The sequence below is a fragment of the Acanthopagrus latus genome, chromosome 10 (genome assembly GCF_904848185.1).
Source record: "Acanthopagrus latus isolate v.2019 chromosome 10, fAcaLat1.1, whole genome shotgun sequence".
NCBI classification, from domain to species: domain Eukaryota; kingdom Metazoa; phylum Chordata; class Actinopteri; order Spariformes; family Sparidae; genus Acanthopagrus; species Acanthopagrus latus.
The window spans coordinates 2,950,612-3,093,693 of NC_051048.1; the positions used below are offsets into that span (position 1 = coordinate 2,950,612).

Here is a 143,082-nt window from a genome sequence, read left to right on the forward strand (position 1 = left end):
GTGTTCGGGTTGTTCTGTGAGTACATCTGTGACTTTCTATGTGATTGTCAGTATTTATATCAGTGTGGTAGTTGTGTAGACATGAACTGTGTTGCTGTTTGTCTTGGTTCAGATTGGAGGATTATGTTAAGTTTATCACTCAACTGGTTACTTACGCACTAGTTTGTGCACACGTACCTGGACAATGCATGTACAGTATATGATGACAGGTGTTCTGTATATAGCTGTGGAATTACATGTGTTGCTTATTTACCATTTACCTTATTGGTCTAATGAAGTTTTAATCTTTATTTTAGTGCTGAATACACTCCTGTACGGACATGCTGAAGGTGACTACTTATCTTTTCTATATTTACTGATCATGTTTGTCCTGTATGTCACCTGCTGTATCACTCTTGATCACTTGTTTTAGCTGCTGTGTTTTTCCATCGATGTGTCATTTTACTCAGTGCACATTATGAAATGACTGGATTAGTGCTCAGTTGTTCAGGGAAGCTACTTGGACAGTGAAGCTCTGCATGATGCCACTGACTTCACACTGGAATAAGTTTAGACACTGTAAAGATACTTTAGTTTTGAGTTTTTAGTCTTCATTATGTCACAACACTGTGTACAGTTGTGTGATACAGTCACTTACAACAGTCTGTCACTCACTCAGTCATTGTGGGCAGTGATGTGGTGTTTTTGCTGCTATGCTATAGAAAAGTGGGAGGTTACGTAACTTTTTCATGGATGGCCAAATGAGGTTGTGTTTGAAAGTAGGACGTCAGGGATATAATTTGCCGTTTTTGATTTTACCATTGTATCTCACCGTAAAAACTATTTACCTTGCCTTGTTTGGTGTCATTATTTTCAGCACATCCTCAAATGTGTGACTGTACAGTTATTTTTTTCCATTTTGACATACTGTATTAACACAATGGACCTAAAATCACAAATGAAATTTACAAAGTTTTATGTAACCATTTAAATTTAAGGCTCAGGGCTCCTCAGCTCCTCCCTGCCTGCTCCACATTCAGCCGTCTCCTCATTGTTTTGACTCACAACACAAAAAAACGATTACACTACACACTAAACACACTACACTATACACTAGATAACATACTAACTATACACTCCAAACAAGCTATATGTCACAAATCTCTCAACTCTCAAAACTCGTGATCTCTATTGCTGTCACTCTTCCACCGGCGTCCCTCACACAACGTCCCCTGATCCTCAGCAACCAAATCATGTGGTTTGCCATATAATTTTGTGATTGGTTGGTGTGGTGCCTTTTTCCACCAATATGAACGTGTTTTTCCAAACACTTCTTGCTTGCGGACACTTTCATGACAAAAGCCAGTTTTTACCATTTCTTCCTGCACCAGACACATAGCAAATGTGATGGCAATGTTCCGGAAAAAAGTGTGGAGGAAATTATTTGCCATAAGTCCGGTTTTGGACGTGCCGGCGAGTCGACCCAGTAGGTGGGGCGTGGGGGTGGGCTAGCAGCTAGCTACACACGAACATCCACAAAATCCGACTCCGCTGTGTTGTCCTCGTGTATCCGGATCTCCTCAGACCGGAACAGACTCAGTCCAGACTCATTCAGTCTCATTAACCCAGAACAGTCAGTTTAGATGCACAGAAGGGACCAAACCACCAGCAATTTCCCGGTTCAGCTCGCGCCGCTGCAGGTATAAATCCTTTCCTTTCATAAGGTGTGTCGTGGGGGTGAGCTCTGTACCCGTAGCAAAAAGGAGTTCATTCAAGTGTACTACAAGTACACTTATTTTATACTAAAACTGAGGCAGTATACTTGAAGTGTACTTTTTATATACTATATTTTATATACTTAAGAAAAGTATAGTGAAGTATACTTGGCTTATTCTGAAAAGTATAAAGAATAGTCTAAGTCTAAGTACATTAATACTTAGACTTACACTTATACTGTAACACTAAAGCTTATACTTGTACTTTAGTTTACTCTAACGCCCCTTGTGGACTGTGGCGCAAAGACTCTTGGGTATTCTGTTGTTGTTGGTGTAATTATAGTTTGTCAATGTGGTTGTGAATAAGATGATGTGTACGACGGTTGTGGGCTAATTCAAATCCTTGTTCTGTGGTCAAACTGTGCTGAGTTAACGAAGACGATAAAAATGTTGGGTGTTTTCCGGGAGAGACTTTCCATCTGTTAAGTTGTTAATATGTGTAGATATAAATGGTGAATCTCTGGCTAAAGCTTGCCAATATTTACATGCCAATACTTATTATATTATGATCCAAGTACAGAATAAGGTGAAGTAATTGACTTGTGCTTACTTTTAATTGAACAGAATAAAAATGTTTTTCACTACACACATTTCCTTTCAGGTATTACCTCTGTTATGAACTTACATGTTAATAAACTAAAATGTGGACTAGAAGTATATACTTAGTACACTAGTAGTATATAGATGAGTGTACTTGTTGTATACTTCAAAGTGTACTTCAGTAAACTTAAAATGACCCTATAAAGTGTACTTAAAATATACTTTTATAGACCTAAAATGTTCCAGTTTAGTCCAAAGAAGTATTAAATTAGTATACTTTCTAGTATGCTACAAGTACATGGTCCATAGTATACTTGCTATACTTATACTCAAGCATACTTAATAAAATTAACTTTAAGTACACTACTTTTTGTTAAGGGCAGTGACTGGATCTGGTGCGCATGTGGCTATGGTTGACAATGCTAGTGGAATTGGTAAAGCATTTATTGAATATTTTATCAACAGTATCATTATAGTCCAAACAAAGTCGACGTTGCACACCCTTAAACCACACAGCAGCCATGTTGAAAATCTCACATCGGTCTGATCCTGATCCGCAGAGATATTTGAGGCACACACACACACACACACAAAAGTATAACTTAGAAAATGGAGCACCAGAAGAAAATAATTCTCACTTGGCCCTTTGGGCTTCTGTACACTTTTGTTTCCTTTCTGTGAATTCTTGAACATTAACAGGTTCAAACAAGGCTGTTGTGACTCTGCAGCCAAACTGGACTGAAGTATACAGAGGAGAGAGGATCACTCTCAGATGTGAGATCACAGATGGAGGAGACACTGAGTGGGAGTATGAATGGAGAACAACCAGCTCAGAAAAACCTCCAGATCAAAATAAACACAGTATTAGTTTTGTGACTGAATCCCACAGTGGAGACTACAGGTGTAAGGGCAGAAAGAAACATACGCAGCGTTCTTCAACAGGTTGGAGTGATCCCATCAAACTGAAAGTATCAGACGGTAAGTCACATCACATTTCTTTCAAAGTGAAGATTATACAGCTCATTAATCGGTTGTTTTTGTTCATGTATATATTTTTAAAGTAAATCTCCAGTATGTACTGATGGTGCAGGATGTGTCTGATCCACTATCAATACTTATTTTCATTTATAAAATCATTTTCCAACAGATCCATGGCCTGTCCTCACTGTGTCTCCATCATGGCTGAGGGCTGGAGACTCAGTGACTCTGAACTGCAGAGTTAAAGATCCATCTGCAGGATGGAAGTTCTACTGGTATAAGAGGGTTCTCAAACCATCAGACGACTCCTACAGAGTTCAGCAGCTTCCTGTCAGCAGCAGTGGGACTAAACAGGATTCCTACATTGTTCATGGACAGACACACGCAGCCGAATATAGGTGCAGACTTGGAAGAGGAGATCCAGAGTTTTACTCTTACTACAGTAAACCTAAGTTTGTTTGGTCTTCAGGTCAGTGTGATTCTATCTCTTAAGAAACAGACGTTATATCAGCTCTGTTCGTCTTTTTAATGATATAAAACTGGGCCGACTTAATATACTATTGGGCTGACTGGAAAACTGGGTACAGCACTAAATTGTTTTAAATCCTATTTAAGCACATTTGAGTGGATGAAAATGACAAACGGAGAACCCCTGGGCTCCATTCTCGGGCCTCTACTATTCAACATTTACATGCTTCCTCTAGCTGAGATAATGGAAAACAAGATATGTTACCATAATTATGCCGATGACACACACATTTATATAACCATATCACCAGGGGACTATGATCCCATAATTACACTGAGTAGATGCATTACAGACTTACAGTCTCTGCTCAGCTTCAACCTGTAATGTTGAAAACTACAAACCAAGCCGGAAACTTCAGTGTAATCATGGACTCAGACCTGAATTTCAGCAGCCACACTAAGACAATTACAAAGTCAGCCTACTATCTCCTTAAGAATATATCCAGGATAAGAGGACTTATGTCTCAACAGGAGTTGGAAAAACGTGTCTGCACATTTATCTTAAGCAGACTGGACTACTGTAATGGTGTCTTTTTAGGACTCTCTTAAAAACTCCATCAGACAGCTGCAGCTGATTCAGAACGCTACAGCTCGAGCTGTAACAAGAACCAAAAAAGTTTATCACATCACTCCGGTTTTTAAATCTTTACACTGGCTTCAAGTCTGTCAAAGAATTGAATTAAAAATCCTGCTATTGAATTATAAAGCACTAAATGATTTTGTGCCAAAATACATTTCTGATCTGCTGCCACGTTATGAACCATCCAGACCTTTGCAATCTTAAAGGGGCCCACACACTGCCCAAACTCAAACAAACCGCCAACTACCTTTATCTGACCACTCCATTGCCTCTTGTCTGACCATCCATCCATCCATCCATTTTCTTCCGCTTAGCCGGGGCCAGGTTGCGGGGGCAGCTGCCTGAGCAGGGACACCCAGACTTCCCTCACCCCAGACACTTCCCCTAGCCCCTCCGGGAGGATCCCAAGGCGTTCCCAGGCCAGCCGAGCGACATAGTCACTCCAGTGTGTCCTGGGTCTTCCTCGGGGTCTCCTCCCAGTGGGGCATGCCAGGAACACCTCCCGAGGAAGGCGTCGAGGGGGCATCCAATACAGATGCCCGAGCCACCTCAGCTGGCTCCTCTCGATGTGGAGGAGCAGCGGTCCTACTCCGAGCTCCTCCCGGGTGACAGAGCTCCTCACCCTATCTCTAAGGGAGCACCTGCCACCCTGCAGAGGAAACTTGTTTCGGCCGCTTGTATCCGGGATCTTATTCTTTCGGTCATTACCCAAAGTTCATGACCATAGGTGAGGGTAGGAACATAGATTGACCGATAAATTGACTTCACCACGACAGACCGATACAACGACCGCATTACTGCAGCTGCTGCACCGATCTGCCTGTCAATCTCACGCTCCATCCTTCCCTCACTCGTGAACAAGACCCCAAGATACTTGAACTCCCCCACTTGATGCAAGAACTCTTCCCCAACCTGGAGGGAGCAAGCCAACTTTTTCCGGTCGAGAACCATGGCCTCAGACTTGGAGGTGCTGATTCTCATCCCAGCTGCTTCGCACTCGGCTGCAAACCGCCCCAGAACATGCTGGAGGTCCTGGCTCGACGGAGCCAATAAGACAACATCGTCCGCTAAAAGCAGAGATGAAATCCAGTGGCTCCCGAACCAGACCCCCTCCAGCCCCTGACAGCGCCTAGAAATTCTGTCCATAGAAATGATGAACAGAACCAGTGACAAAGGGCAGCCCTGCCGGAGTCCAACATGCACCGGGAACAGGTCTGACTTACTGCCGGCAATGCAAACCAGACTCCTGCCCCTGTCATACAGGGACCGTACAGCCCTTAGCAGATGGCCTCCGACCCCATACTCCCAGAGCACCTCCCACAGAATGCCGCGAGGGACATGTTCGAATGCCTTCTCCAAGTCCACAAAACACATGTGGACTGGTTGGGCAAACTCCCATGAACCCTCGAGCACCTGCGGAGGGTATAGAGCTTGTCCAGTGTTCCACAGCCAGGGCGAAAACCGCATTGTTCCTCCTGAATCTGAGGTTCGACTATCGGCCGAATTCTCCTCTCCAGTACCCCGGAGTAGACTTTCCCAGGGAGGCTGGGGAGTGTGATCTCCTGATAGTTGGAACACACCCTCCGGTCCCCCTTTTTAAATAGGGGGACCACCACCCCGGTCTCCCAGTCCAGAGGCACTGTCCCCGACTCCCACGCGATGCTGCAGAGATGTGTCAGCCAAGACAGCCCCACAACATCCAGAGACATGAGATACTCAGGACGGATCTCATCCACCTCCAGTGCTTTGCCACCAAGGAGCTTCCCAACTACCTCAGTCACTTCGGCTTGGGTGATGAATGAGTCAACCTCTGAGTCCCCAGCCTCTGCTTCCTCTATGGAAGACATGTCAGTGGGATTGAGGAGATCCTGGAAGTATTCCTTCCACCACCCGACAATGTCCCCAGTCGAGGTCAACAGCTCCCCACCTCCACTGTAAACAGTGTTGATGGAGGACTGCTTCCCCCTACTGAGGCGCCGGATGGTTTGCCAGAATTTTCTCAAGGCTGACCGATAGTTCTCCTCCATGACCTCCCTGAACTTTTCCCAGACCCGAGTTTTTGCTTCCGCGACCGCCCGTGCCGCAGCACACTTGGCCTGCCGGTACCCGTCAGCTGCCTCAGGAGTCCCCCGAGCCAGCCATGCTCGATAGGACTCCTTCTTCAGCTTGACAGCATCCCTTACTTCCGGTTTCCACCACCAGGTTCGGGGATTGCCACCACGACAGGCACTGGAGACCTTACAGCCACAGCTCCGAACATGGTCCATTTGGACTCAATATCCCCAGCCTCCCTCGGGATCTGGTCAAAGCTCTCCCGGAGGTGGGAGTTGAAGACCTCCCTGACAGAGGGTTCCGCCAGACATTCCCAGCAGACCCTCACAATACGTTTGGGTCTGCCAGGTCTGTCCAGCTTCCTCCCCTGCCAGCAGATCCAACTCACCACCAGGTGGTGATCAGTTGACAGCTCAGCCCCTCTCTTCACCTGAGTGTCCAAGACATACGGCTGGAGGTCAGATGACATGACCACAAAGTCGATGATTGACCTCCAGCCTGGGACGTCCTGGTGCCACGTGCACATATGGACACCCTTATACTTGAACATGGTGTTCGTTATGGACAAACTGTGACTAGCACAGAAGTCCAATGACAAAACACCACTCGGGCTCAGATCGGGGAGGCCGTTCCTCCCAATCACACCCCTCCAGGTAACACTGTCGCTGCCTACGTGAGCATTGAAGTCCCCCAATAGAACGATGGAGTCCCCGGTTGGAGCACTCTACAGTACCCCTCCCAGGGCCTCCAAGAAGACCGGGTACTCTACACTGCTGTTTGGCCCGTAAGCCGAAACAACAGTGAGAGACCTACCCCCCGCCCGAAAGCGTGGGGAAACGATCCTCTTGTTCACCGGGGAAAACTCCCAACATGGCGGCTGAGCTGAGGAGCTATAAGCAAGCCCACACCAGCTCGCCGCTTCTCACCGCAGGCAACTCCAGAGTGGAAGAGAGACCAGCCTTTTTCAAGGAGTTGGGTTCCAGAGCCCAGACTGTGCATGGAGGTGAGCCCGAATATCTCTAGCCGGTACCGCTCAACATCCCGCACTAGCTCAGGCTCTTTCCCCCCCAGTGAGGTGACATTCCATGTCCCCATGGCCAGAGTCACCGTCCAGGGATTGGGTCGTCGGGGCACCCGCCCATGGCCGCCACCCACATCACACCGCACCTGCCCCTTCTGAACCCTCCTGTAGGTGGTGAACCTACTGGAGGGTGGGCCCACGTCGCTCTGAGCCCGGCCGGCTCCCGCGGGCTAAGACCCGGCCACCAGGCACTGACCTGCGAGCCCCAACCCCAGGCCTGGCTCCAGGGTGGGACCCCGGTAACGCCATTCCGGTCGACGTGAACGTCCTTGTTATTCCACTTATCATTGGGGGCTCTTGTCTGACCCGTTTGTCATAAAAGTTGCACTGAAACATACTGCCTTGGCTACTGCTAACTTCTGCGTTTGTGCAAGATGCAGTAAGTCTCCTTAAAGTCGGTCGGTGCTAGGCTCATGCCAGTAATCCAAAACATGAAAACATGAAATGATGGAATCAAGTGCAGACCGTAGATTATCAGAGAAAAACAAAGTGTTAAATAGAGGCTGTAGAACTTTCTGTTTGCCACTGCTTTTACTGAAGCAGTTTTAAACCTTTTGACTGCAATGTGATTGTTATTTTCTAGTCTGTGTTATTCTCTAGACTTTTAACCTTTTCTATTTTAGCCTACTTCTCTTTCTCTGTACTTGTTTTAATGTTTTGTTTCTTGACATATTCTTGCTTGTTTTTAAATGTTTTGTGTTTTCATGTTACTTTTATATGATTCTGTAAAGCACTATGAATTGCCTTGTGTCTGAATTGTGCTATACAAATAAACTTACCTCGCTGTTTTCTAAAGTTAGAAAAACAAACTTCATACTTTCCACCTTACTGGGTGGAATGTACTTGTTTCCTTCTGTCCTCACTCTTTAACATAACACACAAAAAGACAGATGTGATATCTTGGCTAAAACTCTGCTCTCATTTACAAAAAGTACTTTAGTCTGGATACTTAAGCTCTTCTTCTGCTTACAGCAGCTGGAGTCACTTGGTTGTCTATCATTTAAAATTCACTCAAAATTGTAACAAGAGGTTTAAGTAGAATTTTACCAAAATACTGAACTTTGTTACAATAAAAACAGAGATAAGGACTATTTGAATGGAGACATTTTCTATCTAAAGATCTCTGTGCTCTGTTTGACCTCTTATCACATGTTGTTTTTCAGATGTTAACTCATCAGCATCTCTCACAGTGAGTCCTGACAGAGCTCAACACTTCACCTCTGACTCTGTCTCACTGAGCTGTGAGGGAAACTCTACTGAGTGGAGAGTGTGGAGGTTATTAACTGAGGAAAGATACCGGTCAGACTGCACCACCTGGGGGACAATGAATGGATCAACATGCAACATAAACAAGTACAGCACCAGTGATGCAGTGTACTGGTGTGAGTCTGAATCAGGAGAGTCCACCAACGCAGTCAACATCACTGTACAGGGTATGATTTCATTACATTATGTTTTTCTTTGACTTATTACTTCGAACATCCCGTTGTGTGTTGAGGAGGACAGCACACTGACATGTTAAGAGTTCTGCCCAACACTCTGCTTCATCATCTCTCCAGTAATTAATGGTTTTCACTTAATAACCACAGTTGAGTATTTAATCACACGGTGATTTTAACCATGTATAAATATAGAATATAGATTTGTGGCTGATGTGTTCTTCAGTTTTTAGGTCCATGATCACCATTCAAAGTCCAGTGTGAGTTTACAGGTTCAGCCAACTGAAAGGGTTCTTGAACATTAGACACACAAGGTGTATGAAGATGAAACGTCACATTTTATGATCACTGTTAAATCAGTGACAACAAAGTCAAAGATCATGTCTCTACATCAGCTCATTCTCAAGTTCCTCAACCAGCTGATCTCTGAGTGAAACCTGGTATTCTTTGACTGTTTAACAGATGGAGATATGATCCTGCTGAGTCCTGCCCGTCCTGTGACTGAAGGACATTCTGTTAGTCTGAGCTGCAGATTCAGAAATCAAACATCTGACTCCATTGTGTTTTTCTATCACAATGAGAAAGTCATTCAAAGTGACAGCAGATGGGAGTTAAATATCTTTGCAGTGTCAAAGTCAGATGAAGGATTCTACAAGTGTCGACACTCAGGACGAGAGTCAGCACAGAGCTGGATGTCAGTTCAGGGTGAGTAGGATTAAAACAATTGCTGCATTTTCTTGTAAACTGTTTTTGACTAATAAACAAATTCAGATCAATATTGTCTCCCAATTTATTCCAGCGGTGTCCAGGCCTGACAGCTCTTCATTTCCTGTGCTGTTGGTTGTTGGGCTGGTTTGTGGAATCGTTGCTTTTATTCCTCTGCTGGTTTTGTTTTGCTACAGAGCGTCCAAGGGTGAGAACTTCTTCTTCTGTCATTACATGTTCTTTAATTATTCAAATACACACACATACAGAGAGAGGACAGTGAAATATGATAAAACATGTTGATCATGATGCCAACCTGAGTCTTTCTGTTTTTTTCAGCTCAATAAAGAAATCTGTAGCAACTAAACCAAAAGAACAGGCGACAACATGAAAAACTCCATCTGTACTTTAACAGCTTCTCTGTGATCACTGTGTGCAGCTGTGCTGAACAAACAACACACAGCATTTTGTAAAGTTAATCTGACAGCAGCTCATCTAAAATAACTGTATCGTGGTTTTAATCTTCTGTTGTATTTGGTATAAAGAGTTTAGATCGTCACATATAATCATTGAAATGTTTGGTTGTTCACGTCCGGTATGTTCTGACACCTTTGTTGTTCTTCAGCTTCTTTTGTAGCATCTGAATAAAAAGAGTTTAACATTTAGAACATATAATGTTTTCTATGTGAAAAACACATACAAGCTTCTTCTGTCATTTTATAAATGCTTGATATTCACTGCATTTCATGTTTTTATATATAAATGACTTTTAAAAGGTGGTTGACCATTTTATGCATCAATAAACTTGTTCCATCAATAAGCTGTCAGCAGTGTTCCTCATAGATTTAGAGGCAACAAAAGGAATATAACGTTTGGTTACGGGTGTAACCTTTGTTCTCTGAGAGAAGAGACTATGTCTCCACCATGCTGGAGTGCCCCCAGCACTCTTTCGAAGTCCCATGGGGACACCATTGGTGACTTAATTCGCACTGTTTGTCGATGGGCACCCCTCAAGAATTGTGACATGATGGCACAGCAGCGTCCCGACAGGCTATGGTTCCCTACTCGTGAAGCCTTAATTGCAGCTACCATGCCTCTGAGGGTGGCGGTGGATTTTCCCTGGTCCGGCTGCTCTTGCAGCAAGTGCAGGATATGCTGTGATGTGGAAATGAGGGGGCCCACTTGACGGACTTCGCACCAAGAGGCAAACTTGCCCCAACTAAAGGCATGTGCCGCACGGGTCAATGGTGCTGTTGACGACTCCAATGTTTGGATGACTGGATCTGGCAAGCCTGGGGCCCTGAACGCTGCTCTTTCAGGGGCCATGCCCACAGTTACAGGCCCTGTGGGAAGGGGTTAAACAAGGCATCTCGTGCCTGCAACAACAGGTCTCTCCAAATGGGGAGCTCCCAGGGAATTCCATTTTGGAGTGGTGCGATCCCTGAGAAGCATGGCATATGGGGCCAATTTGAAGCCACCAGGATCACTGCCACATTCTCTAGCCAGATCATCTATAAGAGGGGGTGGAGAAGGCTGAAAGGGGGAAAGGCATACAGTAGGCATTGAGGCAACTGGTGAGCCAGTGGTCTGTCCCTAGTAGTGGGTTGTCCCTCCCCAGGAAGGAGAATATTGGACAACGAGCCATCTCCCTGGAGGCAAACAGGTCAGCTACTGCCTTCTCAAAGCGGTGCCAGATCTGAGCAACAACGTCTCGATGGAGCCTCCACTCTCGTGCCTGAGTGGTTGACGGGGGAGTCTGGGGGCTCAACCCCAGGCTCAGCAGGCATCGTTGCACTGGCTGCATTTTGTTACTACAGAATCTGTGTGGTGTTTTGTTTAAGGGAGGTACGAAAGTCTTCAGACACAGAAGCAGTCAGGATGAATTTAAACACTTTTTTCAAACATCTTAATGTTTGTATTTAATGCCGAATTTACAAGAAAGAGACAAAGACTTACAATGTGTCGGAGCAGTTTCACAAAATGTGTTAAGTTCCTCCCAATGCGACAACTCTTTAAATCACGTGATTTTTTAAGGGAGTCTGGTGGTATCAGCGATAAGACAGCTGGGCAGTGGGTTAGTGGAGCTGTCTGTGATGAATTACATAGAACATGTAACTAACAGAGTATTCCGTGCTTCTTCAAACAATGTTATTTATTTTCCTCTGAGAACAGCTTCTTTATTCACGTACGGAAAACAAACGTGTGTCTGAGTTCGTGTTTAGCAGCCAGTACAGCTGATCCAACTTTACTTTCACTTTCACTTTCATCAAAACAAACATCGCAGCAGAGTTGAGTTGACGCAGCTCCTCCTGTTGCCTCAAGATAACATGTAGTAATAATATCTCCCTCACTTCAGACCCATGTTGCTGTAAAGAGAAGCAGTTCTTCCGTCCAGATCGGAATTAAATACTTCAGGTGACACAACGTGGGACAGCTCGCTCTCATACAAACACGTAACTGAAAACATGTTGTGTGATCGTGTTTGTGTTTTTGTGTTTCTGGGAGTGACGCACATCGATTCACCGTCGACGCAGATCGGAAAACAGATTAAAGTCAGGCTCAAGCTTTTAAATTTGTTCCTTTATTCACCTAGTTCGGTGCTCAGGATTTAATATTCAGTGTTCGAAGAGTAAACGACCGACAGGATACTGCGCACATTGAGCAGCCACAAGAACAGAAAACAAGTAAGTGCTCCCAAGTAACATGTTCACTATCTTCACATAATGAGATACACAACGTCCATGTGTGTGTAGGAGCAGCGCTGGTTCTGCAGTGTTTCATGTGGCAGCTACATGTTGTTGTCTGCAGCTGAATCCACATGACGTCATGTTTCCTGCTGATGGTGGACAGTTTGACCACTGGCGCCATCTTGTGTCAGAAGAACAACACAGCAGACTGAACTGTGATCACATGACTCTTCACCTCTGTCTCCTCTCACAGGGAGAAGATGATCTGCAGGATCCTGCTGCTCATCAGCCTCAACTGTGTCTGTGGTCAGTTTACAGCTTCACTTTCTGACTCTGTGATTCAATGAAGCAGTTAAAGTGGCCACATGTGAGCAAACAGCTGATGTTGATGAGCCTCTGCAGCTCTGAGACGTCACTAAACTGTCCACAGAAACATGGAGATGGAGTTTAAAGGCTGCCATGTTAAAGCTGTCAGTGTGTCTGCTCCTCACTTTCCCTCTCTGTCTCCTCAACAGGAACATTTGTAGTGAATGTGACACAGACGTCCTATCAGGCAGAGGAGAACCACAACATCACACTGGAATGGACGTTCACAACCACAGCTGACACTCCCACAGACTCACTTTATATCTTCTGTGAGATGAAAAGTAATCAGACAGTCTCAGTCTTGTTTGAAATACATGGAGGTGTTGAGATCCCAGAGTCTCGGGATCAACAGTTTATAGGACGAGTCCAGTGGGACAAAGACGTCCTCAGAGACGGACGACTCAGACTTCATGTGTCCAGACTCAGGACTGAGGACTCAGGACAGTACCTGTGTGATGTGAAGACAAACTATGGTGTGGACTTTGGTGATTGTTGGCTCAACGTCTCTGGTAAGTTGGTTGAGTAGAAGTCAGTAGAACTTTATCAACAGGTTCAATTCAGCAGCTTTTTTGGATCAATAAGAACCTGAAGAAAAGTTTTGAGGACGACTGAAATCCACAATCAAGCTGTTTTGTTTTTTGTTCTCTTTACAGCAGCGAGGAATCGACCCAAACCGAACACAGAGAGATCCAAGCCAGCAAGTCAAAGAAGGATGGGGCTCTACCATGGACTGGGACTGACACCAACAGTGGTAGTTGTGTTGTTTGTTTGTCTCCTTTTTCTTTATTTACCGCCCAAATGAGAAACAGAAGTCCAGAAGAGGATTCAGTTCCAGCTCAGCAGGATCAGATGAGACAGTTTGATCAACGCTGTAATCAAAGCTAAAGATGGTTCAACCAAATATTCCAGAGAGTGACTTTTTTTTTTGGCCAGACAGAATGTTAGATTTATATTTTTTGTACATGATGTATTAATTTAATAGGTAAATATGACATCATGATTCATCTCTCCTGTACTGGACTCCTGCAGGTCATGAGGCTTCAGCTGAACTGACCAGCTTGTTGTTTGATGTTACAGGACATACAGGAAGTGATGTCATCATATATTTTATATCAAGAAATTGTACATAAATCCATTAATATGTGGTATCATTTAAAGATGCTATTTGTTAGAAAAGTTGATTTTTGAGTCTTGTTCTGATGCTTTGTTATTGTAGGACAGTTTGCAGCCATACGTCAAACATCCTCTAGTTTTATATAAACATGAAAAAAAAAACATATTTTTCTATGAAAATATGTTGTATGACACATGAAACCTCTTTATATACTGTTTCTATTATGTTTTTTGTTCCATGTATTTCATCATGTTCACTTTGTTCTGAAAAGCTGTGATTTGTTAAAGATAAAGGATTTCTGCTTTATTCAGGAGAGTCTGCTTGTTGTTGTTCCTGAAGGGATCTAACCTGAGAGTGGAATCAACCCTCCTCAGCTGCAGTCAGTCATTTTTTCCAACAGATTGTGTTTCCAGTCCGACACAAAGTCTCTCTGAGTCTTCTTGAGAAAACATGAAGTGAAGTCAGTTACAAACGGCTTTACAGGCCACATTGAGAGACAGACAGGTCCAGTTAAAGATCCTCTTCAGGCCTGAACAGACTGAGAGGCCTCCAGTCCACTGAAGACATCTTCTACAACATGAAGCCTCAGGGACTTTTTACTGCCCACAACCTGCTCTGGATCAGACGTGACGTCATCCACCACTGAACATTCAGTAACATGGTAATCATGTAATACGTCAGTTAAAATCATGTAGCTACATTTAAAGATGAATAAAACTTAGGGTCAAACTTGTCTACATGAGGAGAAAAGTGGAGTGTTTCCCATCATGCACTGTGTTCTGTGGAGAGAAGAGAAACATGTGCAGCTTCTTTGTGATTTAATTCTGATGCTTCACACACAGATGGATATATATGAGAGGAAGATGGAGAGGAGACAAACTGTGACTTCACTCTGAAGCTGCGCAGGAAACTTTGCACCACAACACAGTGAAGCAGTCAGACGGGTTTAACTGTGTTGAATTCTTATGTCAGGACAAAGCAAATATAGAAAGCAAAAGAATAACAGTTTATGCAATTAAATAACCGGTTTTTGCTGAGATGTCTTTCAGGTTCTCTTGTTTATTCACAGAGGTGTTGGTGTAAATATTCTCTCTACAACAACACTTCCTTCTACAAAGTGTTATATGTTAATGTTTCATTTACACATTCACACGCATACAGATAATCAGGAAACAGAGAGGAACCAAAAACAAACCACAGGATCTGATTTATAATGTTTTTATGAGTGTTTACAGCTGCTAGTGTATGTAACACTGTTACTGTGATGATAAATGACAGATAAATATTGAGTCTGTCAATAATATCCAAATCCAGACATGTAACTGTGACATCTGTGTGAATAAAAAGCACCACAGTCGATAAATACAATGAATTTTGATCATCTAAGTACTAATAATAACAATCATGATTAAAAAAGTCTGCAGGTGAGAAGCTGCAGCAGCAGTGAGCTGCTTTCTGTTCTGTTAGCAGTGAAGATAAACTCCATGACAGAACATTATAACATATGATACTGTGTACAATAACATAGTACAGTTGCAGCAGGGTAGAGGACATGTTCAACAGGACGAGGATAATTAATAGGTTAAATCAAATCATGTAGTTACAGTTAAACATGATACAACTTCAGATCAGACGTGTTTCCATCAGGAGAAAAGTGGAGTGTTTCCCATCATGCACTGTGTTCTGTGGAGAGAAGAGAAACATGTGCAGCTTCTTTATGATTTAATTCTGATGCTTCACACACAGATGGATATATATGAGAGGAAGATGGAGAGGAGAAGAACTGTGATTTCACTCTGAAGCTGCGCAGGAAACTTTACACCACAACACAGTGAAGCAGTCAGTGTTTTCGTCACAGTGATTTACTGATGTTACCTCACATGCTGTGTCCTGCACATAAACAAGCTCACCTGGAGCTCCTTCATATGATAGATACCAAGTGATCTCCATGGGCTTACTGATGAGAGACCTTCCTTCAGTTTAACACCTGAACTGATACCATAATACTTCTTTTGCAGTGTCATGGTTACACACATGTGAGACTGATTCGCAGTCTGAACATCTCCTGCTCAGACTGCAGCTGGGAGGGAGACCGAGAGTCTCCAACAGTCTCCAGTTACCAGCAACACCAGAGAGAGTCACTAGATTTGTTACTAGATGCTTTGTTGGGGGAAAAAAAGTCACTAGATGGTCTGAGAACTCGCTACATGTTGCGACACAACACAGTCGGAGAGTCTCAGCAGCCTGGATCTCACTGCAGTGTAGTACTGTTAGTATTTTCCAACAAAGGAGGTGCTTTGTTAATCGTCATGCTTCCGCCACAGTGTTCAGGTGTCACTTGAAAGTTGGTGGAATGCAGAAAGGTACATTATGATCTCCGTGCGTAGAGACACCAGGTGTGCTGGAAGACAAACGAAACTTCCTCAATTAAACCGATTGCTTATTGGAACTGTTTGACGCTTATCACTGTTTCCTGCCTGTAACTGGACTAACAATGAACTTACCGATGATGAAGGTTCTGACACATCAAGTTAATGACGAAACGAACTACTGACTCGCTGGAACTGGACTTATTACCTGAAGACTCTTGGATGAGAGGTAAAACATTTTGAACTAAATCTAGCTAAATCTAGCAGATACAGCACTTAGACTTGTATATGAGAAGGTTTTTCTGATTTATATCTTTGATATATAAACTCTCTATATATCTCACTAAAGTGTTGAGGTTTGTATCTGCAGTCAGTCAGTCTGTGTGTTTGTGATCTGAACATGAGTAAAACTTCAGCTGTGATGAGCTGAAACTGTCACTTACTCCTCAACACAGTCAGACAGTCAGTCAGTGTGGTGAGTTCACTGTTCTGCTCCCTCACGACGAACACTCACATATGTATTTATTTAATTTAACTCAGTGGAAACAAACCAGGATGTCAACGATGATTAACTGATAGTTTAATATCTATAGACATTATTATATTCTGATCTTTTGTCTTTTTCAGTTGTTTAAAAAGCATCAGTTACTTTAATAATCTATAAACATACAGACAGTTTACTGCTGACAAAAAGCCTGCAGGACGTCTGATGGATCTTCTGTACATGAAGGTGAAATAAGTCTCTGGTTCAACACTCACACTTTTTCCGCAGTTTAGCACAAACGTGCCACCACAGACACTGCTGGCAGCTCGTCCTGCTCCTGCAGCTGTGGTTTTGGGTGTGGTGTTGGCTGGGTAGCGAGGTTCACAGGAATGTGTCCTTAACGGCACTTGACTGACCAGGTTGGCCCGCAGCTTCCGGAACTAATACAAGTAAATGGAGTGAACTTTATAAAACTCCCTCTACAAAGTGCTGTAAGTTAATTAAGCAGTATTACCTGAGAGGATGAGCGTTAACGTCACTGGAGCACGAGCGCTGACGTGTTGTTGTTTATTTGTTTATTTAAAGGAAACAACACAACACATCCTGCACATTGTCCATGTGTGGGATCAATAAAGAAGGATAACAGAACTCTCTGTAGCTGCAGGTTTTCTAACTAAGAACTAAAGCCAGACTGTGTAGACCAGCATCCAAAATACAATATGTTCAACAGTTTGTGTCCCAACCATGAGATATATATATATTTTTAATTTTACTGTAAGCAGCTTTCATCATCTATAATGTGACATAAGGACTGAATGTTCATGTTGCAGCCTGAGTCGTTACTTTCACTTTCCAACCAGCTGTCACAGGTGAAGTGTGAGACATGTTCACTGGGATCAGTCAGCTGTCTGATGGACTTCATACAGAGACAGCTTCATTTCTACTTTCTATCTTGTGGGAATAAAAACATTTAAAATCTTGACTTTAAATATAAAGTCTATAGTGAACATGTTCAACTATGAGACACATGATGACAAATTCAAAATGGTGTGTTCATTTGCAATTGTTATGAGATTATATGGAGAAACTGTTTATGTGTTCATAATGTTTCATTGTTACGTGTTTATATCACTGACATGACAGGCTGAATAATCCACTTCCTGGTCTGTCTCCCTCCATGCAGCATGAGTCTGCAGACTTCTGGCGCCATCTTGTGTCAGAAGAACAACACAGCAGCTTAGCATTAGCATTAGCATCCAGACTGTGTCCAGTCAGGAAGTCCCTGTGTGTGATGATGAGGATGATGAAGACAGAGGAGTGTTTAGAAGACTAAAGACAGACTGTAGATGTTGGCTGTGCTACATGTGAGGACTAAACTGTGATCACATGACTCTTCACCTCTGTCTCCTCTCACAGGGAGAAGATGATCTGCAGGATCCTGCTGCTCATCAGCCTCAACTGTGTCTGTGGTCAGTTTACAGCTTCACTTTCTGACTCTGTGATTCAATGAAGCAGTTAAAGTGGCCACATGTGAGCAAACAGCTGATGTTGATGAGCCTCTGCAGCTCTGAGACGTCACTAAACTGTCCACAGAAACATGGAGATGGAGTTTAAAGGCTGCCATGTTAAAGCTGTCAGTGTGTCTGCTCCTCACTTTCCCTCTCTGTCTCCTCAACAGGAACATTTGTAGTGAATGTGACACAGACGTCCTATCAGGCAGAGGAGAACCACAACATCACACTGGAATGGATGTTCACAACCACAGCTGACACTTCCACAGACTCACTTTATATCTTCTGTGAGATGAAAACTAATCAGACAGTCTCAGTCTTGTTTGAAATACGAGGAGGTGTTGAGGTCCCAGAGACTCGGGATCAACAGTTTGTAGGACGAGTCCAGTGGGACAAAGACGTCCTCAGAGACGGACGACTCAGACTTCATGTGTCCAGACTCAGGACTGAGGACTCAGGACGGTACCTGTGTGATGTGAGGACACACTATGGTGTGGACTTTGGTGACTGTCGGCTCAACGTCTCTGGTAAGTTGGTTGAGTAGAAGTCAGTAGAACTTTATCAACAGGTTCAATTCAGCAGATTTTTTGGATCAATAAGTTCTGTTATTTGGTCTCTTTACAGCAGTGAGAGATCAACCAGAACCTGAGAGACCAAACGGGCACATTTGGGGAATATTCGCCCTCTACAGTGTAGCAGGACTGTCATTTGCAGTTATGCATGTTCTTTTTCAATATTTCGCGAAATGTCTGTCTGGTGAAAAAGATTCTGTCTCAGACTCCAGTCAAGAAACGGAGACTAGTCAGATCTCAGTAGAAATAGAAGAAAGAGTTTGATCAACATGTTAATGAGTCATAAAGACAGACAACATAAGAACATCAGACCTCAGCACCAGTCATGACTGCATCCTCCAGCACCTGGACTCCCTAGAAAACCTCCACCAGGATCCTGTTTGTGGACTCAACACCATCATCCTGGTTCTGCTGATGCTGATGACTCCACCTGCAGCTGGACCACAGAACATCCATCTGCACTGAGAACATGAACAATTCATGTCTTTTATATATGTATTTATATGTGTATATATGTATAAAAGGGTTTATATTTGATACATTTGTGCTTTTTAAACTGCCTGTAAAACCAAAGTGAAAATCTGATCTTTGTGTAAATCATTCTGACTCTGTGAAGAAGTTTATAACTTTGCTCTGAGACATGAAATGTGACTGAATATAAACCTTTCGATTCCTTCACTGTGTAACATTATTGTGACTGTAGGAGCTCAGAGGGATCGTGGTGACGGATGATTGCCGTTTGACAAAATCTCTCTTTTATGGTAAGATTTATATTATTTTTTAGCTTTTAACATCATCACCTGTTCAAGTACAGAAGTTTAAAAGTATAAACTCTGAATGTTTGAATCACAAGTTGAATCAGTCCACTGGGAACCTGTCGACATGAAGGAGACTCAAGTTTCTGATGAAGCTGCTGTTTCACTCCAAACAGAACAAAGTCCAGCTGTAACCAGACAGCAGCGAACAACACCACACAGATTCTGTAGTACAGAAGTTGATATAAGAACAATATTAAAGATAAGGACTTAAAGAACGACCTTAAACAGCCTCTACATTCAACAAACCATTCAAAGGTTCAATAAACAAGTCAGAGCTGAAACATCTGGACTTTTATTCAGGAGTTGTGAATTAATCAGGTCAAACATCTTCATCTGTGACACTGATTTACTGAAATATTCAAGAAATGTGAGACAAACTGAGTCAGAAGTCACATTTAAATCAAATATCACAGATAAAACACAACATGTGAACGTCTTTGTGACCTTCAGTCACATTTCAACAACCTGAAGGTCCAAATGATCTCAGCTGTCACCTGCAGCCAGGTGAGGATGTGTCAACTGGTGACAAAGATAAAGAGCTCCCTCTGCTGAGCACAACAAGGAAATGTTGAAGCTCAGTGAGAGTTACAGCTGTAGGAAACATCTGGACAGTCTGACAGTTTACAGGATGTCAGAACAGAAGAGGAACGTAACAACACTGTAACAACATTTGTTTTCAGTTGATGGAAGAGAAAAAAAAGTCAGTGTTCATGACACATCAGAACAGAGAGATCAATACACCCTGCTGGAGTCCAGACAAGGATAATAATAATAATAATACTAATAATGCTAATAATAATAATAAGAACAATAAAAACAATAATAATAATAACAATAATAATAATAATAATAATAATAACACTGATGTTAATAATTGTAATATATATATTGTAATAATATCATATAAAAATAACTGTGCTCTAAAGAGGTCATATTATAATTTTCTCACGCTGCAGCCTCCCTTTTCGTGTTCACAGTGCTAACAAAGCTTCACACAGCTAAAAGTTTTAGCAACAGAGTGAGACATCGCATCTCTGTTCCATCTGGCAGGATGTAGCCAATCAGAGTCGGAGTAGGGTGGGTCATGCCAAACAAGGTAGTGTGATCTAAAATTACGGAGATACAGCCATAGCAACTGTATGCCTGCTAACCGACTGGAGTGAGGATATGCTATAACAAATGTAAAGGTAAAGGCTCGACTCCAGACCAGCAGCTTCAGGCAGTGCAGGAGCAGAGTTTTAACTCCCTGTAACCTGGACTTTAAGCTTTTTCACTTTGCAGACATTGTACATGTGCAAAAATGCTCTATAACAAAATTAAGGAACGGCAAAAACCCTAAAAGCATAATGTGACATTTTTAAATGCAAAATATAAATGGTACATACACAAAAAACATCACGTATACGGTATACAAAGACAACATGCTTCTCAGCATTACTTCTGTAAAATAACACACAGCAGATCTCAGATCAGTCCAATGAAAGACAGAGTTTGATGAGACGTCCTTTAAAAATACTGACAACATGAAGGTGAAGAACAATGTTTCCTCCTTCAACTCCATTATTGTTGTTCATCAGTTAAAGGACTTTAGTTCATCAGCAACACACTTTATGAACAAACAACCCAACTACAACTGCTGCTGTCAGTACCGGAACACAGCAGAGGACGATCCTTCCTCGACTTGCTGGCTTGGATCTCTCAGGTTCTGGTTGATCTCTCGCTGCTGTAAAGAGACCAAAACAACAGAACAGATGAAGTTGTGACACATTTCTCAGATACTGTGAGAATGAAGTGAAGGATTGTGGTCGTCCTCAAAACTTTTCTTCAGCTTCTTATTGATCCAACAAAGCTGCTGAATTGAACCTGTTGATAAAGTTCTACTGACTTCTACTCAACCAACTTACCAGAGACGTTGAGCCGACATTCACCCGAGCCTCCATCATAGTGTGTCTCCACATCACACAGGTACCGTCCTGAGTCCTCAGTCCTGAGTCTGGACACATGAAGTCTGAGTCGTCCGTCTCTGAGGACGTCTTTGTCCCACTGGACTCGTCCTACAAACTGTTGATCCTGAGACTCTGGGATCTCAACACCTCCACGTATTTCAAACAAGACTGAGACTGTCTGATTACTTTTCATCTCACAGAAGATATGAAGTGAGTCTGTGGGAGTGTCAGCTGTGGTTGTGAATGTCCACTCCAGTGTGATGTTGTGGTTCTCCTCTGCCTGATAGGACGTCTGTGTCACATTCACTACAAATGTTCCTGTTGAGGAGACAGAGAGGGAAAGTGAGGAGCAGACACACTGACAGCTTTAACATGGCAGCCTTTAAACTCCATCTCCATGTTTCTGTGGACAGTTTAGTGACGTCTCAGAGCTGCAGAGGCTCATCATCATCAGCTGTTTGCTCACATGTGGCCACTTTAACTGCTTCATTGAATCACAGAGTCAGAAAGTGAAGCTGTAAACTGACCACAGACACAGTTGAGGCTGATGAGCAGCAGGATCCTGCAGATCATCTTCTCCCTGTGAGAGGAGACAGAGGTGAAGAGTCATGTGATCACAGTTCAGTCCTCACATGTAGCACAGCCAACATCTACAGTCTGTCTTTAGTCTTCTAAACACTCCTCTGTCTTCATCATCCTCATCATCACACACAGTCTGGATGCTAATGCTAATGCTAAGCTGCTGTGTTGTTCTTCTGACACAAGATGGCGCCAGCTACGGCTACAATCTTGAATCCAGGTGATCTGAAGCCACTGAAGGTTCTTCTGCTCCGCCCACTGCCTGATGACGTCAGGAGCCAAGCTCCTCCCACCACCACCACTACAAACACTACGTACACTCAGGTGTGGTCAGGTAAAGAGGGAGGAGGGAAGAGAAACACACAGAGACACACCTAACTAACACACACACACACACACACACACACACACACACACACACACACACACACACACACACACACACACACACACACGTGGTGATGTGACAGCAGTCAAAGCTGTGAAGCTCTCAGTCAGAGTCTTATTACACCTTCATGGACAAAACATCCATCAGAACTGATGATTTTAAAACGTTTGAAGACAAAAGATCAAAATATATAAATATCTATAAATATTAAACTTTAAGTTAGTCATCGTTAAATCCTGGTTTGTTTCCTCTGAGTTAAATTAAATAAATATATGTACGAGTTTGTGAGTCTTCAGTGAGTCGTGGACAAAGAATGAGAACAAGTCTTAGTCGTGTGACAGCAAAATGGTGGAGTCACCACACTGACTGACTGACTGTGTAGTGAGAATGAGGAAGTCACTTGTTGCAGCAAGTCTGCAAAGTTCGCTCTCATGTCCAGATCACAAACACAAAGACTGTCTTAATACACGATCATCTACTTTCTCTCATCGACTTCAGTAAAGTTAAATTTTACACCCAACAACAATATTAAATACAAACATAAACGTAGAGCTGATATCAAAAGATGTACAACAGAACAACATCCTCATGTACAAATCTAAGTTCTGTATGTTTGTCAACTAGACTTAGTTCAAAATGTTTTACCTTTCAGCCAAGAGTCTTCAGGTAACACGTCCAGTTCCAACAACTTAGTACTTCAATTTGTCATTAAGTTAATATGTCATAAACTTCACTATCTGTGTCCAGTTCGACGGTGATTTAAAGTCGAACGCGTCAGAAAGATATCACATTTTCAGTCTGTTTGGATTAAACAGTAGCTTCAGATTTCGGTGAACTCCCGAAATCCCTCACTATTTCATGACAGTACCCAGGTAGAGTTTGCTGGCTTTCAGATCGGTAGCAGAATGACCAGGCAGTGGGATGAGCTTATTGATATAGACATCTCACTACGTCACTTTGTTGGGGTGTTAACTTTGCTGATGCCAGCATGTCCCATCCCAGGATGACTCGCCTCCTCTAGTAACTGACCAAACCTGTTTCACTTCACAGTCAGTCAGCTCTGACTGCTTCACTGTGTTGTGGTGTAAAGTTTCCTGCTCAGCTTCAGAGTGAAACCACAGTTTGTCTCCTCTCCATCTTCCTCTCATATATATCCATCTGTGTGTGAAGCATCAGAATTAAATCACAAAGAAGCTGCACATGTTTCTCTTCTCTCCACAGAACACAGTGCATGATGGGAAACACTCCACTTTTCTCCTCATGGAAACACTTCTGATTTAACCCTCATGTTTTGTTCGTTTTGTGTTAAACAATTTTGTGTTCCCAGTCAAAAATGACTGTTCCATTTAAACTCATTATAAAAACAGTAAAAACACATAATTATCACTACTTGTTGTGTTAGATCTTTTTATCAGCTTCAGTTCTTGTGAACATTACAAGTTCTGAACTTCTGTTTGTTATTCTTGGCCTGTAAACCTCACTGATCTGAGCGTATACATCTTCAATTCCAGTTCTAAAAATCATTATTTCTGGATTATTTCAACCGTAAAAAATAATCAGATGAAACATAGTATATTGTTTATCACAGACTACTTAGAGTCAAAGTTTCCAAGGACATTCATTTTGAAACCATTTCATTTTTTTATACAGTCACATAAAGTAACACTAGTCGTGTTCCCGGTCAAAAGTGAACAGAATATTTTATTTGTGTACAGAGGAAATTATCCCAAAACAGTTTCACAATATTACAAGATCAATGTCTTAATACATTAAAGAACAACTAACAATAACATTACAATATTCATGTTTTTCCCCTGCTTCCATCTTGGATTCAGCTCCATCCACAGCACGAATGTGTTGTATGTTGACACATCTGACATGTTGAATATCACCACCATGGGCCAACATGTCTTCCTCTGACAAGAGTATGAGCCAGTAACCTGCAGAAGTGCACAAAGTAGATCAAATCATGAATACATACAAATGATACCTCATGTATCATATTCAGATGGAAAGAACTGACTCAGTGTTGTTAAATTTAATGTGTATTCCACCAAAACCAAGTCTTACTTTTATAGTGCAGTTCAAACAATCTGATGATAGAAAGATGTACCTGAAAAATAAAAATCAACATACCTTACCAAAGTTGTCAACTCTGCCTTTGTTCCTGTTGCAATCCAGGATGACTTTCTTGTCCTCCCTGGTGATCACAGCGGCATCCCTGTGCAGAGTCGTCATCAGGAGCACAGGAGTGCCCTGCTGTCAGTTTCCTGGCGTCTCTCCTCCTCACCAGTGTGGTGATCACATATGTAATCAATATCCTCACTTATGGTATCGACATGTCATGGTGCTGCCACACAATGAACTGTGAGCAAGGCCTCAAAAAAGCATTTATATAGGCTACCAAAGCTGCGAGAAAAGTTCAATATTATTGAATCAATGCTGCAACTTTCTGAGAACAGGTGATGTTCCCACAGGAGAGAGACTGTACTGGGCTCAGATTCCTGTGGTGGTTACCTGGGAACCAAGGTGTGTGTGTGTGCGTGCGTGTGTGTGTGTGTGTCCATATGACAAATGAGGATGTACCTGAGATCAGTTTTTTACACTAATTGTAGTCTCCCCCATTCATTTCTAATGACTGAAAATTGTATGCAAATAAATACTATTTATTTTGTGTGTTGAAATCCTCTTTGTGGACAAAGTCACTGACTCTTTGGTCAGTCTGATCAAATTAAGTACATTTTTCACAGATAAAACTTTTAAATCGGTCAGATTTGACCGGAACACAACATGAGGGCGAGATGCTTTGTTTGAATAAAAAAAAAAAAAAAAAAAAAAAAACTCGTTAGCTGGTCTGAGAACACAGTTGCGACACAGTTGCTGAGTTGTCAACACTGTGCAGCTCGGAGCCCGGATCCAAACACCGGAACAGTTCGAGGAGAGTCCAGTCGGTGCTGCAGCTCTGCTGCCTTGTTCTTCTTCTGGCAGTTTGCAGTGGCAGTAAAGTGAAAAGTGTCTCTAGAATGACAAACACCTGAAACATCTGAGATCAGGCTGAACAGAGACGACAGAGGAAGTGTAGTTTCATCAGTAACATGTGGTAGAATGTCCCTCACACAGCTGACTGAAGCTTCCTGTTATTGTGGAAGCAGCGATGAGTTCACTGTCTGTTATTTCCCTCTCTGATAAACACAGTAGTGTCCCAGAAACAGCAGCATTTAATGGTTTTCACTTTCTTGCTGAATAAGATTCCAGGCTGAATGTTCAGGTTCAGATCACTCGGTCATGTTGTCCTCCACATATATTTACATCACTTTATTGCACTTTAACGTCAGTGAAGGACTTCCTGCTTTACTCTCATCAACACGTCTGTTTGTGAAACACAGTTTATATTCTCTCCTCTTCACCGTCCTCATTAATGTATAGATATTGTGTCTGAAGCATCAGATTTAAATCAAATTAATATAGACAGTTTCTCAGGGTCCGTGGAAAAAGTCACCAGAATACATTCAGAAAAAGGCTCAATTTTGCCACTTGTAGCGTTCAGAGAATCTTTATAAACTCTGAGAAACTCTGTGTACAACATGTTATTGTAAGTGGGATTTCTTGTTAATTCGGCTCACAATACAGTGGTAATAATTAATAGGTCAATTAAAATTAGTTACATTTAAAGATGAATAAAACTTCAGATCAAACGTGTTTCCATGAGGAGAAAAGTGGAGTATTTCCCATCATGCACTGTGTTCTGTGGAGAGAAGAGAAACATGTGCAGCTTCTTTATGATTTAATTCTGATGCTTCACACACAGATGGATATATATGAGAGGAAGATGGAGAGGAGAAGAACTGTGATTTCACTCTGAAGCTGCGCAGGAAACTTTATACCACAACACAGTGACGTAGTGGAATGGTATCTCAATAAGCTCCTCCCTTCGTATAGAACTGGCTTTCAACTACACTGACTGAGATCGCACAAATAGATTATTGCGACGGTAGGGGCTGAAACAAGAAGCGATGCAGTTAAACGAAGTGGCCTGGCTGTCACAGTGAAACTGTTCTATTCAAACCACTTTGACACGTTTCACTTGAAAACCATCGAACTTAATACAGGTGAGTGTGTCTCAAACTGACGGTAAAAGTTGTGACATAACAAGTTAATGGCGAGTTTGAAGTACTGACTTGTTGGAACTGGACGTGTTACCTGAGGACTCTTGGATGAGAGGTAAAACATTTTGAACTAAGTCTAGTTGACTAAGATACAGAACTTATATTTGTACATGAGGATGTTGTTCTGTTGTACATCTTTTGATATCAGCTCTACGTTTATATTTGTATTTAATATTGTTGTTGGGTGTAAAATTTAACTTTACTGAAGTCGATGTGAAAAAGTAGATGATCGTGTGTTAAGACAGTCTTTGTGTTTGTGATCTGGACATGAGAGCGAACTTTGGAGACTTCCTGACACAAGTGACTTCCTCATTCTCACCACAGTCAGTCAGTCAGTGTGGTGACTCCACCATTTGCTGTCACACGACTAAGACTTGTTCTCATTTTTCGTCCACTACTGACTGAAGACTCACAAACTTGTACATATATTCATTTAATTTAACTCAGAGGAAACAAACCAGGATTTAACGATGACTAACTGAAAGTTTAATATTTATAGATATTTATATATTTTGATCTTTTGTCTTTTCAACCGTTTAAAAAGCATCAGTTACTTTAATAGTGTAGAAACATACAAACTGCTGTTTACTGCTGACAAAAAGCCTGCAGGACGTCTGATGGATGTTTTTATCCATGAAGGTGAAATAAGACTCGTTGAGCTCTTGAGCCTGGTGGAGTAGCGCAGGGAGTCTGCCGTTATGGGTGGAGCTTAGTGAGCGGCAAGAGGTGGGAGGGGCTAGACTCTGTAGGCAGGAGGACGAAAGTGAACCAAGGCGGGAGAGAGAGAGAGAAAGAGAGAGAGAGAGACAAAGAGAGAGAGAGAGAGAAAGAGAGAGAGAGAGACAAAGAGAGAGAGAGAGAGAAAGAGAGAGAGAGAGACAGAGAGAGAGAGAGAGAGAGAGAGACACAGAGAGAGAGAGAGAGAGAGAGAGACACAGAGAGAGAGAGAGAGAAAGAGAGAGAGAGAGAGAGAGAGAGAGAGAGAGAGAGAGAGAGACACAGAGAGAGAGAGAGACAGAGACAGAGAGACAAAATAAAGTGCTCATGTGTATTTAGTGCAGACTTGTGTTTATGTGTTTCATAAGTGATCTGTTCATATTCATATGTTCATGTGTGAGTGTTAGATGGTTTGTGTTGTGTGTTTAGTTACTCGGCTATAGAAGTGGGGATCAGGGGGTCAGCTGGAGGATGAATGACAGGAGCGTGTTGACAGTTTGTTTGGCTTCTTGGATGGTTCTCTGGAGGGCAGGGTTGGTTATTGCTGTGTTTAAGTATCTTAGGGCTAATGCTTGGTGTCTCTGTCTGATTGTCTGGATGCCGGTTATTCTGTGAATGTAGTGGTTGCTGATATAATTTGGGAGACGGTGAGCCAGTTTTAGTGCTTTGTTTTGTATGACTTGGAGGCGTTGTATCTGGTTGTCAGTGAGGGTGATCCAGGCGGGGACAGAGTATTCAAACAGGGGGCGGATGTAAGCTAGATAGACTTTGATTATTGTTGAGGGTGATGCACCATTCTTTCTGCAGAGGGCTGTGAGATGGTTCAGTCTGATGTTTCCTTTTTGTTCCAGTTTTGTGATGAATTTGGTCCAGGTCATGTTGCTTTGAAAGGCGACTCCGAGGAAAGTTGCTTCGTTGCTGATGCTGATTTGTTGTTAAATTAAAGAGAGGTGGATGTTGTTGAGCTGTAGGTGTTGATTTTTGGTGAAGATGACACATTGGGTTTTGACAGGGTTGAGTTTGATGCGTCACATGCTTGACCAGGTTTCTGTTTCTGTTATGCAATGCTGAAGTTTATTGGCTGCTAGTTGTGGAGATCAGTCAGCAATCTGAGAAACTTTGGCTGTGGTGGCTGGCGGGTAGTAAATGTCTGAGGTGTAGATGAGGAATAGAAGCGGACTGAGAACTGCGCCTTGTGGTACTCCTGCTTGGGGGGTGAATGGTGTTGAGATGGCTGAGTTGACTTTGACCTTGATGTGACGGTTGTTGAGGAAGCTGGAGATGATGGATTTGGTGGGTTTGGGGAGTTTGAGGTTGGTAAGGATGTGACTCATGTCTACAGCAGTGTAGTGTGATAAAGTAGGGGGCGGGGCTTGAGTCCTTATGTCATCAGACAGTAGGCGGAGCAGAAGAGCCTTCAGTGAGAGAAGAGATGTTGTACTCACAGAGGCTTTATTTCTTAACTGCTGCACATTGTGTGTGTGTGTGTGTACACTGTATTTATCCTGAATCTGTGTTACAATACAACATGATTATAATTACACACACACTGTATTAACCAACAGTAGTTAATAAACCACTAACAGGACTGAACACAGTAGCTGTAATCTTCCAGTACACATTATTATCTTCAGCTGCTAGAACAGACAGTGAAACAGACGATGACACATTCTGACTCATTGATGCTTTCTTGTAAATTCAACATTAGAAACAAACATTCAGATGTTTCTTTGTAAAAAGTCAGTTTGTCGCTGTCTACAATCTTGTTCATTCAGCTCACTGTGCCAAAAAAATGATAGTTCAATTAAAATCATGTAGTTACATTAAAGAATGAATAAAACTTAAGATCAAACTTGTTTCCATCAGGAGAAAAGTGGAGTGTTTCCCATCATGCACTGTGTTCTGTGGAGAAGAGAAACATCTGCAGCTTCTTTATGATTAACTCTGATACTTCAGACACAGATCGATATATACCAGAGGAAAACTGAAAAAAACAACTAAAACAACTTTAGTGTCACTTTGAAGCTGCTCAGGAACAGGAACTGCACTCAGTTTGTGTGAATGTTGGTCACAGTTTAAATCAAGATTGTAGTTGGAGCTGGCGCCATCTTGTGTCAGAAGAACAACACAGCAGCTTAGCATTAGCATTAGCATCCAGACTGTGTGTGATGATGAGGATGATGAAGACAGAGGAGTGTTTAGAAGACTAAAGACAGACTGTAGATGTTGGCTGTGCTACATGTGAGGACTGAACTGTGATCACATGACTCTTCACCTCTGTCTCCTCTCACAGGGAGAAGATGATCTGCAGGATCCTGCTGCTCATCAGCCTCAACTGTGTCTGTGGTCAGTTTACAGCTTCACTTTCTGACTCTGTGATTCAATGAAGCAGTTAAAGTGGCCACATGTGAGCAAACAGCTGATGTTGATGAGCCTCTGCAGCTCTGAGACGTCACTAAACTGTCCACAGAAACATGGAGATGGAGTTTAAAGGCTGCCATGTTAAAGCTGTCAGTGTGTCTGCTCCTCACTTTCCCTCTCTGTCTCCTCAACAGGAACATTTGTAGTGAATGTGACACAGACGTCCTATCAGGCAGAGGAGAACCACAACATCACACTGGAGTGGACGTTCACAACCACAGCTGACACTCCCACAGACTTCATTTTTATCTTCTGTGAGATGAAAAGTAATCAGACAGTCTCAGCTCTGTTTCATCTATCTGGAGGTGTTGTGATCCCAGAGATTCAGGATCAACAGTTTGTAGGACGAGTCCAGTGGGACAAAGACGTCCTCAGAGACGGACGACTCAGACTTCATGTGTCCAGACTCAGGACTGAGGACTCAGGACAGTACCTGTGTAATGTGAAGACAAACTATGGTGTGGACTTTGGTGATTGTCGGCTCAGCGTCTCTGGTAAGTTGGTTGAGTAGAAGTCAGTAGAACTTTATCAACAGGTTCAATTCAGCAGTTTTTTTGGATCAATAAGAACCTGAAGAAAAGTTTTGAGGACGACCAAAATCCACAATCAAGCTGTTCTGTTGTTTGGTCTCTTTACAGCAGCGAGGAATCGACCAGAACCTGAGAGACCCGACACAGATTCACCTGAGAGACCCGACACGGTCAACTGGGGAATGATCGTCCTCTACTGTGGACTGACAGCAGCAGCAGCGGTTGTTGTGTTGTTTGTTCGTTTCCTTTTATTTTTTCACTGTTCATCTGAGAAACAGAAGTCCTGCAGAGGATTCAGGAAAAGTTCCATCTCAGCAGGACGAGAGAAAAAACACTTATCAGCACTGTAAATGAGACGGTAAAATCACATCGTGCCTTCATGTTGGTCAGTAAGTGTCCTGATATCAGAGTCAGAGCAGATCAACAGTGATGGAGTTGATGGAGGAAACGTTGTTCTTCACCTTCAGATCTGAAAACTGCTCTGTGAGAAACATGTTGATGTTACAACTGTATATATGTTACATGTATAAACTGTCTGGTCAAAAGAAACATCAACACCTGGAGTTAACTGAGTAAACAGGTCAGAAACATCCATCAGATCATCACTGCACTGAACTCAAGATGTTGGTGAGAAATTAAAGCAACTCTGGACAGAAAGAAATGTTGTGACGTGGATCAGCTGATCAGAACGATGCCACAGAGAAACTGGCTGGAATCAAAGCTAAAGATGGTTCAACCAAATATTACAGAGAGTGACTTTTTTTTTGGCCAGACAGAATGTTAGATTTATATTTTTCTACATGATGTATTTATTTAATAGGTAAATATGACATCATGATTCATCTCCCATCTACTGGACTCCTGCAGGTCATGAAGCTTCAGCTGAACTGACCAGCTTGTTGTATGATGTTACAGGACATACAGGAAGTGATGTCATCATATATTTTTATATCAGGAAATTGTACATAAATCCATTAATATGAGAGAAGTTGTTTTGTATTAACATGGTATCATTTATAGATGCTATTTGTGAGAAAAGTTGATTTTTGAGTCTGAAACTGATGCTTTGTTATTGTAGGACAGTTTGCAGCCATACGTCAAACATCATCTATTTTTATATAAACATGAAAAAAACATGTTTTTATATAAAAAGTATATTGTATGACACATGAAACCTCTTTATATACTGTTTCTGTTATGTTTTTTGTTCCATGTATTTCATCATGTTCACTTTGTTCTGTTTGAAAAGCTGTGATTTGTTAAAGATAAAGGATTTCTGCTTTATTCAGGAGAGTCTGCTTGTTGTTGTTCCTGAAGACATCTAACATGAGAGTGGAATGATCCTCAGCTGCAGTCATGGATTAATGTCAGCAGGAGGCTCCAGTGGTCACCAACCTGTGACAAGAAGAGGAGGATCAGTGAAACATAAAGAGTGTGTTGCTCTTGGTTTTTTCACCTCAATGACAGCTGACAATATCTTGGACTTTATTACAGAGTCTTATAAAACATGACATGTATTGTTTGTAGGCCTGCAGTTGATTTTCCAACACATTGCTTTGTGTTTCCAGTCTGACACAAAGTCTCTCTGAGTCTTCTTGAGAAAACATGAAGTGAAGTCAGTTACAAACGGCTTTACAGGCCACATTAAGAGACAGACAGGTCCAGTTAAAGATCCTCTTCAGGCCTGAACAGACTGAGAGGCCTCCAGTCCACTGAAGACATCTTCTACAACATGAAGCCTCAGGGACTTTTTACTGCTCACAACCTGCTCTGGATCAGACGTGACGTCATCCACCACTGAACATTCAGTAACATGGTAATCATGTAATACGTCAGTTAAAATCATGTAGCTACATGTAAACATAGATAAAACTTCAGATCAAACTTGTTTCCACCAGGAGAAAAGTGGAGTGTTTCCCATCATGCACTGTGTTCTGTGGAGAGAAGAGACACATCTGCAGCTTCAGACACATGTCGATATATACCAGAGGAAGATGGAGAGGAGACAATATAAACTTTATGACTTTATCTTCTCTTTGTGCAGTTTTTGGTTCAGGTCATTATTTTGAGATATCACTGTGATCAGAAACTCATGTTAGCTGTCGAAAGAAGTGAGTTTGACCCTGGACACTTCACACATGAACTGTCTCTGTGCAAACAAAGACAAATAAATACGTGAACAGAAAGTTAAATGTGACATTTCAGAGTTGTCGTGTCGTGGCTCCATGTGAGGACCTTTCATTATGGGATTTGTTAAACTGAACCAATAATAACACGTAAATACACCTCTTGTCTGTTTGTTTAATATTCTGTTCATTAATGTGGCCTGAAGTCAGTTTGTAAATGTTTCTGAGTGTTAATAAAGTTCATTATTATGAACTTTATCACTGATAAACTCTTTGAGTTCTTTACATATTCTGGGTGTCTGATATTAAAAGACAGAAGAAGTAAAGCAACGTCTCTCATGTAAATATAGATTTATTTACAGTGTGTACACATTATAAACAGAACAGTACAGTGCACAATATAATGTCAATGTTAAAGTCATATCTTATTAAGAACTAATTCATCATATAGAGCTATAAACAACAAGGGAACAACATACAGTGCACAGAGTCGTTACACCTGGTGTACGAGGTCGACGTGTTTCTCAGCATTACTTCAGTAAAGTGAACACAGAGCAGATCTCAGATCAGTTTAACAAGAGACAGTTTGATGAGACGTCCTGTCAAATTAATGGACAACATGAAGGTGAAGAACAATGTTTCCTCCATCAACTCCATCATTGTTTATCTCCTCTGACTGTTATATCAGGGACACTTACTGAACAACATGAAGTCACGATGTGATTTAACCATTATCAACTTCATGTTTTTCAGCCTGGCAGCAGTTTAATAAACTACATTTCTACCCCTGGAGAAATGTTAATGTTAATTGTAAATTGAGTAGTTAAACTACAAAAAAAAATACTTACAAAAAATATGAATGCAGTTTAACTACCAGCAAGTTACAGCAAATTGTAGTGAAACTATGTAGTTCAACTACATGTAGTTAAAGTCTCCCCAACACTGTTCAATGGTCTCATTATCTTGTTGATTAAACTGTCTCCTCTTGTCCTGCTGAGCTGCAAGTTTTCTTAAATACTCTGTTGGACTCATCAGATGAACAGTATATAAATAACAAGGTAACAAACAACACAATGACAGCTGCTGTCAGTCCACAGTAGAGGACGATCCTTTCTCGACTTGCTGTGTCGGGTCTCTCAGGTTCTGGTTGATCTCTCGCTGCTGTAAAGAGACCAAAACAACAGAACAGATGAAGTTGTGACACATTTCTCAGATACTGTGAGAATGAAGTGAAGGATTTCAGTCGTCCTCAAAACTTTTCTTCACGTTCTTTTTGATCCAAAAACGTTCTACTGACTTCTACTCTTCTTCTTCTACCAACTTACCAGAGACGTTGAGCCGACAATCACCAAAGTTCCCACCATAGTTTGTCTTCACATTACACAGGTACTGTCCTGAGTCCTCAGTCCTGAGTCTGGACACATGAAGTCTGAGTCGTCCGTCTCTGAGGACGTCTTTGTCCCACTGGACTCGTCCTACAAACTGTTGATCCCGAGACTCTGGGACCTCAACACCTCCACGTATTTCAAACAAGACTGAGACTGTCTGATTACTTTTCATCTCACAGAAGATATGAAGTGAGTCTGTGGGAGTGTCAGCTGTGGTTGTGAACGTCCATTCCAGTGTGATGTTGTGGTTCTCCTCTGCCTGATAGGACGTCTGTGTCACATTCACTACAAATGTTCCTGTTGAGGAGACAGAGAGGGAAAGTGAGGAGCAGACACACTGACAGCTTTAACATGGCAGCCTTTAAACTCCATCTCCATGTTTCTGTGGACAGTTTAGTGACGTCTCAGAGCTGCAGAGGCTCATCAACATCAGCTGTTTGCTCACATGTGGCCACTTTAACTGCTTCATTGAATCACAGAGTCAGAAAGTGAAGCTGTAAACTGACCACAGACACAGTTGAGGCTGATGAGCAGCAGGATCCTGCAGATCATCTTCTCCCTGTGAGAGGAGACAGAGGTGAAGAGTCATGTGATCACAGTTCAGTCTGCTGTGTTGTTCTTCTGACACAAGATGGCGCCAGTGGTCAAACTGTCCACCATCAGCAGGAAACATGACGACATGTGGATTCAGCTGCAGACAACAACATGTAGCTGCTTGCGAAGTGGATGAAATGTGCACTTTTTGTGGAGATGAGCCAGAGACACTTTTGCATTCGTTTTGTATTTGCCCATTGTGGAAAAATTTATCTACAATAAAACTAAACAGAACGAAACAATCAGACCCAAACATATTATTACAAAATTCCAAAATAATGACAAATCAATTTGCTTCACAGTAAATCTCATGATTTTAATTAAAGTAAATTCCACATCCACAAGAGTAAATTTTCCAAGTCCCTCCCAAACTTTAATGTCTTCACAAATAAGTTTAGTTTTTATATCGATACCTTGAAGCTGAGCGCACACTATCATACCTACAGTCATTTTCACTTACCCCCAAATAAGAAATGCCTTATATACACTTAATTTATTTTAAATTCAATTACAACTACTATTTATATATTAAGATAGTTTTAATCCTTTTTATATGTCTATCACTCAGTGCCTGTTCTGTCTGAATGTCTGTACTTTTTCATTGAAAAAAAAAAAACAAACAAACATGTAGCTGCCACATGAAACACTGCAGAACCAGCGCTGCTCCTACACACACATGGAAGTTGTGTATCTGGAAGATTACAGCTACTGTGTTCAGTCCAGTTAGTGGTTTATTAACTACTGTTGGTTAAAACAGTGTGTGTGAAGAAATAAAGTGTGTGTGAACACAACATCTCTCCTCTGCAGTCTGGTTCTGTTCTGTGTGTTCAGGTAAACCAGGTGATCTGAAGTTTGCTCTCATGTCCAGATCACAAACACAAAGATTGTCTTAACCTGTTACCATGGTGATTCTAGGGTCTCACCCAATGAGTCCAAACTGCCACCATCCACCTTTTTTCTCACAAAAACAAAAAATATGTCTATTGAAAAATAACTATCATTTTAACATTGGTTCAGCTAACTTCAAAACCCTTTTTTTTCTTTTTTACTTTAGCTTAACACATTTCCATAGGTATGATTGGCAAAGGGCAAAATAGAAAGATTGTTTTGTAGCAGTGGTTCCCTGAGGGTGAACATTTTGAAAAATAACCCTTTAAATGGAGACAACTGGTGAGATTTTTATGGAAAAAAATCATTTTCAGAATTTAAGAATCAGACACGAGACAAAATAGTGTAGAAGTTGACATTGCTGCTTAAGAATATGTTAACCTCTTGAGCATTAAAGAACTTGTCATGTCATTGTCCGTAACCGCTTATCCCTTTCCATGGGGTCACGGGGTGTTGCTGCTGGAGCCAATCCCAGCCTTGTCTCAGGGCGAGGGCAGGGTACTCCCTGGACAGGTCGCCAGCTCATCGCAGGGCCCTCACTGATGAGCAATGTGGGGTTCAGTATCTTGCTCAAAGACATTTCGCCATGCAGCCCAGCCTTGCCCGGAGCCGGGATTTGAACTAACGACCTTTTGATCACTAGTCGACCTGCTCTACCCGCTGAGCTACAGCCGAAGCAGTAAAGTACAGTACAGAGAGCTGTGTCTCATTAGTCAGGTTTGCTACAATCTGCTGCTGGTTTGGAGTCACTGGGTTACATGACATGGAAGATACTGCAATTATTTTATATTTATATATTTCGGCAAAGTGATTTAATGACGGTCTGCAGTGATTCAGCGAGTAATTATGATACTAATCGATTTCAAGATAAGTTAGGGTGTAGTGCTTCACTGTGTGCAACTTAAATTCGCCATTTTCCCGCGATATTGAAACTACAATAATCATGTTGTCGCGCTGGATGACGGTCGGGCTGCGGAGCAGTCCAAGAGGAGTAACGCGTGGGAAAAAGGATGATACCATTTGCTGAGCGGGGGGGGGGTTCATTTTCGTCCTTCACATATACATTTTAAACCACCAACTACGGAGTATGCTTTGGACATAATTTAACCTTGTCAAAGACGAACACCAATTTAGAATAACATCATTTCTTACTCCAAGTTTTAGGGGTGCTGAGCCCTTTTTTAGGGTTTTAGGCTAACCCACCCCTAAAAATGGGCTGGTCTCCCCCATGTTTGTTACAGATCCAACACAGGAACACTCTTCACTAAGAGCGGCTCCAAAACGTCGTAAAAACTACAATCTGTTTAAGCTCCAGATGTTAACAGTATATCCTCATGCTGAACACTGTGTGATGTCTGCATTTCTGCACTGTTCTGTTTGTATAGCTACGTTTTTTTTTTACTTTTATAACATTTGTATGAAACATTTTTTTCAAGTCCACTTTGGCTTTTTGTTATCTAATTCCTGAAGGCTGAGTGGTTAAAATGTTGTTTTCAGTGGTTCTCTGTCATTCTGTCCCAGAATGAGCGACATCAAATCAAAGACATTTGAGACCAAGATCATGTTTCTAAGTTATCATGCTTTTAATTTCGGAACGTCGTTTTGGAAAAAGAACCTTAAAATGTGGACGTTCACTAACAGGTTAAGACACAACCGACTTTTTCATATCGACTTCAGTAAAGTTAAGTTTTATACCCAACAACAAAATTAAATACGATTATAAATATAGAGTTGATACTGAGATCAAAGATGTACATCAGAACAACATTCTCATGTACAAATCTGTGTGCTGGATCTTAGTCAACTAGACTAAATTCAAAATGTTTTACCTTTCAGCCAAGAGTCTTCAAGAAACACGTCCAGTTCCAACAACTTAGTACTTCCATTCGTTATTAACTTCAAATGTTACAACTTCCACCATCGTCAGACAAACTCATGTGTGTCCAGTTTGACGATGATTTAAAGTCGAACGCCTCAAAACGGTAACACACGATTACGGATTATTTCGTTCGATCTCCAAGCTCTTAGTTTTATCGACTTCCACGAGCCCCCCTCTATGCCAGAAACCGTATCCCTAACCCCTAACCCATGGCAGTGAGCGTCAGTCAATAGGGAACAAATCACAGCACAGGAAGACCCGCCCCTCCAACACAGCCCCGTAAAGCTCGAGCAGTCAGGCGGCAGAGCTGCTGCTTCTTTCCCGTGAGACAAGATGACTTCTCTCCTTCTCTCCTTCTCTTCTCTGTGTTCAGCCTCTTTGTCTTTCTAGAGACACTTTTCACTTTACTGCCACTGCAAACTGCCAGAAGAAGAACAAGGGAGCAGAGCTGCAGCACCGACTGGACTCTCCTCGAACTGTTCCGGTGTTTGGATCCGGGCTCCGAGCTGCACAGTGCTGACAACTTAGCAACTGTGTCGCAACATGTAGCGAGTTCTCAGACCATCTAACGAGTTTTTTTTTTTTTTTTTTTTTTTTTATTCAAACAAAGCATCTCGCCCTCATGTTGTGTTCCGGTCAAATCTGACCGATTTAAAAGTTTTATCTGTGAAAAATGTACTTAATTTGATCAGACTGACCAAAGAGTCAGTGACTTTGTCCACAAAGAGGATTTCAACACACAAAATAAATAGTATTTATTTGCATACAATTTTCAGTCATTAGAAATGAATGGGGGAGACTACAATTAGTGTAAAAAACTGATCTCAGGTACATCCTCATTTGTCATATGGACACACACACACACACACACACACACACACACACACACACACACACACACACACACACACACACACACACGTTGGTTCCCAGGTAACCACCACAGGAATCTGAGCCCAGCAGAGTCTCTCTCCTGTGGGAACATCACCTGTTCTCAGAAAGTTGCAGCATTATTTCAATGATATTGAACTTTCCTCACAGCTTTGGTAGCCTATATAAATGCTTTTTGTGCTTCAATGGTGGTGTTTTTCATCATGTTAGATGTGTCAACATACAACACATTTGTGCTGTGGATTTAAGTCAAACTTGTTTCCATGAGGAGAAAAGTGGAGTATTTCCCATCATGCACTGTGTTCTGTGGAGAGAAGAGAAACATGTGCAGCTTCTTTATGATTTAATTCTGATGCTTCACACACAGATGGATATATATGAGAGGAAGATGGAGAGGAGACAAACTGGTTTCACTCTGAAGCTGCGCAGGAAACTTTACACCACAACACAGTGAAGCAGTGGAATGGTATCTCAATAAGCTCCTCCCTTCGTGTAGAACTGGCTTTCAACTACACTGACTGAGATCGCACAAATAGATTACTGCGACGGTAGGGGCTGAAACAGAAGCGATGCAGTTAAACGAAGTGGCCTGGCTGTCACAGTGAAACTGTTCTATTCAAACCACTTTGACACGTTTCACTTGAAAACCATCGAACTTAATACAGGTGAGTGTGTCTCAAACTGACGGTAAAAGTTGTGACATAACAAGTTAATGGCGAGTTTGAAGTACTGACTTGTTGGAACTGGACGTGTTAGCTGAGGACTCTTGGATGAGAGGTAAAACATTTTGAACTAAGTCTAGTTGACTAAGATACAGAACTTAGATTTGTACATGAGGATGTTGTTCTGTTGTACATCTTTTGATATCAGCTCTACGTTTATATTTGTATTTAATATTGTTGTTGGGTGTAAAATTTAACTTTACTGAAGTCGATGTGAAAAAGTAGATGATCGTGTGTTAAGACAGTCTTTGTGTTTGTGATCTGGACATGAGAGCGAACTTTGCAGACTTGCTGCAACAAGTGACTTCCTCATTCTCACTACAGTCAGTCAGTCAGTGTGGTGACTCCATCATTTGCTGTCAAACCACAAAGACTTGTTCTCATTTTTCGTCCACTACTGACTGAAGACTCACAAACTTGTACATATATTCATTTAATTTAACTCAGAGGAAACAAACCAGGATTTAACGATGACTAACAGAAAGTTTAATATTTATAGATATTTATATATTTTGATCTTTTGTCTTTTCAACCGTTTAAAAAGCATCAGTTACTTTAATAGTGTAGAAACATACAAACTGCTGTTTACTGCTGACAAAAAGCCTGCAGGACGTCTGATGGATGTTTTTATCCATGAAGGTGAAATAAGACTCGTTGAGCTCTTGAGCCTGGTGGAGTAGCGCAGGGAGTCTGCCGTTATGGGTGGAGCTTAGTGAGCGGCAAGAGGTGGGAGGGGCTAGACTCTGTAGGCAGGAGGACGAAAGTGAACCAAGGCGGGAGAGAGAGAGAGAAAGAGAGAGAGAGAGACAAAGAGAGAGAGAGAGAGAAAGAGAGAGAGAGAGACACACACAGAGAGAGAGAGAGAGAGAGAGACACAGAGAGAGAGAGAGAGAGAGAGACACAGAGAGAGAGAGAGAGAAAGAGAGAGAGAGAGAGAGAGAGAGAGAGAGAGAGAGAGACACAGAGAGAGAGAGAGACAGAGACAGAGAGACAAAATAAAGTGCTCATGTGTATTTAGTGCAGACTTGTGTTTATGTGTTTCATAAGTGATCTGTTCATATTCATATGTTCATGTGTGAGTGTTAGATGGTTTGTGTTGTGTGTTTAGTTACTCGGCTATAGAAGTGGGGATCAGGGGGTCAGCTGGAGGATGAATGACAGGAGCGTGTTGACAGTTTGTTTGGCTTCTTGGATGGTTCTCTGGAGGGCAGGGTTGGTTATTGCTGTGTTTAAGTATCTTAGGGCTAATGCTTGGTGTCTCTGTCTGATTGTCTGGATGCCGGTTATTCTGTGAATGTAGTGGTTGCTGATATAATTTGGGAGACGGTGAGCCAGTTTTAGTGCTTTGTTTTGTATGACTTGGAGGCGTTGTATCTGGTTGTCAGTGAGGGTGATCCAGGCGGGGACAGAGTATTCAAACAGGGGGCGGATGTAAGCTAGATAGACTTTGATTATTGTTGAGGGTGATGCACCATTCTTTCTGCAGAGGGCTGTGAGATGGTTCAGTCTGATGTTTCCTTTTTGTTCCAGTTTTGTGATGAATTTGGTCCAGGTCATGTTGCTTTGAAAGGCGACTCCGAGGAAAGTTGCTTCGTTGCTGATGCTGATTTGTTGTTAAATTAAAGAGAGGTGGATGTTGTTGAGCTGTAGGTGTTGATTTTTGGTGAAGATGACACATTGGGTTTTGACAGGGTTGAGTTTGATGCGTCACATGCTTGACCAGGTTTCTGTTTCTGTTATGCAATGCTGAAGTTTATTGGCTGCTAGTTGTGGAGATCAGTCAGCAATCTGAGAAACTTTGGCTGTGGTGGCTGGCGGGTAGTAAATGTCTGAGGTGTAGATGAGGAATAGAAGCGGACTGAGAACTGCGCCTTGTGGTACTCCTGCTTGGGGGGTGAATGGTGTTGAGATGGCTGAGTTGACTTTGACCTTGATGTGACGGTTGTTGAGGAAGCTGGAGATGATGGATTTGGTGGGTTTGGGGAGTTTGAGGTTGGTAAGGATGTGACTCATGTCTACAGCAGTGTAGTGTGATAAAGTAGGGGGCGGGGCTTGATTCCTTATGTCATCAGACAGTAGGCGGAGCAGAAGAGCCTTCAGTGAGAGAAGAGATGTTGTACTCACAGAGGCTTTATTTCTTAACTGCTGCACATTGTGTGTGTGTGTGTGTACACTGTATTTATCCTGAATCTGTGTTACAATACAACATGATTATAATCACACACACACTGTATTAACCAACAGTAGTTAATAAACCACTAACTGGACTGAACACAGTAGCTGTAATCTTCCAGATACACAACGTCCATGTGTCTGTAGGAGCAGCGCTGGTTCTGCAGTGTTTCATGTGGCAGCTACATGTTGTTGTCTGCAGCTGAATCCACATGACATCATGTTTCCTGCTGATGGTGGACAGTTTGACCACTGGCGCCATCTTGTGTCAGAAGAACAACACAGCAGACTGAACTGTGATCACATGACTCTTCACCTCTGTCTCCTCTCACAGGGAGAAGATGATCTGCAGGATCCTGCTGCTCATCAGCCTCAACTGTGTCTGTGGTCAGTTTACAGCTTCACTTTCTGACTCTGTGATTCAATGAAGCAGTTAAAGTGGCCACATGTGAGCAAACAGCTGATGTTGATGAGCCTCTGCAGCTCTGAGACGTCACTAAACTGTCCACAGAAACATGGAGATGGAGTTTAAAGGCTGCCATGTTAAAGCTGTCAGTGTGTCTGCTCCTCACTTTCCCTCTCTGTCTCCTCAACAGGAACATTTGTAGTGAATGTGACACAGACGTCCTATCAGGCAGAGGAGAACCACAACATCACACTGGAATGGACGTTCACAACCACAGCTGACACTCCCACAGACTCACTTTATATCTTCTGTCAGATGATAAATGATCACAAAGTCTCAGTCCTGTTTCATCTATCTGGAGGTGTTGTGATCCCAGAGTCTCAGGATCAACAGTTTGTAGGACGAGTCCAGTGGGACAAAGACGTCCTCAGAGACGGACGACTCAGACTTCATGTGTCCAGACTCAGGACTGAGGACTCAGGACAGTACCTGTGTGATGTGAGGACACACTATGGTGGAGGCTCGGGTGAATGTCGGCTCAGCGTCTCTGGTAAGTTGGTTGAGTAGAAGTCAGTAGAACTTTATCAACAGGTTCAATTCAGCAGATATTTTTGGATCAGTAAGAACCTGAAGAAAAGTGTTGAGGACGACCACAATCCACAATCAAGCTGTTCTGTTGTTTGGTCTCTTTACAGCAGCGAGAGATCAACCAGAACCTGAGAGACCCGACACAGATTCACCTGAGAGACCCAACACAGTCAGCTGGGGAAGGATCGTCCTCTACTGTGTTCTGGGACTGACAGCACTAGTGGTTGTTGTGTTGTTTGTTCGTTTCCTTTTATTTTTTCCCCGTCCATCTGAGAAACAGACGTCCTGCAGAGGATTCAGGAAAAGGTCCATCTCAGCAGGATCAGATGAAACAGTTTGATCAACACTGTAAATGAGACGGTAAAATCACATCGTGCCTTCATGTTGGTCAGTAAGTGTCCTGATATCAGAGTCAGAGCAGATCAACAATGATGGAGTTGATGGAGGAAACATTGTTCTTCACCTTCAGATCTGAAAACTGCTCTGTGAGAAACATGTTGATGTTACGACTGTATATTTGTTACATTTATAAACTGTCTGGTCAAAAGAAACATCAACACCTGGAGTTAACTGAGTAAACAGGTCAGAAACATCCATCAGATCATCACTGCACTGAACTCAAGATGTTGGTGAGAAATTAAAGCAACTCTGGACAGAAAGAAATGTTGTGACGTGGATCAGCTGATCAGAACGATGCCACAGAGAAACTGGCTGGAATCAAAGCTAAAGGTGGTTCAACCAAATATTACAGAGAGTGACTTTTTAAAATATTTTTTCTACATGATGTATTAATTTAATAGGTAAATATGACATCATGATTCATCTCCCATCTACTGGACTCCTGCAGGTCATGAAGCTTCAGCTGAACTGATGTGCTTGTTGTATGATGTTACAGGACATACAGGAAGTGATGTCATCATATATTTTATATCAGGAAACTGTACATAAATCCATTAATATGAGAGAAGTTGTTTTCTATTAACATGGTATCATTTATAGATGCTATTTGTGAGAAAAGTTGATTTTTCAGTCTTGTTCTTCTGAAACTGATGTTTTGTTATTGTAGGACAGTTTGAAGCCATACGTCAAATAAAATCATCTTGTTTCATTTAAACATGAAAAAAACATATTTTTCTATGAAAATATGTTGTATGACACATGAAACCTCTTTATATACTGTTTCTGTTATGTATTTTGTTCCATGTATTTTATCATGTCACTTTGTTCTGTTTGAAAAGCTGTGATTTGTTAAAGATAAAGGATTTCTGCTTAATTCAGGAGAGTCTGCTTGTTGTTGTTCCTGAAGACATCTAACATGAGAGTGAAATGATCCTCAGCTGCAGTCATGGATTAATGTCAGCAGGAGGCTCCAGTGGTTACCAACCTGTGACAAGAAGAGGAGGATCAGTGAAACATAAAGAGTGTGTTGCTCTTGGTTTTTTCACCTCAATGACAGCTGACAATATCTTGGACTTTATTACAGAGTCTTATAAAACATGACATGTATTGTTTGTAGGCCTGCAGTTGATTTTCCAACACATTGCTTAGTGTTTCCAGTCCGACACAAAGTCTCTCTGAGTCTTCTTGAGAAAACATGAAGTGAAGTCAGTTACAAACGGCTTTACAGGCCACATTGATGACCAGTGACATCACAGTGGTGAAGACTGCAGGTTTATAAACCAACATTTTACTGCTGCAGGTCCAAACATCACAACTAAACTAAATTAAGTTGTGCTGCTGAGAGTTACCAGACATCCAGCGGAGACAGAAAGGTCATCTTGAGACCAACCAGTTAAACAGAGTTCAGGGTGAGAATACTCCCTCCGTGAGGGGGAGGACAGATCAACAGGACAGACTGAAGGTGAAACACTGACAACCACTATTCAGAACATAAACCATAAACCTCAGTCATAAACCAGTGTTATCAGACTGCATGGTTCATCATGAAAAAGATTCTGCACACCACCATGACCAAGGACATCATGTTGATGTTTCAGTCACTTCAAAATGAATTCAGACTGACAGGTTGTGTTACGACAGCTGAGGACAGGAAGTGTCCTGATGTAAGAGTCAGAGCAGATAAACAGTAACAGGGTTGATGGAGGAAACGTTGTTCTTCTCCTTCATGTGTCGTCTTCTGGTGGATGTAGTTTCACTGCTGCGTGACCAGATGTTGTGTTGACAGTGTGAACGTGTTGTTCTCTTCTGTGTGTCAGACTTCACCTCAGATTTACACTGAGGTCACGTTAAAGACTAGAAGACACTAAGGAGATGAATGTATTTGTTTTTATTGTGTCAGATTCTTGAAAAATATAATCTGATGAATAAAAACAGTTATTACATCAAGAAATATTATTCATGACATTATAAAGCATCAAGAATTAGAAGCTTTATGAATATTTAAAGTCATCGAGTCATATTTAAAGTCATTTACACCACAACACAGTGACGTAGTCACACCGGCCAAAGTCTTTGATGAGCCCCTTCTTGTCTTAAGGGACTTTTGAAAGTTGCTATCAATATGATTGTAACTACAGTCATAAAATACATTGTATTGGCAGGTCAGGTGTCCCTGTACTCTAGTTCAGTATAAGGTGAATGTGGTCAGTGAGCAGCTGATACCTGGTGAAGCAGAGTCAATGTATCTCATTCTTCATGTCATTGTATGATTTCTAACAGAAATAACAAAGTCGTCTGTTCCAATCAATCGTCCTGTTGAGTGAACACATCAGCAGCTGCTCTCTGTAAATACTCTTTTTGGTAAAAGTCTGAACAGAGTCAGTGTTGATATTTCTCTCCACCCTCATCTACACACTTCAACATGTTTGTCTTTGTTTCTGATGCACATTTAGTAAAGTTATTTCATCAATTTTACCACTATAACATGAGCTGAATTAACAAGAAGGCCCAATAGTTAATAACCTGTTATAGACAGTGTTTCTCAGAGTTTATCAAGTTCATTTTAATGCAACAAGTGCAAAAATTAAATGTTTTTTTCATGGAGTCTGGTGACTTTTCCATGGACCGCGAGAAACCGTCTATATTAATTATCGTTTACTGTATTTGTAAAATGTGACATGTTTCCTGTCAGTGTGTTTGATTCTTTAATACATGAGGTGTAAATGTTGAAGTTCAGATGCTGGAGGTAACAAACTCTTCAGACACAGAAGCAGACAGACTCTGACAGAGAGGAGGCCACAAACTGACTCTTTTACACAGAAACACACACCTGAATGTTGAATTTACAAGAAAGTATCAACGATTCATGTGTGTCATAGTCTGCTTCCAGAGAAAGTCACCAGACTCCATAAAAAAATGCTTAATTTTGCCGTTTGTTGAATTAAAAGAAACTGTATAAACTATAAAATCAAAATACAGTGATGATAATTAATAGGTCAATTAAAATCATGTAGTTACATTTAAGGATAAATAAAACTTTAAATCAAACTTGTCTCCATGAGGAGAAAAGTGGAGTGTTTCCCATCATGCACTGTGTTCTGTGGAGAGAAGAGACACATGTGCAGCTTCTTTATGATTTAATCCTGATGCTTCACACACAGATGGATATATATGAGAGGAAGATGGAGAGGAGACAAACTGTGGTTTCACTCTGAAGCTGAGCAGGAAACTTTATACCACAACACAGTCAGAGAGTCACAACGGTCAAAGTCTGAATCGTGGTAAGGAATTATAAACCTTACACATATCTTTGTCTTATCTGTATAATGTAGGTGTGTTTGTAAAGTAATACCCATCTGTATAGTGTTGATGTGTTACTAAGGCAATACCCCACCTTGAATTTTCAGCTGTCTGACAGGATCTAACCAACAGCTAGTCATAAACAAGGACAGTGTAACATTTTCCAAAGCCACTTGAGGTTAAGTATTCATTCTGTAGATGATTGCTGGTTGCACAGGATAATCCATCAGGCTCTCACTTCTTTGTGTCATTTGGTGATCAATGGTCCATCTGATCGAACACTCCAGCAGCTCCTGTCTGTAAGTACTCTTGTTAATAGAAATCTGTTGGATCGGTCAGTGGAACATGTTTGTTTTTGATTCTGCTGCACATTAAGTAAAGTTCAGTCCTCAACACACTTGTTTGGACTTTGTGATCATGTAGTGAAGTTACATTGCAGCCATGAACTGTGTTAAGTGATGATTAATGTACGGTGTTCGCTGAACTGTGGGCAGTGGTTGAGATATATTTATTTAAGTCAGTGGAAACAAAGCAGGATTTCAGCGTCGATTAACTAAAAGTTTAACATCTTTTGTCTTTTCAGCTGTTTAAAAAGCATGAATTACTTTAATAATGTAGAAATATACAGACAGTTTACTGCTGACAAAAAGCCTCCAGGACGTCCTGATGAGATCATTTGTATATTAAAGTAACATAAGAGCTTATCTTCATGTTCTCGTATCACTTCTTGTCACCTTTGAACCAGTCAGCTGTGTGAGGGCCTTTATACAGAAACAGCTTCATTTATACTTTTAAACAGCGTTTGAAAAACCTAATAATTATGTTATTATCATTATGAGTCAGGGTCGAAGTAAAGCAACAGAGAAGACACTTAACATGTCTACAACAAATTCTAAAGAATAGGCACTTTCTTGTAAATTCAACATTAAACACAAACATTCAGGTGTTTCTGTGTAAAAGAGTCAGTTTGTGGCCTCCTCTCTGTCAGAGTCTGTCTGCTTCTGTGTCTGAAGAGTTTGTTACCTCCAGCATCTGAACTTCAACATTTACACCTCATGTATTAAAGAATCAAACACACTGACAGGAAACATGTCACATTTTACACATACAGTAAACAATGATTAATATAGACAGTTTCTCAGGGTCCGTGGAAAAAGTCACCAGAATACATTCAGAAAAACGCTCAATTTTGCCACTTGTAGCGTTCAGAGAATCTTCATAAACTCTGAGAAACTCTGTGTACAACATGTTATTGTAAGTGGGATTTCTTGTTAATTCGGCTCACAATACAGTGGTAATAATTAATAGGTCAATTAAAATTAGTTACATTTAAAGATGAATTCAGATCAAACTTGTTTCCATGAGGAGAAAAGTGGAGTGTTTCCCATCATCACCACAACACAGTCAGAGAGTCACACCGGTCAAAGCATTGGCCGAGGGTGCATGGATGAGGCTGGTGTACTTTTATTGTGACACCCATGATGTGGCTGTTGTGCAACTGCAATAAATCTCAGTCCAAACTGCAGTCTCACGGCAGTGATGAGGTGATAAATGCTTCTTGCTGTTAGTCAGAAGGTGATCACAGGTGAAGCAGGTTGAAAGTGTCACTGTCCTCATTTCATTGTATCATTTTTAACAGAAATAAGTGAGTCGTCTGTTCCAGTCAATCGTCCTGTTGAGTGATCACATCAGCAGCTGTTCTCTGTAAGTACTCTTGTTGAAGTCTAAACAGAGTTAGTGGTGATATTTCTCTCCACCTTCATCTACTCACTTCAACACACTCATTCATCAGTAGTGAGTCAAACAGTGAGCTGTGAGCTCCTGATGTCCTGTGTGACAGTGATGTGACAGTTGTCATTCGTCTACAGTTGACTCTGTTTTGTTTCTACTGAACTTTACCAACAGCTGCTGGACTTCAACATGTTTGTCTGTGATTCTGCTGCACATCTAGTAAAGTTCAGTCCTCAACAAAATGGTTTGGACTTTGTGTGTTTCAGCTTTCTTCTTTTGCAGGAAATTCCAACTGCACTCGTTCACTTTTTACTATCATCAAAGTCATCAGATATTATGATTGTTACTGAGAGCTGACAACAGCAACAGGAGCCTGTTTGTGTTTATTAGCAGTTCTTGTCTCATGACTTCATATGGAGACACTGTTTATATGTGTTTGTAATGTATCAGTGTTAAACAACATGTCACCATGTTCCAGATACACAACTTCCGTGTGTGTGTAGGAGCAGCGCTGGTTCTGCAGTGTTTCATGTGGCAGCTACATGTTGTTGTCTGCAGCTGAATCCACATGACATCATGTTTCCTGCTGATGGTGGACAGTTTGACCACTGGCGCCATCTTGTGTCAGAAGAACAACACAGCAGACTGAACTGTGATCACATGACTCTTCACCTCTGTCTCCTCTCACAGGGAGAAGATGATCTGCAGGATCCTGCTGCTCATCAGCCTCAACTGTGTCTGTGGTCAGTTTACAGCTTCACTTTCTGACTCTGTGATTCAATGAAGCAGTTAAAGTGGCCACATGTGAGCAAACAGCTGATGTTGATGAGCCTCTGCAGCTCTGAGACGTCACTAAACTGTCCACAGAAACATGGAGATGGAGTTTAAAGGCTGCCATGTTAAAGCTGTCAGTGTGTCTGCTCCTCACTTTCCCTCTCTGTCTCCTCAACAGGAACATTTGTAGTGAATGTGACACAGACGTCCTATCAGGCAGAGGAGAACCACAACATCACACTGGAATGGACGTTCACAACCACAGCTGACACTCCCACAGACTCACTTTATATCTTCTGTCAGATGAAAAGTAATCAGACAGTCTCAGTCTTGTTTGAAATACGAGGAGGTGTTGAGGTCCCAGAGTCTCGGGATCAACAGTTTGTAGGACGAGTCCAGTGGGACAAAGACGTCCTCAGAGACGGACGACTCAGACTTCATGTGTCCAGACTCAGGACTGAGGACTCAGGACAGTACCTGTGTGATGTGAGGACAAACTATGGTGTGGACTTTGGTGATTGTTGGCTCAACGTCTCTGGTAAGTTGGTAGAAGAAGAAGAGTAGAAGTCAGTAGAACGTTTTTGGATCAAAAAGAACGTGAAGAAAAGTTTTGAGGACGACCACAATCCTTCACTTCATTCTCACAGTATCTGAGAAATGTGTCACAGCTTCATCTGTTCTGTTGTTTGGGTCTCTTTACAGCAGTGAGAGATCAACCAGAACCTGAGACATCCAAGCCAGCAAGTCGAGGAATGATCGTCCTCTACTGTGTTCTGGGACTGACAGCAGCAGCTGTCGTTGTCTTTACAGTTTATAAACTGATTGTCAAATTCGGTAAAATTTAGCCGACTCTGAACAGATAGAAATGTTGTGACATGGATCAGCTGATCAGAACGATGCCACAGAGAAACTGGCTGAAATCAAAGCTAAAGATGGTTCAACCAAATATATGGGACTTTATTTGGGCCATACAGAATGTTATGTTTATATTTTTTCTACATGATGTATTAATTTAATAGGTAAATATGACATTATTATTCATATCTCATCCACTGGAGTCCTGCAGGGTGTCACGAGGCTTCAGGTGAACTGATGTGCTTGTTTCATGATTTTCCAGGACATACAGGAAGTGATGTCATCATATATTGTATCTTAACATTTTGTAAATAATCCTTTTTATATAAAAAGTATATTGTATGACACATGAAACCTCTTTATATACTGTTTCTGTTATGTATTTTGTTCCATGTATTTCATCATGTTCTCTTTGTTCTGTTTGAAAAGCTGTGATTTGTTAAAGATAAAGGATTTCTGCTTTATTCAGGAGAGTCTGCTTGTTGTTGTTCCTGCAGACATCTAACATGAGAGTGGAATGATCCTCAGCTGCAGTCATGGATTAATGTCAGCAGGAGGCTCCAGTGGTCACCAACCTGTGACAACATGTGGATCAGCTGCTGCAGAGAAGATCAGATAAATTTGTTTTATGCCTAAATAAAGTTCATACATTTACTGGAAGCTTCTGTCAGTACAGAGTGTGGCTGCCATGTGAGTAATCAGATGCAAAACAAGGGCACGACTTTTTTTTTTTTCCCTGAGAGAATCAGGCAGCAGAGAAACGAGAACTGAAGGGAGGATGTTCTCCTGCCTTTCATGGACCAACTTCTCAATCTTTCTTTCAAAACCTGACAGTTGCATGTTTTCACAACGACTTTTCTGAGGTGACGCAAGTGACCGTAACATCCTGGAGACACTCGTACAGCCTCCACTAGATGTAAAGAAGCACAAGAACTAACTGTGATGATGTGAATTCATATCAGCAGTGCAGCCTGAATTAAATCTGTGTTGGGTGATGTGAATCAGGATGTAGGCTGGATGTTGCAGTAGTCAGCTGATTACTGCATCAACAGCCAACATGTCACATGTATTTTGCAGCCTATGAAGAGGAAACACGATGTTTAGTTTAATTTACAATTTACACAAACTGACTGTCAGATTCTGTGAGAGAGACGAGCTGAACACGTCTTTATCTGGAGACCAAGAGAAGGAAGGAGGACGACACAATGTGAGACTGATCGCTTTGACATAGTTAAAATTTGTTTATTTCCTCTCTGCTTTTGCAGAAACAGTTAAATATTGTGCAGCAGGACGCTGCTGGGGCCCGTTCAGACGGCTCCGTTACACAAGTCCCCTTGGCAGCACTGTAAGGGGGGGTGACATGCAGAACTGTCAAAGCAGCCTTTGGCGATGACACCTGCAGGACACGATGGAAACACCTCAGTTTGAAAAACCACAACACAATCTGTCAGAGCAGAGACTCATGATGTGGGAGGTAGACTCACCGCCCAGAGATAAGGTGGAGCAGCTGTCCCAGACGGGGGGGCAGGTTTCAATATCTGTGCAGGCTTTAGGGTCTGTGGTTTCACACGTGTAGCATCGCAGTCCACATGCTGCGTGAAAAACACAGAGTAGAAGTGTCACATGTGTGGGACATACAGGTATGAGTGATATAAGTTAAATAAAACTGGAAAGTCTTGTGTATGTTAGTGTTGTTGAAGCTGACATGTGTAAATCAGAGTCTGAGAAAAAAAAAAGGCATTTAAAGGAGCCCTATTCTAATATTTACAACATTAACAAGGTAATAAAACATGTATAACATGTCCCGGATTAACAAGAAGGCCCAAATATTTAAGAATGTCTGCAGATCGTGTGTCATGAAGTTTATACGCTTTCTCTTAATGCCAAAATCCGTAAAATTGAGCGTTTTTTGAATGGAGTTTGGTGACTTTCTCAACTTTATCCAAAGTTGTTAAATTTCTCCTCATTACGTGCCAAATCTTAAAACTAGTGATTTGTTAAAGGAGTCTGGGATGTTTCTGTTACTAGTGACTTTCACATATAGCAGCTCACTTCTTGCAACAATCGTGTCGGAAGATCACAACCACAGTTATTTTATCTAAATATGAAAAGTTCTGAAGCCCACAGCCCAGAGAGAGAGAGACTAACATGGCTTGTAATTCCTCCTGAAAACACATTTCTTTTACATTTCATGAATCAGACGTACCTGTAGACACAGTCAGCATCAGGACCAGAACTCCACAAAGCTGCATCGTGACCGGAGAGAACACTTTCAAACCACTCTGAGAGAAGTGACCTGGAGAGTAGAAGTGCTTCTGCCTTATATGCACCAACCTCACAACCTTCTCTCAAAGCCTGACAGTTAGATTTCTTCACAACAGCTTACAAGCTTACAAAAGTGACCTTATTATCCTGGAGACACTCGTACATTGCAGTAGTCCACTGATTGCAACATCAACTTCCGACATTTCACATTCATGCTGCAACCCATGAACACGGTGCACATCCATGTTCCCAGTCTGCAGCTACTGTCAGTCTGTGTGTAAACAGAGCTCCGGTCAGTCGGGGAGAGTTCAGTGGAGTCACATTTTTTGGGGGGAAGTCAGAAATTTCTGTGACATCAGCTCTTGATAATCACACGAGAGAGGCGAGCTGAACTCATCTTTATTTGGAAACCACGGGGTGCAGGGAGGCTCGGTGTGAACTTCTGACTCGTGGTTGAACTTTTTTTTGAACATACTCTGAACTTGATGTCCAGAGTGAAGATGTGAGTCGGGTTGTGCAACATGTGGAGAGGACGGCAAACCTGAGGACCAATTTGTAGAAAGAAATGACTTTTATTCACCAAGCAAAACCAAAATCTACGAGAGTCTGGAGAGAAAGGTCGAGCGGTCGTCTGGGCTGAGAGACAAACAGGTTCTCTTCACCTGTCGAGGAGCACCTGAGAGGAGTGAATCCAGACACTGACATGTTGTTCGGTTAGAACCTGAACTGCTGTGTTTCCTCTACAGGTCATTTTCTGACTGATGGAGCACAAACTGTGAAATATTGGGTGTTTTGAGCCAAAGAACATGCTAATGTTTATTTTGTGGTGACACACGGGACAGGATGACCTCACCTGGTACGCAACAAACAAGCCGTAATATTAGAGACACAGTACAGTGTGAGGAAAACCCCTGATACAACCTGTCCTCTTCCATCCATCCATCAAAAAAATGTATTAAATTGATTTATATTTGTGCCTTATTTCAACTCATCCCCCGACATCAGCCGCCACGGCCGACAACAACAACAACAATAGAAACAACAGCAACCAGGAGATCATCCAGGAGATACAAATGCTGCAGTGTTGATTAGTGAAGTTTATAAATTCATTTTATTAAGTAAAATATTTACTATATCATCAGAAGTGAAATGTAAAGCCGATGACACAAATACAAACAGGTGAGTGAGTAAAGAGCTCCCTCTGCTGGTCACTCTCCTTAATAACAGGGATGACACAATAACACTGGTCACACAATAAAAAAACAAAACAACAGTGAATAAGATTATAAATGTAACGAACAAAAATAAAACAGTAATATGAGGATCCTTTAAATCCTTTAAAACAGTGCTTTTCACAGCAAAGTCACAGTGCTTGAACCAAGATTGAAACATACGATTTGAGGCGAATAAAATGATCAGAAAGAAATGAACCTCCCTGACAACACCAGTTGTATGGGAAGTGATTTAAAAGACGTCACTGAAAATAGAAACTCACATTTCAAACGATTTATCCATTATTTGATCTAAAAACGTTATAACACCGCTTTCTGATGGATCACAAGTAAAAACAAGATAACAGATTCAAAATATTTGATAACATATTAGCTAACGTTAGCATTCAACCACTTCCTGGCTAATACTGTTGTTTGACAGCGTCACACCATTCGATGGGAAAAGGCTTGAATTAATTCTGACATATCAACAAACATTTCTTTGAGCCTGGATGTGAGACACACTGGATGTAATCAACGTTAGCCACCAAGGGGTTGAATGCTAACATTAGCAGCTATGAACAGCTGTAATATCTGACAGTTTGACAGATTTGCTTTGTTTATATAACTCACAACTGAGAACACAGAGACGTGACACTATCACAGCATTCAAGCTTCCCACTAAGAGCAACGTCTGAAGAAAACAGCCGCCGCCAAACACGTAGTGGGACCAACACTGTTAAAACCGCTTTAAGAAATTCTGGCAGATAGAATTAGAAAGACAGCGTGCAGTAATGTGCTTTAAAGTGCAGAGTGAAAGGGGTTGAAATGCAAAAGGTTGAAAAAAACACATTTCACAGAGTGAGTTCACGTCTATACGAGGTAGATTTTAAACAGTTATCACAGTTTGTTTGTGAAGCATCAAATTTGTTGCTATGGTTACCTGCTGGTGTGTTTAATGTGTCTTGATATACAGTTTTATTACTTGCAAGCCAATGGGAAACAAGTATTTTCCATGTCCATGGTATGACTTTTGTCTCCAATCCTTCTTGGCTGAGCTGTAACTTTTGCTGTGACTCTTCTCTGACACAATAATCTAATGAATGTACAGGAGTGAATGAATAACAAGGTATAAAGCGAACAACACAGCTACCAATCCCGGCATCAGAATCAGTACAGTAAAGACGTCGATCCCTCCTCGTCTCACTGTGTTGAGTCTCTCAGGTTTTTCTGTGTTGGGTCTCTCAGTTTTGGGCCAATCCCTCGCTGCTGTAAAGAGACAAATCTGTGTCAGTCACATGAAGAAAAACATTTTACTGCAATACAAAACAAAATATCATCAACAGATGAAGTTACGGTTGTTTTGTTGGCAACAAAACCAGAATTTTTTAATGAGAAGTCAGGACATTGACAGTCATGTTTTTGGCAATATAATTGTGATATTTTTAATGAGAAGTCAGGACGTTTCCACTGAGTTTGTGGCAACAAAACTGGACATTTTTGACAAAAACAAAAGGTTGTAACACATTTCCAAGATATAGCAAGAAGAAGGTAGAAAGACAGTTGATTATGGTTATAAGCAGCACTTTCCTTCCCAGGTATCCCAAAGAGGCTCTGATGAGGGTTATGTTGTTTCATTTTTTACTGTCTGCTGGCAACAGATATCTCCATCTGTTCCATATGTGATCAGATACATTTGACAACGTGACTTGACTCACCAGTGATTTTGAGTGAGAACTGTGAGACCTTCCTGCCAGATCCAGTGGCCATCCTGCAGAGGTACAGGCCCGAGTCTTCAGTCCTGACTCTGGACACATGAAGTCTGACCCGTCCTGTTCTGAGAGCGTCTCTGTCGCACTGAACCCGTCCTGAGAACTGCTCGTGCTGAGGCTCGTCAACGCTGTTGTCCAGGTGATAAAACACCTTCAGCCCCGGCACGGACACACAGTGGATCTTCAGCGAGGGGACGGAGATGTTGGGTTCAGACGAGAAGCGCCACTCCGCTGTGATGTTGTGGTTCTCCTCCGTCTGATAGACTGGACCTGAGTAACGAGGCTGGAGCATTCCTGAGAGGAGGAAAAACAGAACTGAGATTAAAAGTTGTTTGGTTCTGACTAAAACCTGTTGGCTGAGAGTGTATTTTGTCTTTTCTCTACATGGATGATAAAGTGAAGGTATGAACTAACCACAGGAGGCCAGATAGAAGAACAGCAGGATCCTGCAGATCATCTTCTCCAAGTGAGAGGAGACAGACCTGAGAGACGTGATCAAGTTCAGTCCTCACATACAACCATCAACCACCAGATGTTTTGGATTTCAAGACATAATCGAGTGTTTTAAATGAGAAGTCAAGATATTAATTCAGTCATGTTTGTTGCAACAAAACCTGATTTTATTGATGAGAAATCAGGACATTTCCAGATGTTTCTGTCGCGATAAAATGTGGCTGTTTTTGTTGAGATATCAGGATGTTTTCCTGATATTATTGTGCCAACAAAACTGTAATATGTATGGCAAAACGGCTGGATATTTGCAGCGTATTTTCCGAACCCTAATCAGGTGTCAAGCTGGTGACCACTGTTCATAACTGTGCTTTCACATTTACACTTTTTAAACCACTGGATAGTTAAAACAACACATCAGGACATTTCCAGCTGTTCATGGGGCACAAAACCAGTTTTTTTGTTTGTCTCAAAACATGATTTGAATCCTAACACTGTCACAACATGTTTTGATGACAAGCGTTCCAGCTAAAACAGGAACTTTCCTATTTAAAGGTATGTTGAACCTGTCTGCATTTAAATCCCTAAAACAACTTGAACTTTCCTACATATTTTGTTGAGCTGTGTTCTTACATCATCCTACATGATTTCATCAGTGTTCAAACCAGAGAAACCTGTCAGGTTGTTCAAGTACACAGAGTATTTCATTTTCTCGCCTGTGGCTATAACATGCAGGAGAGCGTTCAGAGAGGAAGGAAGTCACGCGATCACCAAAGACTTAGATGGAAAGAAGGTAATGTTCAGTCAACGTTTATAAAAGAGCCGCTAAAGCATTTTTACTGCCAGGATTACCTTTAGATGCAGATGGTGGTAAGATCCCTGTAAAATTCTCTGAGTAGTAAAAAACAAAATTATCTCATGAAGCCATTCAAAAAAAAAAAAAATCCATAAAAAATGAAGGGAAGTTTACATGACAGGATCCGAAACAGAAGAAAGTCTTGACAGAACTTGAACAACGCGTAAAATCAAATAAAACCGAACTCAAAAGTTAATCCACAGAGAAAACTCCTCGTGCAGCCGGAGAACAGACGAGCTCTGCATCAGTCACGTCTCCACAGGCTGGAGGAGGAGATGTTATTGTCACGTGCTGCAGTGACGTAGTTCTGTTTACAACCAGAGCAGAGACACCGGAAGCCTCCTCGCTCCTCCCTCCTGTCTGAGGAGCTTCTTTACTTCACCTTTCTATTACATACCTGTGGTTGAATATGAGGCTTAAACATTTTTATTGTTATAATGCAGCAGGAAGACACATTCTGTTTACTTTCACTTTCACAGGTCAGGCCATGTGACTAACCCCTCCTCCCCCCTCCTGACAGCAACCAGCTGATGCAACACGCACCAGATAAACCCACCTACTTCCTGCTGCTGCTGTGCAGCGAAGCAGCGCGTGACTATAAAGTAAAACACAACAGATTTTGACTTTGTTAATCACAGGAGTTATGACTCTTCTGTCTGTAAGACTTTAATATCACAGAGTTAGAGGCTGTGAAGAAGTTAAAGAATCATCAGCAACACGGGCACAATAACTTTACACTTTATTTACACAAATTAATGGACATTTTTATATTATTTTCTTGCATCAGTTTCCTGAAAAGAAATCGTAAAAAGAAAAATATAAAACAGGAATGTTCTGACATAAATATACACAGTGTTCACGACAGTATATACAAGGAAATTAGCTCATTCACTTATAGAACTTCGGCATGAAAAGTTGTGTTAATACACAAATAGTCTGCAAGAAAAGAAAAGAGATAAATTAAATATTTAAACACAATATAACACTGGTCGGCACCACCTGTTTATTTCTACTCTTCTATCAAGTGGTTCAATGATGAGAAAAGAAAAAGTATATATTTACAGATATTTATATAAATATACTGGCCGTATTTCACTTCTATATCTCTTTAAAACAACAACAGTGCGTCGGGACTGTATTTATTACAATCACGTTCATCGATGTGAACATGAAATTGATGGTTTTCATGCTCGATATCACTGATTTTATTTTGCACAAGCTGCAGATTAAAGTTGTGTTCTGATAGTCATCATCTTATCACGATGCTTTATCTCAGTGGTGCAAACGTTTAGACAACACGCTGATAAACACTCAGTTAAGAATCGTGTTTTCACAGATTGGACATTAGAACCACCTCGTTGGGGTTCGAAAAACATCACTGTTTGGCTTAAAATACATATTTGGGTGGAAACTGTACAGAGGCCTCGTTAAAAATACAAACCTGGCAGTGAAATTTACTCAGGCTGGTCATCACAAACTTTGGCAGGAAGTTGTCTTCTTATTCTCTTTTAAAGGTGTCACATTCTCAAATGTTGAGATGCCACTCCCAATCCTCAAAATATATGCAGTGGTTTCACTCTTCTCAGTGCAGAAAAACAGACTGAAACTGTTGAGTCTTATCTACTGTAACTCCACCACCATGTCCTACACCTCCTCATATGAAAACCAGGTCATCAACACGTGACACATGAGAAGTCGGACGAATCTTTTGTTTGCAGGAATGTTAATGTACTGACAAAAACCCACGTCTGACGCATGTTAGCGACGTTCGCCTGCAGGTGAGCTCGCTCCTGTCTGTTCATCTCCAGCACTATCAGCAGTGCTCTCCTCAGATCTACACATCCAATCAACAATAGAGGGTAAAAGTCTTGAGATAAAGACGTCGTATCTGCGTCAGAGCTCTCTCTCGCTTATTTCCTGCAAAACAGATTCTTTATTACGGTGTTAAATACGGCTACTGAGCGACTGCTTTTATGGAGCAGCCAAGATACCAGACCTCATCACAAACTAACCGTCTACACTCCAAAGAGAGCAGGACGACAGCCGGACGAGGAGAGTCAGACTCTGTGTTGATAACATCGATGCTTGGTGCTCACATGCAGTCAAAGCCGATGGACAGAGTTTTCTGTCGACCACGTTATCTTCATCTTGTTGCTGCTGTTTACTTCCACCCTGACGCAGATCCAACAGATGCAGCTCATGCTTACTATGTTCTACATACATAAACTGTATATCTGTAAATTTGTGTTGCATGAAGATGTTTACAAATTGTAGTTAGGTTATATAACCCTGTTGTATAATGAGGAACAAGTTACTGTACACTCTTGAGAAGATGTTTTGGGTGAGATATTTGTCCAGCTATGCCGTCCTGGAAAGTTTGGACCTGTGCTACAAATCATTCAGGGCAGTGAAAGTGTTTCAGAACCATCCATGTAAAAGTGACGTACAAGTCAGCAACATGTGGACATAAACCTGCGCCTGCGCAAGTCATCCAGTTTAACAAGAATAAAGAAAATATGCATCTGAGATGATGCTTTGCTACAACTGTTGGGCTTCTGGGTCCTACTTGTTTCACTTCAGGTAGAGCGACATGATGAAGTCCAGTGACAGACAGTCAGTCCAGCTGCTGCTGCTGCTGCCAGTCCCAGTCCAACAAACAGGCCAATCCTGCCCCGACTCTCTGGCTTTGGCTTTGGTTTTGGTTCTGGTTCTGGTATCAGGGGTTTGGACGTCACAGTGGCTTCTGTAAAGAGCATTAACAGTGTGTGTGTGAGCTGTGCTATATATGTTTTAATTGACCAGATGACTTTAAACTGTTCCACGTGACACTGATCTCGACTTACCAGTGATGTTAAATGAGAACTGTGAGACCTTCCTGCCAGATCCAGTGGCCATCCTGCAGAGGTACAGGCCCGAGTCTTCGGTCCTGACTCTGGACACATGAAGTCTGACCCGTCCTGTTCTGAGAGCGTCTTTGTCGCACTGAACCCGTCCTGAGAACTGCTCGTGCTGAGGCTCGTCAACGCTGTTGTCCAGGTGGTAAAACACCTTCAGCCCCCGCACGAACACACAGTGGATCTTCAGCGAGGGGACGGAGATGTTGGGTTTGGACGAGAAGCGCCACTCTGCTGTGATGTTGTGGTTCTCCTCCGACTGATAGACTGGACCTGAGTAACGAGGCTTATACAGTCCTGAGAGGAAGAAAAACAGAGAGATGAAATAAGATGTGGTGATCATCAGGATGCACTTTTCAACCAATCAGCTACTTTTTAAGGTTTAATTCATAAGACCAGTAGATTTCAGTATGTGTGGTCAAACAATCATGTTGTGCACGCGACACAGCTGCAGGGAGATAAAGAAACTAAAGTAAACTCGACATAACAAAACAAAAGACACAAGAGCGTTGCGTGTGCTCAGAGGAATGATAATGTAAGTGAGTCATAAATACACTAATATGACGCATATCATGCGCATTACTCATCCACCTTAACTCCAGCTTCATACAAAGGTCAAGTCCAAGCCAACAGGAGCTCCTCTCTCCCACAGAAAACACTGCTCCTGAACGCCTCCTCAGTAGTGAATTCCTTGAGTTTGTGATTCACACATTTTATCACCAAGTGACACAGTTACATAATTTATGCCTCACTGCATGTTTGGCCTGTTGATGAATTGATTCATGTGTCCATTCATGTGTAAGGTATGTCTGAGCTGATCAATCAGAGCAGGCTCAGGCCTTAAAGAGACAGTAGCCAGTACAAGTTAACTGATGTGCCACCTTTCCATCTGTCCATAGTTGAGTCGTCGCTTAGTTTGAAAGACAAACACAAGACTAACTGATGTTTATGGCGTCCAAGGCCTGTCAACTGCCTGATCGTAAATGCAACAAATCCATGAGAATTCATACCAGATACCGGATAAGACTTTTAAAAACTAGTTTTAAAGGATGTGGTCTGATTGGGTTTGTGATCTGCTGTCTGTGATGATGAGCCTCTTGGAAAGTCTTACAAAAAGGTGAGGACCCCAAATGTACACATGGTGGCAGGCAGGTTAGGAACAGAAGGCCAGCTTTAATAAAGTGAGCCAGAGCAGAGAAGTCAAAAGTCAAATGGATCAAGAAACAAAAAAAAAAAACACACAAAGCAGGCAGATAAAGAAGTACAACAGCTGAAAAAACAAACCAGATAAGTGGTAAACACAACTGACAAAGCGAGAGGGAAAGACTTAACAACAGAGTGATGACTGACTGAACACAGGTGAGCCGAGAAAACAAAGAGAGGAAAACAGAGCCAGGTGAAACTTATCAGGACATCACAGCATGACACACACTGACACCAACATCAGGACACAAACTCGTCTCCTGACAATGTCAACAAGTTTCCTTCAACTTTTCTCTGCAGTGTAATAAAGTGAAGCTGTAAACTGACCACAGACACAGTTGAGGCTGATGAGCAGCAGGATCCTGCAGATCATCTTCTCCCTGTGAGAGGAGACAGATATGCAGATATTCAGCTGGTGTGCTATCATGCATGAAAGCTCATCCTCTATGTTAAGGTCCGAGTGTGACTTACCAGCAGAGTCACTTCTCCCCAACATAAACTCAGACGTCCTCTGTCTGTGAAAAACTTCCAGAATGATCCTTTTCCTCAATCCTCCATCAGAATGAGCCTGTCCTCCAGCTGCTCCTGCTCCTCCTGCCTCTGTTAAATCATTTGTCTCATCTGCAGACGTGCAGTTGCATGTTTTCCTTCTCTTGTTGCAGCTGAAGAGCCGCCCTGTCGACTGCCGTTAGACCAGTTTACCTTAGACGTGACGACATCTGTGGGACGGGTAGTTTCACAGAAAACTACTATTTTATGCGGCAGTATGTACAAAATGTGTTTGTACATCAGATATGTTACACAGATATGATAAAAGAGTGTAAACAGTTTAACTTCTATTCACAATTTATATTTTAAGAAATACATCTTTATTTACAAGGAAAACAGCTGTCGAATCAGTTTTTCTCTCTGAATTGGATCATATAGATGTAATTTACTAAACTCAAACTAGAGGTGTTCTTTGCTTTTGAGCTTTTTTCACTTTGTTTTTTAAAAAGTTTAGAAAAACTGCCCGGAATTTGCCTAAAAAAACACCTCATTAACACTACAAGGGTCAACTGTATATCATAATTGTTCTCACTATTTTGCAATTTTAACATTGTTGAATTTATGCCATGTTTTCAAAATGTTTTCATCCTGTGATTTTTGTTCTTATCAGCTTTATCGTATACCTGTATTGTCTCTCTCAACAGGTTCTCTGAGGATTTAGATAAATACAAGTGTGTTGCAGGATATAGATTCTTATCAGCCGACACAATAACAGGTAACTACCTGACTCTTGTGGCTGATACTGGTAAAAGAAATCAACATTTTTATGCTTTTTCATGCATACCTGAATGCAAGAAAGGCTAAAATGTGGTGAGCAAAGATGGTTTGATTGTTGTTCTTCTTCTCTGTTTTTTATTGGCTGCACAGAACACAATTTTACACAAATTTCTTTATCTGCAGCTGATCAGTAATGTACATTTTCCCTTAAAATAAATGAATGAATGGAAAATATAACAATATATTGCCATTGGTTCCAAAACACATGCGTCATTCCAGCGTGATCAAAATGCATTTTCAAATTATTGCAACATATTGTTTAAATGTCAGTCAACACAGCTGCACAAATGCTTCAGATGACGTATTTAAATTCCTCTCCGTGGTGTGAACTTACTACTGAATGAGAGATCTGCCAAATAAAACATCAGTGGGTTGTTCCCACCTCTACATGATCTTGCAGGTACTTTCTCTCTCTCGCAGCAGCAGCAGGAGATAATAACTGTGACGGAAAGTTCCCATGAAGCCAAAAGTCAGAATGACTCAGCTCTGGAGCAAAGGTGATGAGAGCAGGTGTGTGGGGGTGTGCATGTTCAGCAGTAGGTGACTGTAGGTAACAGGAAGCTGCACAACGTGTTTCAAATATGTTTAACACCTTCTGTTCCAGTGTAGCACCCACCTGACGGAGATATGTGAGCTCCGGCTCCTGCGTGGAAAAAAAACCCCTCCACCTGACCAGCAGACAAAAAGACACAGGTGTGAAGAAGGAGAAGGACTAACAGCACCTCCTTCACCGTGAATCAGGTTTCAAATCAGAGACGGAGCCTTGGAGGAAGCTTTTATAACGTGATGAGGTCCTGCCTCTTGGATACGGTTACCTGACAGCAAAACACGATAAACAATAACAATGAACAATCAAACATGACTTCCTGTAGTAGAGGAGAAGGTCAGGTGAAGAGAACTCCACCCATTTAAATTGGTGAGTACGGTGTAAGACATGCGTCACTCGGGTTAGGGTTTTTTTTTATCCACATGACATTAATGGTTCCGCCATCAACTGTAAGGTTCCCACAACAACAGGGAGTTTGTTTGATCCTGTTTATCCTTCATGGTCTCTACCATGAGAGGCTCAGATATACAAAACAAGTCAATTAACTCAGTTTTCAAGGGAGTGTATATGATGTTTTCATAGAACTGAATGACGTAACAGTAGCTGAAGAGGACTTTGGACTTGATCTGCCTCCAGCTGTTGGCCTCATGGTACCTGATCCACAACATGTGATCGTTAGCACTGTCTAGTGGCCACAGATGGAACTGCATGTTGAGTTTGACAACTTTGTGTCACGTATGAATCAATAAAACACTCAGGAAACCCAGAGAGTGACGAGTGGTGTTTATTTATTTATTCTCAGTTGAACAGTCGTTACTAAAATCACATTTAACTCTCAATTTAACAATCAATGAAATGATCCGACAGTAACAGCTTCATCCACTGTGTGGACAGATTTTGACACAATCATTCACTGCAGACAAACTCCTGGGATTGATTACAAAAGAAAATTATTCTGATTTGCTGGTCATCAGATTTTCACTTATTCAGCAGTAAACACATTGTAGCTCTAACTGAAACGTGGTGTGATGCTGGTTGATTTACCTGGATTGACGGCAACGTTTAGTAACTTTTGTCAAACCTGTCACCTAATTTTTGGTCTCTACAACGTTTGTTAGAGGCATGTAGGTGGAGTCAGAGAACCTTAGTTTCCTTGGCTATATGAAGCTGGATTGATGTGTTGCCCTAATAAAATACTAATGTTGATCCGTCCTTTAAATGTTTCACCCTCCAATCACACTGACCAGCATTTTCTTGTGAATGACCTCGACACACTTTAGACAATAAGTCAGCCGAGTGTGAGCATTTTCCTCAGACCTGATGTTAACATGTGTGTCAAATGACCACTTGTGATGACTCTCACTTCCCTCATGAAAATACACCAACAGGAAGCAAGAAAGAATTGCCGAATTGACAAGAAGGCCCAAGTAATGAAGAATTATTCAGCAAAATGGTTTCACAAAGTTTATAGAGTTTCTCTGACTCAGCAACTCACAAAATGACGTGTATTTCAAAGGGAGTCTGGGGACTTTCTCCACAGGCTACACACAGGTAGCGTATATTGGTGACAGTTTACTGTGTTTGTAAAATTGGACATGTTTATGGTCAATACATTTTGTGTCATTTCATACATTTGGTGAAAATCAGTTGAAACAGCTGCTGAATGTTGGAATGCACGAAACGCAGAGCCAGACAGGCTGGTACAGCGAGGCTGCCACAAAACCATCACTAATTTATAATGAAAGAAACAACTTCATCTTTTGAATTTTAATGCCGAATTTATATCAAAGCACTAGTGATTTAGAATTTGTTGTATTTGTCTCACAGTGTGATTTCAAATTTTCTTACTGCTCAACAACTCTTAGAATTACAAGATTTATCAAGGGAGTCTGGTGATATCACGTTTGGATTGGTTGAAAGAGAAAACAGAAATCGGCATGTTAAGAAGGAAAAACATGTCGTTTACATTACAGTCAACCATATTCTTCTTCTTCTTCTTCTTCTTCTTCTTCTTCAGTCAGTTGAGTGGGCGGTCCTTCCACGTGGTCCAGGACATGTTTGTCTGTTTGATTGGATCTCAGGACTGATGTCATTACCAGGTGTGAACAGGACCGTAGAAGTTCTTGGGCAGAATTTAATTTAAAACTCTTAACTGTGTCTCTCAGTGCTTCTTCAGTACATCTGTGTGTGTGTGTTTGTGCATCTCTAGCATTTCTCCTTCTCCGTGGACATCCTCCCATCATGCCATGCTTCTCTGGTGTTCCTGAGGGCCTTGGTCCTCTCGGGGTCCACCACCACGTAGTCCACGCGCGCTCGCCCGACTCGTGGGCGCTCCTCGCCTGCTCCGACCTGCTCAGCGCCGCCGCTTCCACCTTCTGTCGTGCTGCGGTTCTGAATGTGGTAACAATGTATTTCTATCAGATGTTATATTGATCTCATGATTGATCCACTGCAGCCAGTCAAATATAGAAATCATCAATGTGCCACATGTATGAGAATATTAAGGTTTACACGTGATTACAGTGTTGACTTGACGCCCTCTGGTGGAGAGTAATAATGAAATAATAAAACAGGAAACAAAAATAAATAACATGATGGGGATGAAAGAGAGAGAGAGAGAGAGAGAGAGAGAGAGAGAGAGAGAGAGAGAGAGAGAGAGAGAGAGAGAGAGAGAGCAGTTACCTGTCTTGTCAGTGTCGATCGCCCAGTATGCAGGTCCAGGTCCAGGTACTCCACCTGTTTGTTGCCTCTGGCTCGCTGTAGCAACGGGCTGCTGACTCCGCCCTCTGACGCCCGGTGCATCATGAGCCTCAGAGACTGTGGACACACACACACACACACACACACACACACACACACACACACACACACACACACACACACACACACACACACAATGAGTTTTTTTAAGCATCCATTAAATAGAAACAGGGGAGAAAAAAAGGAGTACGCAAGCAGGTTGGACAGGAGAGAATGACGGAAGACAGAAGGAAAAAGAAAGAAAGAAAGAAAGAAAGAAAAATGGAAGGAAAGATGGAAGGAAAGAAAGAAAGAAGGAAAGGAAGAAGGAAGGAAGGAAGATAAACAGACAGTAAGAAGAAGTACAGACGGAAGGAAGAAAAGAAGGAGGGAAGAAAGGAAAGAGGGATGGAAGAAAGAAAGATAGAAAGACATGAAGAAAGTAAGGAAGGAAAGAAAGAAAGAAACAAACAAACAAAGAAGGAAGGAAAAAGAAAAAGTAAACAAACAAAGAAGTAAGGAAAGAAAGAAAAGATGGAGAGAAGAAAAAAAAGCAAGGCAATAAAAAACACAGTGGGAAGGAAGGTAGGAGGGAAGAAAGGACAGAAAGAAAGAAAGAAAGAAAGAAAGAAAGAAAGAAAGAAAGAAAGAAAGAAAGGAGAAGCATTGTAAGAGGGAATAAAAGAAGGAAGTAAGGAAGGAATGAGGGGAGAAAGACAGAAAGAAGTAGTGAGGTCAGAGGAAAGGAGGAAAAGAGGGCAGGGAGGAAAGGAAAGAAGGAAGGTCTTACCGGCTCCCCGGCGCTGAAGCTGAGGTTGGAGGTCGTCATGTGGACGTAGTTTTCTTCAGGGTCATCAGAATCAGACGAAGGAGACGAGCTGTGAGCGGAAGTCGGCCTGAAAGACCGACACCTGGATGGACTGATGGAAACACACACACACACACACACACACACACACACAATAAACTTAATGAATATGTTTCACCGCAGCAACAATCACTTGTTTTCAATAATGCTGCAGTACTGCTGTAGCACCACCGGGGGGCAGCAGAGTGTCTCTCATTCACACATCCTGCCTCTCTCTCTCTCTCTGACTGTAATGGACATTAAATATTGACATATCTTGTAGGTTTCTGTTAACGCTGCACTAAAACATCAAGCACACACACTTACTCTCGTGTGAAGGTTCGAGTGACAGGCGAGCGGACAGGGGGCGGGACTTCCTGCCAGTCCTGCTGCACTGGAGTGATGTCCAGGGGAGCTGGTTTCACTGGGAGGGAGGAGAGGACATTTAAAACAGTTAAAACATAGAAGAGTAAATAGTCCTGATACACCTGAACGTCCTCACCTGACCCAAGTTAAGCCTCATAAGTTTCCTATAAAGTCTGAGTGCAGATAAAATAATAATGAGACTCATTATGTTTGGAAACAAAAGCTCTGTACAGGAAGTAAAATGTGTGTTTTCGTGCTGCAGAATCAGCTCCCTGACTGTGAACCCTCACTAATATTTAATGCGAGCGTCTCTATATGCTGCAGCTCTATATATGGCAGCTGCGTGTCGGAGCGCGTGGCTGTCGTGACCTTATGCTGCAGCCTTGTTGAGCAAAGTGGAAGCAGGTAAATAATTAAAACTCAAAGACGCCGAAGGAGAACGAGAACAGGCGACGAATGACTAACGGAGGGAGACGACGACGAGAGAGAGAGAAGGTGAGAGGAGAACAAAAACCACAGAGAGAGAAGAAATGACCCACTGTTTCAGGAAATGAAACAAAAAGTCAGACAGAAGGAGACACGACCAAAAACAGGAATTACAGTGTAGTAGAAAGTGAAACAAGAGTGTGGACTGTTAATCAAAACAGTCGATCCATTAGAGACGTGTGTGAGTTATCGACGGTTTGCCTCGTCGATACGCAAATAGTATGTTAAGTATCACAAATTAAGGTTTAGTACCAGCTGGGGCTGATAACAGGATAATAAGACAGATCTTAAATTTTGATAACGAAATAAAGTCAGAAGTCTAAGAAACTTCACATTTCTGACATGAATCTAATTATTCTAAGCAAAAACTCACAATTCTGAGCAAAATGTCAGAACTATTTTCAACAGTGGCCCCAATTCACCTCTGTAAGAAGCATTTAAAAGAATTAAAAGATTAACAAAGAAGATCTGGAGATCTAAACCACATCATCGTCTGCATACGGGCATGAACTCTGGAAAGTTGCACCGTCTGCTGATCGAGGCTGTAAGACGTGACTGACGGCTCTGGAATAATCCGGTACGTGTGCCTTAAATCAAGATTGTATCATCAAACCACTTCTGCATTACATCAGGACTGTAGTCTGTTTAAGAGTTGGTGTTCCGGCCAGCGTCAGTATTTGTTGTTTCCTTTCAGTTCAGCTGGTTCGTACCTCTTGTTTTGCGTGTCGGCTCTCCGGCGGTCTGGACGTCTGTTTTCTCTGCAGGCTGACTGACGAAAACTCCTGCAGGGAGTCACAACATCAGAGCATTATTGTTATTACTGTGAATGTTTACTGTTCTTTTGACATTTTTTTACCTAAATAGCGGAACTTTAGTAACCGTCATTTCAACTGTCAGTGTTTCCTCTCACCTCTGCGCTGTGGCTTCAGGTTGCGGTGGATCGGAGGCGGCAAGGCTTTGACCTGGACCCCACCAGCAGTGTTCATGGTGTTCCTCCGGAGCGGCGGGGTGAGGGGAGCGACGGGAGTCAGGGGGGAGTTACGGAAACCCATGTGGGCCGGTGGGGGCACCTGCCTCCCCAGCGACGCCAGATCACCCGTGGCAGGGGCGGGATGAAGGGGGAGGGAAGGGGTGAGAGGGGTCATGGGGACGTAGTTACCATCCTGGTGCTGGACGGAGGCGTCGGAGGAGGGAGATGGAGGCACTCTGGAACCAGAGAAGAAGAAAATTAAGTGATTAAAACTGCCAGATTTTTTATGGCACTCCCAAGACTCCATACAGGTCTAATAGTTGTAACACTCCACTCTTTTAAAATCTTTAGAAACGTGAGATCTTTACAAAAACACAATTCAACATGTCGTGTAACTTCTGACTAACCTGGGCGCGACAGGAGGCTCGGTGGTGGCGGCGCTCATGGGAACATAGTTTTCATCCACGTCATCATCTTCAGAGCAAACGCTACCCAGAGGGACCATTCCTTTATTGAACTGAGAGGGCAAAATACACAGAGTTAAACCAACAAAATGATAAATACTGAAAACATATACTGGATTGTAGTTTTAAAGAGTTTTCACTCACGAAGTAGCTGTTGAAGCTGTCGCTGAACTCGAACATGCTCGCTCTGTCCGACAGAGAGCGAGGGATGTAGAAGGAATCACAGCCTGAAACACAGAGGATAGCTTAGCTTAGCATAAAGACTGTAAGACTTCAACCGGTTAACATGTTGTGTCTTGTTTATAAAAGGCCAAACTAGCCATTTCCCGCTATCTAACCTTTGGCTGTAGCTTCATGTTCAATATAAATATTCTCATGCAACTCTAATAAGTAGATTTCCCATCACGTCAAACTGTTACTTTAAAAGCTCTTAATCGAAAATCATTTCCATTGCAGTGTAAAAATATTACTTGGATCTGATTTAAAACAGTAAATCATCACGTTTGAGCATGTTGTTTCTCAGTAGCAGCTCTGTCTTCATCACGTTTTTCTTAATCTACATTTCTATCAAGCAGGCTGGAAACAGAGAACTGGCTGAAAAACGCTCTTTGTGCTCTTGCGGGGCAAAGTTCTGGTCTTTTTCTAATCAAACTAATTCACCCTTAATCGAATTGTGGTGCGAACTGGCACGAATGGTATCAGCTGCGATAATCCATCAATGCTGCCAGTTCAGCACAATAAAGCTGCTTTATAACCAAAGGTCTCGTCTGACGTGTCGAGTTTAAAACCCTCCACCAGGCAATAATGACGCTACAGGAAATTCACAGCCGCTGAAAGAAAATGTTGAGTCAGGAACAATATTTATTTCCACTAACTTACCTACAATATTTTGGTAATAGACATCTCAGCTCTGCACATGTGCACTACTTAACAGGCAGGATGTAGCCAATCAGAGGCAGAGTACAGCGGGTCATGCTGAGAGGTAGTGTGATCTAAAATAACGCAGCTACAGCAGCAGTAACTGCATGTGTGCTGACTGACAGTATTGATATAAACCCACCTAACAGGAGTCACTTCTCTTCTTACCTGTCTGTGTGCGTCCAGGTGTAGTGATGGTGTTACTCCTTGGCAGACCTCCTCCTCCTCCTCCTCCTCCTCCTCCCTCCACCCATCCGTCCCTCCTCTCCGGCTCTGAGGTGGATCGGGGCAGCGTGCCCACACCTGAGCTCTCTCCCTGGGCCGCGACGCTTGGAGGTTTCGGTGGACGTGGAGGAGGAGTCGGGGTGAAGGCGTGCTGCTCCGCCTGAGTGAGGGAGTCCACGCTCGGGGTGGAAGACGGGCGGCGAGGGGGTCGTGGTTGCGGGGTCGACGCCGGACGGGGGATCTGGTACCCACTGTTAGTGTATGAATGCGCATGTGGATGAACAACAGAGTGAGTATCATCGCTGAGTGGGATCGCCACGGGTCGCAGGTGGAAGTCCAGCGAGTGCTTCCTGGGGTGAGGAGACGGGTGACACCGAGGTCTGCCGGCTCGTTTCTGGAGCTCAGAGGTCGTGCTGGCGTCCAAAGACTGGTTGAAAAAGCCGGACATGGCGGAAACCGACCAAGACACCGTCCTATAGCCGGAGGAGGATGGGAGTGAGAGGCCATTTGGGTGGAGGGAAGGAGAGGAGGAAGAGGAGGAGGAGGAGGAGGTGGCCGAGGGAGGAGGGTAGAGGTTGTCGTTGTAGTCAGTTTCAAGAGACGTGGAGGAGCCAAGAGGAGGCCTGCAGACAAAATACAAGTGAATTTAAAGAGAAATACAACAGAAAACAAGATCCTTCCTACGAAGAAGGAAAACGGCTTTTATTGTGTGCAAATGAACTGTTCCATGGAAGATTTGGAACCAAACCGTGGGTGTGATCCAGGCTGAGATAAACCTCTAATCCCCGTCTTTAGATTCAACACGCCTGAACATGTAACCCTGACTCAGCTCGTTTTCTGTAGTCTGAAGCAGAGTGACAAATTGTGCACTTTATGTATTTTGTGGCTGTTAATCATTGTTGAAATGACGCCAACCTCATAAAACAAAACTCACAGGACTTTCTGCACCATCAGCCCGTCCTCATCAGGAGAAACGGCTGCATAAGTCGTCTGTACGAGCAGCTTTTTACAATTTACATTTACATTCAATGTGAGGCGGCGGCATCCAGTGGTCGTAGCCAGAATGACAGCAGGAACGGAGGACGTTGAGGGACGACACTTCGACAGTGTCATCGGCGTCCACGTGATATCTTGGGATAGACTTGTTCGATCTCTCCCTCTCTGCATTTCTTTCAAACACCATTTTAATCTTTTGTGAGATTTAATTTTAACTTAATGCTGCAAGAGATTTATAATCCGTGTAAATAAACACACACTCGTTTGTATTCCTCAAGTTTCTCAGGTCTTTAACTTTAATTAACGCTCATATCCCAAAATGAAGTGTCGTCCCTTGTGTGTGTCTACCTGATGTGACTCTGGCAGTGTGATAACCACAGGTAATCCTCTTCCACGTTGCCGCCATGCTCCTGGATTCGCGCTGGATCGCACAGAGACGGGACTGACCCTGTTACCGTGGTGACAGCAGCAGTACCACTCGTCTGGGTCATCGCTGTGATGGAGGACGAGCCGGAGACTGAAGGCTGTGGGACTGTCGAACGAAAATCAGACAAATAGGACAACAAATAATGAAAACATTACTCCGAGTAGGAAGGTGTGAGAAGGTCCTCCTGCAGGGCATTGTGGGAATCGGAGTGTTTTGAAATTTGTTAGTGTGGAGTTAGAAAGAAGTTTAAGAGCTTGTTGGTTTCAAAAGAGTCTGATTCATCTGACTCCTGTTGGTTATTAGAGTCATTAACAAAACAAGACAAAGTTCAAATGACTGTACAAGGCAGAGCTGTCATATGGAACACCATATTTATGATATTTAAAGTATTTTATATGTACACTGAGTCACAGACGCACAATCCTGCAGACATTTTGTCCACCTTCTCCCTGCATGTTCCCTCTCTTCTCTCCTCCCACTTGTTTTCACACTGACTCAGTCACAACCCACACATCAGGCCATTTCAAATGCAAACTCCTAAAAAGGTGTGAGGAATATGTTGATATTTTGACTCCCTCCTTCTCTCTCCGCCTCACCGTCATCGGTCGGGTTGAAGCCACAGAGGAGGCAGATGGAGGAAACCCAGCGGTTCATGTCCTCCTCGGACTCGGCCACCAGATACCAGGTCCTCTCCTCCGTCTTCAGGTCGAACACGAAGCTGCTCTCCAGCTCCTTCTTTGTGAACGACAGGCCGGCATCCACCTGAAGGAGAAAGAGGTGCGATGTTTAAACTTTACCTGGCGTCAGACTTTATTCCAATGGCGGCCAAAAGCTTTGTTTCAGGTTGCAGGTCATAAAACGGTGGGCTATCTGACAAATTGTTGACACGGATCATACGGACATATTTCAAGGTAACATATTTGATGACCCATTTGCTAACGTTAGCATTCAACCTCTTCTTAGCCTACGTTACAGTTTGATTACATCCAGGACTGTTTTATTTCCAGGCTTAAAATAAATGTGTCCAAGTTGTGCACTGACATCTAAGTGTTAATTTACACCCCTCACTGTAACGTTAATCTAGGAAGGGGTTATAATTTGAGATTTATACAACTTTAAACCTGGAACACGTCTCCACAACATTTATGTTTCCCACTTTGAGGAAAATGGCTCGCACATGAATCTGGTCTGCTGAATAAAAGTCAATCATTTATCATTTTAAAATGCTGGCATGCTAATATTGAGATAGCGTTAGCACTCAGTTAGCATTAAAACCTAGAAACCACAAACCTCCAGCAACAAAGTCCTCTTTTCAATATAGCAATGTAACTATACATGCATGAAGTAAAAAACTGAGTATAAAACTGAGATGAAACATTTTGCATGCATTATAATTATGGCTGAACATCAGCAGTGATCCAACATGGCGTCAGTGTTTTCAAGCGTTTACCTGCTCACACAGGTTCAGGTTGATGGTCCTGATTGGCCGGCGGGACTGCTGGTTCTTGTAGTACTGCAGAACATCCGGTTCACCGCTCAACCGACCGCTTCGCAGCACGAACCAGCGCCTCTTCCACGCCTGGAGAGAGTAAAACACACTGATCACGATCCAAAGGAAAGAATTATTTTTTTCACATAAAGCTACGTATGAAAACCAAGTGCCAATACATTCAATTCTAAAGCGACAGAAATTGAGTAAATAGAGCAAATTGTTGTAAACATTTGGGATGATGTAGGAACACAACATCATAAGACATTTAGTCATTTAAATGCAGAAATCTTACATATTGTATCTTTGATGAGGAGTTTCGGTTGTTCAGGTCAGTTTGAATGATTTATTTTTTCCATGTTCCTCTAACTCTGTAACTCTGGTGTTTCTCTCCCATGTCAGGAGTTTTACAGTCGAGTGCACATGAATGTTAACCAAACATCACACACACACATGCACACACACACACACACACACACACACACACACAAAGTGCATTGCTAAATGTTTGACACTTCTCTCAGGTTGTTCCCATCTTACACTGAGCAGAGCAGCATTGTGGGTAGGGTCCATCTCCCTGGAGCGAGCCGCGGGATGACACCTCATATTTCAGACGTGACTCATATGTGTGTGTGTGTGTGTGTGTGTGTGTGTGTGTGTGTGTGTGTCTGCGCTTGTGTGTGTGTGTGATTGTGGAGTCAGCGTTAGTGTGTAGGTAGAGTGTGCAAACGACACATCATGATTATTTAAAGGTGTGAATCAGAGCATGAAAAAGGTTTTTAATTCAATAACAGCATGTGCGCACACACACACACACACACACACACACACACACACACGCACACACAATCTGGCCAACTGATACTCAGTGGTTTCTGTTGAAAGGAATCAAAATTATGTAGATTTTTTCCACAACAACCTGACAAGACACAGCATTTATGAGGAAGTGTGACTGGAAACACAGGCTTGTGTGTGTGTGTGTGTGTGTGTGTGTGTGTGTGTGTGTGTGTGTGTGTGTGTGTGTGTGTGTTTGACAGTGAGTTTCCACCAGTCCAACGGACCAAATCCATCTGATCCAGGCTTAATTGTGTTTCTCAACAAAACCAACGTGACTCCATGACTGTGTGTGTGTGTGTGTGTGTGTGTGTGTGTTGTTGTGTGTGTATGTGTGTGATCAAAGTGCAATTAAATACTGTGTAGCTGTTCTCCCCCGTTTTCTCTCCAAACACTGACAGGAAGAGGAAATAGCTGAAGAGGAAATGCCGGTAAGAGGTGGCAGTAGATACGTGTTTATGTCTGTGTGTGTGTGTGTGTGTGTGTGTGTGTGTGTGTGTGTGTGTGTGTGTGTGTGTGTGTGTGTGTGTGTTTTCTCTGTTTGATGATCAGTCGTCTTCAGGCTGCAGGACAAAACAAAATAAAGCAGCGGGGAGATAAAAAACTATGAAAATATTTTCTATGTTTTGTTCTGATTAAAGCGACCGGACGGAGCTGCACCAGCTGATGTTGAATCCATCACAAAGTCTGAGGGTGAAGTTCTTCCTAAGTTCTTTATAATATATATATCCCGACTGGTTTCAATCTAGCGATTTAGTAAAAAGAGCAGGAAAAAAAGAATATATTTGTTAAAGACTAAGATGATAAATGTGGAGATTTAAAGAGAAATCAAGAAAAAAAAAGTTCAAAATAAAGTTCAAAAGTAAAAAATGTGAAAATATAAAAAAGACATATCAAACAATATTTGTATTTATTTTAAATTATGTGGAAAATTAATTTGTAATTTTTTTTAGTGCATATTTCTTTTGTACTGTTGAAAACTTTTTTTATACCTATTTTTGTATTAAATGACTCAATTTTAATGTATTTTCTATTTAATCTAACTATTTATTCGGGCTGCTGGAGTCATCAGTGCCAAAATAAATCTCTAAAAAGTACAAGAAAATAAATAATTAAAATACAAATGTGAATAGATTAAAGAATATACATTTAAACTTTGAAAATGTGTGAATATGAATAGAAACAAATATAATAATAAAGTAAATAAAACGCGGAAACACAAAAATATATAAATTATTTGTCCATTTATTTCTGTATGTATATCTAAATATTTTTCACATTATATATTTGTGTATTTTTCACATATAAATTACTTGATTTTTTCTGTACTAAAAATAAAGAATATAAAAAAGTGGAAATAAAGACAAATAAGTATTTTTAGGAAGCAAAATTTTAAAATAATTCTGTATTTAATTTTTTAATATATTTTTTATTTTTTTATACTTTTGATATTTTGTAATTAATGTTCTACAATAATTTAAGTTCCCTTTTAAATCTTAAATAATAAACAGCTAGTTATTGTTTTAGTTAAGCTGCTGCTTCCTCTGTATTCAAGGTAAGATATCACACACATTTTTACTAATACACTAATAATCTAATCTATCTCCTCTTCGTCCACATTGATCATCAGCAGCTTCTCGCTGACGATCGTCTCCTCCCTAATCTCGTCCCTGTCACTTCTCCTCCTCTGCTTTCATTTTGTTTCCTCCTCTGACCTCTGACCCCGACAGGAAGAGGGCACAATGGATCTAAAATAACACTTCCTCCATCCTGCCTCCAAACCAAAATTAACAGCAGTCCCGGAGAACAAACGTCCCAACAGCTCAGTTCCTCATCTGTTGATCCATTCCTCCTCTTCCCATCACATTCAGCGCCGAGTTCTCAGAACTGTCAACATGTTACCGCTCGACACTTTCAATTTGACAGAAATCACTGATGGACACTGAGATTAAATGTCTTTGCAGCTGAAATGAAAGTAACAGTCACCTTTGACTCACCTCTCATTTACATTTACATCTTATATTGTATTACTGCAGATTAAAGACTTCCCAAGATGCATCTGTAAAGTCTTTAAACCAGTGAAACCAATCTGCACAACACATAAGTAACACAGTAAGTTGAAGCAAAAAATGGGTCTGTTTAAGTATTTTTCTCTCAAGTTCGGGAATGTTTTCTCAGAAATACACAACCTTCACCTGAGAGAATATTTCTGTTGTCTTCCTGCAACCTCACAAGTGTTTTTCTCTTAAAGCCGCCACTTCTTTTTGCAGATATTCAGGATTTTGTGTCTCATGAATTCATGATTGTTGTCAGTGGAAATTCAGGTTTTGTTTCCATGTAGATGACCCACTTTAAACCCAGATGATATTCAAGTGTTTTCTAATAAATGTGTGCATTTTCATTAAACTACCACTTTCATTTCAACAGATATTCAAGTTTTGTTGATTTGCATGGTTTTTCTCTTAAATCTACTGGTTTAACCTTGAACCATAACTAGTTGTTTTTTTATTCAAAAATATGTGAGTGTTTTGTTGTAAATATACTTTTTTTTAATCTCAGTGTATATTTGAGTATTTTCTGGAAAATCTTTTATGTTTTCTAGTAGAGTAACCACTTTAATCTCAGACAATTTTTGACCTCTCCCTAACAAATTTGTGTGTTTTCCGTAAATAGGCAATTTTCATATCATACATGTTTTTTTACACATTTATAAACAGTTTCTTGCAAATTTGTGCATGTTTTCTCATGAGTACATAGCTTCAATCTCAGAGAATATTCACATCTTTTTCTCATAAATAAACAACTTTAATCTTTGAAATTTATATTTTTTTATTAGCTCCCTCACTCAACGGCCTTTTTACACCGTTGCAGAAAAGGAACAAGAAGAAGAAGAACATAAAAAATGATTCAAAATGATCTATGTTAATTATCTTCATGTTTAGCTTTTGACTCCTTGTGGAGTCCCCACTTGCAGAGTGGAAAACTTGAGGTATAATTTGCCTATTTGAATGTCATTTCTTCTCCAAACAGGTTGGACTGAAGTGTTGGCTCGTAAACAACCTGGTGACAACGAGTGACCATCACTGTTAAATAATTATAGACCTCAGCGTGTTGCACAAATAAACTCCTGATGGAAAAACAAGAGTGCTGCAGGTACCAGAGCTGTGATGCTCTCTCACAACTCTCCTTAAACTGTGTGTGACCTGAAGTGTGTGCGTGTGTGTGTGTGTGTCTGCACTGAAGTTTGCAGAATCTTTCGTTCTGGTTCTGTTCCACTTCGTGTGTGTTTCCAAATCTTCTAAATCTTCAGGGAGCCCCCCCTCCTCCAATCGGACCCAGCTGAAAGCGATTAGCTCATTACATAACACACACACACACACACACACACACACACACACACAGAAGAGAACTTATGACAGAACTGGGAGTATGATGAGGTGAACTCTGGCCCAATACCTAACACGAGCCCGTGAACACACTCGGCCCGCTGCAGCTGTTATTATAAGGAGCTCCGCGTGAGTGTGTGTGTGTTGACACTCGACACACAGCTGGGCGGACAGTGTGTGTGTGTACACACTGGGTTGTGTATACCATCATGGCTGAATATACACACACGGTGTGGACAATGGGCTCTGTCTTCTTCTTCTTCTTCATCTGTCAGCTGAAGGGGATTGTGGGTAATGAAGTCCTCATAATTGAAACATATTAACTCCTGTTTTCCCCTCAGTTAATTGTTGAACTGTAACTTTTCTTCTGATTCATTTGTTCTTCCTTTGACCTTTGCTTCCCACACACACACACTCTCTCTCTCACACACACACACACACACACACACACACACACACACACACACACACACACACACACAATTAGCAAAGAAAAGAAAGTGACAAGATAACAGGAAGAGAAAGTAAATGAATGAAAGAGAGGGACGAAACCAAAGAGAGGAAGAAAGTTGAAGGGAAAATATGCAGCGAGAGGAGATGAGATTAGCTCAACTCACTGGCAAGGCATGCCAGTTATGCAGTGTATGTGTGTGTGTGTGTGTGTGTGTGTGTGTGTGTGTGTGTGTGTGTGTGTGTGTGTGAATAACTGCCTAAGCTGCCTCCTTACGGGAAAGCGAGCCATGCTGCCATTGGACGGTCTCGTGCTTGAACGCTTCTTAACTGGACTTTGAGATGCAACAGCTTTTTTTTTTTTTATTTTCCTTTCAAAATAAGATCCACTATCTGTCTATCCATCAGTTTTCTCACAGGTAAAATCCAAAGAAGATGCACATGCATGGTGATAATCTACAAAATAAAGAGCTGTACGCTCTTTTCTGTCAGGATGACGTATCACCAGAGCTTCATGATGAGCTTAAAGTCTGAACACGCCAAAAGCGCAAAACTAAGATATGTATGAATGTTTAATTGTGTTAATTATGGACGTACATCTGACTAACCTTTGAAACTGGAGACACTTAAGATATGTTTCTGGTATAAAAAGTTAAATAATTCAACAACGACACAGTATATGTGATGTGTTGAGAGCAGGGGGGCTTGTGGGGAGTGATGTTAGATCCCCGTCCTATTATTATTATAGTGGTGCCAGTCCACCATCAATCTAACAGTCCTCAGTCTTTTTTTAATGTAATGACATATTTTCCAAAAGTGACAGGTGGACTGGCAAGAAAAATGATGAGATAGATATGGCTGTCCACCTTGTGCCGGAGTACATTTCTGAAAAATCACAATCAAGTAAAAACCTTGTGTTTCTTTAGGTTAAATATTTTCTATGCTCTGGTTAGGTTGGGCACAAAAACACCATGTTTTGTCGCCACAAACACGACAGCAGATGGACCTTCGGTCAAAAAATATCCGGTGTTTGTTGCCATGAACACGGCTGGAAAACTGTCTCGAATTTACATTAAAAATATCCAGTTGGTGTGACACCTACAAATATTGAAACACAGCTTTGAACAGTGGTCACTGGCTCGGCAGGTTTGTTACCTGCAGCTCCACCACCGTCAACCGTCAACCTCCCGATATGAACGTCAGGTCATAAACCTGTAACGCGTAGGTGATATGAGACGTTTTGCACAAACATCGATATGGTAGGTCGCCTGACGTAGGCACCAATGTTGCCTTCTAACATTTTATCCTGACGACTGTGCTGAACTGAATTACAAGCAAAATAACACTTTAAAACTAAATTAACGTGCAGAAAGTGTTTAGGCGAGATCACGTCCAAGCTCGCTGTGGTACAAACAGTTAAATAAGACTGTTAAACTGAATTAAACACATCAGGCTGGGCAGCCGACAGCTGCTGTTCTGCTGACTGTTTAGTTAGTTTATGATCACGACTGTAACTTTATAAAATGACTCACTGTGTAAACACTGATGAAACCGAGAGCTGATCCTCCAGCTTAATTAAAAACACAACAAACCCAGCAGTATGTGTGCCCTGTAGGTGCACGTCAGCGCTTTAAAACACAGCCACTGTTTATATGATGCACGGACCCAACAAGCCCAAAACACACAACAAACTTCAGCCGTACTCACGTAACGCCGCAGTTTCTTCTCTGGCGGTGATTTTCTCAGCCAGCCTTCACACACCACCTCCTCTGCTCCGCTCATCCTGATGTCAGCCGCTTCCAGTCGATCAGTCGGGCTTCCAATCAGGTGTGGAAGCTGACAGGACTCCAATTAGCCAATCAGGATTCCCAGACACAACCAATCAATTGTCGAGTGAGTCAATTAGGCACCAGATCAGTCAGACTTTTAGTTAATCAAGCATGAAACCGATCAGTTCAGACTTCAAGTCAGCCAACGAGGAGTTCGATCCTCAAACTGATCCAACGATCCTCAAATCAGACGTCCAATCATTCAAGAAGAATTGAAATCAGCTGGTTAGTCCTCCAGCCTGCTGCCGATTGATCCACGTCTCCAGCAGAGGAGCATGTAGGCGCAGCAGCTTGTCCGTCCTCGGCTGAGTCACACCTCCTTCTGACAGGCTTTTCTACTTCCCAGCAGGCTAACTCCTTCCCTCCCTCCTCTCTCTCTCTCTCGCTCTCTCTCTCTCTCTCTCTCGCTCTCTGGTCGTGCGATAACCAAACACAATGCCTCTGCTCTGACATTCCTCCCCTCCTCTCCTCCCACTTTCCCCTCCTCGCTCCTCCCCCTTCTGCTCCTGTGCACTTTAACAGGAAACTCCCCCTGTGGATATGTGTGTGTGTGTGTGTGTGTGTGTGTGTGTGTGTGTGTGTGTGTGTGTGAGTTTTCTCATGCTGGAAAAAAGACATGCTGTTCTCCAGAAAAAAAGTATTTTGGCTTTAAGACAAAACAAAACAAAAAAGCAGTAGTACAGCTGCTGATTAAATTGCCGACACTGGAAATACACGATCAGCATCGGGCAAAGTTACCTAACAAATGTAATAAACTAGTTATACTGCTTACAGAAAGAGTAAGTCACTGCTCACAGCAACACACCTTATGTTCTGTTATTGAGGAGACAACAGTGTTGATGAAGTTAGCATGCTAACCAGCTAGCCTCGGCCCTGTCCGGTCTCCTAATACCACTTTGTACCTCAAGTGTTTATCTTCATCTGCAAGATCTATCTGAATCATCAAGGTATCATAACAAAGGGAACACTTATTACTTACTTAAATATAAGTTCAGATGTGTAAGTACAAGTATACATGTCACTGGGTCTGAGTGAGTGAAGTTGGCACACAGCATAAAAGAATATTTCTGCCCCCCCAAAACATACAATTTTAGACTGAACATCTCTGAGGAACAATGCAGTCGCAGCTCCAAATCTCTGGTGAAACACAGAAGAACATCTGAATGTTACCTCTGACAACTTTTATGCAAATAAAGTGAGTCATAGCAACATTAGAGAGCTTTTAGCGCAGAGCAATTTAGCACATTCCAGTATGTTTTCCATTTAACATTTCTCAGGTACCCACTTGGGCTCCACTCCGGCGTAAAAAGAACTCACAAAATGTCACAAAAATAAATATGTCACGTCTGTTTTCTTTATCGAATGGAAAAAGGACAACCGTGCACCGCGTGACTTTAAAGTTTCTCTCTTCAGTCTGTAATTCTTTTTACATTGTCACAAGAGTGTCATTTTATCCGTGTCCTCAAAAAACACACATGATGATTTACAAGCAGCCATCAACAGCTAACAGCAGCTTCGCTCCGGTGACTGAAGCTAAGTGACACATCAGAGATGACTTGTCCTCAACTAGACAACCATCTGGATGTAGGCAAACACTCGAGCGGTATATGAATACTTACAGTTATTACTGAATTCCAGAAATTCTGTTACAGCTGGTGAAGTCTACTTCAGTATATCTTTTGCAAACCTCTAATATTAATAGTCCAATATTAGATGGTTAGGACTTAATTTTAGATAAAGGAGAGATAATCTGCTTGCTAAAGTTTGGAGTTCAAAACATTATTGTGAACAACTGATTTTATTATTTGATTTATTTTTATTTTTAGATACTTTATGTGTTGATTTCCTGTTTTATTGCCTTTACTTCTTTCACTTGTAGTTAATCACACTGACTCACATTTTCTGTTTTCTTCAGGCAAAGCACTTCATAAACTCTGTTTTTAAAGGTGCTATATTGTTTCTATGTCTTCTTCTTCTTTTTAATACAATAAACAGTTTTTTTATATAAAGACAATAAAATGGAGGGTCCAGCTTTTCCAAGGTACTCCTCCTAAATATTGGAAAAAAATAAGAAAACAAAACAAACAGTTCATTAATGTCACACAGAGATGTTGAGATTAGACATCACCAGCATGAGTTTAGTTCCATATAGATGTAAAACTCACAAGAGGCTGATTACAAGGAGATTAACTGGTGCAGCTGTCTTCCAGATCCCGATTTTTAGACTCTCGTATGGCTCAAGCTTCCAGAAATGCTGGATCCTACATCTCCCATGGTGCATTTCAAGATGCCAAGACAAACTATGTACTGTCATGACGAGTAAACAAATCATCACTGATTCTCAGGTCAGAAAATTGAGATTATCTTGAGAGGAATTAAGTGATACATGCTGACATCTAGTGGACAAATTGAAGTACTACACTTGCAAGTGAAAATGTACAATAGAGGGAAAACAAGCAAATAAGCTATTGAATTGTTATAATTTATAAATACACACAAATACATCAGTGTTAGTTCCCTGAGTGATAGAAAAGAAATGACACTCAGACTCAAAACACCTGGATGTCTGTTGGTAGCTGAGTTGTTGAACCTGAGCTGACCTCCGTCACAGTCTGGAGAGCACGATGACAATATTTGCCTGCAGAAATTAACCATGTAGAAAAGTCTCATAAAGTCTGGATTGCCTTAGCAACATGCAAAACCCCCACAGTCCTGCTTCCACCTGATCCACATCAGTACTGGTAATAGTAATAATATACTGGATGTGTATTTGAGCCGTCACTGACTCTGACAGGCAGCAGAGGGAAGGTCAGGAACATCTACAGACCAGGTGAGATGTTAAATCTGATTATCGATATTGATCTTTATCTTTAAGTAAAAGTCTTGTTTTGTTTGATCAAACTTCCAAAATCCTAAAACATTTCGTCCACGACAATGTTAAACAGATCAGAGCTGAAATGACTCTGATTTGAGAAGCTAGAGCCAGAGAATGTTTATCATGTGTTCACTGTTGTTTGCTTTTTTAAATGATTTATTGATAATCAAATAAGTTGTCTGTATTTTACTGTTGAAAAAATGTTTTATTTTGTTTTTATTGTACAGTCTTTGTCACATGAACGATGAGACAATCACCAGAACACACTGTTGTTAAACTAGGAGTTTTCACGTATATATTTCACGATGATTTCACTTGTTAATATTTTATCTTTCCCTCTTCTTCTCTCTATTTCTGCCCGTCAGCCATCGTTATGTCGGGCAACTCCTCTTCCATTCCTCCGTCTTCCTCCTCTTCCACCAGCTTGCTGCTTTTCGTGTCCTGCTTCAGATCTGCAGTTGGCACTGTGAACATCACCGCCTTCACCGTCGTCAGCATCCTCCTCCTCCTCCCTCTCTACGTCTACGTCCTCTACCTCGGTCTCCAACGATGGCGCCAACAGCGCTCCAACACGACCACGAGCCACTCCGATGTCTTCACCTACCACATGGTCGTCATAGAGCTGATTAGTGTCCTCGGGTCCACAGTCACTTGTTGTGGTGCCCACACTGATCTCCCACAGGTGGTAACAGTGGGTATGTGCCTTTTCAACATCAACATGTCTGGACAGATGTCATTCCACATCCTGACCTGTGTGGAGCGCTACCTGGCCATCATTCACCCCGTCACCTACCTGAGCATGAAGAGGGAGAGAGGGATCAGGATCAGAAACATCATCATCAGCTGTGTTTGGCTGCTGTGCATTACAGGTTCAGGTGTCCTCTTCATGGAAAACAACATTTTCCTGATCATTCTCACTTTTTTATACATGGTCATCATCGTTGTTGTTGTCTTCTTCAGCAGCCTTTCAGTTCTCTGTGTTCTGATTCGCCCAGGGCCAGGGGAAGGGGGCGGGGGCAGACAGCAGGTTGACCGATCAAAGCTGAGGGCGTTCTTCACCATCATGATCATACTGGGAGTGCTGCTGTTCAGATTTGTGGGTTTTTCACTGGTTGCAGTCGAGGTTTGGTCAGAGCAGCAGTTGTTTGTTGAGACGTGTGCCATGCAGGCGTCTATCACCTGGTTCTGTCTGCCCAGCAGTCTGGTCTTACCTCTGCTTTTCCTACAAAGAGCAGGAAAACTTGTGCGTTGTCAGACCAACAATGAATAACGATGAGGATCTTCATTTAGATTAGTTTAAATATAGACAGCACAGTCTGATCTACAAGGCCTGTAGGGGTGCAATATGTCAGAATTGTTGTTACGAAAGATTCAAAAAATGACCTAAAATTATCAACAGAATGTGAAGAAATAATGTGTTTTACATTTTGATGTCTTTGCAGCTACTCAAATCAGCATGCTAACAGCTGGCCAATTGCAACACATTGTACCTTTAACTATACACAACAGTCCTTTGAGTATAATATACAGGTATCATTGTGTGTCAAATGCAACATGTGATGCTTATTATTTAAGACATTTATCACCTCTAAATGTAAAATATTTCGTGTGTATTAGAACCGTTGGTCAGTGTTTTAACTTTTGCTCAGACAATGTACATATTCTTGCGAAGGTTGTCGATGTCCCCATTGTCTTTTTTTTTTTATTAAACTTGATGTCTTGACTATGGGTCTGGACATTTGAAATTTGTAAACTTTGTAAAATTTGTAGCTTACCAACCAACAAGCTAATCAATACAATGCAGGCAAAGCTGTAGGTGTTGTCCAGCAGCTAAGAAAGAATCATTTCTTTTCCTTTCTTTTTTCAAGTTTGGTAGTTAGACCATTGTGGCATGTTTTTAACACGTTATGTTGTATTCATCCAGATTGGCTGTCAGATTGTTGCACTAGCTATAGTTGCTAACACTACCTAGCAAACATTAATTAACATAGCAAGAAATCAAAAGTTTATGTTGCTACTGCTAGGTTGCTAATATTAGGTAGAATTTGCTGGGCCCGTACTGGAGTTAGCTAGCTAGCATTAGCAATGGTGAAATGAGCTGGCTAATGTCACTGTGCAAATTTATGAACTCCCTATATTACTGATGTGACATTTGATTACACATTGAGTACACATTGGAATAGATATAATAATTTGTTTATTGATTTATAATTATATGGTTATGACGCGTCAAAGGTCATATTGAAAACATATTAATGTCGACAAATCTTTTAAAAAGAATAAAACATCTATAGGACTTGTAGAATAAGATGATCCAGTGTCCTTGAAAACATTGTTATGATTGTGAATTAATAATTAAATGTTTTTTGTTCGGTTGAAAATGATTGTTTTGTTCATCAACACATTAAGCAGCTGAATATGATCAATAACACCTTTAATTTTTAACTCATTCATTTGGTGAAGCATTTTGTCAGAATTGTGTACTTATCTTTTACTTCGGCATTTAATGATCTGATTATGTATCTATTCACTGATTTATATGTTCATTTATGTATTGAATTTTGGCCCGTATGACTTTCCATACAAACTCAATATTAAACAAAGAACAAGAAACAAATCCACAAACACACTTTCATTTCCAAGTAATATTATAAATGCAAACATAATTGTCATTTACATTCTGCCAAATGTCCGTCTTCATTGATCGATGAAATGACTCACATACCATTTACCTGGAAATATCATTAATGTCATCTCAAATACTTAATACATTCATTGATTTGTAAACTCTGACTTTATCTGGCGTGTGCTTCATGAAGCTGTGGTTTACAAATGGATGAATGTGTTTGTTACGTCTACGCAGATGTTGCTACACAGCTCAGTCTGGGCTCTGGTCACCGTGGAAACGGAGAGAGTGACGAGAAAAAGATTTACCTACAGAAATTGAACCGTGAAAAGAGCATCAGCATGCAAAAAAACACCCCCACACAGTCCTGCTTCCACCTGTTCAACACACACACACACACACACACACACACACACACACACACACACACACACACACACATTAATATTACACTATATTTGGATATGATATTAATCGCGAGCCGTCACTCACTCTGAAACACAGCGTGAGAAACATCACACTCCGGAGAAGGTAGGTGTCTTTAAAGAATACACAACCATATTTAAGTTATTAATGTTCACAGTTAAGTTATGATTAATTTTCATTATTGATTGATCAGCAACCTATTTTCTCTATGAAAAAAAAAAGGTTTATCACAACTTCTGAGTCCAAGGTGACGTCTGCAAATGTCTTGACCAACATTTAAAACCCAATGTTTGGTTAACAATAATGTCTCTAGAGTCGGAGAATGTTTATCATAACTACACTACTTTTGCTGGAAATTTAACTTATCATCAAGCATTTTTTTTTCTGTCAGTCAACTTATCAAATTAATCAAGTGTTGCAGCTTTATTAGTGTTTGTTGTTCATGCTGATATGAAAAGACACTCTTGTTGACAATCTTGTTTTTAGCTTGTTTCCTCTCAGTCTGAGTTGCGTCTCTGAGTATAAACCGAAGTGAATCATTATGTGCTTCACATGTACACAGTGAAGATAAAATGAGCAATGACGTATTCATTTTCACTTGTTCTTGTTTTCCTCTCCATCTTTTCCCGCTTTTTCACTCTTTCGGCCTCTTGCTTGTAGTCATGTCAGTCAACTCCTCGTCCTCCTCTAACGCTTCCCTTCCTCTGTCTCCGCTCTCTTCCCTCTCCAACATGTTTTCTCTCTTTCGAAGCTGCCTCAGATCCACAGCTGGCACTTTTCACATCATCGCCTTAACCATCATCAATGTCCTCCACCTCTCTCTCTACGTCTACGTCCTTTACCTGGGCCTCCAACGATGGCGCCAACAGCGCTCCAACTCACGTCACTCTGATGTCTTTACCTACCACATGATCGTCGCAGAGATGATGAGCGTCTTGGGGCTCAGCATCATGTTTTCTGGTGCCTTAACAGATCTCCCACAGATGATGGTTGTGGGTACCTACCTTTTCTTCCTCAACTTGTTTGGAGAGAGGTTTTTTCACGTCCTGACCTGTGTGGAGCGCTACCTGGCTGTCGTTCACCCCGTCACCTACCTGAGCCTGAAGAAGGAGAAATGGGTCAGAAACAGAAACATCACCATCGGCTGCATTTGGCTAATGTGCATTGCAGGGACAGCTCTTATCAACATAGACACCACATTCCTCATCATCCTTAATTATAGTGGCGGATTTTTAATCTTCATTGTCATCTCCTTCTGCAGCCTTTCAGTTCTCTGTGTTCTGATTCGTCCAGGGCCAGGGGAAGGGGGCGGGGCCAGACAGCAGGTTGACCAATCAAAGCTGAGGGCGTTCTACACCATCATGATCATACTGGGAGTGCTGCTGTTCAGATTTGTGGGTATGGTGACATTCAGCGTACTGATGAGCTTACCACAGCTGTCAGAGAATCATCGCTGTGCTTTGTGTTATTCTGCAAACTGGTCCTGGCTGCCCAGCAGTCTGCTGTTACCTCTGCTCTTTCTACAAAGAGCAGGAAAACTGCCGTGTTGTCAGAAAAACAACAAATAAAAATGCTTGCTACTAATACTCTGTTACCCTACACTTGTGGCAACAGACAGACATATTATACATCTTTTTTCATAGAAAATGAAAACAGAAATATACAACGGTTCATCCTTTGAAATCAAGTTTATCTCAAGAGAAGCTGAAGGCTGAAATAAGCAGCTTCTTCCAGCCCGCTGTGTCTTTTATCAGAGCTGCTGTAAATCGCCTCTGTTCTTTATACCCTGCCACAAAATTAATCATTCTCAGAGGTTGTTTTCAGTCCCAGTTTGGTGTCCAGCCATGTTCGATCTCAGGTGATAAACTTGTCATGCTGTGCTGACTCCCGCTTGTGACCCGAGGTCTCGCAAGTGGCTCCACCGAGCCATGTCCTCTTTATTTGTGGAGCAACCTTCCAATTCTGCTTATATTTGTAACACATTACACTGCTAGAGCTGCTAAGTTTAGCTTACACTGGGCATAAACTATATCCAATGACTAATCTAATTTAGTTAGAGAAATGATTTTCTCCTTGTCCTGAGAGGATGTGTTGACATACTACTGTAGGTGGATAGACATGCATGAAATATAAGATTAGAGCAGACAAACACACTGTTAAAACTGATCCTCTTTTATTATTGTGGTTTTCATTTTACAAAAGCTTAAAAGTTAGACACCACTGTTTAAACTACAAGGTTTGACGGACATATTTACGGCTGCTATGCTAGTCTGATAACGGTTTAGCTAACGGTCAGTTTCATGTCAGTTTCTAAATGTCACACATCCTGTATCTTTACTTTAAAAGTGTGTTGTGAAGTAAAATGATTTGTATAAAGTTGGAATGCTTCAATAATGTGCTGACATTAAAAGTTGGACTAATCTTTATGTCCTCAGTGTTTACATTTCCTGGTTCATTCATTGTATTCTTGTTCCGGCTGTGGGAGTCCATACTGTGTCTTTGTTAAACTGGATAAATGTGCTATGAGGCTGAAAAATGCGATGATTCCTAACAAAGCAATCACATTCCTTTCAGTCTGCATTGCTGCAACGTACAACTACATTTCTTTGGTGGTACAGCGTGGTGTTAGCGCCTACACAGAGGGCGTCAAATCCACAGTTAACAGTTAACATCCCATTTTTTTATAGCTGCAGTGGGACTTTTCCATTAAGCTGGCTTATATTCCACAGTGTTAAGTCATCTTGTTTACAAGGCATGTATATATAAAATGTATTCATACATACGTGCAACAATTTTGGCCTTTAAGTCCCTCCATACAACCCGATCAATCCAAGATAAATCAAAAAATTCCCAATCACTTCCAAGTAATCTTACATATTCATTCTCATATTTGTATGGTTGTAATACAGACAGCAGCAATACGCTAAATCACTTCATTAAATCTGAATTAAAACACAATTGTAATTCAAATCTGGCCATTTTAGAGGTCTGAAACCAAATGACAGACATTTGCATTGTTGCGTTATTGTACACCTGGAACATGACACAAATGTTATTAACTCAGATGGTGTTAACGAATGAATTTGTTTACGTTTTGGTTAAGTCGTCGTAGATGTCAAAGCTTCCAGCTCAGTTTGTGCTCTGGTTTCCCTGGAAATGGACACTGTGATGAGAAAAATTTACCTACACAGGTGAACCGTGCAAAAACCTCAGACTCCTGCTTCCACCTGTTCCACACACACACACACACACACACACACACACACACACACACACACACACACACACACACACACACACACCTGGATCCGATACCAATCTTGAACTTTCACTGACTCTGAAACGCAGCACAGGGAACGTCGCACTACAGAGAAGGTGGGTGGCTTTTGACTATATTGTAACACGTTTTCGTTACAAATGTTCAAGGCTGCAACTAACACCTATTTTCATTGTTACTTAATGAACCGCCTATTTTTAAATGAATTGTGTTGTCTTTAAAATGTCAGAAAAGCTCATGACAGCTTCTCAGAGGCCAAGATGATCGTTTTGTTGGATCAAAACTGTTAAACTCAAAGATATTAAATGTAAAACAAACAGAAGTTGCAAAAATCCTCTCATTTGACCAGCTAATACATGTATGAAAACACTGTAGAGACCATGTAATGCTTTAATTGTAAACTCCATTTTACATTGATGACAAGGCAATCATCAAAAAATACTGTTGTTGACATTATTGTAGCTCATTTTCTCTGTGTGAGCATCAGCTGGCTTTTTGTATGGACAGGTGAGCAACAACATTAACTACTTTCCCTATTTTAATGTTATTTTCCCTCTCCATCTCTGTCTTTTTCACTCTTTCTGCCTCTTGCTTGTAGTCATGTCAGTCAACTCCTCGTCCTCCTCTAACGCCTCCCTCCCTCCGTCTCCCCTCTTTTCCTTCTTCAACATGTTTTCTGTCTCTCACGGCTGCTTCAGGTCCACAGTCGGCACTGTCAACATCACCGCCTTCACCATCACCAGCATCCTCCTCCTCCTCCCTCTCTACATCTACGTCCTCTGCCTGGGTTTCAAACAATGGCGTCAACAGCGCTCCAACGTGACCACGAGCCACTCCGACCTCTTTACCTACAACATGGTCTTCATAGAGCTGTTGAGTGTCTTCGGGTTCATTCTTGTCTGCCTTGGTGCCTACGCAAATCTCCCACAGTTGATGACGGCAGGCACCTACCTTTTCAGCATCAACTTATCTGGACAGATGTCATTTCACGTCCTGACCTGTGTGGAGCGCTACCTGGCCGTCCTCCACCCCGTCACCTACCTGAGCCTGAAGAAGGCGAAAGGGATCAGAAATGTCGCCATCGGATGTGCTTGGCTGCTGAGCTTTTCAGGGACAGCTTATATTTACACTGAACAAGTTGGCATAACAATTGTCACTCTTTGTACCACATCCTTTGTCCTTATCGTTGTCTCCTTCTGCAGCCTGTCTGTTCTCTGTGTTCTGATTCGTCCTGGGCCGGGGGAAGGGGGCGGGGACAGACAGCAGGTTGACCAATCAAAGCTGAGGGCGTTCTATACCATCATGATCATACTGGGAGTGCTGTTGTTCAGATTTGGGGGGGCTGTAATTTCTGTTGTCCTGATGAACTCGCCAGCGCTGTCGGAGGATGAAAGGTGTGGTTTGTGGTTGTCCATGTTCTGGTTCTGTCTGCCCAGCAGTCTGGCCTTGTCTCTGCTCTTTCTCAAGAAGTCAGGAAAACTGCCGTGTTATAAGAACAACGGCAAATGATAATGGTCGTCACATTAGATTATTATACAGATACTTTGACTTGTATCCCTTCACTTACAGTTGCTAAGCTTTCCATTTTTGCGCGGCACATCAACAGTTTACACTCGCTGATTTAAAGAGGTGAATTTTAGTTTAAAACAAAACAAAATATAAACTAACATGAATGAATGAACCGTTAGCTGCGGGCTAAGAAGGCGTTCACAATGCCACGTTCCAACCCTGACTTTAGCATATGTCTTGCTGGCCCTGCAGGCTTGCCTGAGATTTTGGGGGGTTATCCCTAGAAAATCAACTCAACATGGAGCTAATAAGGGCCACACTAGTAATCACACTAGTAACACAAGACTCAAGTGTGACTTAATCTCAAAGTACAAGTCTGGTGTGAATTGAATAGACCTTGGCAGAGGCTAACCCTGTAATGCTAACAGTCAATTTAATGACAAAAGTACCAAAACTGGCTCTTAAGTAGACAGAGAGATGATTTGTATTGAATGGTAACTTCAGTGTGACGCATATACAACACTTTTTATATCTATTCTCTCTCCGTCACACATCCTGTATCTTTGCTTTTAAAGTGTGTTGTAAAGTAGAATGTTTTGTGTAATGTTCATCCATCATAACTCCAGTAACGTGCATACATTAAAGTATCCCTAATATTTATGTCGTCAGTGTTTTAATTTGTGGCTCATTTATTGTAATGTTGTGTTGGCTCTGAGAGTCCAGATTGCGTTTTTGTTAAACTGGATGTAAAGTGTATGAATCTGGAATATAGAAACAACATGACATTGCCACCAACCAACACAATATGGACAGTGGTATAGGTGGTGTCAAGAAGCTGAACAAGATGCATTGGATTTTTCCCCATTAGTTAATTGCTAAGCACCGTTCTTTAAGTTTGATAATTAAGACGAAGACATCTCAGTGTCAGCTTTGCCAAAAAAATGACAATTGAAATTTCATTCAGTCACTAATCAAGACATTTAAATAGACTTCCTCTTCCTCTTCTTCAGGGTTGTGCTATCAAGTTTTGCTGAAAACTAAAGATAAATCAAATAAAGTGTTACTACCTTTATTAGTATGAATTTTATTAGTATAAATATTGTTTCAGTGATGCTTTTAATGTGGTTAAAACACACACACACATGCACATACACATTCATATGCAGGTAATGTTATATCTGCAAGTTCATATTTGAATGAAACAAAACAGACAGCCGCTCTGGAGTAAATCACTGTGTTTGATTTGAATACAATCCAGTCATCGCTTCAATAGACGCAATTTGAATTCTGTCCATAGTTCATCTTAATGGACGGATGAAATGACTCGTATTTGCATTGGTATATTATTTGAAAACTGTCAGTTCAGACACTAAATTAAACTGAAAATGTATTTACAAAACATGTTATATTAACAGTTTATCTGATGAGTTATTAATTAACACAGGTCTAAATGAGTGAATTAATTTATTTTATTTAATTTTACTTTTCAGGTGTTCAGTCAGTGCTGATGTTGATACTCGCAGCACAGTTTGGGCTCTGATCTCCCAGCAAACATGATGTTCAATGAGAACATTTGACTATTGTAATCGACCGTGTAAAAAGTATTAGACTCTGAATTGGTTTTGCAAATTACAAATTGCAAACACACACACTTAATATACCGTATATTTGTCTCGCACATCATTTTGAGCCATCACTGACTCTGATACGCAGCAGAAGGACGGTCAGAAATAAATACTACTGACAAGGTGGGTGTACTTTAAGAATATCATTACATATTCTAGTTAATAACATTTAGGCCTGCAACTCATGATTATTTTAGTCGTTGATAAATTAGGCACTTATTGTCTCAGTTAATTGTCTCATCAATAGTGTATTTAAACAACGACAATGTCCGGTGTTGTTTTGTTCAGTCAGAAACCCAAAGATTTTTGTTTAACCATGACATAAAACAAATAGAGGCTGCAAACCTTCTCATCTGAGATATGAGAACTAGAGATTGTTTCTCATGTTTTTGCCAATTTTGCTTGAAAACACAAAATCTGAGACAATTAAGCAAGAATCACATTGGTTGCAGATTACTTTATGTCCAGTGACTTACTGATTATTCAAATTATTGTTTCATCTCTATCAATGTTTAAGAAAAATGTACAGTCAATTTTACGTAGATGACAAAACAATATTCTTTAGAGACTTTATATGTGTTCTCATAGATTTCTTTTAGGGTGTAACTGAAGTTGAACTTTCTTAATGAACTCACCAGTTCTGTTTATCCAAAACGTAAGGTTTCCATCCAGCTTCTGTCGATATTACAGAATATAATCAACCGATAATGGACGTCACCTCTGCGGATCACTGCTGCAGTCATGTTGATAAATAGGAGTGAAGATGAATCCACTTTTAATTCCCAGAAATTTGAAAATAAATCTCTGAGCTCTCCTACTGTAGGTAATCGGTTTCGGTCTGAACATGCCATTACTTCTTCTCAATTGTGATTTACCTGATTTTCCTGTTGTCCATGTTTCCATCTTTCCCCCTTTTTCACTCCATCTCTGATCCTTGCCCATAGTTATGTCAATCAACTCCTCTTCCTCCTCCAACGCCTCTCTTCCTCCTGCTCCCCTCTCTACCTCCAGCAGCACCTATGATCTCTTCCACAACTGCTTCAGATCCACAGTTGGCATTTTCGGCATCACCGCCTTCACCATCACCAGCATGGTCCTCCTCCTCCCTCTCTACATCTACGTCCTCTACCTGGGTCTCAAAAGATGGCGAACGCAGCGTTCCAACTCGACCACGAGCCACTTCGACCTCTTTACCTACCACATGGTCCTCATAGAGCTGTTGAGTGTCTTAGGGTTCGTTCTTGTCTGCTTTGGCACCATCACTGATCTCCAACAGATGATGACAGTGGGTATCTACCTTTACGCCATCAATTTAACTGGACAGATATTCTTTCACGTCCTGACCTGTGTGGAGCGCTACCTGGCTGTGGTTCACCCCGTCACCTATCTGAGCCTGAGGCAGGAGAGATGGATCACAATCAGAAATATCACCATCGGCTGTATTTGGCTGCTGAGCATTGCAGGAACAGGTTTCTTGCCCATGGACCCTATTTACATCAGCATAGCCTACTTTTGTCTCATCTTCTTTGTCTTAGTTGTCATTTTATTCTGCAGCCTTTCAGTTCTCTGTGTTCTGATTCGTCCAGGGCCGGGAGAAGTGGGTGGGGGCAGACGGCAGCTTGACCAATCAAAGCTGAGAGCGTTCTACACCATCATGGTCATACTGGGAGTGCTGATGTTCAGATTTGGATGTAGAGTAGTTACCACTGCCCTGGTTAACTTGACGCTGCTGGGGGCGACTGACAGCTGTCGTTTGCAGCTGATTGCGATTGGATGCAATCAGCCCAGCAGTCTGGTGCTGCCTCTGCTTTTTCTCCACAGAGCAGGAAAACTTCTGTGTTGTAAGAGCAAGAATAAATCAGGACAAGGCTCAGATTAGAAAAGCATTCACAATAAGATAAGTTGTGATCAATATTTCTTGTTAACATTAGCTCCATGAATTGAACTCTATAATATTTTGGGGTTGACTGGTTTTAATCTTACAAAAAGGTCAAGTTAGAAAGTGGACCAGTGGCCCTCACGGGACATTATTTTGGAAAATACTGTACAGTAGTCAATGAGGAGAGACAAATGTGACAATTGTGCCAAGAATTTCAATTTAAAAGATAATTTTCCATGTCAAGAAAGTTGTAGCACTGTCTCAGTAACCAGACTGTCGGCTGCGTCTTTAGAATGACGTGTTTTCACCGTCTGATATTTCATCAGTTTGATGACAAACTTTATTGACTTTAAAATTATATTTTAAAAATATCATGTATGTGATTCATGACACAATTCACTATCATACAAAGCTTTTCTGAAATAAGGTCCCATGGGCAAAAACTGGAAGGGTATGTGAGTTTGACTCTCTGTGAATTAAAATGTTTAAAAACTACTGAATGGTTGTTATTGACTTTGTTATATTTCATTGTGTACTTTATAATTTAAAAGTTTAAAGGTAATCTCTGTGCTCTCCTCCTGTCAGTGAATGGCAGAATCCAATGTGAATGAGAAGTCCTCAGGGCTCTTGTTTTGTTCTGATAGAGAGCCCCCTAGTGGCGTAAAATTCCAGATTGTAAATTTAAAGAGAAAACTTAATTCTGAGTTACAGATTGCTCAGTGTGTTAAGAGAACAAGAGGGAGCTCATTTGCTACTGCTCATTTATATGGACAGATGAGGTGAAATACATAACATTTCTTACACTGTATAGCTGTTTGATGAATTATGACTATACCTGGACTGCATTCTTGACCTGTAGTATGTTACTGTCAGTCTGATCTTTGAAAAAACAAAAGCCATGATAAAGTCAATATATTGTGGAGGTTTTTTTTCAAAGACATTTTTTCAACAGATACCAGAGAATGTAGTCTGTCAACAAATCAACTGTGAAACTGCAAATAATCGGTTACCATCATACGTTGTGAATCAAAGTGGTTTCCATCATGTTTTATCTATTTACTGACAAATGTATTGAAGTTCAAGCTTTCTTGTATGTTACAGTGGTGGAGACAAGATGCACAATCTGAAAAATGTTTAAGCTTTAAACAGTTTTACTTTCAGTCTGTAATGTTTAGATCTGCACTTATCAATGTCCAGTAAAATAATATACAGTGTACCAAATGAAATACTCACAAAAGATAGGGATTGACCTCAGTTGTGTGTTTGTGTGCACTCTACATATATGTATTTAATGAGGAAGAGGAACATTACAGTGATGTCTTCTTACAAACCTCACTGGGTAGAGTTTTTAGCCCGAGGGCCTGACAAGACGGATCTTATTATCTTACAAAAAGCTCTAAATCTTTAGGAATTATTTCCATAATGTTTGTCAGACACGTAGAATCAGAACCTCTGATGGTCAGGGTGTCTTTCGTGGACACCACTTTGACGTACTTGTCCAGAAGGATCACTTTGCAGCCATTACAGCTGCCAACTGAGCTGATCTACTGGACCAAATCCAAGACTTATGTAAGAACCAATCATTGATACAACCAGAACATCCAAATATAAGGCCAGGTTTAAAAAAAAGGCCTGAATTCCCTTTTAAGAACTAAAAGTTTGTGTCTCAGTGCTGAAGCGTCTTTAAGCAGGGGTTCCACTCAGCATCTGTGTCAAAACAAAGTAGCACAAATAACTGAATGACAAATGATTTCTGGTCAAACAACATGCAAAGAAGGCCACAGTGAGGACAGCACTGCAGCTGGTAGTCTGACACACCGGAGAAGGAAGATCAGAACGATCGCACCAGATGAGGTGACTTTGTTCATATTTTTACATATTAAAGTGATGTTAAATTAGACGACCAATGCTTTATTATTCTACCTGTTGGATGTTTGAAGGCTTTTAAGGATGTGGCTTTGAACGAGTAGGTTGTCAGGTGTATGTCAAAGTGTTTGTATTCATTGTGTTTTTGAAAATTTTGGAAATGTCCTTAAAGAGAAGAAATGTTGTTATTTCAGGCGTGAGAATGGGAGAAGTTTGGGCGACCAGTAATTCATAGTTACAGTTTTATGGCCTGCACATCATTTTGCCTCTGTCAGAAGACATCTGTAGTTATCTCAATGCTTTTTTTCCATCTGTAACTTTGTTAAAATTCTTCGCTTTCATTGCTCATTTTGCATTTACTTTAAATATTTAACAGATGGTTTCGAGTCCTGACTTTCAGAGGTTTGGTCTCATTGCTCTCTGTATGTTTTACAGTTCACTGTTTCCACTTGTTAACTTTGTTTTCCTCTCCATCTTTCTGTCTTTTTCCCCTCTTCTAGTCATGTCATCCAGCTCCTCTTCCTCCTCTAACGCCTCCCTTCCCCCTCATTTTCCCCCTTCCTCCATCAGCCTGTATTATGAAATGCAACACTGCTTCAGATCCACAGCTGGCACTTTGAGCATCACCCTCTTCACCGTCACCAGCTTCGTCGTCCTCCTCCCTCTCTACATCTACATCGCCTACCTGGGTCTCCAGCGTTGGCGACAGCAGCACTCCAGCATGACGATGAACCACTCCGATGTCTTTACCTACCACATGGTCGCCGTAGAGCTGATTAGTGTCACTGGGTCCACACTCATCTGTTGTGGTGTCCACACTGATCATCCACAAGTGATGATGGTTGGTATCTGCCTTTTATCCATCAACATATATGGACAGATGTTGTTTCACATCCTGACCTGTGTGGAGCGCTACCTGGCTGTGGTTCACCCCGTCACCTACCTGAGCCTGAGGAAGGCGAGTGGGATCAGGATCAGAAATACCACCATCGGCTGTGTTTGGGTGCTGAGCTTTGCTGGAACAGCTCTCTTGTTCTGTGAAAACCACCTTTTCCTCGTCATCTTCTACATGTGTGTGTTCTTGCTCATCATGACCATTGTTTCTTTCTGCAGCCTTTCAGTTCTCTGTGTTCTGATTCGTCCAGGGCCAAGGGAAAGGGGTGGGGGCAGACAGCAGGTTGACCAATCAAAGCTGAGAGCTTTCTACACCATCTTGGCCATACTGGGAGTGCTGCTGTTCAGATTTGGGGTGAATATTATCGACATTGTTCTGTATGCATTACCACAGCTGGTGGTGACTGAAAGATGTGTTATGTGGTTTACTGTTACCTGGTATTGTCTGCCCAGCAGTCTGGTGTTACCTGTGCTCTTTCTACACAGAGCAGATAAACTACATTGTAGTAAAAACCACAAATAGTTTAATAAAAAGAAAGTTTTTTTTTTAACAACTTATGTTAGCAGTAGCTTGTTCCGCTCGCCACCGGCCTGCCAGACGAAGGATGGTGGCAAGTGGGACAAGCATATGCTAAGCTGAGTTGTTAAAAAAACGTTCTTTTTAATGAACTCTGTGTACACAAACAATGTTCTAGATGCTGGTGTTCATGTGTAGAGACCCTGGTGATGCTACCAGCTAAGTTTCATGTTGTGTCGAGACTTCTTAGTGTTTTAAAAATAGAGATTTTGAGTTGCATTTTTGCGAGAGTTTCACTTAAAGTGAGTTCCCATAATGTCTTTTCCCAGTAGATTCCCAAATATAATATTGTGTTTGTATAGTTATGATATAAATTCTTTCCATGTTGAACCTGTTGCAATTGGTTTATTACAGTGTGTTTGACAGTAGATACATGTAGTTAAGTACTTCAGCAAGGAACAGCTTGGAAGTGGATGGCAATTCTTTCACGTAACAAATATAGATGATTATAATAAAGACACAACATTTTAACTTTTGGATGTCTACACACACTTTGGGACCGTAGAAGTTGGTTTTCCAAGACTCTTATGGGAGTCATTTCCAGCTGTTTCTGTTGTGTTTTTAAAGATATATAGTTAAGCATGGTCAAATTTGATGTTTCTGCTGTGCTTATTTTAGCTACTGTGTTGCTTTACTAGTGTCTTTTATATCTCTACTGCCATCTTAATGTTAGTTGTGGCTGAACTCAAAATTGTTGTTTTCTTTATGTTCAGGTAAATTAGCCTCAAACATGATGATATGACTGAAATATCTGTACTTTGAAATAACAGACAAAACTACATTGTAAGGACGCGTGTTGCCCCCAAAAACGTTTTAAACACGTTAAACACAAAAACAAAAACTTGTAACAAATTGCTTAAGTATTAAGGTGACACACACACACACACACACACACACACACACACACACAGGTGTTCTGCTCATAATGGCGCTGCATGATTTGAATAAGTGCCGGTTTTGAGTTACAGCTCATTTGATTTCTGTCAAACATCCATGTAAACCATCAGATGGGATGAGAGGAAGGATTTCTTAACACAAGAATAATCATGGTACCACTGAAGATATACACACAGCACATTTACACACACTCTCTCCAAAATGTCATATTTTCAGCAAAAGAAACTGACATGTTTTAAACTCTGAGACTTTAAATTGTTGAAATAATCAACTTGTGAGTGTATAAACATGTTTCTATTAAAAAAGGAGACATTGGTCACCAACATACAACATACGTCAAAAAACACTGAAAAAACTGTCCTGCCTTGATGATTTTTATATGTTTCCATTCTCTTATCAATAAATATCCTGTATAACAATAAACAATATGCTTATGTGCCATTCTGCCCCTGTGAGCGACGGACACAACACACTACAAAAAATGCAAAGTGGATGAGCGACATAACGTGCAAAAGAAGCCACAAACTATTTAAACACACATGTACACAGGTGCAGTGATTAATGAGTCTGTGGACATCACACCAGTTCACAGTCCAGACACACACACACACACACACACACACACACACACACACACACACACACACACACACACCCAGAGAGGCGACGACAAGATCAGGAAGCTCAATCTAGAAACTGCAGACAAGGTGAGTTTATTTTAAAAGATGGGGGGGAAAGAAATGTGAACCAGAGGAGAAAGATTTTATTTCATTTCATGCCAAAACAAACTAAATGAGGAAAATACAAACAAAAAGACAACAACGTTTGTTTCTACTTTGTTTATATGTGGCGGACCATGCCACCTTTCTATCACCTATGGTAAAAAAAAAAATAAAAAATGTTGTATTATTACCTCGTAAAAGTCTGAGTTAGAATTTCTTCTCCAAAAACTACACAGTGCCCCTTTAATGGTCCTATAATACATGTCATTACATTTTCTTTTAAACAACATGAAACAATAATTTGAGTAAATGAGTCTGTTTTTCAGTTTTATGGTTTAAAATACAGCTTGACTGGTTGAAAAACAGTTAAAAACACAACACAGTGGACAACAGAGTAGTTAACGTTCCTTTGATTAGGATGTAACTAAGCATATCTCAGGTTTGGTCCATGTTTTTGGACAAGTAGGGTAGAAAATGAGATTTGGGATGATTGCTCATATTTTGGGGCTGCCACAGTTTTCCTGGGATGTCTGTTGACCCTTTTCTCATTTCATGTTTTACTAGTCCTAATTTTTCGTTTTGTTTTTCTTCTTTTCCACTCTGCCTCTTCCCCATAGCTATGTCAGTCAACTCCTCGTCCTCCTCTAATGCCTCCCTCCCTCCTCCCTCCCTGTATTCTGTCTTTCATGAGTGCTGCAGCTCCAGAGCCGGGGCTGTCCACGTCACTGCCATGACCATCACCAGCATCCTCCTCCTCCTCCCTCTCTACATCTACATCATCTACCTGGGTTTCAAACGATGGCGCCAGCAGCGCTCCAACATGACCACGAGCCACTCTGACGTCTTTACCTACCACGTGGTGGTCGTAGAGCTGATGAGTGTCTCAGGGTTCACACTCATCTGCTGCAGTGTCCACACTGATCTCTCACAGATGATGATGATGATGGGCTTCTACTTTTTCTTCATCAACTTATTTGGACAAATGTTCATTCACGTCCTGACCTGTGTGGAGCGCTACCTGGCCGTTGTTCACCCTGTCACCTACCTGAGCCTGAAGCAGGAGAGAGGGGTCAGAATCAGAGATATCACTATCTGCTGTGCTTGGCTGCTGTGCGCTACATTGACAAGTGTCCTGTACATCGGAGACCAAGTCATATTCGCCCTCATCTTCTTTTGTTCCATAACCGTCGTATTAATTGTCGTCTCTTTCTGCAGCCTTTCTGTTCTCTGTGTTCTGATTCGTCCAGGGCCGGGGGAGGGGGGCGGGGGCAGACAGCAGGTTAACAAATCAAAGCTGAGGGCTTTCTACACCATCATGGCCATACTGGGAGTGCTGCTGTTAAGATTTGGGGTGAACATGATCAGCACCGTTACGTATGTGACACCACTGCTGGGGGACGATGGAAGCTGCACTCTGTGGTTGTTTGGAAACTGGGTCTGTCTGCCCAGCAGCCTGGTGTTACCTTTGCTCTTCCTACAGCGAGCAGGCAAACTTCTGTGTTGCAAGAACAAAAATAAATCAGGGCCAGGGTCAGATTAGATACACCTGGGCTGTCCCAGTTCATGCCATGGATTATTAAACGTTTCTTTGCAGCCATATAGAAATGTGAAGACGTTAAATTAATTGTTGATTTGAAAATAGCTTGTGGTAAGATTATGTATGGTTTCATTTCATAGGTAGATATTTCTGCTGTGTTGACTTGTGTGATACATAATGAGCCTGTTTTTCATTGTTTTTCAGGTTGCAGCTTGTAATGGCCTTGGTTGTTGCATACTGTATGATGTCATCTTGTTTTCTGTGGACAAAATATGCATTTTTGTGCCTAAGCTCAATAAATTATATTATTTCAAACTTTAGAACTGACATCCCCTCCGCTTAATTCTACCTACCTACTACTGCTATGCTGCCTTTAGCTGAAACGGACAATGCTGAACGACATTGATGACATTTTGGATGATGGACACTTACTCGCTAGAACTAGAATTTAACTGAAGTTATCAATGTATGTGAGTCAAATGCAATTTCACTGTAGATATCTGAATTTTCTACTCCCTAATATCGTTTTTTGGCATCTGCCCCAAAACTGCAAATCAGTCCGTGACCAGTGACGTTGCTGCCTAGCATCAGTAAACATCCTTGAGGCTAACAGTAGATAACATATTACTGTTGAGGAATAAGAAGAGTTGACTGCATCTCCACACTCATCTGAACTTGTTTAAATGCAACGCGTTACTAGAGGAAATGGTTGCACCACACCAATCTCCATTTTGTTTATGTCTGCTTCCCCATGAGATTAAGTGGCCGGTGGTCACAAAGAGCCAGAGCGCAGAAAGAACATTCCCACAGCTTGTTTGTTGTTTATTCAAAATATATGAATATTGAACATGTTGTGCATCCAAATTGCACCAAATTTGATGCTGAACTCTGCAACAAACCTGTCAAGTGTAAAAAAAGACTGAACGAATGGTTCTCGAGACCTGAACAACCCCAACCCGAACATTTGGTGTAAAGTTGTAGCTTCAAGTGTGATTTCATTAAAGAAGTTTGAGTCTTTATATCTTTCACGTATCTCTATTTGGTGTTAGAGTTAGAGAAGGCAACTCTGGAGAAAGTGATCTCTCTCTGTTTGGATTCAAAGTAAACAAACCTGATATGATCGTGATCATAATTGTTTCCAGTAAACAAAATGCAAATGAGCTTCTGGATCTGACTGCCGACTTCTCTGCCTATGGGAGGACATTTGCCTACAGAGATTTACAGTATTAAGTATCAATAAATAAGATACCTTAATTAGGCTTCAGACATGCAAAAACCTTTCTGCTGGACTGTCTGCAGTTCATTCTCATACACGCAGACAGAATAAAACACACGCCCTCATACACAAATATGGATATATATAGAGAGGAGCTACCAGAGATCTGCAGGCCAGATTGGAGACACAGACAATTTCAAAAAGAAAAGGTGAGCATCGTTTCATTCTAAATGCACTGCGATATAATTACTATTATTATTGTTTATTAGGTCATTTTGGATATAGTTATATTGTGATAGTGACATTAGCGTTGTCTTTTCCTGGGTTTAAGGCTGTACTTCCGTAAAGTGATGTCATTTTCTGAACTTACCAGACAATTGCATTTACCGTTTAGTCATTATATCCACATTACCAATGATTATTTATCAAAATGTATTGTGTTCATGTCCTCTGAAAGCATCAATATTCACCTCTCTATGGTAATGTTACATGATCAATAAAATATTAAGGTATCTGGTCAAAAAAATTGGAAAGTACTCATATTATAGAAGTGCTTCCGAGGGGGAGTTAAAAATATTGAGATTTATATCGTGTGTCTCCAGAGCTTAAATTGTGGGATCCTGCACCTCCTTTATCACTTTCACATGTTACTTATCCTGTCCTCTCATCTCCCACCAGTTCCTCAAAAGCTGCTTGTTTGCCAATTGCAGGCATTTTATAGAGAGATCGAGATATAAAGATGAAATGATCGTCGTTGATTTCAGATACGTGCGAGTCTGCTCTGTCAGTGAAATGGATCAGAGGCGTTTCGATCAGTGGACTCGAATGTCGAGTTGTTTTTCTTAGCCTGCTGCTTTTTGTGGTTGTCCTCAGATCTTTTGATTGTCGCTGTCCATAAAAACAGCTGAGACGAATCGACAGCGAGGTGAAGAGACAGAGAGAAAACAAGTGTGTATACAGCAACATCTTTTTGATATCACTTCAAGTTGTTTGTCTGATCACTCAGATTACCATTTTCTCAGCACATCTTATCACAGTTTTGTCTACTGTCCTCTCTCCTTCTGATTTCCCTCCTCACAGAGTTATGTCTTTCAACTCCTCTAACACCTCCCTCCTTCCTCCTCACCTCCTCTCTTCTAATTCCTCCTTCAAACCAACCAACTGCTTTTACTACAGATCCAGCTTTTTCAGCTTCCTCGCTTTCTCCGTCACCAACATCCTCCTCCTCCTCCCTCTCTGCCTCTTCGTCTTCTACCTGGGTCTACAGCGATGGCAGAAACGGCACTCGGCTTCCGCAGCAGCAAAGACGAGTCACTCCGACATTTTCACCTACCACATGGTCGCCATGGAGATGATTGGCGTCTTTGGGTGTGGTTTATACTGTTGTGGTACCGGCTTTAATAATCTGTGGCTGACACTGGTGGGTTTGTACTCCTACTCGGCCATCTCATACGGAGAGCTTCTCTTTCACATCCTGACCTGTGTGGAGCGCTACCTGGCTGTCGTTCATCCAATCACCTACCTGGGCCTGAGAAACAGGGGCGGGGTCAGAATTAGAAATATCACCATTGGGTGTGTTTGGCTGCTACTTTGTGGATCATATGGTCTGGTCAGTCAGGAGAGCATGATCCCAGCTTTGTGTATCATCATCATCTCCATGCTTATCGTCTCTTTCTGCAGCCTTTCCGTTCTCTGCGCTCTGATTCGTCCAGGGCCGGGGGATGGGGCCAAAGACAAGGATGACCAAACGAAGATCCGAGCGTTTCACACCATCATGGCCATAACAGGAGCTCTGTTGTTTAGGTTAGGGGGGCACGTTCTTGCTCTTGCCATTTTCTCCTCCCCCTCTGTGAATCACGGTGTCAGGTGTGCAGTGCTGGTGTCGGGAATCTGGTTCGGTCTGCCCAGCAGTCTGGTGTTGCCTCTGCTGTTTCTGCACCGGGCTGGAAAACTACTGTGCTGTAAGAAGAACACCGAATCAGGACATGGATCCGAGTAGATCATCTTGAATTCAATTTGAATAAAGAAATACCTTCTGAATCAACAAGACAACTAAACAAAAAAAAAAAAATCACTATAGCTGTCCCATCCACTTCCAGCTCATCATCTATCTTGAAGTGGAATTTAACACAGTCAGCAAAGGATTATTTCTTATTGCACCCTTTATTCTGTCCATTTGACCAAACAGAATAATCTATGCCCTCCTTGTAGCCTACAACAGCCAATGAGCCACTTGAAAAACAGCCACCAGATGACTGATGCCAATTAATGTAACCACTGAAATTAAAAAAACAGCAATTTACTAAGGCAAGTTTATAAAGTGTTATGCTTTTTGCTAGTTTTATATGGTGTTTGTCCCTATAAACACTTTTAAACACTCCTGTTACTTTTGAGCAGGGGTATTATGAGATCACACCATCAGATCTGTATGTGTGCTGTTATATTCTTACCAAACTTTAACCTGGACCATGTTAGATTATATGATGTGGACCCACTGTGTTTTACAGCTAATAGGGCCTGTTATAGGACATCTACATGCTTATGTGAGAATAAATAGGAGGCTCTTTTTGCATTATCATAAAACATGGCAACCTTTATGTATGGGATAATAATCTTGTCAGTTCAGAAAAACATAGCAAATATTTCGCACAAGGATGTGCATTACACTTACGTAACAGCTGAATAGATTCTTTTTGATACATTTTCAACAATATTTAGTAGTTGTATTATTCTATTCTCTCCTATATGTCACAGCCTAGCATACTGTATGTTATTTAAAGACAGACATTAGCTGTAAAGAAAACAGTCAAGGATCCGTCTATTTATACAGATGTGCACCGTAAGTTAATGGGGTCCATTCTGGGACGAGACCCATCTTGCATCAGAGTTTCATTGAAAAGCATTCTGTACTTTTTTCTGTAAAGTTGACAATCCAACCAAGTGGACATGGAGGAAAACCTTGGTAACAAAAACGTCAAGAGTTAGACATCTGGGCACTTGTTAAGGAAATAGGAAAACTTTGTACATTTAATTATAGTATACACTGTTTAAAATGCTGTACAAGACCTGTTGCAATAAAACCTAATGACTTTTACTGTTATACTGCAATATTTATGTTCACTTTTCAATCAATATCCAGCATAACGACAAAATGATGGCTTCAAATGATTCATTAAACTTACTGAATTATGACTCTTAGATGTGTCTGTGTACAATTTATGTATACATTTTTGATTTCAGAGAAGGATTTCACTGACATGTCCTTACTGAGGGCCTAACGTTCATGTTTCAAAACTGTCAGTGTTGAAGTGTCTTTGAGCAAGGCAGTGGAAGGGTGCTATTCTGCATATGTGACAGAGGCAGATGACAGACTCCCAATCAAAGCACTGCAAAGTGAATGAGTAATGTTGACTGGTTACACAACATGCAAACAAGCCACAAGATTATTCTGACACACACACACACACACACACACACAAAAAACAGTGGACATCACACCAGTTCACAGCCTGGACATGCAGGTGACAGACGATACTAGATCCTAGAAACTACTCTCAAGGTGAGTTTTTTTTTAACGATCTTATGATAAATGTTGTAAAATGACACCATTTTGATGCCATTTTTGCCAATGCCAATGCATTTCAATTCTTAAATGAAGGTTGCACGCACTATACGTCAGGTGTATGGAAGCTTCAAGTGTTTTCAAAGGTGACTCAGCAAGTTCAGTGCATGTTCTCTGTTCGGGGTTGTCGTAGCTCAGGAGGTGGTGTGATCGTCCACTGAGTGGAAAGTTGGTGGTTGGATCCCCGACCCATGAAAGTCTGTGTGTGAAAGTGGTCTTGGACAAGAACCTCAGATTGCATGAGGCAGAGCAAATCATGTGGGTGGGTGTTAGCGTCTTGATATGTGTTTTGATGGTATGTATGATTGGGACAGTTATAGATATATAGGTACTTTATTCCAAATTAGACAAAATCCACAATAACACTGTTAAATAATATGTTACCACCCGACCTCATCGTCTGTTAGCAAGTACAAGTTGTTGTCTACAACAATTCTCAGATGTGAAAAACATCATTTCACAATTTTCACTTACTGATTTTGCTTTGTCTCTCTCCTTCTTTCCCTCTTTTCACTTCATCTGTCTGTTGCCCATAGTCATGTCAGTCAACTCCTCTTCCTCCTCTAATGCCTCCTTACCTGCTTCTTCCACCTGTCCTTGCAACATGCTCTGTTTCTTGGAGTACTGCTTCAAATCTGAAGTTGGCGTTATAAACGTCACTGTCTTCACCATCACCAGCATCCTCTTCCTCCTTCCTCTCTACATCTTTGTCCTCTACCTGGGTTTCAAACGATGGCGCTCCAACGCGACCACGAGCCACTCTGACGTCTTTACCTACAACATGGTCGTCATAGAGCTGATGAGTGTCCTCGGGTCCACACTCATCTGTTGTGGTGTCCACACCGATCTCCCACTGATGATGATGATGGTTGGTATCTACCTTGAAGACATCAACTTATCAGGGCAAATATTCTTTCACGTCCTGACCTGTGTGGAGCGCTACCTGGCTGTGGTTCACCCCGTCACCTACCGGAGCCTGAGGCAGGAGAGAGGGATCAGGATCAGAAATATCACTATTGTCTGTGTTTGGCTGCTGAGCTTTGTACTCCCAGCTCATCTGTCCAGTGAAAACCAGGTTTTAATTGACACCATGTCCTTTTGCATCTTGGTCTTTGTCTTAATTTTAATCTCTGTCTGCAGCCTCTCTGTTCTCTGTGTTCTGATTCGTCCAGGGCCGGCGGAGGGGGGTGGGAGTAGAGAGCGGGTGGACCAATCAAAGCTGAGGGCTTTCTACACCATCATGGTCATACTGGGAGTGCTGATGTTCAGGCTCGGGGGGTCCATACTGATCAGCGCTCTGTATGACTTACAGCTAGTGGGGAATAATGGGTGTGGTATAATGTCATCTATAGTCTGGTTCTGTCTGCCCAGCAGTCTGGTGTTACCGCTGCTTTTTCTCCAGAAAGCTTCAAAGCTACAATGTTGTAAGAACAACAACTAAAGAGGAAAAGGATCAGCTTAGATTAAAGTACTGTACCTAGAAATCAATATCTCACAAGGCATCAAAACATGACTCCTGCAGAGGTATCTGGAAGCCAGATTAGATTGAAAAATATGTACTAGTGATGTTTTTCAACTCTTTAAACTGATAATATAATTGAATTACTATAATATTCATGTTCACTTATCAATCTATAACCAGCATAGTAATAAACTGATGTGTGCAAATGATTCATTAAACATGTTGAATTATGATGAGATGTGTCTGTGTATATTTTATGTAAATATTTTTGATTTGAGAGAAGGGTTTCACTGACACACACTTATTTAGGGCCTAAGGTTCATAATTCAAAAATGGTCTGTGTTGAAGTGTCTTTGAGCAAGGCAGCGGAAGGGTTCTATTCTGCATCTGTGACAGAGGCAGATGACAGACTCCCAATCAAAGCACTGCAAAGTGAATGAGTAATGTTGACTGGTTACACAACATGCAAAAAACCCACAAGATTATTCTGACACACACACACACACACACACATACAAAACAGTGGACATCACACCAGTTCACAGCCTGGACATGCAGGTGACAGACGATACTAGATTCTAGAAACTACTCTCAAGGTGAGTTTTTTTTAACGATCTTATGATAAATGTTGTAAAATGACACCATTTTGATGCCATTTTTGCCAATGCCAATGCATTTCAATTCTTAAATGAAGGTTGCACGCTCTATACGTCAGGTGTATGGAAGCTTCAAGTGTTTTCAAAGGTGACTCAGCAAGTTCAGTGCATGTTCTCTGTTCGGGGTTGTCGTAGCTCAGGAGGTGGTGTGATCGTCCACTGAGTGGAAAGTTGGTGGTTGGATCCCCGACCCATGAAAGTCTGTGTGTCAAAGTGGTCTTAGACAAGAACCTCAGATTGCATGAGGCAGAGCAAATCATGTGGGTGTGTGTTAGCGTCTTGATATGTGTTTTGATGGTATGTATGATTGGGACAGTTATAGATATATAGGTACTTTATTCCAAATTAGACAAAATCCACAATAACACTGTTAAATAATATGTTACCACCCGACCTCATCTACTGTTAGCGAGTACAAGTTGTTGTCTACAACAATTCTCAGACGTGAAGAACATCATTTTAGAATTTTCACTTACTGATTTTGCTTTTTCTCTCTCCTTCTTTCCCTCTTTTCACTTCATCTGTCTGTTGCCCATAGTCATGTCAGTCAACTCCTCTTCCTCCTCTAATGCCTCCTTACCTGCTTCTTCCACCTGTCCCCACAACATGTACTGTTTCTTGGAGTACTGCTTCAAATCTGAAGTTGGCGTTATAAACGTCACTGTCTTCACCATCATCAGCATCCTCTTCCTCCTTCCTCTCTTCATCTTTGTCCTCTACCTGGGTTTCAAACGATGGCGCTCCAACGCGACCACGAGCCACTCTGACGTCTTTACCTACAACATGGTCGTCATAGAGCTGATGAGTGTCCTCGGGTTCACACTCATCTGCTGTGGTGTCCACACCGATCTCCCACCGATGATGATGATGGTTGGTATCTACCTTGAAGACATCAACTTATCAGGGCAAATATTCTTTCACCTCCTGACCTGTGTGGAGCGCTACCTGGCTGTGGTTCACCCCGTCACCTACCGGAGCCTGAGGCAGGAGAGAGGGATCAGGATCAGAAATATCACTATTGTCTGTTTTTGGCTGCTGAGCTTTGTACTCCCAGCTCGTCTGTCCAGTGAAAACCAGGTTTTAAATGACACCATGTCCTTTTGCATCTTGGCCTTTGTCTTAATTTCCATCTCTGTCTGCAGCCTCTCTGTTCTCTGTGTTCTGATTCGTCCAGGGCCGGGGGAGGGGGGTGGGAGCAGAGAGCGGGTTGACCAATCAAAGCTGAGGGCTTTCTACACCATCATGGTCATACTGGGAGTGCTGATGTTCAGGCTCGGGGGGTCCATACTGATCAGTGCTCTGTATGACTCACCACAGCTAGTGGGGAATAATGGGTGTGGTATAATGTCATCTGAAGTCTGGTTCTGTCTGCCCAGCAGTCTGGTGTTACCGCTGCTCTATCTCCAGAAAGCTTCAAAGCTACAATGTTGTAAGAACAACAACTAAAGAGGAAAAGGATCAGCTTAGATTAAAGTACTGTACCTAGAAATCAATATCTCACAAGGCATCAAAACATGACTCCTGCAGAGGTATCTGGAAGCCACATTAGATTGAAAAATATGTACTAGTGATGTTTTTCAACTCTTTAAACTGATAATATAATTGAATTACTATAATATTCATGTTCACTTATCAATCTATAACCAGCATAGTAATAAACTGATGTGTTCAAATGATTCATTAAACATGTTGAATTATGATGAGATGTGTCTGTGTATAATTTATGTATATATTTTTGATTTGAGAGAAGGGTTTCACTGACACACACTTATTGAGGGCCTCCATCCATCCATCCATCCCTCCATCTTCTTCCGCTTATCCAATACCGGGTCGCGGGGGCAGCTGTCTGAGCAGGGACACCCAGACTTCCCTCACCCCGGACACTTCTTCCAGCTCTTCTGGGAGGATCCCAAGGCGTTCCCAGGCCCGCTGGGTGACATAGTTGCTCCAGCGTGTCCTGGGTCTTCCCCGGGGTCTCCTCCCAGCGGGACATGCCAGGAACACCTCCCGAGGAAGGCGTCCCGGGGGCATCCGAAACAGATGCCTGAGCCACCTCAACTGGCTCCTCTCAATGTGGAGGAGCAGCGGCTCTACTCCGAGCTCCTCCAGGGTGACAGAGCTCCTCACCCTATCTCTAAGGGAGCGCCCTGCCACCCTGCGGAGGAAACTCATTTCAGCCGCTTGTATCCGGGATCTTATTCTTTCGGTCATGACCCAAAGTTCATGACCATAGGTGAGGGTAGGAACGTAGACTGACCGGTAAATCGAGAGCTTCGCCATTTGACTCAGCTCTTCACCACGACAGACCGGTACAACGACCGCATTACTGCAGCCGCCGCACCGATCCGCCTGTCAATCTCATGCTCCAGCCTTCCCTCACTCGTGAACAAGACCCCAAGATACTTAAACTCCTCCACCTGAGGCAGTAGCTCTCCCCCAACCCGGAGGGGACAAGCCACCTTTTTCCGGTCGAGAACCATGGCCTCGGATTTGGAGGTGCTGATTCTCATCCCAGCCGCTTCACACTAGAAATTCTGTCCATGAAAATAATGAACAGAACTGGTGACAAAGGGCAGCCCTGCCGGAGTCCAACATGCACCGGGAACAGGTCCGACTTACTGCCGGCAATGCGAACCAAGCTCCTGCTACGCTCGTACAGGGACCGTACGGCCCTTAACAGAGGGCCTCCGACCCCGTACTCCCCGAGCACCTCCCACAGAATGCCACGAGGGACACGGTCGAATGCCTTCTCCAAATCCACAAAACACATGTGGACTGGTTGGGCAAACTCCCATGAAGCCTCGAGCACCCTGCAGAGGGTATGGAGCTGGTCCAGTGTTCTGCAGCCCGGACGAAAACCGCATTGTTCCTCCTGGATCCGAGGTTCGACTATCGGCCGAATTCTCCTTTCCAGTACCCTGGAATAGACTTTCCCAGGGAGGCTGAGGAGTGTGATCCCCCGATAGTTGGAGCACACCCTCCGGTCCCCCTTTTTAATAGGGGGACCACCACACCGATCTGCCAGTCCAGAGGCACTGTCCCCGACTGCCATGCAATGTTGCAGAGACGTGTCAACCAAGACAGCCCTACAACATCCAGAGACTTGAGGTACTCAGGGCGGATCTCATCCACCCCCGGTGCTTTGCCACCGAGAAGCTTCCCGACTACCTCGGTGACTTCGGCTTGGGTGATGAGTCCCCAGCCTCTGCTTCCTCTATGCAAGACATGTCAGTGGGATTGAGGAGATCCTCGAAGTATTCCTTCCACCGCCTGACAATATCCCCAGTCGAGGTCAACAGCTCCCCACCTCCACTGTAAACAGTGTTGGTGGAGAACTGCTTCCCCCTCCTGAGGCGCCGGATGGTTTGCCAGAATTTCCTCGAGGCTGACCGATAGTCCTCCTCCATGGCCTCTCCGAACTTTTCCCAGACCCGAGTTTTTGCTTCCGCGACTGCCCGTGCTGCCGCCCGCCTGGCCTGCCGGTACCCGTCAGCTGCTTCAGGAGTCCCCCGGGCCAACCAGGCTCGGTAGGACTCCTTCTTCAGCTTGACAGCATCCCTTACTTCCGGAGTCCACCATCGGGTTGGGGGATTGCCGCCACGACAGGCACCGGAGACCTTACGGCCACAGCTCCGAACAGCCGCGTCAACAATAGAGGTGGAGAGCATGGTCCATTTGGACTCAATGTCCCCAGCCTCCCTCGGGATCTGGTCAAAGCTCTCCCGGAGGTGGGAGTTAAAGACCTCTTTGACAGAGGGCTCTGCCAGACGTTTCCAGCAGACCCTCACAATACGTTTGGGCCTGCCAGGTCTGTCCAGCTTCCTCCCCTGCCAACGGATCCGACTCACCACCAGGTGGTGATCAGTTGACAGCTCAGCCCCTCTCTTCACCCGAGTGTCCAAGACATACGGCCATACGACACTGTTAAATAATATGTTACCACCCGACCTCATCGTCTGTTAGCGAGTACAAGTTGTTGTCTACAACAATTCTCAGACGTGAAGAACATCATTTTAGAATTTTCACTTACTGATTTTGCTTTTTTCTCTCCTTCTTTCCCTCTTTTCACTTCATCTGTCTGTTGCCCGTAGTCATGTCAGTCAACTCCTCTTCCTCCTCTAATGCCTCCTTACCTGCTTCTTCCACCTGTCCCCGCAACATGTACTGTTTCTTGGAGTACTGCTTCAAATCTGAAGTTGGCGTTATAAACGTCACTGTCTTCACCATCACCAGCATCCTCTTCCTCCTTCCTCTCTACATCTTTGTCCTCTACCTGGGTATCAAACGATGGCGCTCCAACGCGACCACGAGCCACTCTGACATCTTTACCTACAACATGGTCGTCATAGAGCTGATGAGTGTCTTCGGGTCCACACTCATCTGTTGTGGTGTCCACACTGATCTCCCACCGATGATGACGGTTGGTAGCTACCTCTTCACCATCAACTTATCAGGGCAAATATTCTTTCACCTCCTGACCTGTGTGGAGCGCTACCTGGCTGTGGTTCACCCCGTCACCTACCGGAGCCTGAGGAAGGAGAGAGGGATCAGGATCAGAAATATCACTATTGTCTGTGTTTGGCTGCTGAGCTTTGCACTCCCAGCTCATCTGTCCAGTGAAAACCAGGTTTTAATTGACACCATGTCCTTTTGCATCTTGGCCTTTGTCTTACTTTCAATCTCTGTCTGCAGCCTCTCTGTTCTCTGTGTTCTGATTCGTCCAGGGCCGGGGGAGGGGGATGGGAGCAGAGAGCAGGTTGACAAATAAAGGCTGAGGGCTTTCTACACCATCATGGTCATACTGGGAGTGCTGCTGTTCAGGCTCGGGGGGTCCATACTGATCAGCGCTCTGTATGACTTACCACAGCTAGTGGGGATTAATGGGTGTGGTATAATGTCATCTGAAGTCTGGTTCTGTCTGCCCAGCAGTCTGGTGTTACCGCTGCTTTTTCTCCAGAAAGCCTCAAAGCTACAATCTTGTGAGAACAACAACTAAAGAGGAAAAGGATCAGCTTAGATTAAAGTACTGTACCTAGAAATCAATATCTCACAAGGCATCAAAACATGACTCCTGCAGAGGTATCTGGAAGCCAGATTAGATTGAAAAATATGTACTAGTGATGTTTTTCAACTCTTTAAACTGATCATATAATTGAATTATTATAATATTCATGTTCATTTATCAATCTATAACCAGCATAGTAATAAACTGATGTGTTCAAATGATTCATTAAACATGTTGAATTATGATGAGATGTGTCTGTGTATAATTTATGTAAATATTTTTGATTTGAGAGAAGGGTTTCACTGACACACACTTATTTAGGGCCTAAGGTTCATAATTCAAAAATTGTCTGTGTTGAAGTGTCTTTGAGCAAGGCAGTGGAAGGGTGCTAATCTGCATCCGCGATGGAGGCAGATGACAGGCTCCCAATCAAAGCACTGCAAAGTCAATGAGTAATGTTGACTGGTTACACAACATGCAAAAAACCCACAAGATTATTCTGACACACACACACACACACACACACACACACACAGCAGTGGACATCACACCAGTTCACAGCCTGGACACGCAGGTGACAGACGATCAGAAACATCAGAATCCAGAACTTCTCTCAAGGTGAGTTTATTTTAACAAACTTACCATAAATGTTGTAAAATGACAGTATTTTTCTTTAAACTTGTTAGAGGATAAAAATGCATTTCAATCCTTAAATGAAGGTTGCACACACTATACGTCAGGTGTATGGAAGCTTCAGGTGTTTTCAAAGGTGACTCAGCAAGTTCAGTGCATGTTCTCTGTTCGGGGTTGTCGTAGCTCAGGAGGTGGTGTGATCGTCCACTGAGTGGAAAGTTGATGGTTGGATCCCCGACCCATGAAAGTTGTCTTGAGCAAGAACCTCAGATTGCATGAGGTATCGTAAATCATGTGGGTGTGTGTTACCATCCTGGTGTTGTAAAGTGTTTTGATGGTATGTATGATTAGGAAAGTTATAGATATACAGTTACTTTATGTCAAATTAGACAAAATCCACAATAACACTGTTAAATAATATGTTACCACCCGACCTCATCGTCTGTTAGCAAGTACAAGGTGTTGTCTACAACAATTTTCAGATGTGAAGAACATCATTTCAGAATTTTCACTTACTGATTTTGCTTTTTCTCTCTCCTTCTTTCCCTCTTTTCACTCCATCTGTCTGTTGCCCATAGTCATGTCAGTCAACTCCTCTTCCTCCTCTAATGCCTCCTTTCCTGCTTCCTCCATCTTTTGCAGCAGTCTGTACTGTTTCTTGGAGTACTGCTTCAAATCCAAAGTTGGCGTTATAAACGTCACTGTCTTCACCATCTCCAGCGTCCTCCTCCTCCTTCCTCTCTACATCTTTGTCCTCTCCCTGGGTTTCAAGCGATGGCGCTCCAACGCGACCACGAGCCACTCTGACGTCTTTACCTACAACATGGTCGTCATAGAGCTGATGAGTGTCCTCGGGTCCACACTCATCTGTTGTGGTGTCCACACTGATCTCCCACTGATGATGATGGTTGGTACCTACCTCTTCACCATCAACTTATCTGGACAGATGTTGTTTCACCTCCTGACCTGTGTGGAGCGCTACCTGGCTGTGGTTCACCCCGTCACCTACCTGAGCCTGAGGCAGGAGAGAGGGATCAGGATCAGAAATATCACTATTGTCTGTGTTTGGCTGCTGAGCTTTGCACTAATGGGTCATGTATCCAATGAAAACCAAGTTTTTAAAGACATCATATCTTTTGGTATCGTGGCCTTTGTCTTACTTTCAATCTCTTTCTGCAGCCTTTCTGTTCTCTGTGTTCTGATTCGTCCAGGGCCGGGGGAGGGGGGTGGGGGCAGAGAGCGGGTGGACCAATCAAAGCTGAGGGCTTTCTACACCATCATGGCCATACTGGGAGTGCTGATGTTCAGGCTCTGGGGGTCCATACTGATCAATGCTCTGTATGACTCACCACAACTAGTGGGGAATAATGGGTGTAGTTTGTTTGTGTCTTTAGTGTGGTTCTGTCTGCCCAGCACCCTGGTGTTACCTCTGCTCTTTCTCCAGAGAGCTGGAAAACGTACGTGTGGTAAAAACAAAAATTGCAAAGGACAAGGATCCGCTTAAATTAAAATACCGTATCTAAGGATATTATATGAATCAATCTATTACAAGGCATCAACAATTGTCTTCTACTGAGGTGTATGGAAGATAAATTAGAGTAAAAAAAAAATCTAGTGATATTGTGACAGATGTTCTGAGGCTGAATCGCACCACTTACATGTTCAAAATAGTGATAAAACATTCATGTTTCAGGTTAACTTATATTGTCTATTTGCAAGTTATGTAACTTTGTTGTCCCATTTTTCTTTTGGCTAGAAATTTATTTTAACAATCAATAATCTGCCATAAGAATTAGCAAATACTAACATTAGAAGATAGTTAACAACTGTGTAGCCAACATGAATTTACTCTTACATTAGTCATGGTAATGGTGACTCTTCACCCCTTATGACCCAACATGTTTCACCAGTAAGTCTTTGGATGAAACTGGTTGCTTTATTTTTCTGTTTTAAGTGATTGTGAATTGAGATGTTTATTGGCAAGACATCAAATCATTACTGATGTTATTGGTGTGCAGCTGACCCTGTGTTTGGACCTTCATGTTTGAGAGTATGATGTGTAACTATGTATTTTTGCAAAAAGCAATAACAACATGTTCCCATGTTAAAGTGTTACTAGGAGTCGTGTGTGTTCAATATCACACACAGGATTATCTCATAAGTAACTGACAAAAAAATAACGCTTCTGTTAATAAAATTATTATTTTCCTTATATTTTTCAGATTCATAATGAAGTTCAGATGTTTTATTAAACAGAGTGATTGTTTTTAACTTCAATCTGTTGTCTGTCTTTCGTCACCTAACATGTTTGAATCATCAGTTTAGTCTATTTAACAGACATCAGTGCATGTAATCTTTCAATTTATTTAATCAATTTATTTTTTGTTTCCTTTTATTATGACCCTCTGTTGGCTGAAAAGTTTTCCAATACAAATTATAAGCATTAAAAAAATGTGTTTTTGAATGTGTTCCGTATATTTATAGGTGCACTAATCGATTTATATCCATATACAGTGACTTTGTAAGTGTGGTTTTAAACAACAGAATGAAAAAATATAAATGTTGTCTCTTAAATGTATTTGTGTGCAGTCTATGTGTGTATTTTTGTTATTGACATAGATGACATACTGCAAATGAATGCAATGCAAAATGAATAAGGCGATGATTCCTGGTTATGCAACATGCAAAAATCCCCGCAAGCAATTTATTACACAGACATATAAGCACACACACACACACACACACACCCAATGATACACTCGTAGACGACATACCACTTCACCGTTCAGAACAACAGACGATCAGAAAAATCAGAAGTTAAAAAAAAGTACAGACAAGGTGAGTTTATTTTAATGATCTTCTGATTTATGACATTTCACAATTTTTATCATCGTACATATTAGATTAAAAAAACAATGCTGGTGATCAAAGCGATCTGGTTGTCAGTTTTCAAAAGCCTTTGTTTAAGAAACAGCTGACCAATGAAAAGTAAATTACTTAACTAAAACTTGTACCTGTTTGATGTGAAAAACCTTATTATTAAGTTGTTATACCAAAGATGTAGGTTGCACAAACATTAAACACTGATCAGGCGTAACATTATGACCGCCTGTCTAATACTGTGATGGTTCCCCTTGTGCAGCCAAATCAGCTCTGAACTGTCAAGACATGGACTTAAGACCTCTGAGTGTCCTGTGGTGTCTGGCACCAGGGCATGTCATAGTGGATCCTCTGGGTCCTGGATGTTGGGGGGTAGGGTCTCCATGGATCAGACCTGCTCCAGCACGTCTTACAGATGCTTGATCAGATTGGGATCCGGGGGATTGGGAGGACCGGTCAACGCCTTGGGCCATTTATTGTGCTCCTTGAGCTGTTCCTGAGCAGTGTTTGTGGTAGTGTTGCTGTGATGAGGGCGTGTACTTGGTCCACAACAGTGTTTGGATTGGTTTCCCAGCAGAGCATCATATTGTGATGAGATGATCAGTGTTATTCACACCAGCTTTAATGTTGTGGCTGATTGGTGTTTGCATCAAAGACCTCTTTTCATGCATGAAAAAAACTGTTGAATGTAGTTGAATGATGAGTCTTCTTCTTGCATATTTCATCAATAAAATCACTTCACACAATCGTAATTTAAGTATTTCATTGTGAAATATAGCTGGCTGGCAGTTGTTGGATTGTTGAGGTGGCACATTAAAGTAGAAAATGATGTTTGTATAATGTGGATCACTGACTGAAATGTCTATGAATGATGAGACTCATGTTCTATATATGTTATCCCAAATGTTCCCAAACATCAGTTAGGGTGAGCTTACTGTGACAGCTGAAGGAAACTACCTTCAGGGATTGAGAAGCACTGGAGGTGTAATGTCACTGGCTCAAGTTTACAGTGGAAATAATAGTTGATAAAACTGATATACATCATGCTTCATTTAGAAAGTAGTGACTTAGGAAAAAACATTTAGGTCTATGTCAGACAACACCCCTGCCAGCCAGGATCCTCACCAATATGCTCACATGACCAACAGATCCACAAAAGATGCCATATCCACCATCCTCCACTCAGTCTTCTCACACCTGGATCTTATGATTTAAATAATTTCATCATTTGACCTTTGTTAATTTTATTTTCCTCTCCATCTTTCTCTCTAGTTCCCTCCATCCCTGCCCCACACCCATAGTTATGTTAGTCAACCAGTCGTCCTCATCTAACGCCTCCCTTCATCCTTCTTCCCTCTCATCCCACACCACCGTATATTCCCTCCTGTCCAGCTGCATGACATCCACATTTGGAACTTTGACCGTCAATGTCTTCACCATCACCAGTGTAGTCTTCCTCCTCCCTCTCTGCATCTTCGTCCTCTTCCAGGCTGTCCAGAGATGGCAGCAACAGCGCCCCGGAATGATGATGAGCCACTCAGACGTCTTTACCTACCACATGGTCATCATGGAGCTGATCAGTGTCGCAGGGATCACAGTCATCTGCTCTGGTATCCATGCTAATCTCGAGCAATTGATGATGGTGGGTATGTGCCTTTGCTCAATTAACATATCTGGGAGGATGTATTTTCACGTCCTGACCTGTGTGGAGCGCTACCTGGCCGTCGTTCACCCCGTCACCTACCTGAGCCTGAAGCAGGAGAGAGGGGTCAGGATCAGAAACATCATCATCAGCTGTGTTTGGCTGCTGAGCTTTGCAACAACAGGCCTCTTGTTCTTGAACGACATCCTCTCTATCGCTATTACCTCTATACATACCTTAGCCATCGTCTTAATTGTCGTCTCTTTCTGCAGCCTGTCTGTGCTCTGTGTTCTGATTCGTCCAGGGCCGGGGGAAGGGGGTGGGGGCAGACAGCGGGTTGACCGATCAAAGCTGAGGGCGTTCTACACCATCATGGCCATACTGGGAGTGCTGCTGTTGAAGTTTTGCGGGAATATAGTTACCGTTACTGTGCTTGCCACACCAGAGCTGGAGGAGACCAGCAGATGTGCCGTGTGGTTGGTTGACATCTGCTTGAGTGTGCCCAGCAGCCTGGTGTTACCTCTGCTCTTTTTACAGAGAGCAGGAAAACTGCTGTGCTGTAAGAATAACAATGGATCAGGACAAGGGTCAGATTAGATGAGATTACAAACCAGGGGGGCGTCCCGACCTACGATCCCAAAGCATTTTCGACAAGTTGGGGTTGAGATTATTAAGCGAAGAATCACTAAGAATAACAACATTTCGTATCACCGGGATTATATATGCACCTAATAAAAAATCATGACCACCTGCAATTGTTTGTGATAAACTGTTATTAAACTGTGGTCTGTCTCTCCTGTCTTTGATGAAAACCACTTTTAAACTTCAATTTATTGGAAAATGTAAAAAAATCAGTTTAGTTTCATTTTTATTTATTTATTTATTCATGTTTGTTCACTTTCTTGTATATTGGCCTGTGCTGGCTGAGAAGTTGTACCATATACAAAGATGTATAACCATAAAAAGAAAACACTGATGAATGTTTTGCCTTCAAAATATAATGTTGAAATGTAAACTAATCAATCCATATCCATTCATTAATATGTGTCTTTGAATGAGAGAATAAATGTAATGAATGATCCTGTCATGTCTGTAGAGTCTTGTCTTTTGTTATGTTCTGATTTTACATTTGTGTTTGTATCATGTCTTTGTTGTGTCTTTGTCCTTTAATTTTCTCCTATATGTCTCCCTCTGTTTTGTTTCCCTCCATGTTTCTCCTCTGTGCTCCTCCCCCACTCGTTACCTCACCTGGCCTCCTCCCTCCTCACCTGTTCCTCGTCTGATCATCAGTGTCTGTGTATTTAGTCTGTGTTTTCCCTTAACTCCTTGTCTGGTCATCGTTTCTGTCTGTTTCTGTCTAGTTTCAGTCCCTGCTTGGTATGTTTTTGGTTTTGAGTTTTGCATTTTTGATTTGAACTTTGTTTTTTGGTTGCTACTTTATCTTGCTGCCTTTTTGTACCTTTGTAACTGACACCCGTGGTTTTTGTATTCAGCTTTAAATTAAAACTCGCCTTTTGTTTCCCCAATCCTGCCTCCTGTTCCATGAGTAACTGCATTTGGGTCCACCCTCCTCTATCCATTGTTTCCCCTTTAAACCCCATCATGACAGATTCTCAAATATGTATTTGTGTGTACTTTTTGATAACAGAGGCAGATGACAGTTATTTGATCTTACTAAGGCCCAAAGGTTTGTGGTCGATGAAAATCACTGTGTTTAGGTGTCTTTGAGCAAGGCAGCTGAAGTCACTTTGCATCTGTGAAAGACAAAGATGACGGATGCTGGTTGAACAACATGCAGGAAAAAAAAGGCACAAGCACAAAAACACACCAAAAGATCCATCAGAATCTAGAAGGTACAGATGACACAAGTTCATTTTACAACTTAATATAAATGTAATTTTAGTGGAATTGGCTATTGAGGCAATCTCTTCCTTTATTATTATTATTATTATTATTATTATTATTATTTAAACTACAGCTTCACTAGGAGAAAAAAAAGAAATAGGTTTGCTGACTGTATATATCAGGCATATCAGAGGTTAAGTGATCATCCAGTGTGTTTTCTGTGATGTTGTGTTTTATGATATGTTTTGTTTTCTGAAATATTGTTTTTTCTGTCATGTTCTTGAGCTTTGACTTTCAGGGCCTCTGTACTACAGTGCCTCTTTAAGCACTATAGATTTAATATTACCTTGCTTTTCCCTGATTTAGAAGAACAAACCAATAATTGATCAAATCCTTAAGGCTTTACAATACAGTGGAAATTAAAGCACATGATTATTAGACACAGATGAGGATAATTCAGCTCAGATCAGCGTTAGTTGTCAAGCTGCTTTTTATTTCATTGTTCTCATAAATCTGTACACAGGTGCAGTATTTATAACGGCAATGTGGCCTGAACTTACTGAGGGACTAAAGTTTTGTTTAAAAACATGTCAGTGCTGTAGTGTCTTGATGCAAGGCAGCGAAAGGGTGCAGTTCTGCAGCTGGTTATCCAATATGCAAAGAAATGAGGCATTACCATTTAACAATACACACACAAACACACACAAAGATTAACAGTTGACAGTCCAGACACACCTGCGACAGAAGACCAGAGCAAAACATCTTTCTAAAGACAAGGTGAGTCGATTTCAATCATCTCATGATAGATGTAGTTTAATACTCTTTACCTTTATATCACATGAAAATGACATACAATAAAGAAATTGTGGCTTCAAACATACCTTCAGTGGACAGAAAACAAACACAAATCTAATAAAGTTGTATCATGACTATTATTCTTATACATCAAAAAGGCTTTTGGAGATCTTATTCTAAAAGACAATGGTAAGCCTGTCGTGCTCACCATCACCATGTTAGCATTGCCATTGTGAGCATGTTCTTGTTAATGTTGTTTTTCTCTTTGTCTTTCTCTCTTTTACACTGGATCCCTACTCCTTGCCCACAGTCATGTCCGTCAACTCCTCTTCCTCCTCTAATGCCGTCCTTCCTCCCTCTCCCCTTCCTTCCTCGAGCATCGTTTCCCTCATGTACAGGTGCTTCAACTCCCCACCTGGTGCTCCGATCGCCACAGCCTTAGCCATGACAAGCCTCTTCAGCCTCCTTCCTCTCTCCAGTCTTGTCCTCTACCTGGGTCTTCAGCGATGGCGGAAACAACCCTCTGGCACGACGTTGAGTCACTCCGACCTCTTTACCTGCCACGTGGCTGTCATAGAGCTGATGGGTGTCATTGGGTTCACATTCCTCCGCTGTGGTCTCCACACTGGTCTTCCACAAATGACGATGGTTAGTATCTACCTGTTCATATTTAACTTCAATGGACAGATGATCTTTCACCTCCTGACCTGTGTGGAGCGTTACCTGGCTGTTGTTCACCCCATCATGTACCTGAGCCTGAGGCCGGCACATGTTATCAGAAAAAGAAATATCGCCACTGGTTGTGTTTGGCTGCTGAGCTTTGCAATGACATATCTAACCTTCCTGGAACCAAGAGATCCAGTCATCATCTTCTACTTTTGTGTCCTGGCCATCACTTTTATTGCCGTGTCTTTCTGCAGCCTTTCTGTTCTCTGTGTTCTGATTCGTCCAGGGCCAGGGGAAGAGAGTGGCGGCAGACAGCGAGTGGACAAGTCAAAATTGAGGGCGTTCTACGCCATCTTGGCCATACTAGGGGTGCTGTTGTTCAGAACTGGGGGTAAAATAGGTGTAACTATTCTGTATAGCTCAGTAAAGATGGGGGAGTCAGAAAGGTGTGCTGTGTGGTTGTCTGTATTCTGGTTCTGTCTGCCCAGCAGTCTGGTGTTGCCTCTGCTCTTTCTACAGAAAGAAGTGAAGTCACTGTGTTGTAAGAACAACAGTGAATCAGGACATCAATCAGGTTAGATTTGTTTGCAGTAACTAAGAAACAAGCCTTAAGGCCATAATACATGCATGTTGCCCACCAGTAGGTTACATTCGCCTTGGGTCTTCTTGGGTTTGTCCTAAGGACCATATTAAAAATATAATTTTTCAACTGCAAATTTGGTGGTCTCATTAAATGCATAATCACCTATCAAATAGTGGTCTCTTTTCAAAAATGTATAGTGGTTTCACACAAACACCTTTCAAATGTGGTCCCTTGCTTTAAATATCCAATAGTTTAGCACTTAGAAATGTAGATTCCTATGATGAAATGCAGTCTCAAACAGTGGTCTCTCTTCTAACCTATCCAGTGGTTTCACGCTAACAGGGGTTTCTTGCTATACATATCAAGTAGTTTCTTGCTTAAAAATATTGAACATGATCTCAAACAGTGATATCTCATTAAATCATCCATTGTTTTTATGCCTATATTAAAAGGTTTTTCAAACAATGGTCTCTCATTACAAATATCCAGTGGTTTCAGGCTTACAAATGTTGAATCTCCATCTCTAACCACAGTCTCTTGCTTTAAATATCCAGTGGTCTAGTGCTTAGAAATGTAGAATCAACAACTCAAACAGTGATCTAATATTTATGTAAATTCAGTGGTTTCTTGCTTGATGACCAACTGCAGCCATGCCTGTCAACAAAACAAAATGTCTGCCTGACGGATTGTTGAGGTATGAAAATAAGAAGTGAGCCAGACAGGTGTTCTGCTCTTAGTGACTGTTTGGTTTGAATACACACTTATTTCAAGTTACACTTTGATTTATTCCACTTGATGTAGTTATTGTCTGAGTTATCGTCTCTAACAAATTTGAACTTGAATTTGAACTGGCTTTAAGAAGGAAGATTAAAGGTGTTTTTGCTTTAAAGGGTTACATTTTAATATGCACAGCTGCATACACAGGTGTTTCTGAGCTGATTTGAATGAGCACCCTATGTAGTACACATTTGACTGTCAGGTACAATTATTAGGTATGGAAATTTACTGAAGGGAGTCATCCAGGTGTTAGAGATGCTGGACTGACAGCGCTGTGACCTGTGACACAGTGCCTTTTTTCTAGTTCGGATTTCCATCACACCACAGGGACTTCCACTGAAAGACACAGTGAAGTAGTCCCAGTCTGGGAAGGTGGATGGGGCTTTCCATGCCTGGTACCAAAAGTTAACTTCTGATATATCTGTTGTTTGCAGAAATGTTAGCTGTGAACATTTTGTACTACATAGACGCCAAACATCAAATGTAAAGGGACATCATGTTAACAACGTGGAAGTTACTGTTTGTACCTAACATGGGTGCATCTTTATGATGTCAGACGTGTTCACAGTTCCTGGAGTTTTGTTTGTTGCTGCATTCATGAAGTTACATTCGCAAGCATACATCCATCTTTTACACCACTGTGATTTATTTTCCAACTGTTCAGTCTATTTTAGCTTATTTTGAACTTGTAACTTGCTTTATTTGAATCCTTTTTAAATCCTATGTTTGTGTCCTTCTACTTCTGTCTTATTTTAATGCCTTCATGTCTTATATGAAGCACTTTGAGATGCCTTCTTAAATAAAGAAGCTATACAAATACATTTGCCTTGCTGGAATGTCATTAGGGAAAATACTGTGTCACCACTAGTGCAGTTGTTCTGCAAATTACCCTGAACTTTGAGAACATTTGCCTTTTAAATGCCAATAGAATAAATACCGCATTAGTCTGTCACCATGCAAAAAGCCCTGCTTCCACCTGTCTTACACACACAAACATCATGAGGTTTACATAATGCACTTCTGTGCACACAAACACACAGACAGACACCCATTTGAATATCTGGACAAGACAGCAGTGATGAGCAATCAGTGAATCTGAAGAGCCACAGAGCAGATGATCTGACAGGTGCTTCTGACAAGGTTAGCATCTTTTCATTATTTTATATACGTTTTTCAAAAATGTATGTTCATTAATTTTAAAGATTTTAGTTAAAAACTGTGTTTTCACCACAGATTGTCCTGTTTTGAAGATCCTCTATATTTGTTTGAGAAAGTTGAGTTGTTTGCTACCCACTGTACATCATGTGTGATTTCTATGTGGATTTCTATGTGAAATCTCGCAGACATCCTAATGACTGCACAACAACATCAAACTGACAAAAAACACTAATTTGTGAACCAACTTTGGCAGTTTGTTCAGTGTTAGGTTAAGCTGAAAGATTGACTGTATTGATAGGTGTGAATTTGCTTCATTTTGCAATGGTAGGCGAAAAGTGGTCAGAGCATAGACATAATCTAAAAATGTTTCTTTTTATATACAATCGCATTTCAACCCTGCACTGAAATTATGTTTTGATTTGCATTGCGGTCTGTTAGTGTCTCTACAATGTGAAAATAATAGTAATGCGTTATTTTGGAGCCTGATAAGGAAACCACATCCAGACTTCTTAGTATAAACCAGTATGACAAAGCCCATTGAAATGTTAATTGGTTAATACGTTTAATCAACATCTTCCAATAGTTGGTAGAAAAACAACCACTTTGGAACCAGTATTTAATGTCTTTTCACCAGTGACCATAGATGTTTTTGCCAATCCTTTTTTTAATAGTATTGAACACCATGAAATCATTCATTTCAGCAGTAGTAGTAACAGTAATAGTCACTATTTCTATTGCGTCCATCGATGGGATGAGATATTGCAATACTTACCAAAAATGTTCAAATAGTGACCGAGGCCGTTATTCACAGTGGCAGAAAAAAACATGACCATCTAACCAATCAGGTGCGTAGGAGAGAGAAGAATATACCAAAAAATGGAAGCAAACTGCTGTACCCTGTCTAACTCGTTAAACATTTAAACATATATTTGCATTTTCACCATAGATATGTTTTTAATGTGAAATCATCTAGAAGTTTTGAGTTTGGCTGATGGTAACATGAATCAGGGATATGGCTGAGGAGAAACGACTGGAATTAGGTTCTAATCATATTATTTTGGTCAAAAAAGAGCATCAGTGGTTGGTATTACATGGGTGTGTTGCTGTACTGATGGAATTAGTGTTTTGGAAATTATACAAAATGTACCATTTGAGCCGTTGTATTAGTTAATGTCAGTGATGATGTTTCACCTCTGCCCCCCTCCCCAGTTGATGTGACCCCTCTTTTTCCTTCTTTGTGTTCTCACTACCTTTTTAGGCCCATGAAAATGTACACCGAGTCTTCCTCCCAAAATGGCTCCCTCCCTTCCCCCAACTCCTCCAGCAACTCCTTCCTCAACATCTGCTTCAATGACACACCTGGTTCCTCCATCTTCACAGCCTTCACCTTCACCAACATCCTCCTCCTCCTCCCTCTCTCCATCTTTATCCTCTCCTATGGTGCCCATCACTGGTGGAAACAGCACTCCAGCAGACCAATGAATCCCATAGACGTCTTCACCTACCACATGGTCGCCATGGAGCTGATTGGCATCACTGCATCCATCACCTGCTGCTGTGGCGCCTTCGTTGATCACCCACAGATGCTTGGCGTGGGGTGTAACATGTTTGCCATCATCTCGTGCATGAAAATGTTCTTTCACATCCTCACCTGTGTCGAGCGCTACGTGGCTGTCGTGCGCCCCATGACCTACATGAGCCTGAGCAAGACGGGTGGGGTCATGATCAGAAACATTAGCATTGGATGCGTTTGGGTGACTTGCTCTGGACTGATTGCTTTAAGAATTCTCTTGAAGCAAAACTTCACTATGATTCTGTTTTTCTGCAATCTAGCTTTGTCTTTGATTGTCACCTCCTTCTGCAGCATTTCTGTTCTCCGCGTCCTGCTTCGTCCTGGGCCGGGCGATGATGTCGGTAACAAGGGGAAGGCTGACAACGTCAAGCAAAGGGCGTTCGTCACCATCACGGCCATAATGTCAGTGCTGCTGTTGAGGTTTGGGGGGAATCTGGTCTGCATGGCTCTGGCTTCCTCACCTCTGTTGAGCTTCACCGCTGGCTGTGTGGTGAGGATGTCAGGGATCTGGTTCTGTCTGCCCAGCAGTTATGTGCTACCATTGCTGTATCTGCACAGAGCAGAAAAACTGCCATGTTTTGAATACAAGTCTGAATCAGGATGAGGAACATACATTATCACTGAGTTCCGAAAGTTTAGACCCTCATTGCATGTCATTCCTCATCTCATGTTACTCTTGTTTGCTGTTTACCTATTCTTCTCAGCTATCCAAGCTTAAAACTGCATAGAAAATGTTTATGAAAATGATAAGAAAATAATGCTTGGTGCAATAAAAGCTGTTATTGTTATATTTTTTGCGTGTAAAACCTCTATGTTTAACCTTTTGAATGGTCCCACAAATAACACTTCACCTGCGGAACATGTGACTATCATCTCTGAGCATATCTTAGTACAGCCAATTATGCTCAACCTTGCTTGTTTTTCCACCTTTTTGCATCTGAAATGCACACTTCATAAATCAGAGTAGGAATTACTGCTGAATTACCACTTGTCTTTTGCCTGGTGTTCAGAAATATATATATATTTTTGTAGAACCATGTAAGTTTAAGCAAGTGTAGTAGGTCTGTGAAAACTTAAATAAAATCATTCAAAACATATTAGTTTACTTGTTTAATCATGTTTTTTTCAGTGAAGCATAAGTAACACAACAAACATTTATGTTTTTTTTAAACAGGAAACCAAGGCCAAATGTTGATATAAACGTTGATATAAATGTTAAGTTATCAGACAGATATAACAATGACATACTTAAAATACGATATTAAAGAAAAAAACAGGTTTAAATATCCTGAATAGTATTACATTAATAGTATTACATTTTTTGCAATGATCCCTCAAAATGTGGTCATGAAACACTAGTGACAAAGATACGTAACATAGGCAGGATATTTTACAGTTAACCAATAAACCTTTTGTTTGAATTTACACTGGTGCACTGAAACAATTAACTTCTCTGTGAATTTGATAATTAAAGATTACCCCAAGCATCATCTTGAGCATTATAATCTCTTTTTAAAAAAAGAAATTCAATTGAGACAAACTTTCTACCCATTCTGATGTATCTGTGGTAGGATGATGAGGTTGGTCTCTGGTTTGGATGGAACTTGGCACTCACAAACTGCAAAGTCTGTAAGTCTGCAGTAGAGGGAATTCAGTGCATCTGAATTCAGCCTTAGTGACTAGCTAGTTCAGTAAGTTAAACAGCTTGCAGCTAAAGACCAGATATTTTTCCCAGCAGCAGGTGGAGACTGCAGCCGAGGATTTGGGGGAATTAGTTGCTAACTTTTTAGCTGTAACAAAGTAATATGACAGGATTGTGTCAGTGTTTGCTTTCCAAGACATTCTGCGGCCAAGTGGAATATTTTTTCTGTAATTCTCTAATTGTATATTTGCTCCAATCTGAAATCTGATGTCAGTTAATGCAAATCAAATCCAATCCTTATCCTCATTTGGTGTTGTTCTTAAAACACACTAATCTTCCTGTTCTGTATAGAAACAGCAGCGGTAGCAACAGACTGCAGGGGAGATTAAACCAGAATCCAAACGCCATTGTCCCACACTCTGAAATTCTTTTCACACTGAATAAAACAACCCACACCAGAGTCCAACCAAACCTCACCACCAGAACTCCCAATATGGCCACAATGGTGTAGAAAGCTCTGCGCTTTGATCGGTCAATCCTCTCCCTGTCTCCTCCCTTTTCGCCTGGCCCCGGACGTATCAGAACACAGAGAACAGAGAGGCTGCAGAAGATGATGATGGTCAGACAGGAAATCAACACGCAGATATCAAAAAAGAATGTAGAAAAAGACACTTTTTCTGAAGACATCAAGCTTGCTCCGCAAATGGAAAGCAGCCAAACACACCCAATGCTGATATTTCTGATTCTGACCCCTCTCTCTCCTTTCAGACTCAGATAGATGATGGGATGAATGACTGCCAGGTAGCGCTCCACACAGGTCAGGCTGTTAAAGAAAATCTCTCCATACCAGGTGAAGGTTACCATAGCGATCCCCACAAGTAGTAACTTGAAATGAACCACATAGATACCACAACAGACGACAGTGTACCCTACAACAGCAACTAGTTCCATGGTGACCATGTGGAAGGTGAAGTTGTCCGAGTGACTCATCGCTGCTGTGGAGGTGGAGCGCTGTTGTTGCCATCGTTGAAGACCCTGGTAGAGTACGAGGACACAGACAGGGAGGAGGAGGAGGATGCTTGTGACGTAGAACGTGGTGTAGATCAAGAGGCCGGGTTCAGAGATTAAGCAAAACATGGCAGAAGAGACAAAGACGTTGTTGGAGGAAAAGTTAGAATGAAGAAAGAAGTCATTGGAGGAGGAGGAGGACTTTACAGACATATCTGGAAGAGAAAAAGACATGACAATCAAATGAATGAAAATGAGAAGATGACAAAAGAGATTAAAAAAACTGAGGAAAATCCAGACGCCTTCCGCAATTATTACAATCTACTAGAGGTCCGTAGGTCATACTAGTCCTGTGAGAATTGAGCTTTAGTTAACCAACTATAGCTTCCCCAACACTTCACATGTAGGATGAGTGGTACCAACCAGAACAAGTCAACTGACTACGTGTAAAATCAGTATTAAGCCTCTAAACCCTCGTTTTTATAGTCTGTGACAAAAACAGTGAGTTAATAAAATACAATATCAGCTGTGCAAGTGTCCAAACAGTATGATAAATTCAAATTTCGTCTTTATTCTGTCATCCACACTCGTGGATTTAATGAGAGGATGATATTATGATAAAATAACACAGACCTTTGAGTATTTGTTTCGTTTCCCGTCTGTGGACTCCTGCGTTGATCTGCTCTCTGAGTATCTGCTTCAAACATAATGTACCGACTGTTTATTGCAGCCCAACTCCACCTCTCTCTCTCTCTCTCTCTCTCTCTCTCTCTCTCTCTCTCTCTCTCTCTAAATTCAAATTCAATCAAATCATTTGTATGACAGCGATGCAAACTTATTTATACAGCACTGTTCAGACACAAGACAATTAGAAGTGCTATACAGAGACATATATATGCAAAATATGACATTTAGAATTGTGTATACACTTGTACTAACTGTAATAGGTGTCAGTTTAAAGGATGTTTAATTTATCGGTGAATTACTTGAATAGTTGACATAATTCAAAGGATGTGGAGACAAAGGTGTGTATGCAAATCATGTAGAGTCACTGACACTGTGCTCTAAGCACATAGTTCCGTTATTCTAATCACTCTTTTTATTTTATCTGCTGTATATATGCTGCAAATTGAACCTCTCGGTCTCCATCCACAGGAATCATCACACTCGTAGACAATTACAAAAAGAACATGAGTTTCAGGTTTTGTGTGATAACACTGTAATTTTTTTTTTTTTTGTAAAACTATGGAAGTGTAAGCAATCATAGCAGGTATGTGAAAATGTAAATAAAATCATTCAAAACAGATTAGTTTACTTGTTTAATCGTATTTATTCAATGAAGCAAAAGTAAACCAAGACCAAATGTATTCATAATCTTGAGCTAATTATAAAGAGGATAACATGTTATCAGAAAGATATAACAATAACATACTTTAAATATGATATAAAAGACAAAAAAATGTTTAAATATCCTGAATAGTATTACATTAAAGTAAAATAGATTACATAACAAACACAACATTTTAAAGTGGTGAGTAATAATTCAATCTATATATAACCTACAGATATGGTATGATATATATGTTGCAGGGAATAGGACAGTTGTTGTTGAGGTTATGTCTGTACATGTAACTTAATTCAGTGTAAGTTCTTGTCACTAATTCTACACATGAAAGTACAGTGAAATCTGTAAAGGCAGTGTGTTGGATGGTCCACCACGTTGGCCTGGTCTACTGATTTTATCGATCTGCTGGCTCTTTCATTCATGCCACCATGGGGTTAACTTCTGGTGTTTTGAGTGAAACGTTTCAACAACTATTGGATTTGTTGCCATGAAAGCTGGAACAATTCATTTGACTGGGGATTTAATAGTTAAAGATGATCCCCCCCAAAAAAGAAAAATTAATTTGACACAAACTTTCTGCCCATTCTGATGTATCTGTGGTAGGATGATGAGGTTGGTCTCTGGTTTGGATGGAACTTGGCACTCACAAACTTGCAGCTGCAAAGACTGTAAGTCTGCAGTAGAGGGAATTCAGTGCATCTGAATTCAGCCTTAGTGACTAGCTAGTTCAGTAAGTTAAACAACTTGCAGCTAAAGACCAGATATTTTTCCCAGCAGCAGGTGGAGACTGCAGCTGAGGATTTGGGGGAATTAGTTGCTAACTTTTTAGCTGTAACAAAGTAATATGACAAGATTGTGTCAGTGTTTGCTTTCCAAGACATTCTGCGGCCAAGTGGAATATTTTTTCTGTAATTCTCTAATTGTATATTTGCTCCAATCTGAAATCTGATGTCAGTTAATGCAAATCAAATCCAATCCTTATCCTCATTTGGTGTTGTTCTTAAAACACACTACTCTTCCTGTTCTGTATAGAAACAGCAGCGGTAGCAACAGACTGCAGGGGAGATTAAACCAGAATCCAAACGCCATTGTCTCACAGTCTGTAATTTCATTCCAACTAGATAAAACCCACGCCAGAGTCCAACCAAACCTCACCACCAGAACTCCCAATATGGCCACAATGGTGTAGAAAGCTCTGCGCTTTGATTGGTCAATCCTCTCCCTGTCTCCTCCCTTTTCGCCTGGCCCCGGACGTATCAGAACACAGAGAACAGAGAGGCTGCAGAAGATGATGATGGTCAGACAGGAAATCAACACGCAGATATCAAAAAAGAATTTAGAAAAAGACACTTTTTCTGAAGAAATCAGACTTGTTCCGCAAATGGAAAGCAGCCAAACACACCCAATGCTGATATTTCTGATTCTGACCCCTCTCTCTCCTTTCAGACTCAGATAGATGATGGGATGAATGACTGCCAGGTAGCGCTCCACACAGGTCAGGCTGTTAAAGAAAATCTCTCCATACCAGGTGCAGCTTAATATAGCGATCCCCACAAGTAGTAACTTGAAATGAACCATATAGATACCACAACAGACGACAGTGTACCCTACAACAGCAACTAGTTCCATGGTGACCATGTGGAAGGTGAAGCTGTCCGAGTGACTCATCGCTGCTGTGGAGGTGGAGCGCTGTTGTTGCCATCGTTGAAGACCCTGGTAGAGTACGAGGACACAGACAGGGAGGAGGAGGAGGATGCTTGTGACGTAGAACGTGGTGTAGATCAAGAGGCCGGGTTCAGAGATTAAGCAAAATATGGCAGAAGTGACAAAGTTGTTGTTGGAGGAAAAGTTAGAATGAAGAAAGAAGTCATTAGAGGAGGAGGAGGACTTTACAGACATATCTGGAAGAGAAAAAGACATGACAATCAAATGAATGAAAATGTGAAAACTAGAAACCATTGGGGTATCTGGACCACAACACATTATGATCTAGGATTTAACTTAGTTTGGATTTAACTATCACCAATTGCTTCTCCTTGTGTGAGTTAAGAAATGTGGTGGGTGTGGGGTTTACAGGTCCAGGGGTCAAGGAATCATTATTCAGCTGTGTGTGTGTGTGTGTGTGTTTGTTAAAGGTCAGCAGAAGTCAAGGCCATTATAAGGTACTAAAACTGAGTTTGACCCTCATGCCAGATGGTGGGAGATGTCTAAACTTTTTTGTTCCTGTAGAAGGACAGATAGACCATTTGGGCCATCTTGGGGCATAAGGCCCAAGAAGGGACAGCAGCGGAGTAGGTGATTTATGGGAGATGAGCAGGGAGACAGGTCAACTTCTCTTTCAGTCTACTGGATAGATGGACCTTTAGTTCATCAAAGTGACCACAAGCAGAGAAAGGGTGGTGGTCACTTGCAGATTTCTGAATATTGAAGTTTTGAGAGGATTTCTGGTAGAGCAGAGGGCAAAGCATTGGGCATTACTTTGCCACAGATTTGGGAACACCCGAGTGTTGCCACACTGGTTCGGACGCAGGCTTGAGATCTGTTTCAATAAAGTTTGCTTTATCTTTCCACCCAGCCTTGCCTCTGCAGATTATTTGATTAACAAACTACACACCAACACCTTTGATGAAGACAACCAGAAACTACACCATCTTGTGATGGGATCACACCAGCAGAAACACACGTCAACATGCTGACATTTCTGATCAATGAATACACAGTGTCACAATTTACAAAACAGTTCCATATAGTAAGACAAACAGAACGCCTGAAAAAAAAGGGCAAACGTTAGTGAGCTCTAAAATTTCTGTAAAAGATATAAGAATAGGGCTTTAGTTAACCAACTATAGCTTCCCCAACACTTCACATGTAGGATGAGTGGTACCAACCAGAACAAGTCAACTGACTACATTTAAAATCAGTATTAAGCCTCTAAACCCTCGTTTTTATAGTCTGTGACAAAAACAGTGAGTTAATAAAATACAATATCAGCTGTGCAAGTGTCCAAACAGTATGATAAATTCAAATTTCTCTCCACCCAGTCATCCACACTCATGTGGATTTAATGAGAGGATGATATTATGATAAAATAACACAGACCTTTTGAGTGTTTGTTTCGTCTCCCGTCTGTGGACTCCTGCGTTGATCTGCTCTCTGAGTATCTGCTTCAAACATGATGTACTGACTGTTTATTGCAGCCCAACTCCACCTCTCTCTCTCTCTCTCTCTCTCTCTCTCTCTCTCTCTCTCTCTCTCTCTCTCTCTCTCTCTCTCTCTAAATTCAAATTCAATCAAATCATTTGTATGACAGCGATGCAAGTTTATTTATACAGCACTGGACACAAGACAATTAGAAGTGCTATACAGAGACATAGATATGCAAAATAAAACATTTAGAATCTTGTATACATGTGTAGTAATTGTAATAGATGTAACTTTAACGGATGTTTAATTTATTGCTTGATTACTTGAATAGTTGACATAATTCAATGGATGTGAAGAGGCGTGTATGCAAATCATGTGGTCATCGACATTGTGCTCTGTGAGTGTGTCTGTGTGCATAGTTGTGTTATTATAATCACACCTTTTATTTTGTCTGCTGTATATGTGCTGCAAATTGAACCCCTCGGTTTCTCAAACCCCTTTTAGTGCTGTCACCAGCTAATATTCTGGCCTGTTTTGACTCACCGTTATGAAAAAAAAGCACTTTGTAAAGACACTTAAAGTCAAATTGTGTTTTTATCAACACTTACTTTATTTGATTGACTTTTACAGTGTATATGACACTGAACAGCTGTTTAAAAACATATATATTATATAAATAATATACAAATATTGACAAATTTGAGACCAATCACATGAAGGAACCATTACTTCAATTCTTATCGACGAATGGCCACAAAGAGCAGGCTGAATTTAACAAAGCATCAGTTAATGAGGAGGAGAGTGTGCAGAGCCAGAACTTCTGGAGGAATAAACAACCTGGGTCAAACCTGATTCTCAGAGATCTCAGAGGTTCCTTTTAAAATTTTGGATTAAAAAGTGGATTCATCTTCACTCTTCTTTATAAACCTGACTGCAGTAGTGATCCGCAAAGGTGACCTCGAATGTTGCGTTCTGTGATGTTGACTGCTGACTGGAGCTGGAGGGGAAATGTACTTTATGAACATAGTTACAGAGAGTTTCAGTGCTTGACTTCCTGTCTGCTCGGTGCTAAATTCAGCTAAATTGCTGCGTCGTGCTCCAGCATCCGCCAGATATAGAAGTCCTGCGTATCTTTTCCGTAGGGGGCGGAGCAGATGTGCTAAAGTGAATCCTATCACACATGTCCAGTGGAAATTAGGGGTAACACACCTTTACCTTGAGGAAACTTGCTCTGTGTCCTTTTGAATTGAACTTGTAATAATCCCACACTTTTCTAACATTTCTCTGGGCTGTTTTTTCTTTTTGCCCCTCACTGTTTTATTCCCTCTCTTCTTCCATTATTTTGCAATCCATGCCTGATCTCATGTCCACATTTCGGCATATATCAACAACAGAATCAAGCACTTTGTGCAGCAGAAATGCTCATACCAATAAAAAAAAAAAAAAAACAACATATAATTTCCTTTTTAATTGAATTATACTTGATTATTCCAGCCCTCCTTCAAACCAATAACTTAACTGGTTGAATCATTGACCTCTGTTTGCTGTATCTAGAATCCCCTTGCACATATCAAGATTAGAGAAAAGTATATCTTAGTTCCCTCTGTGGTATTTTGTGTTATAGATTGACGGACATCTCCATAGACAAACTCATGCTGTACATGCTATGAGTGCACAGACGCACATAATGTGATCGTACATCTTTATTCAAATTTATTCATACAGAACTTTTCTTAACACGATTATGAAGATAAAAGCAATAAACCAGATAAAACAAAAGGATCATGAAACACAAAAGTGGATAAAAATAATAAATAAAGAGACTTATTGTCGTGTATTATTCTCAGTAATATATATAGATAGCAGATGAACAGTTGACATGATTCAAAAAATGAAATCAAATAGAGTCACTAACTGTGTTTCAGTGTTTCAGTGTGGTTACATTCATCAGCTTCACACTCACCGATATCGAACACCCCTGTTATATCAAATCATTGACCATGTCCTGTACACAGTGTAATATACAAGCATGAACAGCATCTAACACATCATTTATGCTTGTGAAAATAGACAGGAGATATGTACAATAAGTTATAGAGAGAAAAGAGTGACAATAACATTTTTAGTTATCAGAGAAACGTAATAACATGCTGAAATCTTGAAAACAACACAGAAAACTACTATTAAAAAAAGCTTACTGACATATCTGGAGGAGAGAGTTATACGACTCTCCAATGGAGAAAGTTCACATACAACATCTGTTTACATGTCTGTAAAAGAAAGAGGAATAAAGAGGAAATATTTGCCCCGCTGCTCCTGCCCCCCTTTTAATTTTTTCTATTCTATCTGAATTTAAGGTTGTAAAAGATAGTTGGTGTTTTAAACTATGCAAAGAATTATCTGACTTTGGTGGAACTGGATCTTCAGTCATTTTAACTTGCATTACGTACAATATTTAAGCAATCAATATTTTGCCATTAGCAATTGATCACTGGTTAATATGAAACTGTTGCTTATAGAGATGAACCCACAGAGAATCACCTGACTCAGCAGGTTGTGTCTGACAAGCAACATAAGTGTTTTATTTTTTTAATTAATTTAATTTTTGTCCATTTCATTCATCTAATCACTCTGATGACGATTTTAGGTCATGATGATGTTAAAAAGTAATAAACTCAAAATTATTTTTTTTCCCTCAAACTACTGACCTTTTTCTCAAAATTATGACTTTTAACTCAACATTCTGGATTTTTTTTTTTTTCAAAATTCTATCATATTCCTCAAAATCCTGACATTAAAACTCAGAATTCTGAGTTAAAAAAAAAAAAAAAAATCTGAGTTTTTTTTTTTTTTTTCCAAATTCTGTCTTTTTTTTCTCAAAATTGTGACTTTGTCCTTAAAATTCTGAGGTTTTTCCTCAAAATCCTGACATTAAACTCAGAATTCAGCCTCTTGGTAAAAATTCTGACTTTCTTCTAAAAATTCTGACTTTTTTTCTCATCTGACTTTAAACTCAGCAGTACACATGTATTTTCTATCATTCACTTCAAGTTGTCATGTATCTCAAATCTGCCGTTCAGTCGTTTAATGCAAATTGGATCAAACCATTTTCCTTAATTGGTGGTGTTCCTCCAACAGGCTAATCCTCCTGTTCTGTACAGAAACAGCAGCGGTAACACCAGACTGCTGGGGAGATTAAACCAGACTCCACTCACATTCATCACACAGTCATTACTTCTTCCAATGACATAAGGAACAGCCCAAAGCAGACCCCCAAAAAACCGCACTATCAGCACCACTAATATGGCCACAATGGTGTGATAAGCCCTTCGCTTTGATTGGTCAACCCTCTCCCTGTCCCCGCCCTGTTCACCTGGCCCTGGACGAATCAGAACACGGAGAGCAGAGAGGCTGCAGAAAGAGGTGATGGCCAAGGAGAAAATCATGCAGAAACAATCAAAGACTAGGTAGACTTTTTCATGAACAAAGCAACTTGGTCCTCCAACGGAAAGCAGCCAAACACACACAATGCTGATATTTCTGATTCTGACTCCTCTCTCTCCTTTCAGACTCAGATAGATGATGGGATGAATGACTGCCAGGTAGTGCTCCACACAGGTCAGGCTGTGAAAGAACGCCTCTCCACACCAGGCGAGGGAACACAGATAGAACCCCACCATACTCATCATGAACTGACCCCGATGGATGCCAAAACAGAAGACAATGTGCCCTAAGACACCAAAAAGCTCCATGGTGACCAAGTGGTAGGTGAAGCTGTCTGAGTGACTCATCATCGCTGCTGTGGAGGTGGAGCGCTGTTCCAGCCATCGTTGGAGACCCAGGTAGAGGATGGAGGTACTAAGAAGTAGGAGAAGGAGGATGTGTGTGAAGCTAAATGCGGTGAAGATGAACGAGCCTGGGCTGGAGGTGAAGCAAAACCAGTAAGAATAGACAAAGGAGCTGTTGGAAGACAGATTAGGATGAAGAAGGGAGTCGTTGGTGGATGAGTTGGCTGACATATCTGTAAGAGAAAAAGACATGACAGTCAAATCAAGAAAGTTCATAGGTGACATCTGTTGCATGTCTGTCAGAGCTAACACCTTGATCCCACCGGTCACGTCTAATCTTCCATGCATCCATGCAGAGAGGAGAGCTGCTTCTGAAACAATCTTCAAGGGACCACGAGTATTGTCTTGACCATTCATCATCGGCTCCAGGAGCTATGTCGTGTCTTTCCTTAACCTTTAATAGATAGAAGGATCTGCCCTCTGTTGCCAGCCAGTTTGCCAGGATATTATGTTAGCAGTTAAATGTGATGTGATGGGGAAGGTGGCAGCTTCACACCACTGGATATTTTAGGAACACCTGGAGACATTGCCAGATGTTTTTTTTAATGAGAGCTACAGAAAATTCAATTTATTTGTGCGTGAACCTGTCATGGTTCTGTGTCTTGTATTTGATTTCCATGCCCTCTTGTGTTCTTTCAGTGTCTCTTGTGTTCTTCCCTCTGTGCAGTTTGTCTCTCTGAGTTTTCTCCTCTGTGCTTCCTACCTCGTTACCTCACCTGGCCTCCTCCCTCCTCTCTCTCCTCACCTGCTCCTGATCCCTTCATCAATGTGTGACGTCCCTTGTGTTTCCAAGCTCCTTGATGTTTCTGGATGTTCCTCGTGTTTCGTGCTCGTGCCTGAAGTTCCTTGTATTCAGCCTGTGTCGCCTTTTATGTGTGTGTTTTTGGATTTAGATTTTTGCATTTTGATTTGCTGTTGAAACTCTCTGTTGCACTTTGTTTAGCCGTCTTAGCTGCTACTTTGTTTTCTGGTCCCTGGACTGGTTTTCGTTTGTGCTCCTGATTTTGTATCCCAGCTTTTGGAATTAAAGCTCACTTTTTGTTCTCCTCTATCTTGCCTCCTGTGAGTAACTGCGTTTGGGTCCACCTCCTATTTCCCTCAACCCCTCTGACAAAACTAAACACAGCATTGTGACAAGCCAGACATAAAAATTCAACCCAAACAAATCATAAAGAAACATCCAGTTTCAACTTGCAGAAATGTTCTTGGCTTACATTTATTCTAGCGATTAGATTGGCCATTGCTGCACCATGCAACGTGATGCAACTTCTTTAAGCTTTTGTCAAAAATGAACTGTGTATCCTCCACACCTACTGAATAATATAAAAAGGGTCACTCATAGAATTGAACCCACAGAGAATTATTACTCAACTCTGGAGTTTGCATGAAGGTTCGTATGATACAAACGACGGCGGAGGCAAACACAGACAAGAAGATTGTTTCCTGTCAGTTTATGTTAGAGCTCTAATGCACTAATTGTAGGAGATGATAATATTGAAATATAATGATAACCTCACCTCGTCATCCCTCATTCAATAAAGAAACTGAATTAATATAAGTTTGATTTGAATAAAAAGCAAAGTGGCAATGACAATCACCACGGAGCTTCTAACGTTTAGCAAGGAAGGAACATAAAACTGTCGATAAAGTTATATTGTCAACAAGATACAGATACTCTTCATTAGTAACAAGTAGACCAACCTTGGCAGTATTTTGTTTTCCTGTTTCTCCCTCTGTGGACTCCGAAGTATATGCTCAAAGTATGTACTGTACTGACTGTATATTGCAGCCCTACTCCACCTCTCTCTTCCTGGCACTTTATTTGCATAAAAAACACAATGACAATCAAAAATGAATGAGCTGTCAGGAGCTGTAAGAACCTGTTGGAATCTGCACATGATGTAATAATAAATTTGTTTTGCAAAACTTGTCATAACAAGATTATGAAATGCTTTACAGCAGAACAAAGACGATTAAAACAAGAAACAAGTATAAAACAAGAGGATCATAAAACACAAAACACCAGGGAATAAAATAAAGTTCAAAATCTTTAAAAAATGTTAAAAACTTTAATAAGTCATAAAACGTAATACATATATTTGTGCTTATGACGTCTTGTCTTGTTAATTGTCTTGGCCCGATGGATGAACAGTTGACATAATTCAAATGATGTGAAGACAAAGTGTGCTGTGTATATATATATATCTTTATATATATATATATATATATATATATATATATATATATATATATATATATATATATATATATATATATATATATATATATATATACACTCAGTTTATACATAATATGACAATTATAAATAAAGCTTTATCGTTAATTCTAAAACCCAATTCCAATGTCCTCACAAAAACATACATGCCCACTTTCTGCAGACTTTGGAAAATTAATCAAATAAAGCAGAATACTACTTCACTATCTAGCCACTAGTGTTTTTTATATAGGCTAATGTTTGCAACCCATACTGCCCTGCCAGTCTCCACTGATGTTAGCGGAGTGATACCACCTGCAGCACCTCCACTGATGGAAGTTACATTTTGGGTATCTTATGCCAACAAAGGAGGTGCAACACTGTAATATGACAAATGCAGGACTGTCATGCACAAATCAGCAATTACAATATTAACTAGCTAGCTAGTTAGCTATCAACAAACTAGTACCACTTGTTATAAAGTGAGTTTTCTGATAAAGCTCCATTTGGGGGGCCATGTAGCACTCACTCTCTATCCAGACAAGCAGTGGGCCACCACAACACCAGACGTAAACACACAAAACACCAGATTTGTTAGTTTGTTAATATGTACAGCCCAATAACATGTAGAAGCTAGAGAACTACGTATTTCTCTCAAAAGTATGTGACCAACCCACAGGATGTTTTGTCAATTGATTGCTAACATGTCAGCTATCATGCATTTAAAAAGACAGTACTGTGACAGTAATTGGTTTCTGTCAGTTGATTTTGTGGCATTTTTGTAATCTTAATAAGCCATATATTTTACTGCATGCAAACTGAATGTGATCCTTAGCCTCACTTGGTGGTGTTCTTCCAAAACGCTAATCTTCCTTCTCTGTGCAGAAACAGCAGAGGTAACAACAGACTGCAGGGGAGATTAAACCAGACTCCAGTTCCCAGCGTCACACATTCAAAATCTTTTCCAGCGGCATGATAAACACACCAAACCAGATTCCAAAAACACTTCACGAACACCACTACCAGTATGTTCACAATAGTGTAGAAGGCCCTCTGCTTTGATTGGTTGACCCTCTGCCTGTCCTCACTCTGTTGCCCTGGCCCTGGACGAATCAGAACACAGAGGACAGACAGGCTGCAGAGAACCACGACGATCAAGCAGAAAATCAAGACGCAGAAATACATGACTAAGGAAGCATCGTCTGAAATCATCAGACTTGTTCCTACAGAGGAAAGCAGCCAAACGAACCCAGTGATGATATTTCTGATTCTGACCCCTCTCTCTCCTCTCAGGCTCAGGTAGATGATGGGATGAACGACAGCCAGGTAGCGCTCCACGCAGATCAGGGTGTGTAAGTACAGCTCTCCAAACCACTTGAAGGTATAAATGATGTACCCTACACTGAATACATTTTCATGATACATAAAGCTACCACAGCAGCAGAGGATGGCCCCTAAGACACCAATTAGCTCCACGATGACCATGTGGAAGGTGAAGTTGTCTGAGTGACTCGTTGTTGCTGCTGTGGAGGTGGAGCGCCGTTGTCGACATCGTGCAAGAACCAGGTAGAGGACGAAGACACAGAGAGGGAGCAGGAGGATGGTGAATGTGATGAAAAAGGCGAAGTACATAAAGTTGCTTGGGCTGGAGTAGAAGCATCCAGAAGGTATGTAAGAGTTAATGGAGGAAGGGTTTGGATGAAGAAGGGAGTCATTGGTAGAGGAGGAAGAGTTTACTGACATATCTGGAAGAGAAAAAGACATGAAAATCAAATGGAGAAAGTACACTGATAACTTCTAACGCTTGCCTGTCGATCCCTGCCTCGGCTGCTGCTGAAGTTCTTGTTTTGCTGAGTTCTTCCTCACCTAAATTCAAGGGTTTAAAGAAAGTGGGAGTTGTACTTTGAAAACATGTTTTACAGAAACGTAACATCAGTTAAAATGTGCCGCTTGAAACCCAAAAGCAGAATTTTAGTATTTATACTTAAGTAACTCATGAACATTTGAAATAAAAAGGGTCTTACAGTAGAACCCTGTGGCACACCTTTGTTAACTCTAATAAGACTGGACTGAAAGCCAGAAGCCAGAACAGCTTGTTTTCTCCCACTGAGATAATATCGATTTGACTGCCCCCCTTTGTGCAAATGTTGGACATAGACTATCTATTAAATGGCCACTGCTTTCAAAGTTCATGTCCTCACAAGAGGTCACATTAATGGAATATTCTCCGTCATTGACAGTATTTTCAAGAAAATGATGGGAAGATCTGATCACTGAGTTGAGTTTAAGTTATGTAAGTGTTTAGGTTCAGTGGTGGCAGGGTTAGGGTTAGTCACAGCAGAGAAACTAAAATCACCTACATTGTCTGTGATTACATGAAAAGTGGTCGACGTCTCTGTTATAAAGCTGTCCTTATATATTAAAAGTATTACTGTGATGAAGTTGCTTTTTAAAAGTTTAATGCAACCTACTTCACAACACATGTGGTCTATGTGTCTATTCTCAAGCCTAAACCTGATCCACAAGAGATGTTATACAACTGATTGCTTGTAGTATTAGTGGTACCAATCAAAATGAGTAATAAGACCATCATGTGTAAAATCAGTGGATTGCCCCTTTAAAGTTCATATAGAAAGTTTGCGGAAAACCTTTGAAAATTTGCAGTTCATGCTGTATTTTACATAGTGAAACAGTGTTAAGTTATTTTTTGATGGTTCAATCATCCACTCTAATGTAGATTAACGATGAGGATATTAAAAAATAAAAACACAAACCTTCTGCACCTGTTTCTGATCTTCCTCCCTCTGCCTCGCCTCTCTGCGGACTACTTTGGCTGAGTCTCTGCTCCAGATATATAAGTATCACTGTGTATTGCAAACCTCTCTCACTCTCTTTTCTTAATGAGATTTGAATTCAAATAGGTTTTATTTGAATAAAAGGCAAAGTAGCAATGACAAACTGCCTGAGAAATTACCGTTCATTAAAAAAAATATTCAAGGCTAATAGGTCAACTGGAAAAAAAAATGACACATTAATATTGTTTGTGAATTTACAGGAATTAATTTAGATACTGTGGATACACAGACACACACATGCACAGGGCTATCACACCGCTCAGCCAACCCCCGGAAAGTTTACTCCAGGATTCAGAAAAGGAGGCTCAGGACCGATTGTTGGACCTCGGAATCACGAGCAAAAATGTGGATTAAGTCCTGGTTGCAGCAAAGTAGAATCTTTCCCCTTGCATGGTTGCTGAGGAGTTTGCCCATCCAGTCTTCATGTGTTCAGGACTTGGCGAAGGCCTACAACTATATACTATGGGAATGTGGGCCACATTTGTCTTTTCTGCAAGTTATTCAGTACTATAACCAAAATGAGAGCTGTTTCCACTGGGTGTAGGTACACCACCGGCGTGGTCCCTTGTCCCCGATCCTGTTTGTAATATTCAGGGAGAGGATCTCAGTGTACAGCTGTGGTGTGGTGAGGCGCGTGTTTGCTTTGGGAACCATAGAATTAACATCTCTGCTTTTTGCAGAGGATATGGTTCTGATGGCTTTCTTGGTCCTTGGCTTACAAAAGGCACTGGGGTGGTTTGCAGTCGAGCATGAAGAGGTCGGGATGAGGGTCAGCACTGCTAAGTCTGAGGCCATGAACAGTGGATTGTCATGTTTGGTTTGGGGATGAGCCCCGGCATCTAGAAAAGGAGTCCAAGTATCTCGGGGTCTTGTTCATGAGAGCAGGGAAAATCTTGGTGAAAGTCTTGGTGCAGCATCAGAGGTACTACAGGTGTTGAGCTGGACGGTTGCTCTGAAGATGAAGCTGAGCCGGAGGGGCAAAGATTTCTTTGAGCCAGTCCATCTACGTCCCATTCTTTCTACTGTTTTCCTCTTTTTCTTTTCTTTTGTTTTGTTGTTGTTCTTTATTAATTGTTTGATCAAAAAAGCACAATATAATTCCAATGTATTATTGTCATTAACATTAAATTATTTCAAATGAAGCCACTCAAACCAGATTTCATAGTTTATTCATGATAATTCAGTGAAGCAAAAGTGACATAACATGTTTATTTTCACAAGAAACTGATACCACTTATACAGTAGTAAAAAAAAAAATAGATAGCATGTTGTTTATATACCAAGACATAATCATACAAACTGGTGTATGTAAATGAAAGAAACTGCCCCAAGATGCACCAAATATAACATTAAAGGAAAAATATACATGATTTATAATTCATAAACTTTGACATAAATAGATATTTCTGTATTAAATTGTGTCTGTATTTATTGACCTATGTATTAAACCAGGGTCTGGTCAATTACTCCATCCTGATTGGCTGCTGGGTCAGTCATCTATGAAACTACTAAGTACTTCTACTGAAACTCTCCAGTCAGCTAATAGGACTGCTAACTGCGAGGCTAATTGAGCTAACACCATTTCCAATTAGCATCAGTTCAACAGTTAGCAGCTGGTGATATGCTGTTAATTGTTTCTTCACAATTAGACAGGTGGCCACTTCACCTTCCAATTACTGAAATTTGTGAAAATTGAATCTTTTTCTCAATCTCATTTGGTGTTGTTCTTGCAACACGCTAATCTTCCTGTTCTGTGCAGAAACAGCAGAAGTAACGCCAGACTGGAGGGGAGATTAAACCACATTTCAGATACCATTATCGCACATTCACTGCTTCTTCCCAGGACCTGAAAAGAAACCCAAACCAGATTCCACAGACATCTCCAAAGCACCACTACCAGTATGGCCACAACAGTGTAGAAGACCCTCTGCTTTGATTGGTCGACCCTCTGCCTGTCCTCGCCTTGTTTCCCTGGACCCGGACGAATCAGAACACAGAGGACAGACAGGCTGCAGAAAATCACAACGGTCAAGCAGAGGATCAGGAGGCAGAAATCCACGACAAAGGACACAATGCCCAAAGACATTGGAACTAATCCTACAGTTGTAAGCAACCAAACACACCCAATGCAGATATTTCTGATTCTGACCCCTCTCTCTCCTCTCAGGCCCAGGTAGATGATGGGATGAACGACAGCCAGGTAGCGCTCCATGCAGGTCAGGATGTTAAAGTACGTCTCTCCAGACCAAGTCAGAGAATAAAGATAGTGCCCCACCTTTGTTATTTGGAAATTATACCTATAGATACCACAGCAGCAGAGGGCGGCCCCTAAGACAGCAACTAGCTCCATGGCGACCAGGTGGTAGATGAAGCTGTCTGAGTGAGTCATGGCTGATGCAGAGGTGGAGCGCTGTTGTCGCCATCTCTGAAGTCCCAGGTAGAGGACGAGGACACAGACAGGGAGGAGGAGGAGGATGAATGTGGTGAAATAGCTGAAGTATATTAAGTTGCATGGGCAGGAGAAGAAGCACTCCTTTACAGGAGGCGGGTAGGAGTTGATGGAGGAAAGGTTAGGATGAAGAAGGGAGTCATTGGTGGAGGAGGAAGAGTTTACTGACATATCTGGAAGAGAGAAGGACATGAAAATCAAATGGAGAAAGTGCATTGATTACTTCCAGTGCATGTCTGTCAATCTTCTGCTGCTGCGGAAGTTCTTGTAGTTTTAAACATTTTTCCTCACCTGAATTCGACAGTCTGAAGATAACAGGAGTTATATACCTCACCCAGATAACATACATAACTGATTTCACTCAGATTAAGTTAATTTTCTGTCCATCTAGCTGTCCAATCTAATGGAAATTAAAGATGATGATATTAAAAGGTAATAACACAAACCTTCTGAGTATTTATTTCAGATCTCTCTCCCTCTGCAGACTTGGTGCTTCAGCGTCTGTTCCAGATATGACCAGTATTCACTGTATGTTGAAACCCCATCACCTCCCTCTCTCTCTCTCTCTCTCTCTCTCTCTCTCTCTCTCTCTCTCTCTCTCTACCTGGAGAGAATTTAATTCAAATCAGTTTCATTTGAATGAAACACCAATTGCAATGACAAACTGACTGACAGTGACAGGATCAAGATCAACAACAGATCAACTTGAAAAAATGAATCAAAATATAATATACATAATCAAAAGTGTACATGAACGTACATCATCTACACAAACCCATTTAAATGTAATCAAAAGAAACCAGTTTGAATACAGTTTCATAGTTTAATCAATATTATTCAGTGAAGAAAACACACATCAGATTTATTTTACAAGAAATTGATGCCAAACATATACAGTATTGCATTAATCCACAAATAGCATGTTCATTTAAACTGGTGTAAAGTTACAGGTATATATGGAGGATCAAAACTGCCCCAAAAAACAAAACCAAAAAAAGAACAAATGAAATATTTAACAAACTGTTCAACTTTTAATTCATAAAATGTGTTAAAAATGTGTATTTCTGTATCATATTGTGTCTGTATTTATTTGCCTTTTGTTATACCATGTTCTGGATGTATGCTTGATTCTGATTGGCTGCAGGCTGTCTATTAATTCCTAGTTTACACATTTATGGAATTCGTAAGTAGATCCCGTGAAATTTTAATTCAGCACAAATCAAATCTGATTTTTATCCTCATTTATTGTCCTTCTAACAACACACTGAGGCTCCTGCTCTGTGCAGGAACAGCAGAGGTAACACCAGAATGCAGGGGAAATTAAACCAGACCGAAGAAACCATCAACACACAGTCAATGTCTCTC

General features: G+C 41.4%; 9 protein-coding genes and 4 long non-coding RNA genes across 20 annotated transcripts in view; 8 read left to right on the top strand and 5 right to left on the bottom strand.

Annotated features, from left to right (window-relative positions):
• Positions 1-10,428, top strand: part of LOC119027007 (high affinity immunoglobulin gamma Fc receptor I-like) — a 10,628-nt gene extending 200 nt beyond the window's left edge. The window contains exons 1-8 of the mRNA XM_037111789.1: positions 1-16; positions 297-329; positions 2,994-3,272; positions 3,442-3,741; positions 8,677-8,946; positions 9,415-9,657; positions 9,752-9,865; positions 9,997-10,428. The exon at positions 1-16 is cut by the window's left edge and continues 200 nt beyond it. Coding sequence (XP_036967684.1) covers positions 1-16; positions 297-329; positions 2,994-3,272; positions 3,442-3,741; positions 8,677-8,946; positions 9,415-9,657; positions 9,752-9,865; positions 9,997-10,004 — 1,263 coding nt within the window. The 3' untranslated portion in view covers positions 10,005-10,428. The remainder of the gene's footprint in view (positions 17-296; positions 330-2,993; positions 3,273-3,441; positions 3,742-8,676; positions 8,947-9,414; positions 9,658-9,751; positions 9,866-9,996) is intronic.
• Positions 10,429-18,664: 8,236 nt separating this feature from the next.
• Positions 18,665-19,434, top strand: LOC119027054. Its single transcript, XR_005077293.1, has 2 exons — positions 18,665-18,715; positions 18,813-19,434. It is a non-coding gene; the product is annotated as an uncharacterized LOC119027054 (long non-coding RNA).
• Positions 19,435-19,814: 380 nt separating this feature from the next.
• Positions 19,815-23,379, bottom strand: LOC119027036 (butyrophilin-like protein 2). 3 transcript variants are annotated; one of them, XM_037111852.1, is made up of 4 exons: positions 23,137-23,379; positions 22,052-22,104; positions 21,483-21,842; positions 19,842-21,301 (listed from the first exon to the last, which is right to left on the bottom strand). In XM_037111852.1, the coding sequence occupies exons 2-4, from the start codon at positions 22,095-22,097 to the stop codon at positions 21,174-21,176; spliced, it is 534 nt and encodes a 177-aa protein (XP_036967747.1). In that variant the 5' UTR covers positions 22,098-22,104; positions 23,137-23,379; the 3' UTR covers positions 19,842-21,173. The 3 variants fall into 3 exon arrangements, 1 of the variants encoding a protein (XP_036967747.1); XR_005077273.1 differs by having other exon boundaries at positions 19,842-21,842; positions 21,991-22,104; XR_005077272.1 differs by lacking the exon at positions 23,137-23,379 and having other exon boundaries at positions 19,815-21,842; positions 21,991-22,153.
• A 3,040-nt stretch (positions 23,380-26,419) lies between these two features.
• Positions 26,420-31,613, top strand: LOC119027041. Its single transcript, XR_005077274.1, has 3 exons — positions 26,420-26,600; positions 29,930-30,289; positions 30,434-31,613. It is a non-coding gene; the product is annotated as an uncharacterized LOC119027041 (long non-coding RNA).
• A 7,002-nt stretch (positions 31,614-38,615) lies between these two features.
• LOC119027029 lies at positions 38,616-43,250 on the top strand. 2 transcript variants are annotated; one of them, XM_037111833.1, is made up of 4 exons: positions 38,616-38,756; positions 41,320-41,372; positions 41,582-41,941; positions 42,087-43,250. In XM_037111833.1, exons 2-4 carry the CDS (start codon positions 41,327-41,329, stop codon positions 42,317-42,319), a joined length of 639 nt encoding a protein of 212 aa, XP_036967728.1. In that variant the 5' UTR covers positions 38,616-38,756; positions 41,320-41,326; the 3' UTR covers positions 42,320-43,250. The 2 variants fall into 2 exon arrangements, with proteins under 2 accessions (XP_036967728.1, XP_036967729.1); XM_037111834.1 differs by lacking the exon at positions 38,616-38,756 and having other exon boundaries at positions 39,732-41,372.
• Positions 43,251-50,246: 6,996 nt separating this feature from the next.
• LOC119027039 (CD59 glycoprotein-like) lies at positions 50,247-51,445 on the bottom strand. Its single transcript, XM_037111855.1, has 3 exons — positions 51,245-51,445; positions 50,523-50,630; positions 50,247-50,434 (listed from the first exon to the last, which is right to left on the bottom strand). Exons 1-3 carry the CDS (start codon positions 51,288-51,290, stop codon positions 50,346-50,348), a joined length of 243 nt encoding a protein of 80 aa, XP_036967750.1. The 5' UTR covers positions 51,291-51,445; the 3' UTR covers positions 50,247-50,345.
• Positions 51,446-52,387: 942 nt separating this feature from the next.
• Positions 52,388-55,918, bottom strand: LOC119027031 (programmed cell death 1 ligand 1-like). 4 transcript variants are annotated; one of them, XM_037111842.1, is made up of 5 exons: positions 55,707-55,900; positions 55,589-55,627; positions 54,701-54,768; positions 54,233-54,580; positions 52,388-53,783 (listed from the first exon to the last, which is right to left on the bottom strand). In XM_037111842.1, the coding sequence occupies exons 3-5, from the start codon at positions 54,741-54,743 to the stop codon at positions 53,611-53,613; spliced, it is 564 nt and encodes a 187-aa protein (XP_036967737.1). In that variant the 5' UTR covers positions 54,744-54,768; positions 55,589-55,627; positions 55,707-55,900; the 3' UTR covers positions 52,388-53,610. The 4 variants fall into 4 exon arrangements, with proteins under 4 accessions (XP_036967737.1, XP_036967735.1, XP_036967734.1 ...); XM_037111840.1 differs by lacking the exon at positions 55,589-55,627 and having other exon boundaries at positions 52,388-53,780; positions 55,707-55,918; XM_037111839.1 differs by lacking the exon at positions 55,589-55,627 and having other exon boundaries at positions 55,707-55,899.
• A 398-nt stretch (positions 55,919-56,316) lies between these two features.
• LOC119027034 (programmed cell death 1 ligand 1-like) lies at positions 56,317-60,613 on the bottom strand. Its single transcript, XM_037111849.1, has 4 exons — positions 60,161-60,613; positions 60,017-60,069; positions 58,436-58,783; positions 56,317-58,335 (listed from the first exon to the last, which is right to left on the bottom strand). The coding sequence occupies exons 2-4, from the start codon at positions 60,060-60,062 to the stop codon at positions 58,169-58,171; spliced, it is 561 nt and encodes a 186-aa protein (XP_036967744.1). The 5' UTR covers positions 60,063-60,069; positions 60,161-60,613; the 3' UTR covers positions 56,317-58,168.
• Positions 60,319-62,325, top strand: LOC119027047. Of its 2 annotated transcripts, XR_005077286.1 has the most exons (4): positions 60,319-60,453; positions 60,883-60,953; positions 61,416-61,931; positions 62,145-62,325. It is a non-coding gene; the product is annotated as an uncharacterized LOC119027047 (long non-coding RNA). The 2 variants fall into 2 exon arrangements; XR_005077285.1 differs by lacking the exon at positions 60,319-60,453 and having other exon boundaries at positions 60,764-61,525; positions 61,620-61,931.
• Positions 62,326-62,330: 5 nt separating this feature from the next.
• Positions 62,331-77,941, bottom strand: LOC119026993 (GRB2-associated-binding protein 1-like). Its single transcript, XM_037111774.1, has 13 exons — positions 77,867-77,941; positions 71,451-71,579; positions 70,597-70,762; positions 69,922-70,105; positions 68,521-69,200; positions 67,579-67,661; positions 67,378-67,487; positions 66,911-67,206; positions 66,711-66,782; positions 65,476-65,572; positions 65,092-65,221; positions 64,245-64,379; positions 62,331-63,953 (listed from the first exon to the last, which is right to left on the bottom strand). The coding sequence occupies exons 1-13, from the start codon at positions 77,939-77,941 to the stop codon at positions 63,768-63,770; spliced, it is 2,343 nt and encodes a 780-aa protein (XP_036967669.1). The 3' UTR covers positions 62,331-63,767.
• Positions 77,942-83,824: 5,883 nt separating this feature from the next.
• Positions 83,825-86,227, top strand: LOC119027020 (P2Y purinoceptor 4-like). The gene is made up of 2 exons (XM_037111816.1): positions 83,825-84,020; positions 84,576-86,227. Exon 2 carries the CDS (start codon positions 84,578-84,580, stop codon positions 85,481-85,483), a length of 906 nt encoding a protein of 301 aa, XP_036967711.1. The 5' UTR covers positions 83,825-84,020; positions 84,576-84,577; the 3' UTR covers positions 85,484-86,227.
• A 1,031-nt stretch (positions 86,228-87,258) lies between these two features.
• LOC119027740 lies at positions 87,259-88,701 on the top strand. Its single transcript, XM_037113171.1, has 2 exons — positions 87,259-87,290; positions 87,791-88,701. The coding sequence occupies exon 2, from the start codon at positions 87,793-87,795 to the stop codon at positions 88,699-88,701; it is 909 nt and encodes a 302-aa protein (XP_036969066.1). The 5' UTR covers positions 87,259-87,290; positions 87,791-87,792.
• A 29,498-nt stretch (positions 88,702-118,199) lies between these two features.
• Positions 118,200-123,266, top strand: LOC119027053. The gene is made up of 3 exons (XR_005077292.1): positions 118,200-118,436; positions 118,765-119,102; positions 122,897-123,266. It is a non-coding gene; the product is annotated as an uncharacterized LOC119027053 (long non-coding RNA).
• The last annotated feature ends 19,816 nt before the right edge of the window (positions 123,267-143,082 follow it).

Excerpts from the sequence above, each read along its gene's own strand:
- LOC119027036 (XM_037111852.1), bottom strand. The coding sequence starts at position 22,097 with ATGATCTGCAGGATCCTGCTGCTCATCAGCCTCAACTGTGTCTGTG. Across the intron at positions 21,843-22,051 it reads CAGCCTCAACTGTGTCTGTG|GAACATTTGTAGTGAATGTG; the intron begins GTCAGTTTACAG and ends TCTCCTCAACAG. Across the intron at positions 21,302-21,482 it reads ATGTCGGCTCAACGTCTCTG|CAGCGAGAGATCAACCAGAA; the intron begins GTAAGTTGGTTG and ends GTCTCTTTACAG.
- LOC119027029 (XM_037111833.1), top strand. The coding sequence starts at position 41,327 with ATGATCTGCAGGATCCTGCTGCTCATCAGCCTCAACTGTGTCTGTG. Across the intron at positions 41,373-41,581 it reads CAGCCTCAACTGTGTCTGTG|GAACATTTGTAGTGAATGTG; the intron begins GTCAGTTTACAG and ends TCTCCTCAACAG. Across the intron at positions 41,942-42,086 it reads ATGTCGGCTCAGCGTCTCTG|CAGCGAGAGATCAACCAGAA; the intron begins GTAAGTTGGTTG and ends GTCTCTTTACAG.
- LOC119027039 (XM_037111855.1), bottom strand. The coding sequence starts at position 51,290 with ATGCAGCTTTGTGGAGTTCTGGTCCTGATGCTGACTGTGTCTACAG. Across the intron at positions 50,631-51,244 it reads GATGCTGACTGTGTCTACAG|CATGTGGACTGCGATGCTAC; the intron begins GTACGTCTGATT and ends TTTTTCACGCAG. Across the intron at positions 50,435-50,522 it reads CTCCACCTTATCTCTGGGCG|GTGTCATCGCCAAAGGCTGC; the intron begins GTGAGTCTACCT and ends CGTGTCCTGCAG.
- LOC119027031 (XM_037111839.1), bottom strand. Across the intron at positions 54,581-54,700 it reads CTTCTATCTGGCCTCCTGTG|GAATGCTCCAGCCTCGTTAC; the intron begins GTTAGTTCATAC and ends TCCTCCTCTCAG. Across the intron at positions 53,784-54,232 it reads GTTCTCACTCAAAATCACTG|CAGCGAGGGATTGGCCCAAA; the intron begins GTGAGTCAAGTC and ends GTCTCTTTACAG.
- LOC119027034 (XM_037111849.1), bottom strand. The coding sequence starts at position 60,062 with ATGATCTGCAGGATCCTGCTGCTCATCAGCCTCAACTGTGTCTGTG. Across the intron at positions 58,784-60,016 it reads CAGCCTCAACTGTGTCTGTG|GACTGTATAAGCCTCGTTAC; the intron begins GTCAGTTTACAG and ends TCTTCCTCTCAG. Across the intron at positions 58,336-58,435 it reads GTTCTCATTTAACATCACTG|AAGCCACTGTGACGTCCAAA; the intron begins GTAAGTCGAGAT and ends TGCTCTTTACAG.
- LOC119026993 (XM_037111774.1), bottom strand. The coding sequence starts at position 77,941 with ATGAGCGGAGCAGAGGAGGTGGTGTGTGAAGGCTGGCTGAGAAAATCA. Across the intron at positions 66,783-66,910 it reads CCTGAAGCCACAGCGCAGAG|GAGTTTTCGTCAGTCAGCCT; the intron begins GTGAGAGGAAAC and ends GACTCCCTGCAG. Across the intron at positions 65,573-66,710 it reads GCCGACACGCAAAACAAGAG|TGAAACCAGCTCCCCTGGAC; the intron begins GTACGAACCAGC and ends CCTCCCTCCCAG.
- LOC119027020 (XM_037111816.1), top strand. The coding sequence starts at position 84,578 with ATGTCAGTCAACTCCTCGTCCTCCTCTAACGCTTCCCTTCCTCTGTCT.
- LOC119027740 (XM_037113171.1), top strand. The coding sequence starts at position 87,793 with ATGTCAGTCAACTCCTCGTCCTCCTCTAACGCCTCCCTCCCTCCGTCT.